The sequence below is a fragment of the Lycium barbarum genome, chromosome 12, assembly GCF_019175385.1.
Source record: "Lycium barbarum isolate Lr01 chromosome 12, ASM1917538v2, whole genome shotgun sequence".
Classification (NCBI taxonomy): Eukaryota; Viridiplantae; Streptophyta; class Magnoliopsida; order Solanales; family Solanaceae; genus Lycium; species Lycium barbarum.
Genome location: NC_083348.1, coordinates 1754657 through 1898835, shown reverse-complemented (window position 1 = coordinate 1898835; position 144179 = coordinate 1754657). Strand labels below are relative to the sequence as shown.

The following is a 144179-nucleotide window of genomic DNA, read 5'->3' as shown; positions in this document are numbered from 1 at the left end:
GGTTCAACTAAAGTACATACTTTATTGACCTTCAAGGATTCCATGGCTATTTGTCATTTCTCATAGTCAGAACTTTGTATTGACTCTTTATAAGTCTTAGGATCATCATCATTGTGATCAATCCCATCTGAAACATCATTTTGCACCATTAGATTCAACCTATTTGGTGCATGACGTTGTTGTGTAGACTTCCTGAGAGGTTCGTGTACAACTTGCCCATTTGTATTGGATCTGGTTGTGGTTCAACTTGGTTTGGAATTGGTTCATTAACCTGTTCTTGAACTTCATTAAGTTCTGGAACTTCAACCATTGAAGATGGCAACTTTCTTGTCAACTTCAAGGCATCCAGTAAAGGTTCATCAACTTGTATCTCACGTTCTTGATTTTGTGTTGATTCATTAATTTCTTGAACTTCATCAAATTCTATTTCCTGTCCATTATTTCCTTCTAAAAGAAATTCCTTTTCCAAAAAGGTTGCTTCTCTTGCCACAAACACTTTATGGTCAGAGGGGTGATAGAAATAGTATCCCGTAGTCTCTTTGGGATACCCAATGAATCTGCACTTATCAGATCATGAGTCAAGTTTATCAGATTGTAGTCTTTTAATGCAAGCTGGACAACCCCAAACTTTTATATGTTTAAGGTTAGACTTACGTCCTTTCCATATCTCATATGGTGTTGTAGAGACTACCTTAGTGGGAACTTTATTTAGTAAGTATGTTGTTGCTTCTAAAGCATATCCCCATAAGTTCAATGGAAGATCAGTGAACCCCATCATGGATCTCACCATATCTAATAAGGTTCGATTCCTTCTTTTTGACACACCATTATGTTGTGATGTTCCGGGAGGTGTCCATTGTGAGAGAATCCCGTTCTCTTTGAGATACTTAGTAAAATCATCAATGAGATATTCTCCGCCTTTATCAGACCTCCGTATCTTGATACTTTTACTAGTCTGTTTCTCAACTTCACTATGAAATCTTTTGAACATTTCAAAAGATTCAGATTTGTGTTTCATAAGATACACAAATCCATATCTCGACATATCATCAGTGAATGTAATGAAGTAAGAATATCCACTTCTAGCTTGAATTTTTATTGGTCCACAAACATCTATATGAATTAGGCCCAATAATTCAGAAGCTCTCTCTCCACTTCCAGTAAATGGATATTTGATCATCTTTCCTTTGAGACGAGATTCACAAGTTGGGTATGATTCAAAATCATACTTGTCAAGGTAACCATCCTTGTACAACTTGTTAATTCTTTTTTCGCAAATATGACCAAGCCTATAATGCCAAAGGTATGTATGATTCAACTTGACTATCTCTTTTTCTCTTAAGACTAGAGACATGCATAATCAAATTAGCATTCGCATTAGGTAAGACATAAATACTACGTTGTAGATAAACATTCACATATAAATCACTATCACGAAAAATAGTGGAAATGCCATTCTCTATAACAACGCGAAAGCCACGCTTGTCAACAAAGAAACTGAAATTATGTTCGCAAAAAATTTAGGAACGTAATAACAATCTTCTAATAAAAGCATTTTGCCCGTAGGCATTATTAAAGAAATCGATCCTACAGCTAAGGCCGCAAATGTTGCACTATTTCCAACTTGCAGGTTAACTTCTCCTTTCTTCAACTTCCTATTTATCTAGAGCCCCTGCAACATATTGCAGATGTTAAAACAACTGCCAGTATCTATCCACAGTGAAGAATCAATAGTAGTTAAATAAACCATGAAAACATTTTTCATTAAATTCTCACCTTGTTTCTTGTCCTTCAGAGTTGCAAGATACTCTTTGCAATTTCTCTGCCAATGTCCTTTCTTTTTGCAATGGAAACACTGTACCTCAGATTGGTCAGGTTTGCCTTCTTTACTTTTGGGTTTGATCATACCACCCCTAGGCGCAGTAGGCTTCTTTTTGGGTTTCTTTTTACCCTTATCCTTCTTTTTATAAGAGTTACCAACCAACATAAGAGGTCCTTTCTTCTTCTCAGATGCAGGTTAATTCTCATAATCAATTAACATGTTAAGCATCTCATGAAGATCATAGTCCATTTTATGCATATTGAAATTAATAACGAGTTGTGAAAAGGATTCGAGTAGTGATTGGAAGATCAAATCTTGAGAAAACTCTTTTTCAAGTTTGCACCCCAATTTTTCAACTTCTTCAATAAGATCAATCATATGATTGACATGGGGTCCATTTGGAGAGTTTGCAGTCAACTTGGATCCAAACAAAGCCTTAGACAACTGGTATCTAGCTGTCCTACCTTGTGTACCAAACATCTTCTTAAGATGTTTAATAATTTCAAGTGGGTTCATATCTTGATGTTTCCTCTGGAGTTCAGAACTTATAGAAGCGAGAATGATGCATTTACCTGTAAGACAGTCTTCCATGTATTTATGATAATACATGGTGCCCTCAGCATCATCCTCAGCTGGGACTTCTTTTTCAGGCTTGTCGATCACATCGATAAGCTTTTCATGCATGAGAACAATTCTCAAATTTCTGTACCAGTCTTCAAAGTTTGGTCCTACCAACTTGTTGGCATCAAGTATACTACGCAGTGATATAGCAGACATATTGAGAAATCTAAAATAGAAAAAGAAAAGACAACAATATAAGAACATATTTACGCATTATAATTAAAAATATAGACTTTATATAAATGATATCTCCACTAAATATTTAAAACTATGTACCCTTATTATAGTTTTAAGAGATCTTTATTTCTTTAGTGGAGTAAGAAATCCTTCAACAACATAAATAGGCCTCTTGGATATCAAGTCGTTTCTCACACATATTTTAAAGGTAGGTACTCTTACCAATTACATCCCTATACAATTTCCTTAAATTAAATATGCCAAATAGTCCCCTGATGGTTAGATCGATCCTAGTGACATAGTTTAGTTCAACCATCATGACAACAGAGAATTAATTAAATTTAATACTTTCCGGGTAGTCCAGAAATTTAGTATAAAAATAAATAATTCTTTTCATCCATACATCTAATGCAATAAATAATTTTAATCATTCTTGAACTACAAGTCACCTGGTTGTCAGGCCACTACTTGTAAACAAAAATAAATAAATAAAAGTATTCAAGATGAGGCATTAAAACATCTAACAAGATTATCTTATATCCGCAAAACACATTCATATGCTACTAGATCTACGTTAACTAACATCGATTGATCTTAGAATAGAAAAACTGACGCCAACATCATGGTCCGGTAAAAAACTAGAGATCAAACCCGATTGTTATCTACGTTATAGTCAACTTCTGCTTTAGGTGATGTCCTCGGGAATTTTGTAATCTCTGCTAGCACCTTTAGTCTTGCTTCAGCAGTTTCATTTCCTATTTTGGGCTGGATTAGCATTATCACAAGCAGCGGAGACTTACCCTCTGTTTGGATGGTTGTTTCCCGTGGTTCATTAATGTACAGTATGGTATAGTACAGTGTGGTGTTGTATTGTATTGTACTGTATTAATGAACACAATGTTTGGATAGACTGTATCGTTTGTTGTGGTTTAATAACATTTGTATTGTTTGGTTTGACTGTATGGTATTGTATAATAACTTGTAAGTTTACTAAAATACCCTTAACTTTTAATTAGAAATTAGTTTATATATATATTCATACAACTCAGGTAAAGAATAAAATAGGTACTTTAAAAAATAAGTAGGTAGTGGGTGAGGGTGGTGGAGGGGTGGGTGGTTGTGGGATGAGGGTGGGGGTCATGGGTGGTAGGGTGAGGGTGAGTGGTTGGGTAGTGGTGAGGTGTAGTGGGTGGTAGGGTGGGGGTGAGTTGTTGCGGGGTGGGGTTGGGCGGTGGTGAGGGTAGTGGGTGGTGGTTGGGGTGGGTGGCAGAGGAGTGGGGTAGTTAGGAGTGGGGTGGGGGTGAGTGGTAGGGTGGGGTGGGGTGGCGTGGGTGGTGGAGGGTGGGGTATAATGGAGAAATGAAATATGTAACCATGAAAAAACCACCAAATTCGTGGTCACAAATATTAGGACTTTTCATGGTTATATAACCATGAAATGAACCACGGATTTACAACACCATACCACATAATTTTAAGAACAATGGAAACAAATATGGTTTCATAAAAAACCATACATTAATGAACCATGAGAAACCACCATCCAAACATGGGGTTAGGTAACAAAAGCTTGATAAGCTCCATTTGAGGCTTTGTGCCTATAATACCTTCAAGCTTAACAACTCCGAGGTGGTTCAGTGTCATATCTGAGAAGCTTGCATGAATTTCATGAATTTCATTAACAACATCATTGGGTACAGGAATGACTAATTCATCAACATAACCAATCTAAGATAGATCAAGAGAAAATCAATCCTTCTGAACTTGAATTGGTACGAACATAGGCAGGTCACAACATACGCAGAACACATATAAAATAAAAGAACCAAAAAAATAATTAAACTTCATTCACACCTTCATTTGAATATTTTGTAAATGCGGGGAACTTCTTATCAAGAAAAGAGCAAACGAAAGCTCAGCTAATTCATCCACACAAATGTTGGATTGTCAGGATCTGAACACATATTTGAGCTCAACTATAAATTGGAAATAGAATCAAACACCTTTGGAATAATTTTCTGGATTTTTACATATAAGAAATGGAATGCGAATACAAAAAGAAATTGAACTGAATAAAACTAAGCTAGATACCGATAGATGAATTCTCCATAGCCATGGATAACCTGAGAATTAGATGAGGAAAGAATTAGAATTTAGGAGAGAGAGAATAAGAAAGAGGAAGAAATCAGAAGAGAGGAGAAGAGTGTGAAGTACCAGAAATACGCTGCCTTCTCTCTCTTGCAGTTGGTATTTTATAACAACCAGCTGACGTGGCTTAATCTATACCCTCTGTGCTCATTAATGAACTAATAATCTGGGCCCTCCATCTGTGCGAAATAACTACTCCTTCAGCTGCGTAATTCGACTTCGAACCCGGCTAACAACAGTTATTGAAAATGAAACTAAACTACTATGGATCATCGCATACCCCACTCCTTCAAACAATCCTTGACCTTAAGGATTGGAATCAAAACCAGGAAACTTAGTTTTCAAATCTTGGTAATCCTCCCAAGTGGCATCTTTAGGAGGAAGGTTGGACCATTGGACCAAAACCTTGACTGCAGCTATGTTATTTTTCTTAACCAGTTGTCGTTCAAGAATAGCAACTGGCCTAACTAGGAACTGTCCATCATCACTAGTAATGGGAAGATCAGTTTGCACCACCACTCTATCCCCAACCTTCTTCTTGAGTAATGAAACATGAAATACAGGATGCACTTTAGAGGTTACAGGCAACTTCAATTTATAAGCAATAGGCCCTATCCTAGCAAGGATTTTGTAAAGACCATAGTACTTGGAACTGAGTTTAAGATTCCTTCTCAGAGCAATAGAGGATTGCCTATAAGGCTGATGTTTCAAATAGACCATATCACCAACCATAAATTCCCTGTCTGTCCTCGTATTGTCAGCAAAGAACTTTATCCTTTCTTGAGCTTTACTCAAATTGTCCTTTGACAATTATAACATTTGTTGTCTCTTCATCACAACATTCTCAGCAGCAGGAACAAGAGTATCAAGTAAGGGACCAATAGATAATTGAGGAGGGGTGTAACTATATAAGGCTTCAAAAGGAGTACATTGTAAGCTAGTATGAAAATTTGAATTATACCACCATTCAGCAGCAGATAACCACTGTTTCCACTGTGTAGGTCTGTTAGCAGTCATACATCTCAGATAATTCTCAAGACACCTGTTAACTCTTTCAGTTTGGCCATTACTTTGAGGATGGTAGGCTGTACTATAATGCAGTTGAGTTCCTAATAACTTGAACAATCCTTGCCAGAAGTTGCTCAAGAATATCCTGTCCCTGTCAGTAACTATAGTTTCAGGAGTGCCATGTAGACTATGAATTCTTTTCCAAAAGACCTCAGCAACTGTTGCTGCAGCATAGGGGTGGGACAAGGTAATGAAATGAGAATATTTTGTAAGTCTATCAACTACTACCAGTATCACATCCTTGTTCTTAGACTTAGGCAACCCTTCCATAAAATCCATGCTGATATGGCTCTAAGCTTGGTTAGGTATGGGAAAAGGTTGAAGAAGTCCAGGGTAAGCTGCATTGTCATCCTTACTTCTATGACATATGTCACAACTGGACACATAGTCAATCACCATTTATTTCATTTTAGGCCAAGTGAACAATTGAGCTAACCTCTTAAGTGTGCCCAACTGGCCAGAGTATCCGCCTGATGGAGAGTCATGAAATGAAGCAATTAGCTGCTGTCTTAAATTACCATTATTTCCAATATAAATCTTGTCCTTCATTCTGAGAATCCCAGCTGATAGTGCCAGATATGGAAAGCTGTAAAAGCAGCTTCTGGACATGTGCATCACCCTCATAACTTGTAACTATCTCTTGCATCCAAATAGGAATAGAAGCATTGATAGCAAAGAGCTGACCAGGACTAGAATCTCTCTGCTCATCCCTTCCTTCTTGTTGTCTAGAAAGAGCATCAGCTACCCTATTTTCTGCCCTTTTCTTGTATTGCACCTCATAATCTAGACCAAGCAGCTTGGTCAACCCTTATGTTTTATAGCTGAAGTAACTTTTTGCTCTAAAAGATACTTCAAGCTATGGTGATCTGTCCTTACTATAAAATGTTTAAAATGTAGATAATGCCTCCACTTATCTACTGCACTTAACAGTGCCATGTATTCCTTCTCATATATGGATCTGCCTCTATGTTTTTGAGCCAAAACCTTGCTAAAATAAGCTATTGGTTTGCCCCCTTGCATGAGAACTGCACCAATGCCACCATGATTGGCATCATTCTCCACCATAAATTCTTGAGTATAATCTGGAAATGTTAGTACAGGTGTAGAAGTCATAGCAGTTTTAAGTGCTGCAAAAGCTAAATCAGCTTCTGAATTCCATTTGAAGGCATCCTTCTTAAGTAAGTCTGTGAGAGGTCTGCGTATGGTTCCATAGTTAGCAATATACTTTCCGTAGTATCCAGTTAATCCCAGAAATCCCCTAAGAGCTCTAAGTGAGTTTGGTGTAGGCCAATCCACCATGGCTTGAATCTTATTAGGATCAGTAGAGACCCCTTCATGAGTGATGATATGTCCCAAGTACTCAACTTGTGCTTGCCCAAAAGAACATTTAGACTTCTTAGCAAACAAAGTATGTTTCCTCAGAGTGTCAAACACAGTTATCAAATGTTTGACATGATCCTCTAAGGTTGAGCTATAAATGAGAATGTCATCAAAGAAAACTAATACAAATTTTCTCAGATAAGGTTGAAAAACTTGATTCATTAGTGCCTGGAAAGTTGCTGGTGCATTGGTGAGCCCAAAGGGCATCACTCTGAACTCATAATGGCCTATGTGTGTCCTAAAAGCAGTCTTGAAGACATCCTCCACTTTCATTCTGATTTGGTGGTATCCAGCTCTGAGATCCACCTTAGAAAAAATGGTAGAACCATGCAATTCATCCAACAAGTCATCCACAATAGGTATTGGATACCTGTCTTTAATAGTAATGTCACTAAGTCCCCTGTAGTCAACACAGAAGATCCAGGTGCCATCTTTCTTCATGACTAGCAATGCAGGTGAGGAGAATGAAGACTGACTTGGTTGAATTGTGCCACTTCCTAGCATTTCTTCCACTTGTTTTTGTAGTTCATCTTTCTGGTGAAAATTGTACCTGTAAGGTCTTAAACTAACTGGCATAGCACCAGGTTTAAGAGGTATACAATGATCCAAGGTTCTAATAGGAGGTAATGTTTTAGGTTCTGCAAATATATCTGCATATTGGCTTATCACTTCTTGAATGACTTCTTCAACCTGCTCCTGCTCATTCTGCACTTCTACATTCATCATAAATAGATGAGCTATAAGAGCTTGGCCCTTCTTTAGCACCTTACTCATAGATTTGTTAGTCATCATGCTTAGTTTTCCTTCTTCAGTGATGCCATGCAGCACCAGATTATTACTCTTCCTGCCAATGTCAACACACTTCTTTTCATGGTCAAATTTGGTAGGATTGTGCTTTTTTATCCAGTTGTTTCCTTGGACTAGATCACATTCTCCAAGTGGAATAAGAAGTAGGTCTTCTTGGAAGGACCTGCCATGTATTTTCCAAGTGAAACCCTTGCAATGTGAGGTGCACATCACATAGTTTCCATCAGCCACAGTCACTCTTACTGGAGCACAATAAGTGGCTTGATACCTAGTCTCCTTAACAATATGCTCGTCTATAAAGCTATGAGTACTACTAGAGTCAATCATCAATATGATTTGCCTCTTCTTCACAGTCCCACCTACCAATATTGTGTTCTCTCCTCTATTATTACCAGAAAGGGCATTCATACAGATAGCTTCCTGGACTTCTTGCTCTATCCCTTCTTCAATTATCAAATCAGGTGGCACTTCTACAATTGCATTTTCACCTGCATGTTGCTCAGGTGCCAGTTCCCCTATAATGCAGTTTAATTGCTTCTTGTTGCACTAGTGTCCCACAACAAATTTCTCCCCACACCTGTAACACAATCTATTGTTCTTTCTATACTCATACACTTCAGGGCTCAGTCTAAAAGCATTTGTCCTGACTGCTGGAGGATTCCTAACAACCAAAGTTTTAGTCATAGTGGGGTAGCTTTTGACCTCAGCCTGCTCTCTCTTTAGAGCAGCTTCAATAGCTTTCTCTTGCATCCTGGCTTGTTCAATGGAAAACTTCAATGTGTCAGGTTTGAATAACTTAACACCAAACTTGATTTCTTCTTTCAATGCTCCTATGAAACTGGATATGAAATGAGATTCATCTAGTAAGGGATTTCTAACAAGCATTTGAGCCTTGAGATCTTCAAACCTCCCTAGAAACTCATCTACAGTCCCATCTTGTTTTAACTTGTTAAACTCCTCTACTATATCCTCAGCTAGTACTTCAGCAAACCTGTTAAATAATTCCTCTTTAAATTCATCCCAGTTCAAGGTTCTCCTACTCAATACCAAGGAATGTTACCATACTTCAGCTGTACCGTTTAAATATAGAGCAGTAGCCTCTACTTTTTGGTCCTCTTGGGTCCTATAAAAGTTAAAGTACCTTTCATATTTGCGGATCCATACCTTGGGTTCCCGACCTTCAAAGCTAGGCAGTTCCCACTTAGGTGGTGGAATTTGGTTTCAAATTTGCCTATTCTCATGTACTGGAATTGGAAGTAACCCTCCACCTCCATGTTGAGCTGCAGGTGCTCTCTCTAATGCTATCAACCTCTCTAGAATAAGCTCCAACGTACCCTGAATCCTAGTTTGAGTAGCACACATCTCTTCCTGAGTAGTACGCACCTCTTGTTGATTATTCAACACCTCAGTTAACACCTCATCGTGTTTAGCAAGCTTTTCATCCATCACCTTCCAACGAGTACCTTATGTCATATCCACCATACAAGCCACAAAATTGATGCTCTGATACCAATTGTCAGGATCTGAACACAGATCTGAGCTCAACTATACATTGGAAATAGAATCAAACATCCTTGGAATAATTTTTTGGATTTTTATATATAAGAAATGGAATGTGAATACAAAAGGAAATTGAACTGAATAAAACTAAGCTAGATACCGATAGATGAATTCGCCATAGCCATGGATAACCTGAGAATTATATGAGGAAAGAATTAGAATTTAGGAGAGAGAGAATAAGAAAGAGGAAGAAATCAGAAGAGAGGAGAAGAGTGTGAAGTACCAGAAATACGCTGCCTTCTCTCTCTTGCAGTTGGTATTTTATAATAACCAGCTGACGTGGCTTAATCTATACCCTCTGTGCTCATTAATGAACTAATAATCTGGGCCCTCCATCTGTGCGAAATAACTACTCCTTCAGCTGCGCAATTCGACTTCGAACCCGGCTAACAACAATTATTGAAAATGAAACTAAACTACTATGGATCACGTGGATAGACAAAGACATTCAAGACAATTAAGAGGAGAGGAAAGCTTTGTTGCTATGTTGCCTGATCCTGCAACTAAGAAATAAGAAGAAAATATGTCTTTATTCAATTAAGAAATAGATTTAGTGATTAATTTCCCTTTATCTCTGGCATGCGTTATTCATATAGCATTGGACTCCGAAGAACTCCATTTGTTTTAGCAGCCAGTAGTATCCGAGGACTTCGAACACGCTTCTTTCCTCTGTCGACCACCACAACAAATCGTTAAATTTTTTAAGAAGAAATAATTCAGCTTTGATAGAGTAATCTCTGTCCTTTAAGAATTCAAGCCTCCCACTATAATTGCTGCAGAGATTTGGCGAAATTCTTCCCAAATTTACAAAACCACCGAAATTCAAATACCACAATTAATTCGAATTTCCCACAAGAACAAAATGTTGTGATTTGTAGTTGTGAAAGTGAAAGAGACAGAAATCTAATGCATATTTTTATTTTGGAATAATCAAAGATATATAATACCTAAATGTCTGCTCAAACCAACAGATTTGAACCCTTTAAGATAGGCACCTTTTAATTTAAACCTTTTAGGAACATGTACCTTTTTAATCACAACCAACCATTTTAATATGACTGAACATATATTCAGCAAAACCTCTTCATACTAAGGAATAAGACACTATTACCCCCCTGAACTTTGGCTGCAGTTGTTACAATACACCTTACCTTTCCTATTACCCCTTGAATATTTTTAAAACGGAATAGTTACCACCCTAAAAATGGAGATCTACTCTCTTATGGGAGAGTGACATACACTCTCCTTGCCACATGTATATTTACTTGTTTATTTTTTTTTTAAATTCTTTTAGCTTATGTGACAATGTTTTTTAAAAAAATTGAAAAATTTAATTTACTTTAAAAAAAATGAAAAATGGATAATTTTTTTTAAAAAAAATGAAAATTTGATTTTTTTTGAACCCTTCTTTAAAAAAAAATCTGAAAACATGGATTGTTTTTAAAATATTAAAAAAATGGATTTTTCTAAAATATGGAAAATTGGATTTACCTTTTTAAAATGTCTTAAAAAATCTAGATTTTTATGATTTCATTTTTGTAGGACACTTTTATTTGTCAAATAAAATCTGGAAAAAGTGTATTTTCTTGCCAAAATGTGAAAAACTGAATTTTTATAAAACTTTGGAAAACTAATTATTTTTTTAAAATGTAGAAAACTTTTTTTTTTAAGAAACTAAATCTGGAAAACTAGATTTTGTTTCATATGTAGAAAAAAAATTAGTTTTGAAAAAAACTTTAAGCTTTAATGATAATTAATTAGGTGTAATTAAATGTGAAGTACGCAATTAAAAATGACACGTGTCAGTTTGCTTCTCACTCTCCCAAAAATAGTGAAATATACTCTCCTTGTCATGTTAGCGCTTAGGGTGGTAATTATTTCGTTTTAAAAAAGTTCATGGAGGTAATAGGACCCGTGAAAAAGTAAGTTGTGTCGTAGCAACTTTGACCAAAGTTCAGGGTTAACCGTGCCCTATCCCTAATACTAACATTAACAAGTTTAAGCAAATAAATTTAAAAAAATAAGGAAAAAAGAAGAAAAACTTTAAGTTGGGTAAGTTTTGGATTGTGAAGAACATATAATCTAATCTAAATCATGAAAAGAAGAAAAGAAAAAGGGATAGCTCATGAAGATTGGTAAGGTAAGACATGTAGAGAATGAAATTCAAAATTTCAACTGTAAAATCTTACGCCCTTCATTTCCATTTACGCAACTTAGTTTAATTTGATATTGATCTAAAAGAAAAGATAATTGAAATTTATGATATTAAATATGTCATGAAATTTAAATCTTTTTTTTTTAAATTGTTTTTATTACATAGGGGTAGGAGAAGGGGAAATGGAGGAGGGGATTACAATATGGGGATTCGAACCCTCACCAACAAAGTGAAAGTTCAGGTAGCCAACCAACTGAGCTACTAAGTCCCTACCATGAAATTTAAATCTTAACTTTCCAGAACGTGGAAAATCTTTTTTTTTTTTTTTGCAAGGAGCTTCTCTCTTGAAGGTCCCGGCACATGGTAGATATATTGAACAAACATGGGGTGAGGCCACTGCACCTGACCTTTTTCTTCATGAAGGAGGGTACTATGTTGCTAAGTTTCAAACTCTAGATGATATGCATGAAATTCTATATCCAGGACCGTATACTTTCAATTATAGACCAGTAATATTGAAGCCTTGCTCCTCAGATTTTGTGTTCTCGGATGAATGTCTAGTGGAAATTCCACTTTGGGTTAAATTCCCAAAACTCCTTATGAATTTTTGGAGCAACAATGTTAGTTCCATACGTTAAGATTTATAAGTGTTGGATGTTTTAAGTCTGGATACTGGAGTTACTTTCAAGGATATACGAGAACATGTGCACCAATGTTTTTTGGTTATGAAGATTTAAGTTCATATAGTAAGCTATGGGAGGATTGGAGAGCAAGTAAATTAAGGGAATTAAGTTTTTTGGAATTTTGGAGAAAAATATGAGGGGCAATTTTGGCCCAACTTTGAGGAAGAATATCTTTTATTATATGAGGAGTTTTGAAGCAAAGCAAAAGCCTAAAATGAAGTTCATGAAGTCTAGTTTCCAACGCAACAAACCGCTCGTCGATACGACCTCGGAGTAAAGAGTTATGAATGTTACAAGTTAGGCGGGCAGAGCAGGGGACTGCACTGCGCGAACGCATAGTGTCGCGCGCTGCTACAGTGCTACAGTGCCAACCGACTTTAATCCACTATATAAGGGCAAAAATCTACCTTTTTCTCCATAATAAACTTCCCAAATACTCTAGAAAGCTCAGCCAACATATGAGAGCTTATATATACCACAAAGTGAGGATTTTACATAATTTTTAAGTGACGGAGTATTAATCGAGGTCCGAGTAACGTACAGTCACGATTATAGTTTTTTTTTTTTGTGTTGGAGTGGACTTGGATTCAAGTAAACATTGAAGATTTTTCTATTCTAGCAAAATTAAGGTATGAATCTCTTTTTATTAATATTGATTTAGGAATATTTATGAGAATAAGAGTTATAATTATAGCGTTGGTATTAATGGTGTATGGATTGAGGTTTGAAGAAAGCTTTGGATGAAATTGTGCATATTTATCTTATAGAATCTTGATGATATTGTTGTTGATGTTGGTATGGTTGTTGTTGTTGGTTGTTGGTATTGTGATTTCGGGCTAGGCATATATACAGGGGAGATGCTGCCCGAATTTCGGCAGATTCTAAATGGATTCGAATTAAAGGCTTAAGACGAACATGTGAGGATGAGTCTAATAATAGTGTGAATTGTTTTATACGTAAATTACAGGATTGCGAACGATCTTAAGTAAATTTCAAGACAGGAAGTAAGTTGGAAAGTCGAGAAATAAGCTTCCAGGTATGTTAAGGCTAGTCCCTTTCTTTCTAAAGGCATGATCATTTTGTTATAGACCTTTTGTTATAAACCTTTGTGTTATACCCATAATATCCTTGGTTCCACAAATGCTAGAAGCCACGAATCTCATGATCCTTATGACATTATTGAGCTTCTAAAGGCATGATTCTTTTCCTACAAACCTATGCATGAATTCCATAAAAATCCTCATTTCCAAGAATGTTAGAAATTCATGACTCTTAAAGTTTTTATGATGCTAAAGTTGAATAATTTTTTTTTATGATGACCATGACGATGATTACGATGGCTTTATATATAAATGTTCCAAAGCATATGGATTTCATGTTATTATGTGATGATTCAGCTTACCTCTTGATTTCTTAATTCATTCATTCTTGGCAAATCTCACCTTATGACACTCGTTCCTTCGAGTTAGGATATAATGATGATAATTGATCCATAATATAATCGGAGGTTACCGACCTTATGTCACCCCGATAGAGTTGCAGCTTTTAGTTGGGCTCTCATGCATGCTTTATATATATGTATGTATTTTCTCACACTGAGCCGCGCTATAGTCGGTCGGGTACGACACCTATTGTGCACACCACTGCAGTAGGCATGTTATGATATTGCCCCGGACGCGTGAGGCCCGGACGCGGGCTAATGATGATAACACCGAGCCTTAATAGCTGGACATAATACTATATATATGACACCGAGCCTTAATGGCCGGGCATGGTACTATATATATGTATAAAAATGTTTTTTTTAAAAAAAGTTAAGCATGCATGACATCCGCCTTAAGAGGCATACAGACGTACAGGTTATCTCTATCTTATTTCATGTTACTTTTCATATTTGTATTATGTTGTTATCCATGCCTTACATACTCAGTACATTATTCGTACTGACATCCCTTCTTGTAGACGCTGTGTTCATGCCCGCAGGTTTAGGTAGTCAGGCGAGCAGCCCAGCGCAGTAGGTTCTTCCCTCAGCTGCAGTTAGTGCGCTCCACTTGGTTCGGAGCCGCAGTCTATTTGGGTATGATATTTTTATTTTTATTCTATAGAGGTCTGTAGACATTTGTACGTAGTTAGCAAGTTATGTAGCCTTGCCGGCTCTATGATACTCGTGATGTTGTAGCGACCTTGTTGGTTCGCATATGTACATATATGTTGGATTACCAGATATTTTTATGTTGGGCCCTTTCTGCGTGCAGTTATTCTTTGAGTTATGTTATATGTTGTTCAAGGTAACTGTTAAGTCAGGTGGTTCCCGGCCTATGGGTCGGAGCCCGTCATGCCCCTCGTTGGGGTGTGACAAGCAATTCCTTAAGCCAAGTAGCAAGTGCAGTTGGTGTCCCCATGTATGTAGATGAATGCACTCTCATTTGCAAGGATGCTAGTGGAGGTTAATGTGACTAAACCTCTGCCAAATATAGTGAATGTAATGGATCCTAGTGGTAGAATATTTGTGCAATTAGTTGAGTATGTCTAGAATCCAATAGATTGTGCCAAATGCCAGAAAATTGGTCATTCTTGCTTGAAATCCAGATCCACGACCTAGTGAAGTGGCTAAGGCTACTGAGCCAATAGTGCCAAAAGAGCAGCAAAGGGCTAACCTCCTACCAACTACTCAACAACTTACTCGACCCCAGCTGAGTGTTCCCAAAGTGATTGCAACTGTGCCACCAACACAGTTTCCATTAAAGCAACTAAAGTTCCCAGATGCTACACAATAGCAAGCTAGTTCCACTCATAACACACCAAGTAACCTGAGGTGCAGTCCTGAGTTGAATAATGTAAACTTTCCTAGCTTGAGTTTTGGTACAGCAAAGAGTGCCAATGGTTTTAGAGTAATAATGGAGAGCACAATCAGGCCAGTCCCTCCTGATAAAGTAGGCACCCTCCCTTCTCTATGACTTGGCTTTTCTGGAATGTATGAGGCCTGAATAAGAGCTATAAACAGAGAGAACTGAATAACTACTTACGTATCAAACACATCAAATTGGCAGGCCTCAAAGAAATAAGGCTTAAGGCGCATAAGGCAAAAAGTGTAATGAGTAAAATAGTCCCAGGATGGACCATGTTCCATAATTACAAAATAGACCACAATGGAAGAATATGGTTGATGTGGGATCCAACTTATCATGATGTCACCATGCTTTGAGAGAAGTCCCAGGTACTTCACTGTTTAGTTAAAGGCAAACAGGATAATACTGAATGTCTAGTAACCACTATCTATGGATTCAAAATCATCATTCAGAGGAGGAAGTTATGGCAAACTCTTACTGATATAGCACAATCCATACAATCACCTTGGATAATATGTGGTGATTTTAATGCTCTGCTTTGGTCACAAGACAGGCTATTTGGTAATCCAGTGGCATTCAATGAAATCAAAGAGTTCTCAGAGTGTGTACAAAATTTACTGCTGAATGAGATTAATTGGCAAGCTGAGTATTACACCTGGATTAATAAGCAAACTGGGAGTGACAGAGCCTGCAGCAGATTGGATAAAGCCTTTGGAAATCATGAATAGATGATGAAATAGGGGCATATCAAGCTGATCTATGATCTACCAAATTTCTCTGATCACACACCTATGCTAGTGACACTGCAAGATGATCAAAGAACATTGAAAGTTCCCTTTAGATTTTTAATTGTCTGGGCTGATCACAAAGAATTTCTTCCCATACTCAATACCATCTGGCAAAGACACCAGCAGGGGAATGGCATGAGAAACATCTGGCTGAAACTTAAGGCACGCAAGCCTCTCCTTACAAAATTCAACAATGAAGATTTTAAAGCTACATCATAGAGGTTCTTGAAAACCAGGACTGATCTCAAAGAAACTCAAGAGATGATCAATATAATAGGGACTCAGGCTTTGATAGAACATGAGAAACAACTGTTGGGTGAACTGGAGAAATGGCTACTGGTGGAGGAGAGTATCATGAGACAAAAATTAAGAGCTCAATGGATGAAGTTAGGAGATGCAAATACAAAGTATTTTTCAGCAGTAGTAAAGGAAAAAAGCCAAAGGAAAAGAATATCACACCTTATGTCTGCTTCTGGTACTAAATTGACTGAGCCAGAGGAAATCAGAGATGAATTTGTTAGATTCTATAAAAGCCTTATGGGATCATCAGCTACATCACTTCCTACTATGAATAAACTCATTATGAAGAGGGGCCGAGTTCTGAACCACAATCAGAGAGTTAATCTTTGGGTTTCAATGACAGACCAGGAGGTGGTTGAGGTTTTGAAGGCAGTTGGGGATGACAAGGCACCCTGTCATACCCCTTTTTAACCGGGTTGAAGCGGAGTACAACATATTGGAGATTCCCAATTGTTTATTTGTTTCAAGGAGTCACCACCTAATTATTTATGATGAATTAGGATACCTAAAGTTTATTAAAGTTATATTTAAAGTTAACTCTATTTAAGGTCTGCGAAACTTAAGATTTTGAGTAAGTGGTTCAATTAGTCTAAAGGGAAGGTATTAGGCACCCTTTAAGACCCATTAACAATGGTTAACCGACCGGACTAAAATTTAATTTGGCTAAGTGAAATACAGTATTGTAAAATATTTAAGAAAATATCTGATAAGTATTACTAAAGTTTTAGATAGAGGTAAAATGTTATTTTAAGTAAGAATTTGTAGAAAAATAGTGATTTAATAAAAAGTTTAGTTATAAATAAACCAAAAGAAATGGAATGAGTGGTGTTCATATGTATTCCGAATATGAATTACGCTAACTAGCAAATTAAAATGTATTTGTAAAGTTATTGTAAGATTAATATTTAACGTTTTAACAAATGTGTATTTCAGGTGTTCTACGATAAAAAGAGTAAATGTTGAGTCTTTTAACTCAAATATATAGTCATGCTGTTTAAAAATTATTCCGAATAAATGTTATAAATACTATATAAGTAGTTTAGAACATAACTAGAAGTGAAAGTCATTTTTGCGGAACTAACTACCCATAACTAAACTAAAACCCTTAATGTTACTAAAGTTTATCTTAATTAACAAGTGTAAAATGTTAGTCATACAATACATGTTAAATACACACAAAATAAAATAGAAGAGTAGATGTAATGTGAATAGGCTCAGCCCATTTAAGACTGCTGTGACTAGGCTGCTGTTGCGGCCTATTTTATTATTGGGCTTTGGCCCAGAAAGTCAATCTTTCTTCTTTTTGTTTGTTGCGGGCGGCTGGACAGGAAAGGAGAAGACCCCGTTGGGCTATGGCCCAACACCGAATGCGGGAGATAACGAGTCCGAGGGACTCGTATGCAATAGTCATGCATAAAAATGAAAGAAAGAAAAAAAAAATTAGTATACGATCAATAAACAAGTTTAAACGTGCAAAATATAACTCAAAATAAATTAATAGATTATGCATCTACTGTGTATATTTTGGTATATCCTAGGTATACACATTCATAAGGGTGGATTGGCTAAAATATACCCGTCGTATACATGCGGATACGTAATTAATACAAGTATACCTAGCATATCAAGCTGAACAGATACGGGAATATCACATGTTTTATATGGCTGCTTGAATCAATTAACAACAGATTATCAATTATTCCAACATACCAATTAACTATTTTATCATCAATTCCAACGATTTATGGTACTCAAACAAAACCGAAACACACTAACCTAATAAGTTACTGCCCAGTGAATGTAAGAGAAATATATACTCTACTGTCTCATTTAAATAAGTATTCAAACCAGTGCATTGTGTGTCGCAATAATCAGACATAGAAATCCAGCATACATTCAGGATGATCACTCATCATGGCATGAATCAACTGAATTATCATGTAGTAGTTTTTTTTTAGAATGTCGACCAAGTATAGTAATCTACCTCAAATACATATGACCAGGCAATAGAACACATGATGGCAGACATTTCATTCACACAGGTCCAAAGTAGGTTAAAGTATATATATTCTGGAGGACAAACCAGATAATACAGGAGAAAGAAAAAGAAAACACATAAGGATATGTCAGAAGCAGTGTCAAAGGAACAGCTCATGCTTCAATAGTAAAAAAATGTAAGAAAAAGAATACACTATTTTAAATCAAGTTCAGTATCATAGAGCATTTCTTATTTCAAAGAATTTGAAGAGTTCTAAGGAGAAAAGTTCAGTACCCAGATTCAACAACAGATCGAGAGGAAAAGAATGCAATGTTCCCTTTAAAAGAAAGGGGACCTTCAAAATGAAACTCTGTCTCTACATGTTCATTTATCGAACTCCCACCAACTCACAGGATTTTCATGCATTCGTACAAATCCAAAGAATACACTTCAAGAGACAGAAGATAATGCAGAGAAGAGAACAGGAAGGGACACACATGTTTCAACAATTGTAATGCTTTGGAATAGTCCGTACTTCAACATCCAAACATATATGTAAAGGAAAGTTAAATGCTCCAAATAAGCTCTTAGGAACTTAGTCCAGATTATGAGGAAATGGTTCTGGTTCCCTTTATTATCTTTTACAATCAGAACATTTGACAACCCCAGAACACATAAAGTTGACTGTTAGTCTCTTCCACTTTGTTCGACAAAAATCATTCAAATGAACCACATACATGCACACATGCAAGGATTTCAAAGAAAAGGAAAACAAAGAAAAGAAAAAAAAAAAGAAAGGAAGCAAGCAGGTTTATTGAGTTTGGATCCATTATACACGAAGTAAAACTGGCTGCCATGAGGTTAAATGCAAGTAAATGTCCTAAATTGCACATGACAGATGACTAGATTATAGATTAAGTAGAGAGACATATCGAACAAATATATAAAGGGCCCTTTAACAGATTGTTCTGCCAGAAATCAACAAAGTTGCACTAAGCATCAGATTAAGCCAACCAAACAGCACCTAATACATAATTATCAATCTAATCTAACAACTTGATATGACAAAATGTTACGCTTACAAATAATTGGCCGGACCACATATTAAACATACATAAGCTACTAAAAAGAAACCTTGATTCATGACTCACGAATACCAGCAGAATCACACTAATCACTAAGCTAATACTTAATGGTCAGCTACGCACGAGTTAAACAGGTGGGTAAACACAAAACCATGATCACACATGTACACAGATATCAAATTGCAGGAATTGAATCAACATGAGTTTGATTGAAGAATACACTGACTTCAAACACCAAAATCATCTTAGACGACAAACAGCCAATGACTAAACTCATCTAAAAAGGTCCAAATAAACGTAACTATGTCAAAACACCATCATCATAATCATCCCCACGTAAACTCGTACAAACATCTAAAACCAACAAAAACTGAAATTGAACTAAACTACAGTTAAGACATAAACAAATGGAGCTGTTAATTACCAAACTGAGACTAAACCAAATTAAGTCACGGACATACAACATTTTAATTACTGAATCGAACCTGGACTCATTAGACATGAACATGCATAATGACACTAAGCTGCTACATGAAATTAAACCGACTGAAACAACAACAACACACACGGATATACCAGGAATTCCAGATTTTGAAAGAAAAGGATACACTGACCTTTTGTGGGTGCAGTGAAGTGGGTATCGACGGCGTCAAATCTACTCTCGAACACGACGAACGATTTCGAAACTCGAATTAGAACAATCCAGAAGCTCTTGTTTTCCAGAAATGTTCAAGAGCAGACTCGAATGATTTATCGAATCGTGTCAAATGTAGGAGTAACCTATCCAAAAATGTTAGGACTCAAGAAATTGATATTTTTAAGGGAAGACCTCAGCGGCCAGAAAGAACTTGAAAATCAGCAGAAATAGCACAAAATAAGGCTTAAATCGTAGTGGAAAGGTGAAAATGTTCCCTCCCTAATACGATTCAACTCGGATTCATTTATAGGGTTTTGATTGCGTTAAAGTGAAGAGAGGAGCGTGGGAGAGAGGTGAAGTGGGGATGGCAGAGGCGTGGGTGACAGAGTGTGGTGGAAGCATGGAGATGGCAGAGATGTGGTGGGGAGAACGTGGGAGAGAGAAGAGAGAGGAGGTGAGTTGAAGAAGAGAGAGAGAGAAAGAGAGGGAGGCGGGTGAGGGAAAAGAAAGAAAGAAGAGAAAGGATTAGGTTTTAGTAGAAGCTGATGAAAATGAAGGGGAATGGACCGGGTCGGGTCAATTTCGGGTATGGGCTGGTCCGTTTGGAAATATGTAATGGGCTGGTCCGTTTGGGCCATTAATTGGCTGAAAATGTTGATCTTTTCTCCTCTACTTCAATTATTTTTTGGGTTTCTAATTTAATAACTAGTACCATGTATACTAATTTAGTGATAATATGTAAAAATAAAGTATAATTAATTTAACGAATACCAAATCCGAAAATAAAAAAATAAAAAATGATGACGAACCATTTAAAATTTGTGATAAAGTAATACTAGTAATGTTGATAGTAAAATAGTGAAAATTAATAATACTGAACATAAAGTGTTTAGCTTGTCAATAAATTTAGATGCCCGAGTAAATAAATTGAAATAAATGAGGGACAAAATTGGGTGTCAACACACCCGATATAGATGGGTTTAATGCTGTGTTTTTTAAGAAGTCATGGAGTGTAATCAAAGATGAGATAACTACTGCTCTCCAGGAATTCTTTCAAATTGGAAAATTGTTTAAGGCTATAAACTATACTGCTCTAATAGTGATCCCAAAGATAGAAAATCCCCAAAGTGCCACGGATTATAGACCCATAGATTGATGTACAGTTCTGTATAAGCTCATTTCCAAAATCCTAGCCTCAATACTACAGAGGATAATTCCAAATATTATTTGTGACACCCAAGTTGGATTTGTTCCTGGAAGGAAAATAGGGGATAATATTCTTATGGAACATGAATTAGTCCAAGATTACTCTAGAAAACACTTATCCTCTAGATGCATGATAAAAATTGATCTACAGAAAGCCTATGATTCTGTAGAATGAGTTTTCTTAGAACAGATGCTGACAGAGTTGGGATTTCCTGAAAAGTTCACCAAATGGATACTTGAATTTGTTAAAATGGATACTTGAATATATTTAAACACTGAATTACACAATTCTTATTAATGGAGAATCTGCGGTGCCATTTAATGCTGCTAAAGGTCTGAGGCAAGGTGACCCTATGTCACCTTTCCTTTTTACCATAACTATGGAGTATCTAAGCAGGTGTCTAACGGGACGGAAAGATGATTTTGAGTTTAAATACCATCCTAAATGTGCCAAAGTCAATCTCACTCACATGTGCTTTGCTGATGATTTGCTTCTCTTTGCCAAAGATGAGTTGGAATCTGTTAAGGCTCTATACAAATGATTCACTCACTTTTCTTAAGTTTCAGTGCTACAAGCTAACTTGTCTAAAAGCTCCATTTATTTTGGAGGGGTGGATCAAGCAGTCAAGGATAGTATCCTGCAACATCTAGAATTTACTATTGGAACAGTGGCATTTAAATATGTAGGGATCCCCTTGTCAAAAGAAGCTTACTCTCATGCAGCGGCATCCCCTAGCGGGGAAAATAAAGGCTAAAATATCTTCTTGGACTGCTAAAAAACTATCCTATACAGGTAGGAAGCAGCTTGTCCAATATGTACTCTTTGGGATTCAACCATGTTGGAGATAATTGTTTATTATTCTAGCCATGATACTGAAGATGATAGAGAGTTATTGTAGAAGCTACTTGTGGACTGACAAAAACAATATCTCCAAGAAGACATTGGTAGCATGGAATAGAGTGTGTACCCCCAAATCAGTTGGGGGAATAAACCTTCTTAATTTGCAAATATGGAACCAAGCTGCCATTCTTAAAACTTGCTTGGATATAACACACAAGACTGATAAGCTCTGGATTCGATTGTTTCACTCATATTATATCAACGAACAGTAGTACATGGATCAGACATGCCCGTGCCTAAACAGGCTTGCTGGATGCTAAGGAAGATCTTTGAAACCAGAGTTGTTTTGGGACAGCTGCATAGCCCTCTTGATACTGGAAAAAGCATCACAGTTTTATAAACAACTGTTAGGTGCTCTGCCTAGGGTAACTTGGAAGTGTCTGATGTTTAACAATGATGCTAGACCAAAATCTATTTTTACTATTTGGCTCTAGATACAACAGAGGTTGATGATTGCAGATAATCTTGCTAAATGGGGAATACATATAGACACAAAGTGTGTCATGCGCAACAATCAGGATGAATCAACTGACCATTTATTCAGACAATGTGAGTTTGCTCGAAGATTATAGAGTAGATTGATGGGGTGGCTACAGAGACAGGCTCAAATGGACACTGATTGGGATCAATTTTAAAGAGAACCATTGCAAATACTAAAGGCAAATCACAGGCTGCGATATACAAATTAGTCTATACTGAGTTTGCACATGCATTATGGATAGAGAGAAACAACCGTATTTTTGAAAAACATAGTAGAAGCTGGGAGAGCATAGATAGAGAGATTGCTATAGTTTGTAATGTTAGAGCATCTCCTAGAATACAATGTTTATTGCATAGTTACCAGTTCTAGGGTAGCTTGTGGTGGTTGAGTTTTTTTCTTGTGATACTGGACTATGCTGTAGTCTGGTATGGAGTTGTAAATATTCTATAACATCCCGTACCTTTAACCTAAGCCTTGACCATGATTCTAGACTTAGAAGACCAGATAAAGAATGTAGGAATTTGAAAATTCCTTTTCAGTTGTAAGATGGGGGTTTACGCCCATGAACAGTGACTGTATTTTAGTAAACAGCCCGTATTTCAAGTCGTAAACTGGTACCAAAGATTTCTGAGCATTCTGGAATTTGACATTTGGAGGTTACATTGTTAAATACGGACCGTGTTTTGAAACATGTCCCGTATTTCAAAACATATTTAGAATTTAGGAAACCTTCCTAGACAAAAGTTGCAGAGCTTTGAAATACCTTTCCAACGGTATATTATGGAGGTCAAACGAACATCTGTGCAAAGAGTTATGACCATTTTACTGAAAAGCTGCAGTGTAGTCCACACAGAATACGGACCGTACGGCCCGTCTTTCAAAATACGGCCAGTATTTTATTGGGCGTAAAATTTCATTTTCTAGAACAGTATATATTCGTCCATATTAGTTCAAATCATTATTTTTCATTCCTTCAAGTCCTAGAACGACCTCCTACCCTCCCCCATCATCAAGAACACCAAGATAAGTCTATTCTAATCATTTCAAGTCAATTCTAATATATATCCGTGTAATCTAAACAAGAAATCATCATTCCTAACCAAGGGTTTTCAAGAAAACCCATCTCAAGGTTCAAGATTCAAGATTTTGGAAATCTTCTTCAAAGTTCAAGTCTTTAATTCAAGTTTTGGAGCATTACCAGGTATTTAGAGTTACTATCTACGTGTGGGAACATCATTGTTCTTCCCCACGCCTCATAATCCATAAATTTTGATTCTTTACGAAAACTAGGGTTTCTATACCATATTCATGATAACCCTAGGTCCATGTCCATGATTATATTATGTATGAATTATTATAATTCCATCATTAAATTCTTAATATTTCTTTATGATTATTAAGAATATGTCCATAATCTACGAAAAACTCATATATCTCATTCCATGGGTTCATGCATGCTGGTTTATGATATATTATGCTATTTTCAAGAAAATACTATACATGTTTTACAAGTTCATGCAAGCAAGCTATAATTCATTATATCCATGTACAAGCAAGTTATATTCATGAAAAACCATGGGCAACAAGTGCCACTTATTTTACATGTTCATGTTTTTGGGAGTTGCTTTAATTACCGAGGAAGGCTTCAGATAGCCTGAAACTACGTAGCCATCGTAGGATGAGGATCACTCCACCCATGTCCCGGAAGATCTGTCATAATAACTGGATCCTTTCATAATATTATTAAATCTCATGTCCTTGGCAAGGTATGAGTGTTCTGCTGGTAGGACGCAAGTACCAGACCATGTTGTCAATTATATTTACTGCTCTCCCTACTAACGATACTTTACACATGTTATATATGTATATGTACTCATGTTCATGATCATGTTTCAGTTCAGTGTCTATTATGTTATTTCCACGTCCTATGTTATTTCATTCAGTTGCTTTACATACCAGTACATTCAATGTGCTGACGTCCTCTTTTATTTTTCCGGGAGCCTACATTTCACGATGCAGATTCAGATTTACAGGGCGACGCACCTGCTCAGTAGGACTTCCGACTTATCAGCTTATTGGTGAGCCCCATCTCACTCGGGGTTTAGTCACTCTTTATTTTATGATTAGCTATGCATTTAAGGTATGCTGGGGGCCTTGTCCCAGTAAGTATGTTTTCCAGTCAGACTCATGATAGAGGTTTCATAGACTAGACAAGTCAGTTCTGTTATGTCAGACTTTCAGAGTCGGTTAGCCATTTTGGCGCATTTATGATATTATCCGCATTCATGATTTAAACAAGTATTCTATTTAATATTATGACTTACTATGTTTTACAAAGGCTCGCTATGCATTCATGTCTTAGAGCCTGTTTGGATGGGCTTATGCCTATATGCTGCAAACAACTTATAAGCTAAAAAAAATAAGTTGGGGTAGTCTAACTTATTTTTTTTGGCTTATAAGCTATTTTCAGCTTATAAGCTGCTTTAGATAAGCTAAGTCAAATGGGCCCAATTATTTTTTTGAGCTTATTTTAAGCACAAAATGACTTTAAGCTGGCCAGCCAAACACTCAAAAAAGCTGAAAACAACTTATAAGCCAATCCAAACGTGCTCTTATTCCGCTTATGATACGTCTCATAATGATTCAGCAAGCTATGTGGTTCGCTCGGTCACATGTAGTAAGGTACCGAGTGCCGTGTTTCGGCCAGGCCATGGTTCGGGGCGTGACAAAGCTTGGTATCAGAGCACTAGGTTCAAGTGTCTTAGGGAGTCTATGAAATCGTGTCCAGTGGGGTTGCTTTTATATGTGTGTGCACGCCACACATATAAACAGTTGACCACTAAGACATCTAGGATTTTCTCATTTCTTTCAACTCTAGATCGTGCAATAGAGCTATGTTATCAGAAATCACTTGAACTCGTGCATTGTTCCCCATTCTACCAAATACGCCTCGTCTCAATGGATGAGGAAGATGTAAAGCTAATCATTCTTGATGTGTTGCTTTTAGATGAAGTCATAAGGAATCATTCTAACTCATACCATGAAGCTTAGACTAGTAAGTAACCTTCTCTTTCTATCTGATTCCGAACGTATCGAATACGTAAGCGACGAGAAGGAAAATTCGAGACCCAAGACTTGCCAAATGGTGCATTGTGTGTTTATCAGGTGGTAGTACCATTGTAAAGACAAGTTTCGATATAGTAGTACACATAGGTTATATACCTTACAGAATAAGTCTATTTGGATTCTTTAAACATGGAGCTATAGTATAAGGATGATAGTTCAAATTTAAGACCCCACAAGGTAACCTGTTATGAAGTTAATCATAAGCAGACGATATTGAATTTCTGAGGATAGTTTTAAATTATTTAAGCTTATTCATATTAGACCTAGAAAGTATGACGTCAGTAAGTTACTAAAAGGAATAGATACTACTATAAGATGATAAGATGGGACAGTTCTCTCTAAGGTTAGGTGATTAAGTGTTTACCCCCAGATGTGCCTAGTATGATATGATTTTAAAGTTTATAAAAAGTTTAGGGTTAAGTATTTCAGTCTATCATTTAAGGCTGATGAAAGTTTCCTAAGTGTGATCCATGTCTAAAAGACAAATTAAATAGTATACGACCACAAAATAGGGTCAGATGATGAGGGAAGTTATAAATAATCTACGTTTCACTTTATCGTTCAGGACAGAATCAGAGAACATGATGCTAACAGATGTTTAATGGAGAATAGTAAGTAAGTCCATGGTAGGGTATTTTAAATTTTTCCTTCGAGGATGTAGACCTACTTTAGTATGACTGTGTACGTAACTAAAAGAAGGAAGCTTTCGACCGTAAGATATGATTAGATGATGTTGAGTCTCCCGTAATAGTTCGAACTTGCTTACGTGGCTTAGGCCAAATTAGAGGGCATGGTGCTAGTAAGTTGTCACAAGAATATTATTTTGATGGGTAATAGAGGAAGTAGGTAAAGAGATAAAAAAGACAAGTTTTATGGGATGGTCTTAGAGATAGAATAAAATTTAGAGAAAATTAGAGGAACGATTAGATGACCACTTATCACTAACTTAAGATATCCTCATGCTTTAAACATCATCTTTTGAACTAAGGGGGAGATCGTGCGATAAGGTGCTGATATAGATTATGTGTTTCATAAGTCGATAAATGTTAAGAAGATTATGTCAGAGGATCACAGTTTCATTTAGCCAAGATAAGGTCCATAGAATGCGATTTTTGTCATGCTCATTGAGGCCAAGTACTAGGTAAATATGTTATGAGATAAAGTTTTAGATCGAATAGCGGGTTTAAGGGCGTAACGGTTCCAATTCCAGAGTAATTCATGCACAGTACTAATGCCCAGGTGTAATCTACTCGTGCCTTTCGTACCTATATCATGCCCATGTTGGAGCTTTACACTCCACGTTTAAGGTACAAAAATTAAGACTTCATACAATAGTAAGCTATTCAAGGGAATGTCTTTTCATGTTTCGTACATCAGGTGTGCTCATGTCTAAAGTTAAAAACCGCATTCAGGTCTCACGTATCTTTCATGCTTTTATACTCATGTCCATGTTCTAGCATCTAAGTGCTTTTCAAATCTGATGATCATCTTGACCCTTATGATTATGTTATCCATGTTACCACAAACTTGTGCCCCAATCCATTTCGTTATGCATCAGCGGTATCGTAACAATGATGTTGTTAGATGATAATGAAGGTGAACCAATATGGATGCCCTACCCATGATTCTATGTAATTCGTGCTTATGTTTCTTTGGCTAATGTTTTAAACCATCTCGTAGCTTGGCACAAAGGATGCCCTTATCTTTTCCGAAGGGCCTATGCCATTTTTATGTTCAAAGTGACTTTCTACCCATGTCTTAGATGCTCAAGGAACGAATTATTCATGCCTATAATCCATTCTTTCATGAGCCTTATTTATAACAAGGGCAATTACTCACGATGATAAGAGTAAGCTATGTTGAATCATGTCCCATCATTTCAATATATCTAAGTTCTAAAGGTAATACTTTATCCATGCATTATGTCTCTGAGTATCCAAGAGTGAGCCTACAATTGTACTCCACGCAAATCACACGTATGCCTTATTATTAGCTCAATACTCATGAAATCAGGTCCAGATGCCACGATATGCATCAATGATGTACTCATGTAAATGTCAGGTTGCTCATGGTCCCATGCCCCATGTCATGTGCTATTCACGTTTCATGCCATATGAATCACGTTCCCATGTACGCATGTTCCATGTTACGTCCTCCATGTACAATGCACCATGTCATGTCTATTCTCTAAAGCAAAGTATCCCATGTGAATAGTACTAATAATTCCTTTTCTCTCAGTCCTCTATAATTCGCTCCCGAGAATGAGCAAGATGAGCTAAGGTATTCATAATCATGATTAACAGCTAACAAGATAATCAGAAGTAAGGTGCATTCCTATATTCAAATAGATATCTTTTCATGTACCCTGTGGTACTTTTCTCAGGAGTATTTTACTCATATTCGATGTATTCATGTCATGCCTATGCTAGAGATTTATGAATACCTATGTTAGGATCATATTCTTGTTATACAAGTCAAGTCTGTCGCATTCACATCGAGCTGCGCTTACATTCAAAGCCTAAGTCATACTCCTATCTCGTATTACCATGGTGACATACGAACGTCTATGATTAAGTCTCTAAGCATCCAAATCCTGCCCGCGCTTAGTATTCAACCCTCATGTTGTAACAATCATGTTTTTAACATTCAGATCCAATGTTACGATATCCATGTTTACACGTATTCGTATCTCATGATAGTTTAGCACTCATGTATTCATATCATCCAGTCTTTATGTATTTATATCCCACGTCATGCGTCTCACGCCCAGGTAATCATGTCATGTTCGTGCCTATTTCCAGTACTCATGTCATTCGTGCTAACGGATTTTCTTCCAAACCCTATGTATAGTAATCATGTAATCATTCATCCAATATCCGTGTGTTCAAGCCAGCTCAATATTTATGTTAGCTACAATCAAGATTCAGTAATCACGTTATGTCACATCATGCATATTAAGATACCCTGTTAGTTGTGTGTTGGTACTTTAGTTAGCTAGTAGGAATTTGAGAAATGTCGTGAGGGTTCGAATTATGAAGGAAGTCCTGCCATAAATTTTGTAGATTCCAAAGTTAGTAGCGATTATTAACCACTAGTCATAAATCGAGGACAAACATTTCATAATTCTCATTCATGTAGGTGCTACTCAATTTCATGTTCCCCATGTACATGTTTCCATGTAATCACGTATTCAGTTTTCATGGTCCATGACCATGTTCCCATGTAACCATGTCAAGCTCTTATGTTTTATGTCATGTTTCTTTCATGTTCATGTATTCAAGCCATGTCCAGCCATAGTTTTAACCATGACCCATCATTTGAGGACGAACGATCCCAAGTGGGAGATATTGTAACACCCCGTACCTTTAACCTAAGCCTTGACCATGATTCTAGACTTAGAAGACCAGATAAAGAATGTGGGAATTTAAAATTTCCTCTTCAGTTGTAAGATAGGGGTTTACGCCTATGAACAGTGACCGTATTTCAGTATATGGTTCGTATTTCAAGTCGTAAACTGGTACCAAAGATTTCTGAGCATTCTGGAATTTGGCATTTGGAGGTTACATTGTTAAATATGGACTTATTTGGAATTTGGGATTTGGGAAAACTTCCTTGACAAAAGAGCTTTGAAATACCTTTCCAACAGTATATTATGGGGGTCAAACAGTCATCTGTGCAAAGAGTTATGGCCATTTTACTGAAGAGCTACAGTGCAGTCCACACAGAAGACGGACCGTACGGCCCGTCTTTCAAACTACGGCCAGTATTTTACTAGGCGTAAAATTTCATTTTCCATAACAGTATATATTCGTTCATATCAGTTCAAATCATTATTTTTCATTCCTTCAAGCCCTAAAACGACCTCCTACCCTCCCCATCATCAAGAACACCAAGATAAGCTTATTCTAATCATTCCAAGTCAATTCTAATATATATCCTTGTAATCTAAACAAGAAATCATCATTCCTAACCTAGAGTTTTCAAGAAAACCCATCTCAAGGTTCAAGATTCAAGATTTTGGAAATTTTCTTCAAAGTTCAAGTCTTTAATTCAAGTTTTGGAGCATTACCAGGTATGTAGAGTTACTATCTACGTGTGAGAACATCATTGTTCTTCCCCACGCCTCATAATCCATAAATTTTAATTATTTACGAAAACTAGGGTTTCTATACCATGCTCATGATAACCCTAGGTCCATGTCCATGATTATATTATGTATGAATTGTTATAATTCCACCATTGAGTTCTTAATATTTCTTTATGATTATTAAGAATCTGTCCGTAATCTATGAAAAACCCATATATCTCATTCCATGGGTTCATGCATGCTAGTTTATGATATATTATGTTATTTTCAAGAAAATACTATACATTTTTTATAAGTTCATGCAAGCAAGCTATAATTCATGCTATCCATGTACAAGCAAGTTATATTCATGAAAACCATGGGCAGCAAGTGCCACTTATTTTACATGTTCATGTTTTTTGGAGTTGCTTTAATTACCGGGGAAGGCTTCCGATAGCCTGAAACTACGTAGCCACCGTAAGGTGAGGATCGCTCCACCCATGTCCCGGACGATCTCTCATAATGACTGGATCCTTTCATAATATTATTAAATCTCATGTCCCTGGCAAGGTATGAGTGTTCTGCTGGTAGGATGCAAGTATCAGACCATGTTGTCGGTTATATTTACTGCTCTCCCTACTCACGATACTTTACACATGTTATATATGTATATGTACTCATGTTCATGATCATGTTTCAGTTCAGTCTCTATTATGTTATTTTCAGGTCCCATATTATTTCATTCAGTTGCTATACATACCAGTACATTCAATGTGTTGACGTCCCCTTTTATTTGCCCGGGGGCTTGCATTTCACGATGCAGATTCAGATTTATAGGACAACGCACCTGCTCAGTAGGACTTCAGACTTATCAGTATATTGGTGAGCCCCATCTCATTCAAGGTTTAGTCATTCTTTATTTTATGATTAGCTATGCATTTAAGGTATGCTAGGGGCCTTGTCCCAACAAGTATGTTTTCAAGTCAGACTCATGATAGAGGTTTCATAGACTAGACAAGTTAGTTATGTTATGTCAGACTTTCAAAGTCGGCTAGCCATTTTGGCTTATTTATGATATTATCCGCATTCATGATTTAAACAAGTATTCTATTTAATATTATGACTTATTATGTTTTACAAAGGCTCGCTATGCATTCATGTCTTATTCCGCTTATGATACGTCTCTGTTTACCCCGAATTTCGGTAACAATTGAATTTGTAAGTGAGGTATAGGATATGTGGATGAATTTTAATCTACCTTTGGTTGATACGAAATATATATGGATTTGCTTGCTATAATATATATGGATATATGTGCTAATGCCTTGAATAAGTTTATTGATATTGGTGATTAAGCTAAATATATATATATATATATATATATATATATATATATATATATATATATATGTGTGTGTGTGTGTGTGTGTGTGTGTGTGTGTGTGTGTGTGTGGAAATATATATATATAGTATTGAATGGATGAACAAAGTCAAAGAAAACTACAGATCCGGACTAAAGTTAGAGAAAGAGAGAGAGATTCAATATATTTTTCTATTACACTATTCTAGATCGGAAAAAAGCCAACCTCTCAAACTAGTAAAATGTCATCTATTTATAGGTTTGTCTCATGGGCCTTGAATACAATACAAAGCCTTTTAGAATAAAGAAACCCTAAAAGGATAAGATAGGACCGTACGGTCTAACACCCGTACGGTTGTCAGTACAAAATGACAGAACGGTCTTGACGCGTGGTAGCACCGCAACTAGTTAACCGGATCAACGGCCACGTTCAGTTCAGACATGAAGTAATCGGACCAACGGCCACGTGAGTTTGACTTGGAAAAACTGGACTAATGACCACGTTGAGTTTGGTTCGGAGACACCGGATCAACGGATACACTTCTCTTATCTCGGGTCAGCCGCATTCGGTGCAATCCCCCCGGTCTAAAGAAAAGACCGAACATACTCGTGCTCATTTAGACCTACCCTTGGCCCCCTGTCTCACCGGTCTTACATTGGCTCGGCTTTCACCGTATACAGATAGTCCCCACACTTTTCGGACCGTAGTTTTACCGGAGTAACGGAAAGTGGATAAGTCACAAAACCGGTGGTTCCATAAGCTCGTTCTTATCTTGTAATTTAGCGGGAACAGTTAGTCACGTCCTTCTGACATTGGCCACGTGTCCCTTCCTAAATGGCCGACCTCGGGAACCACCGTAAAGTACGTCACTTCATATAACGTCTCATTAATTGTGGGACACGTGTCGCCGCCCGATTGGTTGCTCTCTAGAACCGCTACAGTTCCACGCCTATATAAGGCCCTTAGCCATTTCATTTTTTCATTTTTAGTTCTTCACTTACTCAATTCTTTGCTCCTTTGTTTCTCGTCTTCTTGAACGCAAAAGCCAACTTCAACTTCTCCTCATTTGTTGTTTTTATCGTAAGAGCATCTTTGCTACCTCTTTCATTTGTCATTTTGCATCCTTCAACTGCTTCTTCCATCCTTCTTACATCTCCTCTATTGTTTCGTTTTCTAAATTTTACCTCTCCCACTTCAACTTCTCAAATCTTCTCTTTCACACCTTCCAAATGTCTGCCAACACTGAAACTACTTCGCAGGACGTTCCCTCGGTTTCTTCTCAAGGAGCCGAGCCAGCCCCAAAACCTAAGGGAAACACATTTGTTGAATCGACTGTTTTGGACATTGTGTCGTCCAGACCCAACTACAACCACGAATTTGACGTCGATAAGCCTTCTCCGATCGCGGATAGGGGTTTCGACGTAAGGCGATACCCTTCGTCTATTACGGAGGATCTCCTTGACCAGGTCCGAGCCGACTGCGGATGGGATAATCGTCCGGTACAAGCGTTCGCCCCGGGCCCAACGAGTCTGTTACCGACCATAGAGAAGGTTTCCTATACGTTTACACTTATCCATTTACGCTCAAACTCAACCCTCCAATTGATCCGATTATTTTGGAGATGTGCCGGACGTACAACGTGACCTTGGCCCAAATTGGGCCGTCTATCTGGAGGACCGTGACCTGCCTCTGATTATTGGCCAATAACATCAAAAGGGAATTCACAATGGCGCACTTTCCGGTGATATTCCCCGAGACTCTTCTGAGGGGGCGTGATAAAGCTCGCTAAGCGAGGTCGGAACCTAATTTTTTCCAAACTCGACAGGGACAGAGATCGAGGGTGGTTGGAACGCTATGTCCGAGTAAGGACCACGGACATTATTCTAACTGAGTACATGCCCTTTCCGGAGAAGTGGAACGATAGGCGTAAGTTTCTCAGTTCTCCCTTCTATAATTATTCTTCCTCTATGCTTTGTTAAGACTTGCTCCTTTGCATACATGTGATTTCTCCCCTTTTTTCTTTTTATCAGCCGAGGCATGAATACCTCCGGCCGTCCGAAACCTTACCGAATGGGTTGGAGCAATCATCAGTCAACACACTCATGAACAACGGACATGGGGGGACCTGTCGCGTGGCCGATGGGTTGCCTAAAATCACGATAATCTTCTCCTTGATTTGGTATATATTGCATCCTCCCCTCTTTCCTTTTCTTTCTTATAACCCCTTCGGTATTCAGGTTTACCCAAGGGCTCGGTGGAGCCAAGACCGAAACTTGCAGCCGAGCTTGCTGCACTGGTTCCTGAATTTGATACGGCAGGGTCATCTCGGCTCATTGTTGCTGCCGGTAAGAGATGGAGAAAACCTTCGGACAAAGGGCAAAAACCAAAGAAAAGGGCAAGGAGCATTGTTCGGACTCTGATGGATGAATCAGAGTCCAACTTTCTTATTCGAAGGGTTGGTCATGGCCCCTCCGTCGCCTCTTTTCTGGAGGAGGAAGCCACCATTATGCTCTTTCCTACAGCTGAGGAAGGATCTTCCATTCCGGCTCCGCACACAGGTGGGGAAGAAGTTCTTTTTCCAACTCCTCTAAGGTCCATTGAATTCATTGACATTTCAGGTGATGCTTCACCCGAAGAGATTCCCCTGCAGAGGCCTAGAAGATCCGAGCCATCTTCGAATATTGAGGCTGAACAAAGAGCAGAGTCGGCCCCCGATACGGAGGCTCCAATGGATACCAGCCCACTACCCGGTGGTGGCCCAGCTGCAACATCCGCGGCACTTGCTTCTACCGAGACCGCTGGGGATGCTCCAACTTCTCCTACTCCTACGCCGAGGTCTGATAACCTCGATGACATGTTCTTGGATACCCCTCCAGCAACTGGGGAAGCTTCCGGGTTTGGCCATTTTCCCATTCCTCGAGTCACGAGGCCGGCTAGCCGGTCCATGGAAATAGGTGCGAGGAACAATCTCGTAGGTATTTTCCCAGCCCCAAGTGTAGAGCCGAGGAGGACGAGATCAGCTGATCACTGTCCCCGAGGACTGTAGTTTTTTATCCCGTCCTGTAGGGGTTGCAAGTTATCTAAGGCCCCTTATTTCAGATTCTGACAAGGAGAAGATGGTCGGGGTTCCTTGGGAGTGCCTTATCAACGAAGGCATGCATGCGGACAACCGGGTAAATTCTTCGTTCATCCTTTCATAATATTGATGTGAGATTTTCAATTCCTTAACATGATTTCGTTTCTTCTTCTACAGCGTGTTGTGCTCGTTAATGAGGACTTTGTCCGAGCCCAACACGAGGTCGATGACTTGAAGGGCCAGCTGGATGCTCAGGGTCAAGAAACGGAGAAGTATCGACTCCTCCTGCAAGAAAAAGAAGACCAATTGAGCCGGGCCTCCTCTCTTTCCAACCTTCAACCCGAGCTTGAGGCGGATAAGGCCGAAAATCTTCGTTTGAAGGCCGAGTTGGCCGACATAGTTGAAAAGAACCGGCTCCTTGAAGCGAATAATGTTGGCCTCAACGAAGACAATGTCCGTTTTATTTCAAGGTTTAGTGAACTCGAGGCCACTATTTCCCAACTTCGAAGTGAACTCGATTTGGTCAAGGCCGATGCTGTGAAGATGGCAGAAAGGCATCGGCATCTTGAATCTGAGAATGCTAAAGACAAGGAGAAGTTGAGGGTGGTCGAACAGAAGGCCGAGGATCGAGCCCGGATTAGTAATGAGCTCAAAAGCAAGTTTGAGGAGGCAGCCAAGGCCAATGACGTGCTTCAGGCCGAGCTTGAGTCGGCTAACCAAATTCAGTCAGTTCTTCTCGAAGAGCGGTCTGAACTAGCACTTAAAATGAAAAAAGCTGAGGCCCATTTAGAAGAGTCTCTTAAGGACATGGAGGCTGCCAAGGCTCGTACCACTATTTTGGTCGAGTATGAACGGTGGAAGTCCCGGAGGGCTACCCTCGAACAGGCCCAAAAAGGATTAGAGGACCTCTAGGCTCAGATAAACGAAGCCAAAGCAATGGAGGAAGAGGCTAAAAAATCTCTTGATGCTGAGTCTGAGGATTCCGAGCGAACGATTTTTGAGAACTCCGGCTCCAACCATACCGGGTAGATCAGGGCCTGCACTAGCCTTTATTTTGTTTTTGCCTTTTGGTTTGTTTTTGCTTTTTGACTTGTGGAAAGTTCAAATGTAAAAAACCTTTCATATATGAAATGAGCATTTCCCCTTTGATTGTTTATTAATTCTTTTATCTGAATGTTTGTTATGACATTTGCCTTAATCGCTTATCTTGTTAGGACTAATCAAAGGTTCAGAGTCATTTCTTTTTCGAGCTATGCCTAAGTGTTGGCTTTTTTCTTAGTTCGGTACATTTTTGTCCGAGGATTTGATCGAGTGATTTGCCCGCGGGACTTATTTATGCTTTGTGAATTCAGACGTCTCCGAATCACGTTAGGCGTTTTTGGGCCTAGGTTTTCCGACCACATACTTATAACAGATTAGGTTCGGACACCTGAATCCCTGCCTTGTCAAATTTTGATACGGCAGTCCCCATTCGAGGGTGTTAAAGGATTTTGGCTCGGTTCGACGTGACCTCGTTGCCTTTGTCGCATTTCGACGGTAGTCCTCGGTGTAGGGTATTTAATAAGAAGACATGTCCGAGATGAATTTTGCATAATTTTCTTTATATTGCAAGTATTTTCACGTACATAATACGAAGACTTCATCCGTTTCCTTCTGCTTTTGCCATAGCAAATACTAAGTGGACACGATTCATTTTTTATCGTTTGCTCCTTACATCGAAACCTAACACAGAAGGTCCGGGATTAGACAAGGATAATAAATGTAACATTTCGAGGACTTTTCCGGGGTAGCACTTAACAGTGTTCATCTTCTTTATTGAGTTGAACTCCCTTTAACTTTCCGGGGTAGACCTCGATGTGGGTATGATAGTCCCCTAGTGTTTATCCGAGTTGCATGATCGGGTAAGCACTATCAAGTCCTCACTTGAGGGGTGGACCCTTCGTTCCCGGGCACTTAGCCTCGTTTTCATAAAGTAACACGTTGCACTTGTTGCCTCATTAAAAACCTTGTCGGAAAACCCACTTCGGGATAAAACCGTACTAAGGAAAAGAGTGCAACGCGTGTATTCAGACCTAACTTCGGCCGGTACTCGATTTTTTGCAAAAAAGAAGATAAGTTAACAATAAAAAATGAACACAAGGATTGGCATCCACACCTTAGCATTAGTATCTCTTCAAATGAGCCACATTCCAGTTATTGCGCAACTGTTGTTCGTCCATGGATTCCAGCTGGTACGACCCTTTGCTCGTTATTCCTGTTATCTTGTACGGCCCTTCCCAGTTCGGACCCAATTTCCCGTCATTGGGATTTTTGGTGTTCAAAGTAACTTTTCGGCGCGCCAAGTCCTCAACTTGGAAATGCCGAAAATTGGCCCTCCGATTGTAGTACCTCTCCATTCTCTGTTTCTGAGCTGCTATACAGACCAACGCATTTTCGCGTAGTTCGTTCGCTAGGTTGAGTTTTATGGCCATGGCCTCCTCGTTTGACCCACCGGTGGCGTATTTGAATCGGAGGCTCGGTTCGCAAACTTCTACGGGGATCAGAGCTTCGGCCCCGTAGACCAATGAGAAAGACGTTTCTCCCATGCTTGATTTTGACGTAGTTCTGTAAGCCCATAATACCTCCGATAGCACTTCCCTCCATTGATGTTTCGATGTTTCAAGTCTTTTTCTTAAATTTTAAATTATTGTTTTGTTCGTGGATTCCGCCTGTCCGTTTGCACTTAGGTGATACGGAGTTGATATAATTTTCTTGATCTTCAACCCTTCGAGCAAATTATTGACCTTACTGCCAACAAACTGAGGGTTGTTACCACAAGTTATTTCAGCCGGGATGCCGAAACGACAGATAATATGATCCCATATGAAGTCAATAACCTCCTTTTCTATTATCTTTTCGAAGGCCTGCGCTTCAACCTATTTTGAGAAATAGTCAGTCATAAACAAAATGAAACGGGCCTTACCTGTTGCCCATGGCAAAGAACCAATGATGTCCTCCCCACTTCATGAAAGGCCAAGGTGATATCATCGGGTGTAGCAACTCTCCAGGCTGATGGATCATCGGGGCATGCCTTTCACACCCATCACATTTCCGGACAAAATTCTTCGCGTCCTCCTCCATCCAGTTCTAGTAATAACCGGCTCTGATAATTTTTCGAACCAAGGCTTCTGCACCGAAGTGATTACCGCAGGTACCCTCGTGGACTTCTCTCATCACATAATCAGTTTCTGGGACCCAAACACTTGGCCAGGGGTCCGAAGAAGGACCGTCGATACAATTGACCATCTACTAAGCAGAACCGTGCTGCTTTCGTCCTTAGTGACCGTGATTCTTTTGGGTCACTCGGGATCTTTCCATCTTGCAAGTAGTTAATGTATTTGTTGCGCCAATCCCAAGTTAGACCCATCGTGTTTATCTCAGCATGCCCGTTTTCTACCGCCGAATTCATCAACTGCACTATGGTACTGGGGTTGATTTTCTCCCCTTCGACTGAAGAACCCAAATAGGCCAATGCGCCAGCTTCGTTCTGCTCCTTGGGTACATGCTGCATGGTCCACTCTTTAAACTGGTGCAGTATCACCTGAGTTTTCTCCAAATATCTTTGCATACCTTCATCCTTAACCTCTAAGATGCCATTCACTTGGTTAACGACCAAGAGAGAGTCGCATTTGGCTTCGATTACTTCGGCCCCCAGGCTCCGAGCCAATTCCAAACCTGCAATCATAGTCTCATACTCGGCTTCATTGTTAGTCAATTTAATAGTTCTAATCGACTGCCTAATGGCATCACCGGCGGGGGTTTTAAGGACGGTGCCCAACCCGGAACCTTTTAGGTTCGAGGCTCCATCCGTGTGTAGAGACCATATACCCGAAGCCTTTTTTTAGGTTAGCAATAATTATTTTTTGACCTCGGGAATCATGGCGGGGGTAAAATCTGCCACAAAATCGGCTAAGATTTGAGACTTAATGGCTATCCTAGGCTTATATTCGATATCGTATCCGCTAATCTCTACGGCCCATTTGGTCAGTCTACCCGATAATTCCAGTTTATGCATGACATTATTTAGCGGGTAAGTAGTTATTACGCATATCGGATGACATTAAAAGTAAGGTTTAAGCTTTCTTGAAGCACTTACCAATGCCAGGGACAACTTTTCGAGGTGGGGAAAAAGAGTCTCCGCATCCCCTAGAGTCCTACTCACATAATATATTGGAAATTGCGTACCTGCTTCTTCTCGAACCAAAACACCGCTTATCGCTACCTTGGATACGGCAAGGTATAAGAACAACTGCTCGTTTGCCTTCGGTGTGTGTAGCAAAGGCGGACTCGATAAGTATCTTTTAATTCCTGCAAAGCTTTTTGGCATTCCGGTGTCCAGGCGAAGTCATTCTTCTTCCTCAATAATGAGAAGAAACGGTGACTTTTATCCGAAGACCTCGAAATGAAACAGCTAAGTGCCGCTATCCTTCCGGTGAGTCTCTGCACTCCTTTGACGTTATTCACCACCTCAATATCCTCGATGGCTTTGATCTTGTCCTGCAAATGTTTTAAATGGTCCTCTATTTCCAGGTACTTGACTACCATGTCATCAATATAATATTCTATTGTTTTCCCTATTTATTCTTCGAACATTCAATTAACTAGGCGTTGGTAAGTCGCTCCGGCATTTTTTAACCCGAAAGGCATGACTTTGTAACAGTAAGTCCCGTACCGGGTAATAAAGGATATTTTCTCTTGATCCTCCGAGTGCATTCGGATTTGGTTGTACCCGGAGTAAGAATCGAGAAAACTTAACATCTCATGCCCGGCCGTTGCATTGATCATTCGATCGATGTGAGGCATCGAAAATGAATCCTTAGGGCATGCTTTGTTCAAATCCTTATAGTCAACACACATTCTAAATTTATTACCTTTCTTTGGCACTACCACTACGTTAGCTAGCCAATCCGGGTATTTTACCTCCCGGATAGAGCCTATTTTTAAAAGTTTTGTTACCTCATCTTTTACGAAGGCGTGTTTCGGTTCTGCCATGGGCCTCCTTTTCTGTTTCACCGGGGGAAATCTCCCATCAAGGCTGAGCTTATGAGTCGTCACTTCCGGTGGCACACCTGTCATGTCTATAGGGGACCATGCAAAACAATCGACATTAGCTTGAAGAAATTTAATTAACTTGTTCCTGAGCTACGAGGTTAACCTTGTGCCCAGGTTACCTTTGTATCCGGTAGATATTCAAACAAGATGACTTGTTCCAGCTCCTCCACGGTAAATTTGGTTGCATCCGAGTCATCCGGTAATACGAACGATCTAGGTACGCCAAATCGTCCTCTTCACCCACCGAGGCCGACCCGTTCTACCCCGTTTTCGAACCCGTATCCTTTAGTTGTTATTTGGGGTCCTTGCCTCCGATTGATTCATCATCTCTTGGATTCGGCTTTTTGAAAAAAGTTGTGCTTCCTCGACCGCGAACATCTCTCTTGCAGCGGGTTGTTCACCTCAAATGGTTTTTATCTCCTCCGGGGTTGGGAATTTCAACAACTGATGTAGCGTCGATGGCACCGCTCTCATGCTATGAATCCACGGTCTACCGAGCTAAGCATTATACTTCATATCCCCCTCGATGACATAGAATACCGTCTGTTGTATGGTGCCGTCAATGTTAACCAGTAAAGAAATCTCTCCCTTCGTGGTTTCACTTGCCATATTGAACCAACTGAGTACTCGGGCTACCGGCACAATCTGGTCGAGTAGCCTTAGCTGTTCTACCACTCTCCATCGGATGATGTTGGCCGAGCTACCAAGGTCAATCAAAATACGTTTAACTTGTGATTTGAAAATAAGAATAGAAATTACCAATGCATTATTGTGCGGTTGAATGATGCCTTCTGCATCCTCGTTGCTGAAGGAAATGGAACCCTCGGGTACGTAATCCCGGTTGCGCTTCTCACGCACAACTGAAACCTTTGTTCGTTTCATAACCGGCCCCCGAGGAGCATCTGTTCCCCCAATTATCATGTTGATCACATGTTGAGGTTCCACCAATTTGGCCCGTTTGTGAGATTCCCTTTCCTTGTAGTGGTTTTTAGCTCGTTCACTCAGGAATTCTCGAAGGTGGCCATTCTTCAATAAGCGAGCCACCTCCTCCCTTAGTTGGCGACAGTCCTCAGCTCTGTGCCCATGGGTTTCATGATATTCACACACCACGCTCGGGTCCCGTTGATCCGGGTCTGACCTCAATGGCCTTGGCCATCTTCCTTCCGTGATACAGCCGATAGCCGAGACGAGATCCGAGGTATTGATGTTGAAGTTATACTCCGATATCCTTGGCGGGTCTTTGTTGCTAGCCGAACTCCCAGCATCGCTTCTAAAAGATAGACCTTGACTGTTCGACGGACGCTCGACCCGTTTATCACCCCGATCGGAGAAGTGGTTGGGGCCAACCCTTGATCTTTCTTATCTGAAACTCGATTTTTCCGAATGAGAGTATGGCCGGTATCTTTCCCTCGATGATCGCGTCTCCGGCTTGTAAACTTTTCTCGACCTTTCAGAGCTTTTACTCGTGTTTATGGTTCCCGGGGGAAGCTCGAGTTGGTCATCCTCTACCCGAATCTTTGATTCGTACCTGTTATGAACATCTGCCCAGCTTACAGCCTCATATTCCAACAAGTTTTCTTTCAGTTTGAATGAGGCCGTTGAGCTCCGAGGATTAAGCCCTTTGGTAAAAGCTTGTGCAGCCCATTCCTCTGGAACCGGAGGGAGCTCTATCCGTTCCCTTTGGAAACGGTTCACAAATTCTCGCAACAACTCATCATCCCTTTGGGCTATGCGGAAGATGTCCGCCTTCCGTGCCTGCACCTTTTTAGCCCCGGCATGGGCTTTTATGAACGCATCTGCAAGCATTGCGAAGGAAGTGATTGAATGCTCGGGCAGATGGTCATACCAGGTCAGCGCCCCTTTCGATAGTGTTTCCCCAAATTTGTTCAACAAAACGGACTCAATTTCATCCTCTTCGACATCATTGCCTTTTATGGCACAGGTGTACGAAGTCACGTGCTCCTGTGGGTCTGTTGTACCGTCGTATTTCTGGATATCAGGCATCTTGAACCTTTTCGGGACCAACTTCGGAGCCGCACTTGGAGGGAAAGATCTTTGAATGTACCTCTTTGAATCCGGCCCTTTTAGAATCGGCGGAGCCTCCAGGATCTGATCCACCCGAGAGTTATATGTTTCCACCCTCTTCTCAGTTGAGTCTACCCGCTTTGCCAAGGTTTCAAGAATCTTCAGAACTTCGGTGGATGAACCGGCTCCCGATCCATTACTCTCGACTACCCGTGTTTCATCCCTCCTCGGTTCGGTGACACCCTTCGACCTCTCCGGAGCTGCCTTATTATTTTTGCTTTGCAGCTGAGCTATTGCAATTCCCTATTCGGCTATGGCGGTTCCCTGTTCCTGCAACATTTCAAAAATTAAACGTAAGTTAATCTCATCCAGAGTATCCGTGCTTCCGGCCTTGGGCCCGAGATAAAGTAACTGAGTTATGAGTATTCAAGGGATCAATGGTCGGTAAGATGGCATTCTCCTGGTTCACGGTGTTCTGTCGGTTGAGGCCTTCCCTCGAATCAATAGAGTTTGGATCTATTGGATCTGCTGGTAGGTTCCGTAACCCACTGTTCTCATTTTCGGCCACAATCTCATTGTTGTTGACATGACCAGACTGTCCGCTGCTTGCCATTTGGTCCGTTTTTTGCAGGAATTGGCAGAAGCTTCCTTTATCAAACGGGTAAAAAGAGGTAGAAGGAAAGACTAAAAAACCACTATTATCCTAGCCCCACGGTGGGCGCCAAACTGTTTACCCCGAATTTCGGTATCAATTGAATTTGTAAGTGAGGCATAGGATATGTGGATGAATTTTAATCTACCTTTGGTTGATACGAAATATATATGAATTTGTTTGCTATAATATATATAGATATATGTGTTAATGTCTTTAATAAATTTATTGATATTGGTGATTAAGCTATATATATCTCTCTGTGTGTGTGTGTGTGTGGCAATATATATATAGTATTGAATGGATGAACAAAGTCAAAGAAAACTACAGATCTGGACTAAAGTCAGAGAAAGAGAGAAAGATTCAATATATTTTTGGAAAAATACATCAAAACACCCCTAAACTATACCCGAAATGTCGATATCACACCTAAACTATACGAGCGACCTATTACACACCTTAACATCTTAAAAGTGAATTTAAGACCACCCTGCAAGGTATTATACCACTTTCACAGCTTGTGGTGTTCCACACGCGCATGCCACGTGGAAATAAAATAAATTTTATTATTTTCAGTACTTTTTCTTTTTTCTTTTTAAAATTATTATATTTTTTTTTTTGCAACTTCCTCTTCTTTATTCAACCATCCCCCCAACCCCTCCCCTTCTCCTCCACATTCCCGCCACCCCCAACCCCACCCCCTTCTCCTCCACCTTCCCGCCACCCCCCAAAGGGCAGTTCATGCAATTTCTTCATTATTTCCTATTTGAAGGGCAGTGCGTGCAATTTCTTCATTGCCCATTTGAAGGGCAGTCCGTGCAATTTCTTCATTACCCATTTGAAGGGCAGCGCGTGCAATTTCTTCATTGCCCATTTGAAGGGCAGTCCGTGCAATTTCTTCATTGCCTATTTGAAGGGCAGTTCGTACAATTTCTTCATTTTTGTTTAACAACAATGAAGAAAATTTCCCATTTGATGCAAATTTCTTTAATATTTCCCATTTTATTTTATAGGTAGATTAGATGCAAATGGCAACAAATTTGCTATCAACGTTACATCAATGGAAATTTCACAAGTATACCAATGGAGGATTGTTGCTTTGGTGGTGGAGTTTCACTGGGGAGGGGGAGGAGAACGGCGGTGGGGAGGGAGGGGGGAGGGTGGTGTTGGTGAAATGAAGAAAAAGGGTTTGGGGGTGTAGGGTGGCGTGAAGGTGGAGGAGAAGGGAGGGCGGGGTGGCAGTGGCGATGGCGGTGGCGGTGGTTTGAAGCTGGAAGAGATGGGGGTGGCGTGGGGTGGGGTTGGGGGGGCAGTGGTGGTGGAGGAATAATTTTTTTAAAAAAATTTAATTTTGACTTCACTTGCCTATTTTTGAATTATAAATTTTATTTATGCCACATCAGCTCTGGAGGGGCAAAAAATATCACTTTTAAGATGTTAAGGTGTGTAATAGGTCGCTCGTATAGTTTAGGTGTGATATCGACATTTTGGGTATAGTTTAGGGGTGTTTTGATGTATTTTGCCTATATTTTTCTATTACAATGTTCTAGATCTGAAAAAAGCCAACCTCTCAAAGTAGTAAAATGTCCTCTATTTATAGGTTTGTCTCATGGGCCTTGAATACAATACAAAGCCTCTTAGAATAAAGAAACCCTAAAAGGATAAGATAGGACTGTACGGTCTGACACCCGTACAGTTGTCAGTACAACATGACAGAACGGTCTTGACGCGTGGCAGCACCGCAACTGATTAACCGGACCAACGGCCACATTCAGTTCGAACATGAAGTAACCGGACCAACGGTCACGCGAGTTTGACTTGGAAAAACCGGACTAACAGCCACGTTGAGTTTGGTTCGGAGACACCGGATCAACGAATACACTTCTCTTATTTCGGGTCATCCGCATTCGGTGCAATCCCCCCGGTCTGAAGAAAAGACCGACCATACTCGTGCTCATTTGGACCTACCATCGGCCCCCGGTCTCACTGGTCTTACATTGGCTCGGTTTTAACCGTATACGGTCTCATAATGATTCAGCAAGCCATGTGGTTCGCTCGGTCACATGTAAGGCACCGAGTGCCGTGTTTCGCCCAGGCCATGGTTCAGGGCGTGATATATTCTCACTTGGTGATTAATACAATCAGGTTAGTTACCAATATATATATATATATATATATATATATATATATATATATATATATATATATATATATATATATATATATATATATATATTATATGTCATGAAATTTATCTTACAATAAATTATATAATTAAAGGTAAAATATAAAATAAAAATTAAATTATTTCGAAATATAGAAAAAATCACACTCCTTTTGGAATGACCCAACAAGAAAATAATGCCAGCTAAAATGGAATAGAGGAAGTAATATTTTGATGAGGGGTGCATAGGACATTGCAGACATTTGAAAGGTCCATAGTCGCTAAAATATTTTTCTAAGGTGATCTAATGTTGTCTCAAATTATTTGTTGTGGTTACTAAAAATAGTTATCTCAAATTATTGTTTGCATAATTAACTATTTTTTCCCATTTTACCCTTAGTAGAATTTTGTCACTAGTGGAGATGACACATAAATAGAATAAATAATTAATGAAGAGAGAATATAAGTTAGATATAAATAAGGGTAAAGTTACTCAAATAATCTCCTAATTAATATTTTTTACGAGGCGTTTAAAATAAAAAAACGACAAATAATTTGAGACAGAGGGAGTATTATAGCATTAACTCTTGCCCCAGTTTCCAAATTTGATCATTCTATTTACTACTCCCTCTATTCACTTTTACTTGTCCCATATTTCAAAAATAGATTTTTCACTTTTATTTGTTCACTATCTTATTTTACCCTTAGCATTGACTGTGTGAGGACCCACAGCTGGGCCTTGGCCATACTGTGAACCCTTGTGCCAGCCCCTTACAACTGGACACCATGACTTGTCATGACATACTCAGGTATTGTATGGCAGGAAATCACACCAGTTCGCTACGCGCTGCAGCTCAATTGGTGAGAGTCGTCTCCTTCGGGAGGACAAAAGGCTTGAGGTCACGGGTTCGAAGCGCTGCAGCGCGTAGCGAACTGGTGTGATTTCCTGCCATACAATACCTGAGTATGTCATGACAAGTCATGGTGTCCAGTTGTAAGGGGCTGGCACAAGGGTTCACAGTATGGCCAAGGCCCAGCTATGGGTCCTCACAAAAAAGGCGACTTATGTTTGAGGATCCGCAGGTGTTACCCATGCATGCTGCGGGTTGCCCCCCATGAACATGCGTACATGACATGTAACACTCAGCCATTGTATGTGAAAGGGTGCTTAGCCAGTTCGCACACTCTGCAGAGCTTCGAACCCGCGACCTTGCAGTCACTTTTGTCCTCCCTAAGGAAGCGCCTCTTACCAGTTGAGCTGCAGCTCAATTGGTAAGAGTCGATTCCCTCAGGGGAATGTAAAGGTGACTGCAAGGTCGCGGGTTCGATACCAGCCGCTGCAGCGTATATCGAACTGGCTAAGCACCCTCTCACGCACAATACCTGAGTATGTCATGTCATGTACGCATGTTCATGGGGTCAGATACCCAGGGGTTTCACAGTATGGTTAGCGCCCAGCTGTGGGTCCTCACAGACTGGTCATTCCAAATCTTTTTCCAAATCCATTAACCTATATATGCATCAATTAATATGAGTATCATGATAAATTATGCAATTTATTTATTATGTCTTAGGGTGTGCGAAGTGCACAATGGACAGGTAAAGGTGGTCGGAGGGAGTACCTTTTGCTTTCTTTCCTCATGTCAGAATATGACTAACTTTTTGGATGGCTACTTGTTAGTATTACTTCACTTAAACCCTCCAAGAGTAGGGCTGGGCATAAATATCGAAAATCGAAAAACCGAACCGAACCGAACCGAACTAGTTTGGTTCGGTGTTTGGTGTCCACCGTCAAAAAACCGAAACCGAAATAGCCGAACCGAAGTTTGATAAAACCGAACGCGCATCGAAATTTAATACATTACCCAAAAAAATTAAAATAGTCCAGGCCCATTAAGTTTAAAGCAAAAAAAACCCAATTGTAATTAGTCCTCTTTTGCATTTGTATTCCTAATTTTCCACTTCAATTGAAAAAATCAAATATCCTTTACAAAGAAAGGTAACTAGGATGTCTCTTTAGGATTAATGTATGTCCTTTATGTGTTTTCTTGATTATTCTTACGGTATGTATATAACACCTAGTAATCCTATGTTATGATTATAGTTTTCTGTTCTTGTGTATTCTGTTTGTTTGATTTTGATTTTAATTTATCAGTTTTATGTTTTATTGCTTTTGAGAATATGAATTAGTGTCAATGGAATCGCTTCTAATATTATATTAAAAAAAATGAATTGAAAAAACCGAAACCGAACCAAACCGAACCGAACCGAACTTTAAAAAATCAAAACCGAAAGAACCGAACCGAACTAGTTTGGTTTGGTGTTTGGTGTCCACCTTCAAAAAACTGAACCCGAAATAGCTAAACTGAAGTTTAATAAAACCGAACGCTCACCCCTACCCAAGAGTCTTGCAAAAGAAGAATACCAAAAGTTTGCATCCCTTACCCGGAGTAGTAAAGAAGCTTTGCACTTACAAAAGTTTCTCAACATCTTTTTGAGGTTTGATCTAAACACTTTGTTAGTATATTTTTCCCTTTCGTGCCTTATTTGTTTGCTTGTTTTCCTAATGGGTGACGAGCAAGAAAAAGTTTCTACTTTTCTCTTGATAGCTGAAATTTAGCGCTAGTTTTGTTTATTCATTCTCTCTTGGGTGTTTTTCCCACCGTGATTTGCTTATAATGAGCTGCTTTAATTGGTTTCTTTGAGACCCAAGCTTTGTTTGTTTCCAAAGTTTAAGTCTTTATCTATTTGTTTTGCAACTCAGTATTTCTTTACCTATGTAATGAATCTATGACTATTATGAATTCTCAAGTACTGGTACCTAGATTGTACTTCAATAAACAAAAAAAGTGTTAGACAATTGATAGTCACTACCCCAATAATAATTGGAAACAAGAGAAGACTGGAAAATGAAATTTCATATGTCCTCTAGACGTGAAAACTACCTACAATGAAGAGAAGTTGAAAAAGCTTTAGCTACTCCGTGTTACGTAAAACCCTAAAACCCTTTCTTAAAGGGAGAGAGAAGTGTTTTCCGGTAAAATCGTTAGCTACCAAAAAACGAAGTTAGAGATTTGTTTTTACGTGTTTAAAGACAAGTAGGTCGTATTCAATCCGGAGACTCTCTTGAATGAGCTCGGGGTTTGGTTGTTTTTCTTAAAAGGGATACAAGTAATAATATTTATCTAAGTTAATAGTGTAAATGGAAAGTAAGAAAATCACAATAATGATCAGATCTCCGAGAGCAAGTATATTTCTTAGCCAAATAATAATACAAGAAGTGAGAACTTGGGTACAAAAGTGTGATGCTCTTTCTTCTCTCCTAAGCTTCGTTTAGATAGACAGACCCTTGGTATGTTACTTAGGTGACGTCAGTTGAGTGACGCAACTTGTACTCTGCGCACAGTGACACTCTGCTCGATGATGGCTGATGTGATGGGAGTTGTTGGGAGTGGGAGACAGTTGTATAGATCCGTTGGAGACTCTTGCGACTGTGGAAACTTCTCGTCTACACTTTAGTCCTCCGAGCCTGCTTTCTCCCAATGTTCCGAGACCCAGCGTCCTCGGACATCGTGTTCCTCGGTACGAGAATACCCTCGGATATTTATTCCCACATACAAGAAGAAAAAGTTGCAACACATTGCTTCACTCCAATAGTAACTAAAGACTCTTTTTATTCCCATTAATTTACATTTAGCATCTGTCTCTCTCTGTACATGTGACAATATATTCGACTGATTCTCTTCTTCTGTAGCTTGTAGCTTGTTCTGTTGAATATGTCATCCTCGGACAAAAAAATGGAGACATATGGAGGAGGTAGGTATGTGTGTTTAACCAAATAGATCAAGAACTACCTGCTAAGAAATGCCGTATGAAAAACAAAAAGCAAAAAAAGAAAGGTCGTTGGAGATGGGTTGACAACATCACTTGATAACATTACAAACTATAATTGGGAATTTGACATAAAGACCATGACAGAAGACCTAAATTTCGTTCTCAAAGCCATGGTATGGTTCCTAGGAAGTCATGGCAAGTTGACTCTTTTGCAATTTGTACTGCTCTTGAAGAGCTTGAAAATCCAAAAAAAATTCAGGAAGCTTGTTCTCAGCCTTCTCGAAAAGGTATGAATGTCTTTCCTTTAATTTTTCATCCTACAATGCCTCACGCCATTATAGTGCTTAGTGAATCCAAATAATTGTTTCTTCTGTTATATAAGTAGTTTTTTTCTTCTTTTTATACGCACTAATTGATTTTTTTTAGGAGTATGCTTCTGAACAAGAAGAACGTGAAGCATTGAATAAGATTTGGAATATGAAGATGGAGCATCTGGATTTGATTGCGGATGCACGTGCTAATTTGAACAAGGTAAACCTTTAATTATCTCAAAGCTTGTATGTAACACCCCGCATTTTAGGACTGAGTTTAAGCTCATATCATTAGAGTTCTAGTGGAAACATGGAAGGTTTGAACGTTTTGCGAAAATAGTTGATAGGCCTATTTCGGGCAGCGATAACTCCTTGATCGGTTTGGAATTTTGGAAGGTACTATCAATGAAGTTGTAGTATGTAGAAATACCTTTCTAACGATATAAGGATCAAGCCAATCAGAGATCGGAGCAAGGAGATATGATCGTCTCAATATGGCTAATAGTAAGGCACTTGAAATCCTATAGAATCGGCTAAGTTTTTGATACGTCTGCCTTCCAGTCAAATTTCATGCAAATCCGTTGGGAATTTGAGAAAACTTCCTTGATGAAAGTTGTATCCCTTTGAAATAGCTTTCCAACGGTATCTTACGGGGGTCAAACGGACATCTGGGCAAAGAGTTATGCCCATTTTACTGAAGCATGTTCGCTGGAAATTTCTGCCAGCGTAACGGTGACGTTACGGACCGTAACACGTGTTACGGGCCGTAACAGTGGACCGTAACGTCCCGAAAATTTCCAGAACCTCACTGGAAATTTTCACCAAGGTACGGTACCAAGTTACGGTCCGTACCTCGTGTTACGGGACCGTAACAGTGACCGTATCTTGGTCCGTATATACGTTTCGGGTCACCTGACTTCGGGAGGCCATAACCCTATCATAACTTGGGAATTTGGGAAAACTCAAAGAACGAAAGTTGTAGATAATTGAAAAACCTATCCAACCATAGGTTGTGGGTTCACAGGAGACGTCGGGATAAGGAGATATGGACGTTTTAAGACAGCAAGGTCTCAACCCGTTTTCAAGTTGGGTCAAACCCATTTTCCCTTGGTATAAAAGGGAAATATAACCCTAGCAGCCCATTTCTTTCTCCAAATTCAGATTTTAGAGAGAGGAAGTGAGAGAGAAGGGAAATTAGAGAGAGAAATTAGAAAATCAACCAAGTTTAAGGCCCCGAATCCCAAAGCCCCTGAAGGAAAAAGTGTAGTACAAGTCGTTGTCGTCATTTTAAGCCCAAGATCGGACTTGGGGGTGTTGATTTCGTGATTACTACTCTTGAAAGGTAATATTTCTACTCCCTAATCATTTATAGTTATGAATTGATGAATTCTTGAGAGTATAATAATTGGGTTTGTTGAAGATGATTATATGAACTATGTTAGAATTGTTGGATTGATGACTTGGGATTGTTGTATTCATATGGATTATGAAGAATGATGTTAATTGCATCTAATTGAGACTGTAGAAATTGTTAGAAGTAAAAGAATGGGGATTTGGTGAAGAAAACACCATTAATGGGGGTTATAGAGCTTCATGCCCACTAAGTGTTTGATAAAATGCTTAGATGAACAAAACATGGATATTGTTGCTAATATAGAATCACTATGACTTGTATGCTATAGATTGAAGTTGAAGGGGGTGAAGGACATTGTGATACGCCCAAAAGCGGAAGGTTAAGGTATGTAGAACTTCCATCCACATGTGGGAACTTCTATGTTCTTCCCCATGATCCGTTTAGTAAATTCTATGAAGTTCAACTCCTAGGGCATTAAACCCAATGTATTGGTAGCCCGTAATTATGTATGTATGTATGTACATGAATTCCGTATATATGTTCGTTATTGTGTTCCTAAACCTCCATTTCGGACATTAGGAATCCTAGCTTAATCCATGAATCATGAATTCTTCCTCATGTGTTCTCATGATGTTTATATGAAATTGTAAAATGTTATTTTACAAATTACAAGCATGTTTTCAAGTCAGCTACAAACGTATGATTATGCATTATGGTATTTCTCATGATCAAGTTTACAAGTTATTTCATGAAAATATGTTTACAAGTCCTTTCGTGAAATCATGATTTCAATACAAGTACAAGTTAATTCACGAAAGTCATGGGCTTCTTAGCCAACTATATTATTTTCATGTTCGGGAGTTGTAATAATACCGAGAAGGCTCAGATAGCCTGAAACTACGTATGCCAACGTAGGATAAGAATCGCTCCGCCCAGTAGGACGATTCCTTTATATGTTCCCCATTGAGGGATTTGGATCCATTCATGTTATGTTCATGTCTCGTGCCCCGGCAAGGTACGAGATGGCTTAGCTGATCGGGCAGAGATCAGACTCCACGCTCCTCCCCGTGGTGGTTTATGTCGGTATTATAGATTATTACAGATTACTACAGACTATCTCATGCTTCCAGTACTCAGTTTCAGTTTTAAATTTCATGATTTTGTACTCATGCTCATGCTCATGTTCATGTCCAAGTTTTCAGTTTCAGTTCTTACTATGTTATTACATGTTCCATGTTGTTTCTTCCGGTTGCTTTACATACCAGTACATTCAATGTGCTGACGTCCCCTTTTTATTGCCCGGGGGCCTGCATTTCACGATGCAGGTACTGATATACAGGACGACACATCTGCTCAGTAGGACAGCATTCGTATCAGCTTATTTGTGAGCCCCATCTCATTCGGGGTTTAGTCAACTTTTATCTTATGATTAGTTATGCATCTAAAGGTATGCTGGGGGCCTTGTCCCAGTAAGTATGTTTTTCAGTCAGACTCATGATAGAGGTTTCATAGACTAGAACAGACAGTTATGTCATGTCAGATAATCGAAGTCGCATAGCCATTTTGGCTCACTCATGTTTAAACAAGTACTTTATTAAGTATTATGACTTATTATGTTTTATAAAGGCTCATCATGCATTCACGTTATATTCCACTTATGTTATGCATCATGATGATTCAGCAAGTCATTTGGTTCGCTCGGTCACATGTAGTCAGGCACCGAGTGCCGTGTTACGTCCAGGCCATGGTTCGGGGTGTGGCAAAGCTTGGTATCAAAGCCTAGGTTCAAGTGTCTTAGGGAGTCTATGAAACCGTGTCCAGTGGGGTCACTTTTATATGTGTGTGCGCGCCATACATATAAACAGTTGACCACCAAGACATTCAGGATTGTCTCATTTCTTTCTACTCTAGATCGTGCCATAAATCTTAGAGCAATAAGAAACTTCTTTTCCTCTCGAATTACGTACGTTTCGAATGTGCAGGAGATGAATAGAAAATTCAAGGTCCAAGTAAGGATGTTTACCCATAGGGGGTACAATTGTGCAGTACTTACTGGTAACGAATGAGACTTCAAGTGCTATTGAAAGTGGAATGAATGGTATGTTGAATGATAATGATGTTCTTGAGAAAGGTAAATCATGGAGGATCTCAAAGGAGTGGTGGGAGACAGTTTTCTACCGGAGGTCATCAGGACCCACTCTATCTGCAGTTAAAGATTGAAAGGGAAAATAAACAGGAAAGTGTAACATGTACAGTTTGAGTTGGACATATGAGGTAAGTTAATCATTTCTATACTGTTGTCAAAATTGGGAGCCCTGTGTGGCTACGATATGATATGATATATGTATATATGTTGGCCTTGTGAGGCATTGTTGGTATTTCCTGCGTGCAGGTTTTGGGATAGTAAGAAATACATAGGAAACTCTGCCAAATTTTTGCCTAGAAATAGAAGGAGAATAAGATATAAATTCGTAATATGTCTGGAAAAGCCATGTAAATAGTAATGATAAAATTTGACTAAGTTACGAGTGCGGCTAACCTTGAGAAATATAATTTGATTCCCTATTCAGATGAACACTTTGAGTGGGTGACAGTTCGGATACATCCGAATGTGTGTTAGAAACCAAGGGCTTAAGTTAAGTTCAGAGTAGAGTGATTAGTGGAAGAAGAAATCAGCTAAGCCGTAAAAGAGCAAACTACAGAAGAATAGCCTTTAAGAGTTGTCAAAAAGGGGTTGTCCTAATATTTACAGTGTGAGCAGAGTTAAGTCATTAAGATGGAGTATGCCAGTTATGAATACAGTAGCAACCCGTTCATGTAAGTAAATTTAGTTTTTCCCCATGAGAAATTGCTCAGATGTGAGTCAAAAAAAAAATCGTCAGTGTTGTAGAATACAAAGAAATTACAGAAGATAAGAAATGTTAATTGCAATCCCATCAGAAGAGAAGAATTTATAAGTATAAGATGTTAGCCTTGGTCTAAGGGGGAGATGCATAAATCGCTAGTAAGTCCAGCGAGATAATTGAAGACCTGAATGGTTAGTATGAGATATGAAGAACCTCAGTTCAGTTAAGTTGGCATAATGAGATAGTCTCCATAAGAAATATGCCTCATCTTAGAGGAAACCCGAAGTGAGTAAAATGATCGTTGAACGAATCGTGTCAAGTTCAATTACTATCGATTAGGCGATCACAGAAAAGCTATGAGATCATGCCCAGTTATGTGTCATAAAGGTAGTGCCATTGCACAAGCCTCTAATCTCTAAGGTGCTCGTAAAAGACTTAGCGTACAACTGTACTATGAGTATTTTAGGAAGTATCTCAAAAAAAAAAAAAATCAAGTATGGGAAGTACAACTCATGATTTAGGCAGACAAGAGAACTAAGGTGAAAGAATTTCACTACTTCTCCCAGCTAGGAATTCGACTTTCAGACTCCGAAGTGGGTGGAGTTATTGCCCAGAACATGGAATTCCTACTTGGTCATTTAAGTTAGAGAGAAGCAGTTTGGTGATTCCTACTTGCTGCAGATGAAAGAGGGGATTCACGAATAGAAAGCCTTAGCTTTTGAACAGGAGGGAGATAATGGTACCTTGAGATATCAAGGCAGATTATGCGTTCCAGATGTTGATGGACTCAGAGATCGAATCATGTTAGAAGCTCACAACTCTAGGTATTCCATTTACCCAGGTTCCACTAAGGTGTATCATGATATCAAGGAGATTTACTGGTGGAACGATATGAAGAAGGATGTGGCAGATTTTGTAGCTAAGTGCCCGAATTGTCAGCAAGTGAAAGCCGAACACCAGAGGCCTGGTGGCTTGGCTCAGGGTGCTGATATTCCTGTCTGGAAATAGGAAATAATCAATATGGGCTTTGTATCAGGTCTACCTCGTTCAACTAGGAGGCATGATTTAATTTGGGTAATTGTGGACAGACATACGAAGTCAGCGCACTTCTTGCCAGCTAAGACCACAGATTGAACAAGAAGATTATGCCAAGTCATATGTTAATGAAATTTCTGGATTGTATGGGACCTTAGTGTCCATTATTTCAGATTTTGGTGCTCAGTTCACAGCGAACTTCTGAAAATCCTTTCAGAAAGGATTTGGGTACGGAGGTGAACCTTAGCACAGCTTTTCATCCTCAGACAAATGGTCAGACAGATACGCTATTCAGATCTCATGTTATGATACTCATGTTAGTTCAATACTCAGATATCTATGTCAGCTTAATACTCAGGTATCAGTCCAGTACTCACGTATTCATGCCAGCTCAGTATTCAGCTAATCCAGTATTCAGTTAGCTCAGTATTCAGTCAGCCAGTCTTCAGTCAGTTCAATAGACATTCAATTTAGTATCTCAACAGTTTAGTAGTCATGTATTCATTTAGTTCAGTAACCATGTGTCCTTGATTTCAATGGTAATTGGGATGATCACCTGTCTCTCATTGAGTTTTCGTATAATAATAATTATCAAACTAGTATTGGGATGGCTCCATTTGAAGCTGTGTATGGGCAAAGGTGTAGATCACCAATTGGTTGGTTAGAAATTGGTGAAGCAGAGTTGCTAGGACCAAGTTTGGTTTATCAAGTTATGGAGAAAGTCAAGTTGATACAGAAGCGTTTGAAAATGACACAGAATTTCCAGAAATTTTACACAAATGTGAGACAGAAGAGATTTATGATGAAGCACCAAGATTTTGAGGTATGTAAGCTTTGTTTTCATGCTTTTGGTCGTGTGTGGCCAATGTATAATGCTATTGTGATGTAGCCCTGTGAGGCAATGATATTATGGGTTGTTGTGACAGGTTGGTAGTGCCGTACTACAGGGGAAACTCTGGCGAAATTTTTGTAGAATCCTGAATGTTATAATTTGCGGACGTATGTTCCAACAGAAGGGGAGAATGTTACACCTAGGAAATTTCTCCGTTAGCGTACCGCGAATAGACCCACGAAGGGTATGACGTATACGACATGTTGACGAGTAAGAAGTAATAGTTAATGATTCCAAATGAGATTTCAAAGACATTTGAGGTAGGAGACGAAAGTTGTTAAGGAAAGCAAGGTATACGTTGTGTGTTGGGCAAGAATTACGAGTATCGACATAATGATGGCTTAATGACATTTTGGAGAGGAGTTATAATGTCCCTTATGTATTCCTGCCTCACGTTTAACGTTCGAGTTCATGTATTCGCTATTCATGTCTCATGTTTGGGCACTGATGTTTTCAAGAAACTATGTCATGTCAGTTTTCATGCCCCATGTCATGCTATGTCTCATGTTCCACGCTCATGTCAGCTATCCAGTGCCCATGTTCATGTCTCAGTATTCACGTTTCCATGTAACCATGTCATGTTAATTCAGTCTCCATGTTTCATGTCATGTTTCCTTCACGTTCATGTAATCAAGCCATGTCTAGCCATATTCTTAACCATGACCCATCATTCGAGGACGAATCATCCCAAGGGGGAGATATTGTAACACCCCGCATTTTAGGACTGAGTTTAAGCTCATATCATTAGAGTTCTAGTGGAAACATGGAAGGTTTGAACGTTTTGCGAAAATGGTTGATAGGCCTATTTCGGGCAGCGATAACTCCTTGATCGGTTTGGAATTTTGGAAGGTACTATCAATGAAGTTGTAGTATGTAGAAATACCTTTCTAACGATATAAGGATCAAGCCAATCAGAGATCGGAGCAAGGAGATATGATCGTCTCAATATGGCTAATAGTAAGGCACTTGAAATCCTATAGAATCGGCTAAGTTTTTGATACGTCTGCCTTCCAGTCAAATTTCATGCAAATCCGTTGGGAATTTGAGAAAACTTCCTTGATGAAAGTTGTATCCCTTTGAAATAGCTTTCCAACGGTATCTTACGGGGGTCAAACGGACATCTGGGCAAAGAGTTATGCCCATTTTACTGAAGCATGTTCGCTGGAAATTTCTGCCAGCGTAACGGTGACGTTACGGACCGTAACACGTGTTACGGGCCGTAACAGTGGACCGTAACGTCCCGAAAATTTCCAGAACCTCACTGGAAATTTTCACCAAGGTACGGTACCAAGTTACGGTCCGTACCTCGTGTTACGGGACCGTAACAGTGACCGTATCTTGGTCCGTATATACGTTTCGGGTCACCTGACTTCGGGAGGCCATAACCCTATCATAACTTGGGAATTTGGGAAAACTCAAAGAACGAAAGTTGTAGATAATTGAAAAACCTATCCAACCATAGGTTGTGGGTTCACAGGAGACGTCGGGATAAGGAGATATGGACGTTTTAAGACAGCAAGGTCTCAACCCGTTTTCAAGTTGGGTCAAACCCATTTTCCCTTGGTATAAAAGGGAAATATAACCCTAGCAGCCCATTTCTTTCTCCAAATTCAGATTTTAGAGAGAGGAAGTGAGAGAGAAGGGAAATTAGAGAGAGAAATTAGAAAATCAACCAAGTTTAAGGCCCCGAATCCCAAAGCCCCTGAAGGAAAAAGTGTAGTACAAGTCGTTGTCGTCATTTTAAGCCCAAGATCGGACTTGGGGGTGTTGATTTCGTGATTACTACTCTTGAAAGGTAATATTTCTACTCCCTAATCATTTATAGTTATGAATTGATGAATTCTTGAGAGTATAATAATTGGGTTTGTTGAAGATGATTATATGAACTATGTTAGAATTGTTGGATTGATGACTTGGGATTGTTGTATTCATATGGATTATGAAGAATGATGTTAATTGCATCTAATTGAGACTGTAGAAATTGTTAGAAGTAAAAGAATGGGGATTTGGTGAAGAAAACACCATTAATGGGGGTTATAGAGCTTCATGCCCACTAAGTGTTTGATAAAATGCTTAGATGAACAAAACATGGATATTGTTGCTAATATAGAATCACTATGACTTGTATGCTATAGATTGAAGTTGAAGGGGGTGAAGGACATTGTGATACGCCCAAAAGCGGAAGGTTAAGGTATGTAGAACTTCCATCCACATGTGGGAACTTCTATGTTCTTCCCCATGATCCGTTTAGTAAATTCTATGAAGTTCAACTCCTAGGGCATTAAACCCAATGTATTGGTAGCCCGTAATTATGTATGTATGTATGTACATGAATTCCGTATATATGTTCGTTATTGTGTTCCTAAACCTCCATTTCGGACATTAGGAATCCTAGCTTAATCCATGAATCATGAATTCTTCCTCATGTGTTCTCATGATGTTTATATGAAATTGTAAAATGTTATTTTACAAATTACAAGCATGTTTTCAAGTCAGCTACAAACGTATGATTATGCATTATGGTATTTCTCATGATCAAGTTTACAAGTTATTTCATGAAAATATGTTTACAAGTCCTTTCGTGAAATCATGATTTCAATACAAGTACAAGTTAATTCACGAAAGTCATGGGCTTCTTAGCCAACTATATTATTTTCATGTTCGGGAGTTGTAATAATACCGAGAAGGCTCAGATAGCCTGAAACTACGTATGCCAACGTAGGATAAGAATCGCTCCGCCCAGTAGGACGATTCCTTTATATGTTCCCCATTGAGGGATTTGGATCCATTCATGTTATGTTCATGTCTCGTGCCCCGGCAAGGTACGAGATGGCTTAGCTGATCGGGCAGAGATCAGACTCCACGCTCCTCCCCGTGGTGGTTTATGTCGGTATTATAGATTATTACAGATTACTACAGACTATCTCATGCTTCCAGTACTCAGTTTCAGTTTTAAATTTCATGATTTTGTACTCATGCTCATGCTCATGTTCATGTCCAAGTTTTCAGTTTCAGTTCTTACTATGTTATTACATGTTCCATGTTGTTTCTTCCGGTTGCTTTACATACCAGTACATTCAATGTGCTGACGTCCCCTTTTTATTGCCCGGGGGCCTGCATTTCACGATGCAGGTACTGATATACAGGACGACACATCTGCTCAGTAGGACAGCATTCGTATCAGCTTATTTGTGAGCCCCATCTCATTCGGGGTTTAGTCAACTTTTATCTTATGATTAGTTATGCATCTAAAGGTATGCTGGGGGCCTTGTCCCAGTAAGTATGTTTTTCAGTCAGACTCATGATAGAGGTTTCATAGACTAGAACAGACAGTTATGTCATGTCAGATAATCGAAGTCGCATAGCCATTTTGGCTCACTCATGTTTAAACAAGTACTTTATTAAGTATTATGACTTATTATGTTTTATAAAGGCTCATCATGCATTCACGTTATATTCCGCTTATGTTATGCATCATGATGATTCAGCAAGTCATGTGGTTCGCTCGGTCACATGTAGTCAGGCACCGAGTGCCGTGTTACGTCCAGGCCATGGTTCGGGGCGTGACATTATACGCCTTATCTTAACAATCAAAGAACAATGAGATGACACATTATGCCCTACAATTTGATCATATGCCAACCTCACACAGTTGTTTTAGTGTCATTCAATCGCTTGAAATTTGAATTCTTCTTTCCAAAAGATGCCAAAATTAAACAATATCCCATTTCATTAGGATGGGGATTGATAAGCTATTTGAAAGTTAGTAATCTTAGTGGCATGGATAAGTTTTATTTTCAATGCTAGATAGACATTTTAGACCCTATTTGATGGCTTAAGGTGTTTTAGAGCTTCGCTACATTTACAATTATGAAGGTTAATTTATCTATATATATTTAGGGAGAAACCTCGGTTCAACATATACACTTACATTTACATTAGCAGGGTTTGATTATTTTTTTTATTTACAGGATTGATGAATTTATAATGATGGGGTTAAATTGATGAACAGATCATCATCTGTGGGCAAAGGATGAGTAGTTAGCGACTCTGATTAATTAGCTGTTGATATTTGAAGGAGTAAGGACCTTTAGGGTGTGGTACAGGTCCGTCATGCTTTATTTGAAATGTTAATTATCTTAGTGGCATGAATGAGTTTCATTTTCAATTAAGCTAGTGTAAATGAACAAAGTATCATTGTACTTCCAATTTCCAAACATAATTAATTTAATTGAAATTGCATTCACTTCGCAGATAACAAATCACGGGAGTGATGAATTGTCAAAGATGGGAATGACAAACAGAAGAAGAAGAAGCAGAGAAAGTTGGAGAAATTAACAGAGGAGAAGGAAAACAACAACATTATTGATGACGGAAAGTAGCTGGTTCGATGCGTTGAAAAATTGCAAGAGTTTCAAAAGGAGCTGGAGAAGATTAACGAAAAAGCGAGTGGTGAATTGCTGAAAGTAGCACAGAAGTACAATCGGATCCGCCAGCCGATCTATGAGAAGCGGAAAAATATTATTAAAGATATTCCTGGCTTTTGGTCGACAGCTTTGATGAAGCTTCCTATTCTTGGTGGGCTTTTCAGTGAAGAGGACTATAAAATTTTCAAGTTTCTAAGTTCAGTCAAAGCGGAAGACTCTGAAGATGTAAAATCGGGTTGTACCATCACTTTCAACTTTGATCTTGTGAGGACCCCACCGCCTGGGTCGCCCAGGACCGGTGAGTAGACCCCTTGCGGGCCCCCTCCATGACATGCATGCTTGACATACTCAGGTATTGTATGGACAGGAAATCACACCAGGGCGCAGCGAACTGGTGTGATTTCCTGTCCATACAATACCTGAGTATGTCAAGCATGCATGTCATGGAGGGGGCCCGCAAGGGGTCTACTCACCGGTCCTGGGCGACCCAGGCGGTGGGGTCCTCACAAAAAAGGCGACTTGTGTTTGAGGATCCGCAGGTGTAACCCATGCATGCTGCGGGTTGCCCTCCATGACTTGCTCATGTACACTGCATTATTGTAGGCAGGAAATCACACCAGTTCGCTGCGTGCTGCAGCACTTCGAACCCGTGACCTCAAGCTCTTTGTCCCCCGAAGGAGAGCCTCTTACCAGTTGAGCTGCAGCTCAATTGGTGAGAGTCGTCTCCTTTGGGAGAACAAAAGGCCTAAGGTCACGGGTTCGAAGCTCTGCAGGGCGCAGCGAACTGGTGTGATTTCACTGCTACAATACCTGAGTATGTCAAGCATGCATGTCATGGAGGGGGCCCGCAAGGGGTCTACTCACCGGTCCTTGGCGACCCAGGCGGTGGGGTCCTCACAGATCTAAATGCTTATTTTGAGAACACAAAGCTCTGGAAGACATACACCTTCCTTGAAGATGATGGACGTACAAAAATTATTGCTTCGTCAATAAAATGGGCAGAAGGCATGGGAGTTGCGGAGGAAAGCTTCTTTAGGTGGTTCAGTGAAGTCAATCAAAGGGATGAAGTTGGTGATATAATCAAGTATGAGTTCTGGCCCGACCCTTTAACTTGTTTTTGTCACGAGGCAGAGAAAGAAGGTGGTGAACTGGTGATGACAGTGAAGATGTTGAGGCAGACAAAGTCCGTGATATGATAGTAAAGGACAGTGAAGATGAGGCTGACGATGAGGATATGATGAAGCAGCGCTAGCGGTTTGAATTATTGATGATCTTTTGGTGCTTTCATTTTCAAATTAAGTAGCAAGTTAAGTTTTCTGCTAATGTCATACGTATTTGAATACAAGAAAAATAGATTAATGTCAACTTGGAATTTGCTGCGGTTCAGATGTATCTTGATGCAAGTTTATTTTCTTGGACAACATTCTGATAAGATCCGGCTTGTGGAAGACACGGATTCAACAACAAAAATGCGGAAACTAAAGATAGATTAGAATTCAAAGATGAGAAGTGAAGAAGTTGGGATGAGAAATAGAGAGATAGAGTAAGACCTAATTAGTAAAGGAATTATAGACAAACTTAGGTTTATGAAACTTAAATCATCTTAATCGATTCCTACTAACAAGCCTATACTATTTGATAATCAACCAAGAGTAATCCTAATGAATCCATGATAAGTCGTGGATTTTCACGCTTTCTCTATTTCTATTATGTTTTTGTGTGTTTTAAGGGTTTGTGAGTTCAAGGACATAAAGGGAACATATTGGCAGAAAAGGGAGAAAACGAAGAGAATGTGGCTAAGATGCGGCACCACATATTCGAGATGCGGTCGCAAAGTGTTTGCACAAATCAACAGAGAGTTTGCCAAAATATAGATGCGACACAAGATGCGGTACCGCAAACTCCAAAATGCGGTCGCATACTCCAGCTCTGAGTGACCAGTGAATCAGACAAAATGCACTAGAAATTTACTCCTACAATTCAAGATAGGCATTTTACGCCTAACAAAAGGCAAAGTATTATTTAAATTAGCACTGTAATTACAAGCCTGCAACAAATTAAAAGAATAACAATATATACATGTATCGATTAAGAAAATCAAAAATACATATAACTTTTTTTTTGAGCTCTTTCGGAGTTAATTCCTTTTCGTCTGATGCTCCCGACACCTATCAGAAACTCACAGTTATTTTAAAATAAAAAACACAATAACGAAATAAAATAAATTCTACCACAATATGCCTCAGACAAAATACCTCGAGAGATTCTTATTTGCTATTTGCAATTTTTCATTGTCTCGTGTGATTTACCCTCCGGCTCAACCTACAACCATTTTCATTCACATGAAAAAGTACATAAATTTGGGATTTTCAAAAACGAAATCAATTAGTACATGAAAAATCTAACTATAATCGGTTATAGAAGAATTGAAGATAGATGTACTAAAAAGAAGGCGTAATACGGCAAAAAAATCCAATAATGGGGAAAAGGGCAGACAAAATAAGAAGCAAAATCTTTCTATGCAGAGATTTTTGAATGAGAAGAGGAAAAGTAACTTTGTATGCAATGAAAAAATGTTCTCTAATATTTGTAGTAGGCAATATAATTTGTAAAATATGAGGTAATACAACAGAAAGAGTATTAGGTGCATTAATTATCACAAACATATTTCCTAAAACTGCAATCAATTTAGAATTGTACTAAATTTACATTAGATTTTAGTTATTTTTTCATTGTTTTTACATTAAAAAGAGTGAGAGAATTGAGAAAGTATAATTATGTCTGCATGCTCTCAAACAAAACAATTGATATTGCTTCAACTTTTCATATCCCTTATTATAACCCCATTAATATCGTTACTAAATTTCTTTAATTATACTAATCTGCATCATTATATTTTTCACATCAAACATATGTCTACATAGGAAACTAAAGTTATAAATTTGTTTTTCAAGTATATCATGTGATTAAGAAGGTGTTGTACTTACATGTATTGAAAATAATATTTATACAATATACAAGAGCTACTAAAACTCTTTCAAAATTTAAAGGCTACTAAATTTTTATTTTTAGATATGCCTACACTTTATTGAAATTTAATAAGATAATGTTGGAAAATTCATATATAAAGTGATGTTTTGTACCTTGATATTTCGTTGTCTTATCTTCTCTTGCATTTCTGCATTGACTACGTTTCTTTTGAGCCGAGGGTCTATCGAAAACAGCCCCTATACCCCATAAAGGTAGAGGTAAGGTCTGCGTACATTTTACCCCCCCCCCCCCCCCCCCCCCGCGTGGAATCACACTGGGTATGTTGTTGTAAAGTGATGTATTACGACTACGTGAAGTGCAGGTAAGTTTTCTAGTAATATAGTTAAGACAAGTAAAATGTTCATTAGTCATATCCAAAAACAAAGACGAAATATTAAGACTCACAAAATACTCATTAATTGGTAGCAGAGCGCCAACAGTAGTCTAGCTAGTAAGAAAATCGTACTATTAGGCTAAACCATCCCAAAAAACTCTTAATATGATGTATTATTGTTCACCTTGGCCCAAGCTCGCACGGTAGTGTCATGGAATCTTTTGATTCTTTTGTTAGGAGTCTCTAATATTCTGTGGTTGTGAACATTATTATTTGGAATAAAATGTGCCTTTATTCTCATATTGTGTATCTATGATGATCATTTCTGTTCACAGTCACACTATTTGTTAGTCACATCATGGTATCTTGAGGTGAAAACTGGTTCACCCAAGAGTTTTTGGATGTTTAACCAATCAGTCACATCATGGTTTCTTGAGGTGAAAATTGGTTTGCGCACGTGTTTTCATATGTGCAATTTGTTAGCTACATTATAGTATCTTCCACGATTATAACTAGGAGTCCTCATAACACGGAAAAGACACCATATTTTTTTTAACAAGAAGAAAAGAGACTAAAGTTCGATGATCAAAGACTACAAGTTGCAAATGTTTTAAGCATTTGACGATCAAGATTAAAATACAAGATACATCAGCTTCAAACCCTTGAATTAAAACACATAAAATTTAAGATCAAACTTCAACCTCTTGGATTAAAATATATAAAAATCTAGATTAAGCTTTAAGACTTTGAATTAAAATATATAAAGTTCGAGATTAAGCCTTAAACCCTTGGATTAAAATACATCAAGTTCAAGATCAAGACTCAAGCCCTTAGATTAAAGACATCAAGTTCAAGGTCAAGCTTCAAGCTCTTGAATTAAAATCAATATTTTAAAAGGTAGTTTCAAGACTGGCCCCGGGGCAGGGCATTGGTAAAACGCCCCAGGGCTCACGTGTGGGGCTTAGTTCCTGTGAGGCTTACGCCTTAAGCGCCTGAATGTATGCCCTAAACACGCCTGATGCCCAATGCTCGGGGCTCGTCTAACAGTTCTTACATAAATTATATGTTAAATTCCTTGATTAAATCGTTGACCCTCATAATTCTTTAACAAATGAATGATAGTTTTACTATTTGAGAAATAAGAAGATTGGATGTAACTCAAATAACAAGTCGTAGTATTGCATATTTACTATTTGAGAACATCGTGAATGTGAATATCACTTAATATTTCTTTTAAAAATACATAGCCGAATTATACATTTTCACTTGTCATTGGTCTTTTGTCCTATGTATCAAAATTATCATATTTTATTATTTTGCTATTTGAAAGTAATTTTATTTTTATTCATGACAGAGTTACGTTTTAATTATAATATAGATACAGTTTATTGATTATTTGCTTATAGGGAGATAAAATGAATAGTGTGATAGTAAGATTGTTTTAATAAATTGTGTTTCTTTTATTGTTTGAAAGTTAAGATGTTAGAGTTGATTTGCATTTCATAATAACTTTTATTTCATTATATTGATTATACTTGTAAAATTATGTAATATAATTACAAGTTGTTAGTGGCGTATAATGGGTTGCTTTGATTAGTTCTTTGTGAGGAACAAACACATCTATATATATATATATATATATATATATATAATTATTATTTTTAAAATATAATTTTACCTATTTAGAAATATTTATTGTAATTATATTATTTTATGAAATACAAAAAATTAGACACACATGGGGCTTACCCTTGCAGAGACATATGTAAAAAAATCCCGCCTTATGCCCCTGCCTTTTAAAACACTGATTAAAATACATTAAATTCAAAAGCAAAATCAAGCCAAAGGCTCTTGAATTTAATATCCAAAAAGAAGAATTAGACAAATTGTAATATTCAGTGTATTTCAAATAAAACATTACACTTGTTATAATATTTTCTTGATTATTTTTTTACGGAGACATCTATTTATTTGCAGTGAGTTGATGAGGTGGTGGTCCACACGACCAGATTTAGCATTTTTCTCACAATTTTTATTTTATTATTATGTAATATATATAACCAGAAATTATGCTAAGTATTTGAATGTAGAAATGAAAACCAGATATAGCATGCATTCTGTTTCTTGTTTATTAGGACTTAGATCGTGTGGTCAGATGGAGTTTTAACTTTTCCTTTGGAAATGATGAAAATAATTACTCTGACTTTCTCTTGCATGACTCTTCATCTCCTCCCCATTAATTAAAGAAATCTAAAGGCAAGCTTCTTAATTAAATCCTCCTCCACTACTACACTCTCCTTCTTATGTGAACGGTTGAAGATGGAAGATGGAGGATTTAGCACTCCACAACAAAGAAAAACACAAACTTCTCCTTCCCAAGGTATGTATGTATGTGTTGGGTGTTGAGGATCATATATATGAGTTTCTTTCTTTTAAGGGTTTAAGTAAACAATGGAGATGCTTTTTTCAGTTTTCTTTTGGTTTTAAGATTTTACCCATAAAAGAAAATTGGGATACTATATATAGACTTCTCAAATGTATGGAATATCCATTATACCTTTCGTCAAACTATTAATAATATTCTTGATTTCATTCATTCTTCGAAGAATAAATGTTAAGCTTCCCAGCAGTTGTTAAGCTTGTTAATCATATGTATATATACATAAATAAATTTGTTGTGTGTTGCCAATGAAGGAATGCTATTTAATTTTCCATGTTATAATAAATTCCTTTCTTCACTATAACTAATTAAAACACCAGTAGTAGGGAGTATATGTGCACTTGGAAATGGAAAGTAAGATATGATATATTCCTTCTTCACTATGTATTCTCTCCCAGTGTTGTCTATTGAAATTCCAGGTTTGGTTTTTCTCCTATTTTTATCATTTGCTCCTATGATCATTCCATTTATTTTTTCAAATGCAGATTCTGAGACACCTTATTTCGTGGAAGGAGAAGATCAAATGTTGAGGAAAGCGAAACGGCCTCCTCCTAATGAGATAAGGCAAAAGAGAGCAACAACTAATTTAAAGAGAAGGCGACAAAATAAAAAGAATAGATGTAGAGGAAATGACTGCGAGGAAATGATGACATCATCCAGTGGGAAGGAGGGAGAAAAAGATAATTCCATAGAAAAGAAAAAGAAGGAAAAATGTCCAAGGTTGGATTATATCGAGACGCCATCACCAGATGATAATGATAGTGGTTCGGGGGAATCCAGGTGGGAGCCATCAAGTAAGAAAAAATTGATATATACCTAGTCACCATCGCTGGATCTTCAAAAGTGATGATAGTGGCCCGCATTTTCAGACTGAAGTACCTCTAAAGAAAATAGAGGAATCTGAGAGCAAGAGATAGAACACCTTGAAAATAAATAGTTTTCGTACAACTTTTTGTGGAATGAACTTTTAGGAACTTAGTTAGTGGTGAGCTTGTTGATTGATATGAGAATGGATTAAACTGTAGCATTACAAGTATATAAGAGTTCTTTATGTATTATTTGCCTTACATTGCACAGTTTAATATCCCTTCATTATTGACTTGCATCGAAGGTGATCATAAACTTCATTTGTCGGCAAAGTAGATGTAACTGATCAGTCTACAACAAATTCTAAAGGGGACTGTTTTAGAAGCTTCATCAATGGTCCGATGCTAAATGGAATTTACATTGACGAGTTATTTAATACAACAGTTCGCCATGCTCTGTCGTTCATGTCCTTATGTTATTACTCTGTTTTTCCTTTAATTTCAAGTCATCTAAAATTATAAATTTGACAATACCATTCTTTTATTCATCTATAAAATTATCTTGGCTAACAATAGGTTTTGCTATTGGTGTCTAGAAGATTTCTGTGTTCTATGTCTTCTTTTTATTCTCTAAGAATCCATCTCCACGTCAATCATGGCTTATAATTTCTGATGCAATTAGTTTGAGAAGTTTTCAGCTTCTCATTCACGTGCCAATAAATAAGCAACACGTAACTTAAATGCTAAATATCATAGTTTAGCTTTAGCATATTTACATTGTCTCTTATCTAGGGACTTGAAAGTTTGCTATCCTCTTGAATCTGTTAATTAGGTGATATATGCACTGTCCCTTATGAGGCCATTGTGTGTAGTTCAGTTTAAAACTACTGCATAATCTAGCTTGCATACAAGTCTTGCCTTATGTAGACGGTAAAGTTTTGATTCACTGTTATTTATAATTATTCCTAAGAAGCAATGATAAACTTTCACAAACATAAATAAAGGGAACAAGCAATTGTTAGCCTCATAGTCGTTTAGCTTAGAAGGGCTGAGTATTTGTTTTATTTTTGCAGGTAAACCCCCGCATTAGCAGAAATTAAGTGACCTGAAGGTGAAGCTTTTCACATAAATTGAGTAAGATCTCCTCTTCTTTTCTCCACCCAAGTGTTAGTGAATGCCTCCTCCAGACAGTTAAATCCTTGAAAATCAGTATGCAAACATTACGAAATGCACCCCCAAAGTCTCCCTTCATATCCAAGATTTAGAAAATATATTGCATTTGGATTTGTAGTTACTAGCATCCATCAATGTTCTGTTGTTCATACATACTTCAAATGATGTCAATACATCTATTAAAATAAATGTAAAATTTGGTAGTCAAATGTTAATACAAAAAGCTATTTACATGATGAATTTACCCAAACAAAAAACGCGCACGTGTGTAGTTGAAGCTGATAATGAAGAACTTTATTAGTTATGGTTCAGATTCCTCATCCTATCCAACTTTCACATCCCATTGGTTGGCAGGGATTTTTTTACAAGGATGCAAAAAAATGTTCAACGGAAGGATATAAATATTTTTGTTGCCAAATGCTTGCAAAGTGGAAACTGCCATCCTCTTCTCTAATCTAACTCCATTTATGACTGTTATGTTGTATATGCAAGCTTTATCAGTAAAAACCTTCTGAATAAAAACTTTTTGATAAATGCTTTAGCAGTAAAGACTTGATAAGAAGATTCAGTATAAACCAAGCTTGTTTTATGATCACTAACCTTTTGTGTATGGGACCTGCTTGGCATGAGTAAAATTTCAATTGTTTAAAACATGTGTTGATTTGAATAGGTTGTGTAATGTGCACTTGGAGACTAAATTTTACGATTTTAATAGTACGCAAAACTCGTAGTTCACTACAGTGATGAAATAAAGTTGGACATAATTGGCTTAACATAGTTAAAAGTGATAAACTGACTGTAGATTATTACTTCCAACTTTTGCATATAATTTAGCTTGAAAATGTGCATATAAGTTGCAGTTTTTCACGTAGTAATATGTTTCATCGGATTGATATGCATTCTGGGAAAGGAAGATGAGCAAATGAGACAAAATTACTACTCCCCTAAGGCATGATGGAGTAACCTGCTTTGCTAAAACTTGAATTAGTAGACGCTGTACTAAAGCATTTCTAGAGCTTAGATTCACCTATCCAAAACATTGAAAAGGAAGTTCTAGACCTTATCTATTCATCTGCACAATATTTTTTCAATGTTTTGATTTAGATGGTAAAGGTGATCTTCTAACAAGATTTAAAGTATTTTTGCCACAAGCTCCTATGCTAAATTCACTTTTGTAGGTTGTATCCTTGCCACCATTGATAATTCATTTCAGTGATGATAAAAGTTAACTCAAAGAATTATATTCTTGATGATACTTTCCCTTTGTTGGTATTTGGATATCTTAACTGAATGATTACTTAAGTAAAACATAGTATGTGACACATGAAAACTTTAGTTGTTATTACTTAAGCAGCCTATCTTCTGATAGAACCCATAGTTGGCAGTAGCTTCATTTAAAATTAAGTCCAAGAACTTATTACCTAAATGTTAGACGAGAACTTTTGGTAGACTTTGTCTAATAATAGAACTTCAGGTAGATTTTTCCAATAAAAAAGGAATATTCAAGACAAGTTACAGATGAATGAAATTCTAAAATAAGATCTGAACTTCGTAGCTAATACCAGTTGGGGAAACAGAAGCAGAAAAAGTTTCCATCAATGTAAAAACCGGCACATCCTCATTCCAAAGCTTAGATCTTTCGATACTCTGTTAATACTAATTTCTACAATTTTCCTTGCCAGCATAATTCTGAATGTTGCTCCTTTTTTACTTGTTTCTGCGTAATTCTTTTCTATACTGCGCTTCAGTTTTGCTTCATGTCTAATGCATTTTTGCACTTATTGTTCAGTTTATGCACCATGTTCTTCATGTTTGCAGATTTTCCTGCATTCTGCACAAACCTTCTACGTTTAACGGTTTCTGTATTTCTTTTGGGTGCATATTTCTGCAATTTGCACATATTTTTCTTAGTTCGACTCATACTCCTTACATCTGGAATAAAAATTTATTCAAAATTGAACATAAGAATATATCTCAAGTATATTCAACTTTTAGCAGATACTATGCTCTGCCTGATTTCTACAAATCTCAGTAAAGCTTGCTTGGAGGTCCTACCCCCTAAGCGTCTTCACAACAATAGATTGGGTCTTCATAGTTCACACCTTCTTTCACAAACAATCACGAGTGATATGCTAATCAACTTTTCCAGGGCCTGAGAATATTAGACATTTAATAGCTTTTTGGAAGCAAGATGTGCAGTTGGTCGTCTGGATTATATATCAACGATTTCAGCTATAGTTTGTTTCTCTTTACTGATGAGGAGGATGGTACATTCCAGAGAGCTTTTGCAAAATTGTTCATGTATGCCCTCTGTTTGGTGAAAAGAATCAAACCACATATATTCTATGGTATCGTCGCAAAGCTCATCATCATTTGGTTCAACTACATGTATTTATAGTTTTATACAGCAAGCCTTCTCTCCTTCCTTTAAATAAAAAACATAGTTAAATAATTAATGTTAATTGGTGTATTTCTTTTCTACTTACTATAAAGGGGAGTTTGAGAGGACGAACAGGCGTAATTATGGAGTTTCAAGTTTACTTTAATTGTACATCATGTATTTTCTGTTTGTACATTTCGTTGTTCTGAAAAACACGGATATCTTTTGACCAAATTCTATTTGCATCCCTCTAACTTCAGAGAGCAAACACGTGGTCCCCTTTTAATTCCTCTTCGTTCATTCTGAAGTAGGCATGTACTATGTAAGGCACGTGTGCTACCTCTTTGGTGTTCCAATTAGCCACGCTTTTTGTTATTTTTCATTGCCATTTGGTTTCTGTGTTGTGATCGTTCTCCATTGTTGATTCAATTGTGCTGTTCTTCATGTGGCTGTGAGTTTCATTTTGATTGCTTGCAAATTCTGCTAATTGGATATTAGCTTATATTTCACATGTATCATCTATAGTTGACTGTTGTTGGCTAATGCAAATCTTTGATGCTTTATTCTAGATAGCTAATTTGAAACGTATATTTTGCTTTTTGAGTTCTCTGTCATTTTTCCTCTATTTTTGATTCGTTATGGATCTTGAATGTGTTGTGGATGCATTTCTTCTTTTTTCTGTTTTTCTTCATGTGTTCTTAGTGGACTATGTAGATGCATATGATTCTGCCACTGTTCTTCACATATAGTTTCGGTTGTATTTGTTTAATTTTGATATGCAATTTTGTGGTTTCACATTGTTCCATCTAGATATGTCTGTAGTGGAGAGAGAGAACAACATAACTCAACCATTGAGAGACAGGATAAAAAAAAGTACTCAAAACCGTCTTAGGTGATAACACTTCTTCCCACACTATATGTCTTTGACCTCACAGTTACAAGTACATTAATGGAGAACTGAATCACAAGAGGTGTTCGTGATGATACGTTCTGGTTCTATGAAAAAGCAAGCACCTTTTTGAGAGGAAATAAGGAAATTTTAATTACCTGATTGCACCAAATGAGTGTTGAATGACAGAAGTTAATGTACAATTGGGCAAAGGCTCCTTCTGCAGCTATTCAGGGTGGAAAAAATAGGAGATGCATCTAATGTGTATAACATGTTCGATAATCTGGTCCAGAAGGAAACCTTACCTACTGCTTTAGGAAATGGAACTGATGCTAGTCGGTGATCATGTGAAAGCGCAGCTTCAGCATCTATGACTTCTTCGGACGTACTTGCAGCACGCGAAAGTTTTGTCCTTTCAGTTAAAAAATTTAATGTGCTTGGTGAACTTTGGTTGCCTTTTTTGTTTCACAATGAAAACATGTTTATATTATGAGTGCTTGATTGATGGACTATAATTTTCATGATTACTATATATTGGTAACATTACTTCTGGATTGGAGAGGTATATGTGTGTTTACCAAATAGTCCCAAACTTTTACTTTTTACCATCACCACATTGGATTTGGATGGTCATGTTTGATGTTTGATCAGGAATATGAAAGGACAATAGAGCAACCTGTCTACTACAAGTACAAATGAACCAAACAATATGAGATAATGCATTTGTCCTTTGGCTTCCCCAACTTTAGTAGAAACCCAGTGTTCATTTAGCTGCAAACTCTATTAGCAAGTTGGGACTACAATTTCTTGTAATATGCCGTCTTTATTCAATAGATTCATGTTGTTATAGCAGTGATATGATAATGCAAATTCAGTAGGCGTTTGGCCATGAAAGCCAGATCTTTTTAACTTTATTTGGTATTTTGAAGATGGAATGGAAGTTGGAGTTGTGTTTGGTTATAGTTTTTGCAAAGAATATTTGATTGTTTGAATGTACAGAATGTGAAAAAAGTGAAAACAAGATTTTAGGTGTTTTTCAAATTTCAAATACAACAATTTTCATGGCCAAATGCTAATTTTCGAAAAAAGTGAAAAAAAAATCCGGAAAAAAGTGGAAAATTCTCATGGCCTAAGGGGTACTGAATTATTGTGCTTAATTAGTTCATTCAGTTGAGCTAAAGCCTACAATCGTTATCATTTGAAGTATCATTTGGGTTACAAGGGTTTCCTTAGAGCCTTCAAGTAACTTGTTTACAGAGATGCTTCTGTTGAACCTAGTTTCCACGATTCTTTGGTGACAGCCTCGACTTGTATAGCTACCTATCCTCTCCTTTTCTTTTTCTATCACTAGTAAACTTGAATGAATACAGTGCTTTTGCAAGATGAAAGAGTGAATAAGAATTTGCTCAAGTGAATTTGTACTTCTCTTCGGTCTTGATGGTATTCTATTTATAGTTGCGACTGCTGGGCTGTTTTGTGATGGTATTGATGAGATTGTGGAAATCAGTTATTTCCTTTGACTGATAATCCGAATGCTTGCTCTAAGGTAATCCAAGGGATTTGCCCTCAAATCAAGAATCTGTGAGATTCTTGATTTGCAACTTCTTGCTTCTTGATTGATATCTAGATGGGGCTCCTCCGAGAGTTTGGTGCAGATTCTTGATTCATATCTTGGTGCTGCTTCTCCTTGATTCTTGATTGATAAGTCTGAATCTTCTTTTCTTCTTGGAGCAGTGATTTGATTGTCTTTCTTGATTTATTTTCTACTCCTCTTGGTGCGCTGATTTGTGTCTTTCCTTTTGTGATTGTGAGGTTTCGTACTGGTAATTAATGCGCGTTGCTGGAGCTCTTTCATCTTTGACAGCTGCTTGATTTCTTTTCCTTTTGGGTCCTCCGGGACAGCCAACGTATTTGGCTGCAAGGTTTTCCTTTTGTAAGCACCGAAGTTTCGCATGTTACTTCTTGTAGGACCATGTTGTCATTTGATCTTTATAGGTCTTTTCCTGCAATAAATTTGGGGTTAGTAATGTCATTATTAAAACATGATGGGGCTAACACTTTCTAAAACCGAGAAGTATGAAGTAAGTTTTAAAAAAATGAAGTGTAGAACTTCCTTATAATGTGATGGGCATGAAAGAGACTTGCACTTCTTCTTTTTTTTAAAAATATTGGTAAGCTAAAATAATATAAGTTAAGATCAGTGATGCATCTTACAGATCTGCATCTTACAAATCTTTGTAAGTCCAACTGTAAAAATAGATATAGTGATCCCACCAAGCACGTGCTTTAACTTCTCTCTAATTAGTAGAATAGGTCCTTAAAAAGGAAAAAAAATAATAATAAGGTCCTTAAGAAGCGGAAATGAGTGACCTGTTTCCTTTGTTAATGGGTAGGATAACATTTCTATGATTTTCTATAATGCTTTCCTTTCTTTACATTTTGCTTTGTTCCTCGCTTTACATTTTGCTCAGTTCCTTTCTTTAACATATTTTACTTAGTTGCTCGACATCTCCTTTATACATGATGTGCCAGATTAAGACTAAAAAGGAGCTTGATTGGCTATATTTCTCCAAGAGCATTGTAGAAGTTGTATTACAAGTTTAATGACATCCTTTTGAAAAAGAGTGACCAGATTTTTTCTAAAAAGCACTATCATTTTATCTGTTCAACCAACGATGTAGAAATGAATTATTATCCAAGTTAAGTTTCTATGCAAGTAAAAGATCATGGAAATATTAAACTAGATGGACAGACTGTGTGAGTAGATCTGAGTTACTTTATATTTTCAAAGATGCTATACTATTAGGAATAACAGATGTTTGTGAGAGTTCAGAGATTGCTCAATGAGTTTGGATGATCAATGTATAAAGTGAAAAGGTAAGGAATCTACTATTGAGTGCCTGAGTCGGCAACTACTTTAAAACTAAGTTAACAATAAATATATACTCCTTTAAATAATAAATGAGCTGTTTTTCCTCTTCCCATAAGTATGATGGGCTAATAAGCTTTGTTTCATAGCTTGAATTAGATTTAACAGTTCCTTGGACTGTTGATAGCAAAAGAAATTTTGTGATTCTTTATGCATTGATAACACTGAAGGGCTGCTCAATAAAATTTCGAGAATCCAGGTATATATGCTGCATCTACATTGTGAAAGAACTTGATTGTGTTTTAAATCTTTATTTGCAAAATCAGAGGAGAAGAATCTGTGAAGGGGCTGTAGTAATTGAGGTTGCCGGTGATCTGACCACGACTTTGTCCCTGATACGGAGGTAAGTGTATTTTTCATGTACCTCATAGACACTGACTTTTCCCTTTACAGCATGTGTTTCTCATTTGGACCTCGCAAAAATGAGTTACTTAATATTTCCTTAAGGATCAGGACAAGATTTTGAAGACTTTACTAGGGAACAATTAGATTGTATTCAATTCTTTGTAAGCATGCATCTTAGTATTAATATTGTTCAATGATTCAAATTGAGGAAACTCTGGCGATATTGATTTATAAAGAACTCTAAGCTCACTACTATTTTCATAAATCTAAGAAACTCTTCTAAAGGGTTCTCTTGTATGTGACTGAAGAGTTCGTTGTCGGCATTATCTATTACCGAACACATCCCTTTCCTTTGAAGTATCTTTAATCTACTAAAAGGTGTTTGGTAAATCATCAGTTGAGGCGGCTAGTCCATAATATTCCTAAGAAGTTGAGTGTACATTAAAACATGCTTAGAGAGTCAAAGTAACTGTTTCAAAATTTAACCTCCCAAAAATATACTGTCATCAAGTTTACAACATTTTTTAGACAGTGGCGGATCCAGGGTTTTAAGGTTGTGCGTGCTTGTGAGGATCCACCTGGATGACCCAGGACCGGGTTGCCCTCCATGACATGCATGCTTGACATACTTGGGCATTGTATGACTTGGGTCGCAGACGGATCGCACAACTATGCCATCTTCACTCTGCAGAGCTACGGGTATCGAACCCGCGACCTCAATTGGTAAGAGGCGTTCCCTTTGTGGAAACAAAAGGCTTGAGGTCGCGGGTTCGATACCCGTAGCTCTGCAGAGTGAAGATGGCATAGTTGTGTGATCCGTCTGCGACCCAAGTCATACAATGCCCAAGTATGTCAAGCATGCATGTCATGGAGGGCAACCCGGTCCTGGGCCATCCAGGCGGATCCTTACAGTGCTTTACTGCCTATAATAATAGACAAACATTGTTAAAAAAATCGATAAAATAGAGAAATTTTTTGAATTTGGGTTAGGAAAGTGAAGAGGAGGCTAAAAATTTGAACCAAGCAAGTCACTATCTTTTTCTCCTTTTTTGTCACAGTGAATTAGATTTTTTTTTTTTTTAAGTATAAAGTGAGCAGTGGTAAAAGTAAATGAAAGTTAGATAGTAATATTAAAAAGAAATCTACTAACACCATAAGTCAGCGATAAAAAGAAAAAAAATAGATGCGAGTACTAAGAGTTAACAAGATGGATCAGAATATTTTCCCAAAAAAGTGCTGAGGCGAGTATCGATGGGTGCTCGAGCACACTTCACGTACTACGTGGGTCCGTCCCTATTTTTTGATGTCACAAGGCCTTAGACTACTTTTTGTTGACAGGTAGCTCCGCTTCTAATAAGACGTGGAGTAAATGTGGACGCTAAGGAAACCAAGAGTAATACAAAAATTGGAACAATATGTAAAGTCAAAGTTGCATCACTCCTAACAATTGCTAGATGAAAAGTCACCTAGGCCACTGATATGTTAAAATATGTATTTAATTTTACTGTGGTTTATGTTTTTCATATTGGAATCTAGATAGCTGCTGATTTGTAACAATTTTTAATAGATATCGTAACATTTCTGTCAAGTTATCTGAGTATGGGACTCTTCCTGGTAGTGCAGTAATTGAAGCAAAACAGTGGAGAGGCCATGATATATTTTTGCAAGTTTTGTTGATCTTGTAAAGATTGTTTCCCATGTATTAGATATTCTGCAATTGATGTGTCGTGAGGGTTCTTTAAGGATGTGCATTTTTGTATGCTTTGCGTTTTCATATCTATTGGAGCTTTATATACAACTTTTTCTTGTGATACTGCTATTATAACTATTTAATTATTTAATAAGTGAAGCTTTGTAGTAGGCGAAGGGCAAAATAATTATTATGCACGAGTCCATCCATCTTCAGACGCTAAAACACGTGCCCCATTCTGCTAGCTTTCTAGGACCTTCTTCCTCATTTCTTGCAGTCTTGCCCTCAAGCTTTCGTCTTCTTCTTTCCTTGCTGGTTATTACTCTCTTTTTATCTTTGTTCAATGTAATTTTTTTCATCAATGGAGTGTTGCATGTGGATAATCCATTTTAATATTATGAAGGATTTTGAGATTTTCACTTTGAAACTGGGGTTTTAAGAATTTGATTAAACTCTCATTTCAGTGATCGGACTGTTGAAAAATATCAAGCTGAGGCATGAATATTGACGATCGAGTAGGAAGCTTCTGCACCATCAGAGATTAGATTTGGATGTGGTTGTGAGTTATGTTCTTCTCTATCACTTTGCTCAATTTCTCCTGTATTTCAATTCGCCTTCTTCTTTTGCCTTTTCGTCTTCGCTATAATCCCTCTTTCTCTTCGTTACAGTTTCTCTAGCATGTCCCTTGTTCATTTAGTTATTCCTTTTCTCTTTATTTGTTCGGCTATTGGCGTATGTCAATTTGGATTTTGTGTTGGTTTCCTCGCTTGTACTTTTTAATTTGTAGTTTGTTGTATGCAATATTGGCCTTCAGAAAAGTTGCATGTATAATAATACATAAACAGGCCCTTAAACTTGGCCTCAATTGGCAAGTATGCCCTCCAACTTTGTGTGTGCACAAGTAGGCACCTCAACTTGTATTAAGTTGAACACTAACACAAATGCTGACGTAGCACTGATATGGCACATTTATTTTGGAGTGTTCAATTGATAAAGTGGAGACAAGTTGAGTTGCCTACTTGTGCACAACCAAAGTTGGAGGGCATACTTGCCAGCTGAGGCCAAGTTTGAAGGCCTGTTTATGTATTATGCCTATATTTTGGGTTGATGATGTTGGCAGACAGATCAAATACATGCCAAGATTTAGTCAATCGTAGAAGGGATGCAGGGATGTGTATGACTATGCCGATCATGAACATGATTTTCCTTCTGCTCTATTTTTGTGAGTTTTTTTTTTCTTCTGCTATACTACATGTGGTTACTATGCCATCCATTGTATTAGTCTCTGAAACTATATTTTGAATTGACTAAAGAACAGGATATTGTTAATATTTGTCGAGTGTTTAGTTTTCCTTGACATGTCTTTATGTGTTTGACACTTTAAAGAAGGAAAAATAATTATGGGCATCATCATGGAGAGTGCAGCGGCATGGCTTAGTTCATAAAGATTTGTGTAATAACAATGGATCAATTTTCCAAGAAGAGAATGTGTTTGATATAGTAGCTTATGCACTACAAATTCTAAGAATAAAACAGTAATTATCGAAGTAATAGGCTGTGGACAGTATTATGGCATTCACAGATGTCATTGAGCTTTAGTATCGTCGAGCCTTTTTTCCTTTTTTTTTTTTTTGAGTAAAAGGTAACTGCCTTTTTTTCTTTTTCGTTTTTGCACAAATCAAAGAGGTTATAGTCTAATGAGAAACAATTACCAAATAAAAAATTTAAAACAATACATGACATACATTGGTTGAAGTTGCAGGATTTCCTGGTTTTCTATAGTCCAGTTGGCACTGGCATGGATATGGTAAAAAGGTCTATCAAACTCTAGACATAGCTCAAGAGGATATTTAAGCTAGGAAACTATTAGTTCAGTTTGCAATAAATAAATGTTGACAATTAAATCTCATGGTACTGAAATCCTAATCTTTTGTTCGTATTATAAGTGAAGTGCAAATTTTATAATTCAGACTGACCATTGATATAGGGTCCCAATTTAAATGACGCCAAACTTTCAAAGCGTCTCCGCCGAGTTCCTAGTTGCTTCGCTCACTGGTTTGTCATATGAACTCCGAACTATTATTTTTTCTTTAGTAAAATTCAAAATTGTAAAGTTGCTGGTAGAAGGGGAGCCTTGGCGTAACTGGTAAAGTTGTTGTCATGTGACCAGGAGGTCACGGGTTCGAGCCGTGGAAACAGCCTCTTGCAGAAATGCAAGGTAAGGCTGCGTACAATAGACCCTTGTGGTCCGGCCCTTCCCCGGACCCCGCGCATAGCGGGAGCTTAGTGTATCGGGCTGCCCTTTTTTAGTAAAATTCAAAATTGTAAGTTCCTCTTTCTGTCTAGCTAATTGCTATCCCTTTTACTTGGGATACCCACTAAAAATAGCCAATCAATATGTTGTTCTTGTTTTGTCCTCTGGTGAAACACGACTCTCAAAGAAAGAACAAATCAAAAGAGAAGCAGCACCTGGAACAATAGAAAGAAGGTAAACAATGCTATTCGAGATAATTATTTTTAATAAATTTTCTCAGTTATGTTTGACTATCAAGTTTAATTATATGATTCTCATGGTTTTACCTTCGTGCCTCTTAGATTTCTTTCCTCCAAGGAAAGGTAAGTTAATTGCTTAACATGCTGAACTCTAAGCAGTATATGCAGTTTATCATTTTAATTTTACATTTTTACCATCTTAAAAGTATTGGCTGGCGACCTGAATAATTTGGGATTGGCGCATATTTATAGAATCCAAAAACTGCTGCATGTAGGGTAAGATCTTTTGGAGCATATATATCTGGCTCTATAGGCGCTTGTGCCTGTGCATGTAAGTAAATCTACATATATCAAGTTGGTGATTTTTTTCCAATTGGATGTGCAGCTGGATCCTATTGTAAGTCTGACGACAATTTCTTTTATTTACCTTGGTATTATTCCTTGATAAATTTACAGCGAAAAGGTACTAACTGATAATTTTAAGTTTTCAATTTTAGTGTGTGTTACTGAAACTGACTTTTAGTTGCAGTAATACTCAACAACAAAATTTCTGAAATTAGGGCTGGTACTCCATACATTGGATATACATCTAAGAAACATGCTCTATGGACATCTCCCTGATGCAGAACAGTAACTTGAGTGCAAATTTGTGAAAAAGCCGATGTCGGTGCATCCAAATTTCTGAATTATTATAATTATGCAGTTGAGTTCATTTTCTAACTTCATATAGGAAAGTACTCGAACTGGATGATACACAGTTACCCTCCAACAGATGTTTAATAGGACTTGAAATGCATTGCCACTATGTATTACAGCTAATGAGAATGAATGGGGTGTTTATGGTATTCTAATGCAGGTTAATGCTTTTGTGAATATTCTTTCTGGGGGTTGCACTTGGCTGGTCTATGTGGTACAAAAATGAAGATGAAGTGGCTGTAAAATCTGCTGAAGAACACACCAAAACATGTTGAGATGGTTTGAGAAGCACCCCTAGTAAGTTGCTCTCATTGTCATCATTCTGCTTTGCTTTGAATATGTTTTGAATGTAGAATTAGGTGTTGGATTGTGCTATTGTGTTGGTAATTTAGCAAATTTACCTTCAAAATAACTTTATTGGTTCTAAGTCATGATATTGGGAATTAATTTGTGTATTTGGTATATTTTTAGCTGTGATGTTGAACTGGAACTTGTGCAGATGATTTTCAACAGTTATTTACTTAGTCTTTAGAACTTAAGAGCAGCAGAAAGAATAGGAAAATGCTTGGAACTTGCATTGCTTTTTGTGTTATGTATTTCGTCAATTTTGACTGAGAACTCAATAGTCAAGTTTCATTCAAATTAGTTAATAATTAGTCGTTTTGACTGACTGTTTTTACATAAATGATAAGTAGAAAAGCGGTAGGAACTAGAGTACCTTGTGGAAGAGCTCAGAAATGTCTAATAAAAAGTTGATTCTTTGTGAATATAGGAAATGAATGATATGCTTGTAGATTGCTCACAGCCATTCTTAATTTCTAGCCTGCTGTATTTTAGGAGCTTCTCTGTTTCGCACGACGTTGTTCTAGAATGTGCTTTGATTTTAAGAATCCTTAGCATCAATCTATTTCTTCTAATATCTTCTTCAAGGGGGTCTAATATACTTGAAGTCAATATAATGATACAAAGGTAAGTCTGACTTGAAAGCAGGCTTCTAAATAGAACTATGAAGAGAAAGTGAATAAATAACTAGCCATCTTTATAATTCGATACACAGAAAGAGGATGAAGGTGTAGATCAAAAATACCACATATCACAGAAACATGGTTACCAGTACCCTTTCCCTTTCCCTCTCCATGACATGATATGTTAGTTCAGTGCTTTGCTCCATTCTTTATACACGCCTTAGTTGGGGATCTACTGCCAAATTTAACTCTGTGTGTCATACCTATAACCTAGCAACTCATCAGATGATATAACATCCTAAAGTATCCCTGCATCTATACCTCATGCTATTCGAAGCTACTTGCACTAGGGAAAATGAAGCTCTTAGCTTTATCTGTCACATGTTGTTTAAGTTATTTTTTTAGTTTATTATACTGGGAGTTACTTGCACTAGGGAAAATGAAGCTCTTAGCTTTATCTGTCACATGTTGTTTAAGTTATTTTTTTAGTTTATTATACTGAGAGTTACTTACACTTTGAAAAATGAAGTTCTATGTTTTCACCAATTATTTTTGGTGTTCACATTGTGACTGCTCTTTCGTTGAAAAATATGGAGTAGAGATATCTAAATAGCTGCTATGGCAATTGTAGTAAGGCACTAACAATGTCACTTTAGTTTTACCTGAATCACTAACAAGACAAACTAAGATGTTGGCATACTTTTTCTACTCTCTAATTTTTTTTCCATTTGAAATTGTCTAGAAGTTTGCAATTAACTACACATATATCTGTTAAATTTTCCTCTAAGCGAAACTGATAAGAATCGGGTTACTTGAACAAAACAAGAATTATAATGCGGAAGCGAAAATACGAAGATTAAAGACAAGAATGTAAAGATAGGCGAAATTCAAGAATAAAATCCCCAAATTTCAAGATTAAGTGATAAGAACCCTAATTGGTCTTAGTATTCAAAATTAGCGGATTAAGACTAATTAAGATACTAATAGAGTCAATTCAAAAACTTATATCAAAAGTGATCTAGACCCCTATTTCGAAGAAATTAGAGACAACAATTAGTATAAGACTAATTACCTTCTTTAATTGACGAATAAGAACCAAAGATATCAAGTTAAGAATTAATCTTACCTCCTAAAGAATGCTTCTTGTAGGGTTGCAACATAAATCCATAGTCACTACACACAAAGGTGTAAATAAGAGAAACTCTCAATAATAATAATATTTGTCTCGTGAAAATAACAAAATCCACCCTATTTATAGGGAAATCTATCCCAAATAGAATGGGATTCGAATTCTATTTTTATGGAAATAATAAATAATAAAACCTAAATAGGATTAAACTAGGAAGCTTTAAACTAGGAAAGCATGTAAAATAATACCAAAATTCTTCCTAAAATTAACTAACAAGAAAATAAGGGAATAATGGGATAATGTTTGGCATCTAAATACATTTTTTTGCGCGGATTGCCCTTCTTTTGGGGTGGTCTTTAAATTTTGCCCCTCATATTTGTGGTCTTTAAATTATGCCCCTCATATTGCTGGTCTTTAATTTTTGCCCTTCGCATTGCAACACTGAGCGTTCACGCAGAAATCATGAGGTTCTGAGTTCGAACCCCCGCTCAAGCATAAATTAAAAAAGAAAACTGCAAGGCAAGGTTTGGGTCGCGTGTATGCCGGACCCGGCATAAACTTATGAAGGAATTACCAAAGTTATGCCGGACCCGGCATACTCATGCCTTATGGGCAAACTTGGCATAAGTTTATGCCGGGTCAGACATAACTTTGAGATCTCATGTCAACTTTTTACAGATTTTTAGTGACATCAAAATGCTCTATTAAAATTCAAGTGGTTTTTGTGTCAATGTGGCCTAAAGACTTTCTTTGCTACATTTCCTGTATTGGATATATTATAACTGCTCTTGTTAATATATTATGGGGTAGTGTTAGAAAAGAGTAGTTGTCGTGATTTTGTTCCATTATATCTAAGCCTAGTTTTTCATGAGTATTAACACTATGATAATTGTTGACAGCATTTGCATGACGATGAGTGGAAGAGGCCACGCACAAAGTTTTTACCATGAAGCCTTTTAGTTCTGTAATAATATTGGAAGGAGGACAATGAAATTCTTCCTAGGTACCCTCATCCGGTGAGGGCATACTTTTAATGGGCAAACTTTTATGCCGGACCAGGCATAAACTTGTGAAGGAATTACCAAAGTTATGCCGGACCCGGTATACTTATGCCAAGTCTGCCCATAAGGCATAAGTATGTCGGGACCGGCATAAGTTTGGTAATTCCTTAACAAGTTTATGCCGTTGGAGGCATACTTTTAATGGGCAAACTTTTATGCCGGATCCGGCATAAACTTGTGAAGGAATTACCAAAGTTATGCCGGACCCGGCATACTTATGCCAAGTCTGCCCATAAGGCATAAGTATGCCGGGTTCAGCATAACTTTGGTAATTCCTTCACAAGTGTATGTCGGTAGGGGCATAGCTAATTTAAACTCTGTCTTGCGAATTTTTTTTTAGATTTTAACTGTGTGGGGGTTCGAATCTGGAACCCATGGAATTTAGCTGAAGGGCAAAACTTAAAGATTTCAAATATGAGGGGCAAAATTTAAAGACCACCCCAAAAGAAGGGCAATTCTGCGAATTGCCCATCTAAATACATGCCATATCTGCATGTTTGGGCGTGAGAATTTCAGCCCCCTTTGGGCATGATTCTCACGTGTAAAGTAGTCCATCTTGGGTTCTTTATGGGCTCCATGTGAGCCCCTCTTTTTTGGGCATCATGTGGGGCGAATCTTTTCCTTCTTGGACTTGGACTTGGACTTGGAAATACGTGTAGCACTTAGTCCACTCTTCATCATAATTCTTGGGCTCTTTTTCCACGAAAAACATCTTTTTTATTTTTCCTTGAAGCCTGTCACCTTTAATGAACGTATGCCACCGTGGATGCTATCAGAAATATATATATCTTTTAATTTGTATGTCTCTAATCTCGATTTTTGCACTCTTATTAATTCCAACTTCTTTGGCTGATGATATGTGTACTTGGTTTTTGAAGGTACTTCGAAATGCCTCCTTGCTATGTGGTTTCTGGAATAGCGAAGGTTGGCTACTGAGTTGGGGACTATAGCTCTAGCTCATTTGAAATGATCAATCAAGAAATGCTTGATGCATTTTATATATAATTTTTGGATATTATTACTACTATATAGAAATGAGAATGCTGGGGTTTTGTCATCCTCACAAACTTGTATCCCCCATTGAAAGCTTGACATGTGTTGTCCAACTTTTAGTTTTATTGTCCCATTTTATTTTTCCCTTGAGTTAATTTCATATTGCTTCAATTGCCACCATGTAATTTTGTAAATAAGATCAACTTTTGAGACATTTTGTTAGGCTAATATTACAATTTCCAACTCCTCCTGTGCTACTTATTTCTTTTAAAAAAATTCTCAATAATGTCATGTGATAATTTTATCTCAATTTATGTGATACTTTTTATTTATCGAGAGTTGATTTTATTTTATTTTAAGTTAAATAGAATTAAATACAACAAATTGCAACTCTTATCATATCAATATGATCTAAATACGTTTTAAAATGTTGGTCAAAGTTCACATAGTTTAAATCTTGAAAAACGAAAAGTATCATATAAATTGGGACAAAAGAAGTATGTTGCATCATATATGAGATTTTTTTGGGTAATTTAATCAAACCAAAATTTTATATTATTCTAAAATCTTACTTAATACCTTTTGAAAAATTACTAAAAGTGTCATCACAACTTTTACTCCATTTATGATGATCCCACTAATTAACGCCAAATATTTTTTTATACAGAAAATAATATCAATATTAGAAACTAATAGTTACAGTATTAGCTAACATAATTTCGCGTGGTATTATGAAAAGCTGTTATTATATTTTTAATAATTGAGAATAACTATTTGTAAATATTAAGTTACAGTAAGCGTTATGGAATTGCATTCAATATATGTTTACTTTTTCAAGTTAAAGAAAAGAGTATGAGACTTATTAGCTTTTTATTTTTCTTGGACTTCCACATATTGCACTATGATATAAGAAATGTATTAACAGATTAAAACACATTTGACATTGCACACATTCAGTGTTTGATGATTCTGTCTTATCGAATGGGTTTAAATTAAAATAGAAATTTAGAACGTTATTTGTTGAAGCAAAAGTTATAGACTCCAGCACTACCATTGATTATGACATTCCTCGAGAGGTTTTGGACTTTAGGCAATCTCATGATCAATCTGTCAAATTCTTATATGATGAGCTTGCTATCAGTAATAGTTTGAGGACAGTAGTTTTCTGTTATTTATTACTTTCAGCTTGAAATCGACGCTTGCATTTATTTTTTCTTCTAGGAATTATGTCTAGACAAGAGAATGAACCAACATACTTTGTTTTGAGCTTCAAAGTTAGTTAAAATATAATTGCATCAAAGGTGGAAATACCTAAAACGTTAAAGAAAAATAAAGAAGAGAATTTGTAAATAAATGATAAGCTTTGTAGACACTTGCTAACTGATGTATCGTTTTGTTGCACATTTGCATGTATATGTCTGTCACTTCTCCACTATTAAAAAAACCATAGTATCTTTACTTATGTGAAGTTGAAAATTATGTTAGCATTTCTTGAATATCAAAATATCTTTCTATGATAAGTTGGTTGGTCAATATATGTTGATTCAATTCCCAAAAATTAAGCAAAGTTCATCCTACATACAGTCAAACTCAATTTGAGTTATTGAAGTGTATACTCTAAAAAACTTTCATTAAAATGAAAAGAAGAGGTGTTTTTATATCATGCATTTTGAAAACAAAAAGAAACTCTACTTCTTTTAACTCTCAATCATGATTTTATTTGTACGAATTTGCAGAAAATGTTGAACTATTTTTTCAATAACTTAATGCCAAAAAGAACGGACTGAAAAGGATTGCAAATTTAACTCTTAATATTGGTTCGAACCCGGGCTAAGCAAGGGTCAAATGTCACTAGTGTTTATTATATTTGAATATGGTGCTACTAGATAATGTACTTATCTCTTTCACCATATATTGTAGATATAAAAGTAGCTATTAATCACAATGAAGTATATAGAAGTCTTTTGTTATTGTATCTACTTTTCACATGCAACAGAGGCATCCTGATAATGTCTATTGCATAAGTGTGAAAGTTGTTGCAGTGCTAGATGAATTTAGAATGCTTGATTGATGAGTGTTTCAGATTTCATTTGTAGAGAGTGCGATTAACTATTTCGGCTTTAGCAAAGTGTACTGTAATTTTGAATGAAGACGTGCTCACAAGTGATGGTCATCCTGACCCCCAAAAAAAAAAATTGATAAACATTTGTAGTGCAATTGCTTGGTCTAAGCGAGTTACAATTTCATTACCTTAGAGTTTTGCCCGTGCCATGCCCGTCTAGTCTTAAATAATGACAAGTTATTAACACTCACAAATTATTCACTAATTAGTAGCTAGAATGCCAATAAAGTCTAGCTAGTAGTGGGAATTGTATTGTTGGTCTAAACTGGCCTAAATATACTTTTAATACGATGTGATATTGTTCGATTTTGGGTCAAGCTCGCACGACTTTCCTTAAAAGGTCTCACGTTATTAGGAATATTCATACACCTTATATGTAGCTTTTTTTTTCTTATATGTAGCGGGGTGAGGTGGAGCGAGGTAGTTGCGGGCCGGGTTTAACCTTAACCCGTGAAGACTTCAACTGCTCCACCCCGCACTGTATAGGAAAAGAAATCTCTTTTCAACCAGCCCCGGCCACCCCGCTTCAATTCTTTTTTTTTTTTTTTTTTTTTTTTTGAGTAATTGTTGTAATTGTTTTTGTTAGCATGTAGTTTGTACTAATTTTCGCTCCTTTACACTACGGAAAAACATTTCTTGGTGAACGATTCTTTTCAGGAGTACTGATTTGAACAACGGATAAAACTATCACTAACGTTAAATATATTAATAATGAATGCAGTTGTTAAAAATTATAAATCATAAACATAAAAACCAAACTTTGATTAGTTTCCAAAGAAAATGTGTTAGAATGATATCACTTATTGCTACAGTTTTGTCGCGTTTTCTCAATAGAAGCAAAAACATATTAAGCTGCTTCTCATAATGACAGGAGCTGTTTATGTTTTGTAAAATTCTTTTAACTGGCAGCGTATAAGCTTTTGAAAATTGGTTCTGTAACAGCACATTCTGTCGAAATTAACTTTTATTCTTATGATTCATGATAAAGCTCTTGGAAACTACATGAAACTTTTTAAGTCAATCTAAAAAAATTACAGAACTTACAGTGGCCAGTGATATTTCTACTTGAGTAGTTGAATGCTAAAATGTCCATATATTAGTTAGTGGAATAAACCCACAACCACCCCGCTCCGCCTAAGATTTTAAAACATATCATTTATCCCGCCCTGCTTATACAGAACAACTCACCGCCCCATTGCCTTCCCTAGGTTAGATACTACAACATATTAGATCTTTAACCACACTTTAAAAAGCGTGATCTAAACCATCATAAACACCACTATTAGACCTAAAACAACAACTACTCCTAGATGAAGAAGCACCTTTACTGGAAAAAATCGAGATGCTTGGCACCCAAATACTCCTCTCTTTTCCGCGAAAAGCACAATATTTGACCCTTTTATATCTAAATTCAACCTTTATGCTGTGTCTGCCATTTTAAAAATGATCAAAAACTGGGTTGAAGAACAAAAAACAATCAAATGCTTGAGAATTAGTGAAGACGTCTTTCTCTTCATCTATTGAACACTTTATGAGAAAATGCACTCTTTCTTAATATTCCGGTTCAAACACTAACGTCAGGAAAAAAAATATTGCCGGAAAGAGTAAACCACAGCGAAAATCATCCATTTCCAGTTAACTTCTCTGTCTCTTTTTCGGACCTTTGGCTTGTTTTGTGATATGTTTCCATGTCAGTAGCATGTGATTGAACTTGATCTACAATTGTCAAATTTGTGTTTAATGGGGACAGTTTGAGCATATATTAGATGTTCAATATGTATTGAGCCATAAAATAGAACAAGGATTTACATACTCTTGGAAAAGGAAGTTAGCACCTGTCATATACAGAGATGATATATTAAAACAGTTGCCTAGTAAGTACCATAAGGCTTCTATACCACTAAAAAAGTCCAGAGGTTAATCTACCAAAAATATGTAACTGACCCCCAAAATATACCCCTAACTACGCATTATCTGCTGTTAACTTCAAGTAAATACATTGAACCCTTAGGCCTAGCCATTTCCATGGATTTCATGCAGGAATTCCCAGTATTTAGTTAGCATATGATCATTTGGATGTACTCGATCCCACTTGCCCGTACAAAATATTGCATAGGCATCAGCTGCATACCTGGAAAGTTAAACAGAAGCATCAATTCAGTTTCTCTGTGATGAGGAGCTAAAATCCATTTAGTTGCGTGTCTTACTTGCCAATGCCATGCAGCTGTGTGACATGAGTCCAAGTTTTTCCGAGATATTCTTGAGAGAGCCGTTGAATATCCAGTGACCTCTTCCTATATAATCCTAAAGGTCGTATCAGATTTTCAATATCCTCTGCAGCAACCTCTGTAGCAACCACTGCATTTGGACACAGAGTAAAAAACTCTGCTAGCACTCTCTCAACCTACATGCATGTGCTCACTATTAGTATGTGATCTCATAAACAGAACCCTCACATAACAAGGTCATTATACAAAATATAAGACACAAATAACTATGTGGCTCTCATTGCTTCACTTCTGATCAACAAGCAACCCGAACCACGGGAAAAGGGGAATGCCCCACACAAAATTGGCTGTCCCTTACATATTGTTCATTAAATAGGTCCACCAGTACTTTTAAGCTAATGCAAAGCAATAAATTATCCCAAAACACTTGAGCTTTGATGCTTGGGTCTATCCCTTGCATTTGTTCTATTATGTGACTAGAAATGGAAAGGCTTTATCAGAAGTATTTACGTTTATCAATTAGCTGATACTTTGACACAATAATTTCACCAGTTAACTGCCTGTATATCCCCTATTTTGAGAATGGAATCTGCCTATATATCACTTTTAGGTCTAAAATTTGCTTCCTAATTGCCCATAGGATGCTGCTGCTTAATATGCAGGAAACTTTATCTAGCAACATAAGCCAAACATCTCAATAACCCGTGACTACTTAAGAAAGGGAACAGTGGCAACAATTACCTGCACACCAGTGGTGCAATTTAGAAGCATGCAAATAACTAACACCCTCCAAGGATCATGAGCATGGTTTTCTTGGAGAAGATTAAAATGGGATCGCGGAGGTACCCAAGTGTTGTCTTCACTCCTCCTTAAATAAGCCTCATCTCTTTTCTGGGAAGCAGAGAGGAGAGATTTCTGCCCTTTTGAACTTTTTCCACTCTTCTTCTTTTCACGGTGTGCAGTCTGAAAGTAGGGAGAAACCTTCCTTTTGGTGAGACAGTTCTTAGAAGGCTTTGGTCTATCCACCCCTACCTTTGTGTCTTCTCCCACTGTTGACTTAGCAAAGTACGGGGACACCACTCGAACTTTGGTTCGTGATTTCTTGTCACTTTTTCCGTTTCCTTTCATCACACGTTTTACCAACCTTCCTTTCTTCACTTCAGTTTCACCATTCTTTGCGTTCACGAAGTAAGGGGAAACTACTCGTGCTTTCTGTTCAATCATCTTGCCATCAATCTGATTCTGAGATACGCAAGGTTCAAACATAGTTCTGCAGCCTCCTTCCCCAGAATGTGATAAATGACTCTCATTTCCAATCATAGAGCCAGATTCCGAAGACTTTTGCATTGTTTTGAACCTTCGAGAGAAAGGGCTACTAACTTGTGACTTGAGGACAATCTTCTCATCTTGAGTCCTCCTTTTACCGGAACTAAAGCTTCCACCTTTGTATACAAACTGTGATAAGAGATCATCAATACTCTTGACCACTGCATTATGACCACGATTAACCGAAATTGAAGCAACAGTAGCACTTCCCTCATCTAAATCAGCAGATTGTTTATTATCATTCTCATTAATATTTTCCAATTTTGTATCAGGAGGACCAGTCAGGACTGGATTGGCATCCATTTCCCTCTTATCATTTCCCAATTTCTCATCATCACCACGTTTAGCATTTTTCTTTCTCTTCCTTTTGTTACTCCTCTGATGCATTTCCGGAGTAACCATCCACTCACTCTTGATAGGCTTCATATACAAATCAGAAATAGCTTGACTACTTCGAGTCTCCTCATAGTCAGGCACTTTCTCGAAATATGGAGAAGATTTTACAATTTTTACTTCCTCTTCACAATGTTTCTCCCTCTGCTTCTTCCTTTTCTTCTTTCTTTTATTATCCATACATACATCCTGCATATCATCACCGACTTTTGCTACAATAGAAACATTATCACAACTCTGAGCTGACATTGACCTTGATGAACGCGCCCTGTTTGTCTGGTTCTTACCATCATCTGATTCTGAAAGAAACCTACAATTGACACTGTGATTGCCATATTTAGCAGTGCCAAATATCTCCCTTAACATTTTATAATGTAAAAGCCCTTTATTTCTAAACATCTTCTTACCACCATGGATCTGTGAAAGAAAATAAATTTATTAGACTAAAATTTCAACCACGAAAAATATAGTAAGCTTTGACAAACTCACCCAATAAATATGTTCCCAGACGTCATCGTTACAAGTTACTTTGTTGTTATTTGGGTTCCATTCATAACCAGTAACTTGTAACAGATCCATGAACTGCTTTGTCTCATCTCTAAATTTTTTACATAATGCCTGCAGTTGTGTTACACCAATTTGTTTGCCTGTTTGATGATATAATTTTTGAACAACTCCTTGCCAGTCTAGTTGGTTGAAGTCTTTCTCGTGAATCACCAATTCTTCATAGAGGATTCCGATGAGGAACTCCCTCCATGGCTTCGCCCTGCGGCGTGAACTGGACATACTTGTACGTATCTAATAACACAAGTAATAAATGATAGGTATCAGTCATCCAACCAACACAAATGTAACCATGAATATTTAGTGCTTTCTTGAAATATTCAGCAAAAAACAAGAGGGATTCATGGGTCTTTGAAGAAGGGGAAAAGGGTCAAAACTGCCCCTCTATATAAAAAATCAATATACGACCAACTTGTTCCCGAGTCTTAAATCACTAGGCAAGGGAGCAGATAACATGTGAGTTTTTTATTTAGTTGATTTAGATTTAAAAATGAAACCGGGTTATGTCGAAGATTTTTTAATTAAGACAGGGTATGTTTGAAAATTTTAATAACGAAAGAGTTAATTTTTTATCTAAATTTGTAATGGATGATATTTATAGCGATAGATGGGCATTTTTGACCCTTTTCCCTTGAAGAATTGAAGGAATCTATATATTGTGATAATGGATAAAAAGAATTTGGTTTGCCCAGAAAGCACTCTCACTATCTATTATTCAAAAGAAAGAAAAGCTGAAACCCAGTGGGTCACTCGGAGTAATCAGTAATGTATAGCCCTAACCTGTAAAAAGTGAATCCCTAATAAAGCAAAAGAAGGAGCAATAGATAATAATACCTTCTTCACATGGACCGACCCACCGCCTACGGATTCCTTCAGAGTCCATCTGGGTTCCATCCTCCCGCCATATGTACTGTATAGCAATAGGACACAATGTTCAAGACACAAAATTGGGAAAATCAAACAATCTTAACTCTATTGTCCAAATTATAAGTCAATCTCACCTTACCTCTAACGTTAAGGAGTCATTTGATAGTTGGTTAGGATTATGCAGGGATTATTAATATAGTTATTAGTTATGGGGTTCGGAACTAAAATGTTCTCAAAAAAAACATTTGGAATTAAAATATCCCAACAAAAAAAAAGTTATCAAAGTAACTTTAGTGCAGTATTTTACTGCGTTATAGCACTTGACGGAGACGGAGCCATTAAGTGCTATAACGAGTAAAATACTGCACTATCTAAAAGTTTCTCTCACCTATAACGCATTATTTTACTGCATTATAGGAGTCTGCCATTTCTCACATTTTTCACTCCTATTTCTTTTTACGTAGTTTAGCCGTATATTAATCATGCTTTGAGATTCCGGAACTTCAATATTTTATATACAACTCTAGTTATATTTGTACAATTAATAAAATAGGCTCAACACATCAAGAATACGCAATACTTTGGATTGTCATTTTAGTGGTTGAAAAGTGCTCGAAGTCCTTTTTTATTTGAAGACTTGTAGTTGTCATACCCCATTTTAACCAGGTTAAATTAGAAGTACGACATATTGGAGATTCCTGTTTTTATTTATTTTAAGGAGTCGCCACCTAATTATTTATGGTGAATTAGGACACCTAAAGTTTATTAAAATTATTTTTAAAGTTAACTCTGTTTAAGGTCTGCCAAAATTAAGATTCTAGGTAAGGGTTCAATTAGTCTAAAGGGAAGGGATTAGGCATCATTTAAGACTCATTAACAATGGTTAACCGACCGGACTAAGATTTAATTAGGCTAAATGTAAATGTAACATTATAGAAAGAAAAATGATTTTTTTTTGTGAATTATTGATAAAGTTGTTTAAAGTAAAATTGGTAATTGCATAAAGAGTTTAGTTAAAATAAACTAAAAGAAGCGGAACATGTAATGTTTATATGTATTTGGAAAAAGTGAGTTATGCCGACTCACAAATTAAAAGAGTTAATGTAACATTAATGTTAAATAAATTTTAAAAGTTTCATAGAAAGACTATTAGTTTAATGTATGTTGTGCGAAGGTTATTTTAAACAAATATGTATTTCAAGTGTTGGAAAGGAACTAAAGTGAAAAAGTTATCCGTTGAAACTAATTTGCTTTTTATTTCTTAGGATAAGCTAAAGTTAGTGTAAGATTTGTGACATTTTAAACTTCTAAGATAGTAAACATAAATTATGATTCCCTTAGCCAAAAGATATAGTCATGCTATTTTGAAAATCAATTACTCAAATAAATGTTATAGATACTATAAATAGTTTTAAAAATAGAAGTGAATGTAATTTATGGAATTAACTACCTATTACTAAACTAAAACCCTTAATGTCACTAAAGTTTATCTTAATTAACAAGCACAAATGTTAGTCATACGATACAAGTTAAATGCACACAGAAATAAGATAAAAAGTAAAATGATTTAAATGGGCTCAGCCCACTTTCTGCTTGTTGCCACTGTTATGGTTGTGCTGATATGGTGGTGATCATGTTGGGATGTTGGCCCAACGCCAAATGTGGAAGGAGACAAGTCCGAGGGACTCGTATGCGATAGCCATGCATAAAAATGAAAGAAAATGATTAGTATATAATCAATGAATAAGGTTGATCATATAATATGTAAACTAAAACAAAATCAGTAGCTTGTGTATACGGTGTATATGCCATGTATATCGCATAGCAATAGCATAATGGCAAAGAGGAGGAAGGTGAGTAGAAGGGTTTCTAATTAGTTCAATATGAGTACGCACATATATAATGGTGCACTTTGCCATAATACGAACATTTATCGACGGTGGGAAACTCATGACCAGTATAAAAATGACATACAATGAACCATTTGTCTTGTTTAAGTCATGAAGATGTTTAAGCATGGATAAATTGTAGTCTAAACTATCCAAGAGGGAAATGACTCTCCAATCCCTTAAATTGCAGGATGGGATAACCACAAAATAAGAGGCAACACAAACACTAGAAAATAGGCAAACTTGCACAGTAATGGCAGTGTACTCTGCAAAACTAATTGGCTGCATCCCATACTAATGCACAGAAAAGAACTAGCAATGAACAATGCAGGAAAAACTGCACAATATGTCATGGCAAACTGCATCTGCACAGCAGTGTCAATGAACAACATTAACTACAAACATGCCTAGGAGACAGCAGTTATTAGCAGTGACATTGAACTTCACAAAATTGACCACGATACTAATCATACAACTTTCAGATAAAAGAAAAGACACCAATGCTTGCTTCTGCCCAACAGCAACTGTCATCACATTTTCATTAAGTTAAATTCCCAAAATATCAAACGACAGAGGGTCAAGACAGAGAGGGCGATATCATTCTTCCATATACACAAATATGCAAACAGTAACAGCAGAATTAGTGCAGGGAATTAATTAATTTGGGTTGTTAACAGGGCAAGGCACAAGTAACAATTGTATCACTTAAGTTGACAGAAATTTGAGAGTACAATATGATCTTAAGTTTAAAGGTTAAACTGTAGCAATCAAGCAAAATTGCAGATAGCTCCTACTGTTTGCAACACCTTTAGTCTAGCCTATGTTTAGTTCAGAGGTTTAGAAGGAGACAAATTTGCACAGGGAAAATCCCATTTCAAAACAGAAGAATATCATACACATGTTCAACACTTATACGTTGGCATAGTCTTGTAAGTGATCAAAGTAAACTGGAGTACAGGAAAATATTATGTCAAAATTCAGATTCATTCTTATGTATCAAGTATAGATGACATAAACCCCTTAAGAGGAAAGGGAATGAGGAGGACCATGGTGCAACAGGAGATAAGTAAAAACAACCAACTCATGAGAATTGGGCAGAAGGTTCAGCAGTTTATGTTCAGAGAAACAACAGAGAAGAAGAACCATTGGAGAAGATTTCTAAACATAGGATGCATGATCAAAAGCAGGTCACAATACCAAGCAAGATGAAATGCCATGGAGGGCATGTGATTGCACAGAACAAACATACAGTGTCTTAACTAGGACAAGAAGAAGGAGAGGAAAGAATACCTAAGGAAACAAGTTAAAAAATAAGCAGGAATGTCATGCAAAAATCAGAAGGAAACAGTAGCACAAAGTATCCTGGGTATGCAGCAGCCATGATGAAAGAAAGCAGGTAAGTTACAACATGTTTGAAGGGCAGGAGTTATGCGAAATTCATTCAATGATACATGATGACATATCTAGAGCAGAGAGAGAGGTAAATCACAATCAGTAATGCAGAGTTCAAGGAATAAAACAGGACAGAGGTAAGATTTGTTGTTCATGATCACATAGAGAAACTCAAAACAGTATACAAATACTCATTTGGCAAAATTATGACCTTTGAGATTAAAACCTTAGCTACATTAGACAAAGAAACTTCTGGTTGAACATGAAGGCAAAACAAGACTGCCCATTGAGAGACTAAAACATGTCAGCTTTATGCAAAGCAGTTCCAGGCAGCTTCTAAGCCCAATTAGACAGAAACAGGTTCAAATAGTCATGTTTAAGCCTTTTAGTGCTATTTCAAGTTTAGTGTGCATATAAGGATTCCATATAACCCATGTTTAAACTTTTACTTTGCCATTTATTTTGGACTTAAAGTAATCAAGAGTCATTAAATGAGGAACTAGTATAATGCTGAACTAATCAGATATCCATAAGTCCCCTTTTTAAACAAAATACAGATGGTAAGATTGAACTAATGATGACACTAAATAACTGTAGCTTTTTAACACAACATTTCTTAAATCATATCCCTATATTTTATTAAACCCCAATTTGTATGCATAATGCCCAACTGGAAGACCACATTCTGGATTTAGAAGAGTAATTTCAGCTAGTGACACTAACATTTGAAGGAAGACATGGTGTTCTGCTTTATACCTTTAAATATGGTGCTCATACTAACAGTCAGACTTAACAGACCCAATTTGATTAAAACAGTGTGCTTGATATTTCCTCACCAATTGAAACCAACAAATTCAAATATGCTAAACTAATTTTAGACGAAGCGAAAACGACAAAACGTGTGACTTCATACTCGGAATTTAATCAAAACATCAGAAATTATGCAAACACATGCTGTAATAAGATCACGCGGCAACAACAAACATCACATACGCTAATATCTAAACCAATATAACAGCAACAGTAAGCACAGATTTTAAGTGAAAAGATAATCAACAAGGCATCGTAACATGATTTTATACTAATGAAAATCTAACGGAACAATAAATCAAAATAGTGTCGGATTTCACCTGTTTGTGGTGCAGTGAATTGGGACGTCGCGGTCTCGGATTTATGCCCGAACTCGAACGAACCCGAACCCGATTTAAAGTAATTAAAGTTTCAAAGCGAAGAAGATGGAAATAGAGTATTTGAGTTTTGAATCCTTTTCTTCGGTTTTTTTTTTCGGTCTATTTCCGATCTGTTTTATCTTTTTCCGATCTCTTTCTTTGATTTTGGTTGATTAGGCTTTCCGTTCCCAAATCCCCTCTTTTTTTCCTCAATCCTTTTTTTTTTTTTTTTTTTTTATACTGAAAATTCCCTCTCCCTTTATAGAGTGAGGAGAGAGAGGAGCGGGGGAATAGGGGAAGTGGAGAGGAACATGATGCGTGGGGGGACAGCGGTGAGTGGAGGCGGCAGAGGCGTGGGGGACCGCAGTGAGTGGGAGAGAGCATGGGGAGCGTGGGAGGAGAGTGAAGGAGGGTGAGAGAGAATGAGGGAGAAGGGCGGCTGTGAAGAGAAAGAGGAAAGGAAAAGGGTTTTAGGGGTTTTAATTGTAGTGGGCCGCTGGGTCGGGTAAAATAATGGGCTGGATTGGGTGAAATGTTTGGGCCAGACGGGTGAGTATGGGTAATGGGCTGATGAGCTTAAGATAATGTGAATTGGTTGAAATTGTGATCATTCCTCATTCATTTTAATTATTCTTGGGCTTTTAACTTAACAACCAGTACAACATATATTATGTGAAGCCAAATAGTAAGTAGTATGTGTAAAGTAAAATTAATTTAACGAGTACGAATCCTAAAATGAAATGATGACGAACCATTTAAAATTTGTGATAAAGTAATGCTAGTAATGTTGAAAAAATAAAAGTAGCGAAAATAATAGTAGTGAAAATAAAGTATTTAGCTCATCAGTAAATTTAGACGCCCGAGTGAATAAAAATTAAATAAATGAGGGACAAAATTGGGTGTCAACAGTAGTCATTAGCTTTAAGTTATTTATCTTTTAGGTTTTCATCTTAATTTTAAATTAATGCTTAACTTTATTTCGAATGTGTCACGTTTTTTTTTTATTATCAATTTAGGATGTGAAACTATAAACAATAATAAAGACTAAGATAATATTTATAAATATGCAAAAAATATATAATATTTACGATAAATTGTACAACACTAATGTATATACACTATCGAGGATGGGTCCCACATGTAGTATGCCGGAGACTATCCCTGGGCCTAAGGCTCATGCCATCCCCACCGCCCTCGTCATCGTCTCCATCGCCCTTTTTCCTCTTAATAATCGGGCGCTCCAAGTCATGATCATCTCCTCTTCCCCTAGCCCTTACGCCCTTAACTAGAACATGCTTCTTCTTGGGATCTAGTCCCGCTGGCACGCTCAGAACCTCAGGCTGAGCTGGGTCTGGAAACTCGACCTCTTCCTCGTCGTGAGTCACCACCGCAGGCGCCGAAGGATGAACCTGAAAAGTATATAAATATAAGTACCATTTCTTATTTATATTGAATACATTAACGTTATTTATTTAATCAAACCTGTGTGTCAACGGGCGCCTGAGTAGGCTCCTGAGATGGCTCTGTAGGCTCCTGAGATGGGTCTGGTGGTGAATATGAGGTAGTCTCCTGGACGAGATGTTGTTCGAAGTCCAAGTAAAGGTTACAAAAATTAAATAAATATTTACCTTATATTGAATAAAATTAGTTTTAAGTAAAAAACTTACATGCGCCTCGGTAGTCTCATGAGAAGACACCTCTGCCTCGGCAGGCTGATGAGAATGCTTCGGAATAGGCAGCTCTTGTGGACCCACTGGCGCCGAATCCTAAAATATGAAAAAATGAAATAATAAGTACTTTAAATGATCAAATATGTATATTAAATATTGACCTTATATTGAATAAAACTAATTTTAATTAAAAGCTTACATGTGGCTCGACAGTCACATGGGAAGACATCGCTGGCTCGGCAGGCCCATGAGAAAATGCCTGAGTGTGTGGCTCTGGTGGACTCGCTGGCGCCGAATCCTAAAATATAAGATAGTACTAAATAATGAGTAACATATATATATATTTAAAATAAATAATTTAAATGAACAAATAAGTATTTTAAATACTAATCGGGATCAAAAACTCATCGAAGTCAAGAATCCGGGCTCCCTCTAAATTCCTCACAGGCCGCTCATCAGCTAATGAAGCGCGTAACGCCGCCCAATCAACGTTATCACGCTCCTCCATGTATGCATTCTGGCTCGGCTGTGATGAAGACCCGGGTATCTCAGCAAGTAAGAGCGCCGGCGTAAACATAGGTGAGTCCCCAGGTGAGCTGCCACCGGCCTGGAAGGGCTGCGGATGGACTAGACCGTGAACGCCCTCTGGAATGGGATCGGCCTCATCCGCTTCATCTACCAATCCTCCACCACCAGGTCCTCTAGCAGCAGCGCCGCGTCATCTACGCGCACGGCGTCCTCTGGCAGCACGACGTCCTCTGCCAGCACGGCCTCCTCCTCTGGGAGCACCCGGTGCTGCCTGATACTCAGCCTCCGGAATAGGCTCCGCCATGCGCCTAATCTCGCCTACCTGGCGGATACTATCCTCGAAAATCCTAACCATCTCCGCGGCAAGCCCCGCAAGCCCAGGGTAAGGCATATGCTCTAACCCCAAGATGCGTAAACGTTGTACGGCCACCAGCTGCATTTGTGTATAACAGAAACAAAAAAAGTTTATTTTTAAAACGTAACAATTAATGAAATTAGATAAATCTAAATACGATAAACTTACCAATGCCTCGTACTGCCCCGCGAGTGCTGAATATCCTACATCCCTAGGGGGAAGCAAAGCTAGGTTGCCGATCAATCGGCGTGTGATCTTATGATACCAGCGCATGTAATGCTCAATGGGAGTCAAATGGGCGACCACCGCTAAAGTGCCCAACCTGTTCTCCCAACGGTGGAGCTGGACATCCATGAAAGCCAAAAAATCATCATCAACGGCAGCCCGATCGTCCCGCTGGTAGTGTCGGAGCTCATGACGGACATCAGGGGGTATACTCTGTGTATGCCCAAACTATCATAAGACACGCTCGGGCATGTGATCCTCTACGATGTCCAGGTGTATCAATGGACACCGCGACCTCCAAACCCCCTGACCTGCCCTACAGAAGGGGGGCAAACCATCTAATATAGCAGCATACGTCGTCCATATAAATAGCTGCATAACATATAAATACAAATCAGTGATCACCAAGTAGAAAAGACGTTTAATTAAATTATTAATGTAAATTTAAATAGTTTTACCGCATCGTCTGTCATGTGATCAAGCTGGTCTTGGAATGGAAGAATACTGTGGTGCGTATCGACATCCCGGTCAAAACCCGTTGTCCACCTCCTCGCATAAGGCATGTCAATCTCGAGGTGATGCCTAGGTACGGGCTGAAAAGGCAGCATCCTCTCCCACGCCCATAACTGTAAGCGATATTAGAAAATACGATTTTTAGTCGTCCTTTCAAGAGGTTTGTTGACATTAAAGGAACGCACACTTAAATATTACCTGGAGAAGAGCAAAAACTCCACACACATCTCTGACAGCACCAACAGACGCTCGGCACAAGCATCTATAAAGATACGCCAAAACAGCACCGCCCCAGCTATAGTCTCCCAAGCGGTCCAGATGCTCCAGAAAAACCAAGTAACGTAAACTGACAAAGGCACCCGATGAATTCGGGAACAAGATGCCCCCGAATATAATAAGCAGGTACAAACGGGCATGACGATCAACATCGTCCTACGGGTGCCGTCGTCAACCGAATCCAGACCCTCCAAATAAGTGCAGAGTGCACTAAGCTGAACTCTGACCTATAGATATCCCTCTAGTACCAGCCCATAATAACTCTGACCTATGATTGTCTTGCAAAGAAAATACTGATCTATCAGCGGGCCCCGGGTGATCATCAGGCCTAGGGGGAACATTCGGATCGATGAAAGAGTCCGGTCTGTACAAACTAAATTAGTCATTATTCTTGAAATGAAAGATAAATTATATTAACTAATCGAAATTTAGCAATAATATTTGTTTGGAACTCTATTTTGAATATGTGATACATTTTTAGTTGACCAAATAGCCAACACAACTACGATAAAATTAAACTAAAAGAGTATATTCGTCGACCACATATTTTCCTATAAACTTTACATTTTTATCGTTAGCTTATGTATTTATGAAAAGAAGAATTTTAACTATTCTTTTTAAGATAATTTTTTTTTATTTAACATATATATTCACGCTTTTAAAATTGTATAGATTAACATTTCATAATCGTTTACAACTTGTTTGGATGGTTGTTACCTATTGTATTATATTATGTTGTTAGTTTAAATAAAATGTTTGCTTTGATTGCTACTTTAATTTTATTGTTATGTAACGACGAAAGGTTCTATTTTATATAACCACTGATTTGGTCCTATACAATACAACACAATACGATAAATGTCAAAACAATACATAACAATCATCCAAACAAAGTGTTAACAATATAATAATTTATTACCAATCAACTTCTTTCAATTCACAAAGAATATTTAACAAAATAATAATTCATTAACAATTCATAAATAATTAACCAAATTAACAACTCATAAACATATAACAAATTAACAATGCATAAACATTTAACAAATTAACAATTCATAAACATTTAACAATTAATGAATTAAACCAAAAAAAAAAAAAAAAAAAAAAACGGAACAGTGGCATCAGCCACTGCCCAGCCCGATCAAACAAAAAAAAATGAAATTTTAATTTTTTTTTTTTGGAAATTAACGACGATTAAATGTTAAACATGCATGCAATATAATGTATATTACAAAATAATAACAAAAGTTCATAGTAGAAAACCTTAATCGAAGATTTTTTGTAGAGTTATTAGTTGTACGCCGTTTTTTCTCAAAATTTGAACTTAGAATCTTGATCCTTGACTTGAATATACCGAGAATCTACACTTTTCGGATGAAATTTAATAGAAAACGACGTTTTTAAGACGTGGGGACCACCTTGGCTCGCCTCCAATGGCGTTTTGAATTTTTTTTTGCCAATGGAGGGGACCAGTGGTGGAACCCGATCGGGTTATAGTGAAGCAATATAGCGCAGTATTTTATTGCGCTATAGGAGAGAAACAAACTCCTATAACGCAGTAAAATAGTGCGTTATAGGTGAGAGAAACTTTTGAATAGCGCAGTATTTTACTGCGTTATAGCACTTAACGGCTCCGTCTCCGTCAAGTGCTATAGCGCAGTAAAATATTGTGCTAAAGGTACTTTGGTAACTTTTTTTTTATTGGGGTATTTTGGTTCAAAATGTTTTTTTAGGGTATTTTGGTTCCGGACTCTTAGTTATGTAAGTGATAGTAATAGAGGTATTAGATTTGGTTCGGTCCGGTGGCTAAAAACTACTTATTTTGAGAAGTGTTTTCTTAAAAGTGATTTTTAAAAATGTACTTTTAGTGAGAAGCAGTTTGTGTTTGGCTAATTTATTTGAAAAATATTTTTGATGTTTTTAATAAGCAGATTGTGTTTGACTAATTTTTTTTTAAAAGTATTTTTGAGTGTCAAATTACGAAAAAGGACATATCAAGATTATTGTACAAAGAGAAATTATTTAAATATCTATTATGAAAGATTTTAATTAAGTTCTTACTTTTATTTAATTAAAACTTAATAAAATTATATATTAAAAATGTCATTTAATATAATACATATATAAATTATAAAAATATTAAATATTGATACAATATCAACACAATGATTTAAATATATTAAAAATATACTATCAAAATAAAATTAAAAATCATTCCACAAATTATAAAAGCCTATTACATATGTGAAAGCAAATTTATACTAAGTAAAATAAAAATTAATGGATTAATGAGGGATATACTTGTTAATATGTATTTATGGTAGGGATACTTTTATCTTGAAAAAAATGATTTTCTGCTTCTCCTTTTTTCAATTTCTACTTCTCCCAGTCGTAGAAAAATTGTTTCTGCTTCTACTTAAAAGTTGTTTTACTAATTAGCCAAACATTTCAAATAACCCAAATAAGTGCTTTTTCCTCCCAAAAAAACGTTTTTGGCCTCAAAACCACTAGGCCAAATAGGTTGTTGGTTATGCAGGGTTTAGTTATATAGGGTTTACTTATGCATAAATCATCTCTTTGGAAGTTGGTTGGTTATATTAAAAGTTAACAAATTACATACTTCTTAAAATTAAAATATTTGCTTATAATTAAAATTAAAATATTATCGTAAAATATTATATTAAAAAATTATATAAAATATTTGTTTAGAAAAGGAAAGTATTTAGTTGAGAATGATAAGGGTAATATTGTCATTTTAACTTTTTATTCATGTATTAATTATTCTATCTTCTACCCCGCATAAAATAATACACAAATTTCCTCATAACTTATACATGTATTAGTTATGCGGTTTCTAAATTACAAACCAAACGTTGTACTAATTTTATTCATGAATAACTTACTTCCTAACTAGATACCAAACGCGTATAAATATGCAGAAATTATTACATGAACAAGGTGCTTCTTTCCTAGCTACCAAACGTGATGTAAGTTAATGCATAAATTAGTACATGAATAAGTTGTCTCTAATGTTCAGCTATCAAATGACCCCTAAGGGATAGGAAAGGATACCCCTCCACATATTGAATGTGAGCAATAACCCCTCGTGCAATATTTTCCGGTGTGATTTTTTTTTTTTGAATAAAGATCTTTTTTTTTTCTAGAATTAAATTACAAAAATATAACTTTTATTATCGTCCCATTCACCTATTCCATTGAAAATAATATAATTATCTTTTAGGATATAACAACTACTTGGAATAATTTGTTAAGAAATTTCAAGTTATGTGACATTCGTTTTACTAATAATTTTCCACACCATATGTTAATTACAAATGTTGTATCTATATTTTTTGTTCCCTAATTTTAATTGGTTGGATATAATTGGTGTTTCAAGTTTTTGAGTTTTTGAAAAAAGATTGTATGAACTAAACTTTGAAAAATTGTTGGTTTTCTCTTCAAGAGCTAAGCTATTTAGATCATTCAATACCTCTATTTAGGACATATATAAATCTCATTCAACGTGTGCGCTTTATGCATGCCAAATTATAAATTTTGATAAAATTCCACTCTCCGTTCCTATTAATATGAAAACTCTGACTAGACACAGAGTTTTAAAATAAAGCTTCTAAATTATTGTCTACAATAAATTATAATATATATGTATGACTATAAATCATCTTATTCATAGTGAAATGGAAATTTTAAAATTAAATTACTCCCTCCGGTTCAAAACAAGTGTTCACATAACTTTTAGCATACCATTTAAGAAAATACTAACTCCTAGCTTGAAATTTATTAACAAAAATATTTCAAGTAGTTGTTAATTCATAAAAGATAAGTACATTATTTTCAATGGAATAGGTGAATGGGACGATAATAAAAGTTATATTTTTGTAATTTAATTCTAGAAAAAAAAAGATCTTTATTAAAAAAAAATACTGAAAAATATTACATAAGGGGGTTGTCATTTCCATTCAATATGTAGAGGGTGTATCATTTCCCAATCCTTAAATGATGACTCAAATAATAAATCAAAATTACTAAAGCACCATTTGTCTTTTACATGGATATAAGCTATTTTTAAATCATAATTATAATTATTTAAGCTACTTACACTTAATAATAAAATATGACAATAATTTATTAATTACAGCAAAATAATAGGATAAGTAAGGAATTAGACTTCAATTTTTCCCATTTTAGACTATAAATTTTCTCTCCTCGCTCTTTCTTTCTCACCAAAGGCACAAAAAATTGTAAACTCCACTAAAAATCAGAATCATTAAAAAACTTTAGATATTTGAATTTGAAGTTTTGATTTTGTCAAATATGGGTGTTCTTTCAGGGGTTAGAAGCATCATGATCGAATGGGAAGCTCTTAATGGAGGCTTTTTACAGGCTAATACCAACACTGATGGTTCCTTCCTAGGAATAGTCAGGGGACTTAGTCATCATTGGTTTCATGCAGACGATATCATGATGTACTAACATTATGGCAGAGCTCAAAATTGGTTCAACAATGGTGATTTAATATTTGCAAAAGAAGGTGGCTTTTAAAAGGCAAAAATTGTCTGTTAATGCCTTTTTACAAGACCTCACTCGCCTAAAGTGAGTGTATCACACACATAGCTAAGTCAAATGCCACATAGGACGAGAGATGTTTAAAATGTTCAGTTCTGATGGGTAGAGAGGTTCAGTAGACAAATATGTAAGTACAAACACCGGGATGTCACAGAGTATTAAGTACAGGATCTCCCATACTATTCCGCCTATTTTTTACGATATAAATGAATGAGTATTGATTATTAATTAATCCAGCCAATTCATTAGCTCGGTTGATTAGAAAATGACATTAGTCCATGATAAATAAACTAAAATGTTAACTACGCGATACATCTTATAATATGACAATTTTGAATATACTCTTAGGGGTCGATTGGTAGAAAGTATAAGCTGGGATATCCCAGCTTATACCTTCTCAACCCACTTATACTGGGATTATTTTATACCATCTTTTAGATGGTATAAAATAATCCCAATAGATGGGATAAATTAGTCCCGGGATTATAATTCCGGGATAATTTTGACTATCTACCAAACGACCCCTTAATATCTTAAATTCAAACACTTATACTTCTATAGTATGAGAATTCTATGAGGTATATCCATAATAAAGTATATTGAATGACATAAGAGTATTGTGTAAAACTTATTTTTTAGATTTTGAATTTAAGTTATATTTTCGATTTCAATCTATTTGCTTCAGTACTATTGACTTATTATTTCACGTTGCATGCAGTTTAATTTTGACTCACAATTGATAGATTATTATTTTATCAAATATTTGAATAATGTTATGTCATTATATTTATAATATTAATCTTTTTGTTGAACATGCAGTCCAAGAGGTTCTTACAAAATGTGTGTTTTTAATTATTATTAATTTAAAAAATATATATCATTTATTTTTTATAGTATAAGTTACAAATATATGATTATTAGTTAATATATTTTCAAGAAAAAATATATATCTTAAATACCTAATTTTATATTATTTATAAGGCACATACTTTTCAAATGTTAACTTTTAATTTTTTTATAATTAAATTAATCTAACTGTGTTATTACACTCGTGCAACTAAACAGTAAACTTATAATTATACTATAATTACGTTATGACTTATGACAAATAACTAGATCGTCGTAATTACTATAGCATGTAATTCCTGGATTGTGTAATTACTATCCATCAATTCCAATTACCAGGTGGCTTTCTAAACATATCCTAAGCTAAGATATGAATAATTACAAAATGAAAGAGAATAAGAGCGAGGGAATCCCCTTTTTTTGGCGGGCTTTCTGACTAAGGGTAACCCCCCTTGATTGCTTCCATCATGTACATTTCTTTTGTCACTTATGGAAGGTTAAGGCTTTATGTTTCCCTTTTTGTAATTTTATATACTCCTTCTGTTTCCTTTATTTTTTATTGTTAGCTTATTTACACCTTTTAAAAAATTATTCGTTCCTTAAAAATTATGAGTGTTTTTACTAACTAATACCTAATCAAATTTTATCTCTATTTAAATTACCTCTTTTCTAGAAAAAATAGTTAATGATTCTTGATAAGGGTAATTTTGAAAGAATAAGATCAATTTCTTCTTCAAATTCTAAAGCACCACTTATTTGAAATAAAATGAAAAGCTTAAAACGCTATTTATGTAGAAACAGAGGGAGTATATCATATTTTTCTCATTTCAAAATAAGTGGTGTTTTTAGCTTGGACACACCCTTAAAAAAATTTCTCATTCCTAGAAAGTAAAATGTATTTTTAGTAACTTGCTCTTAATAAATACCTTGAAAAAGATTCTCTTTATCCCAAAAAAATTGTCTTAGTTTGATTTGATACAAAATATAAAAAATAAAAAAAACTTTTGAAATACGTGATCTAAAATATGCTTTAAGTGCGTAAATCATTTTATAAAATTAAATTACTTCTAAATATAAAAATGTGTTAATCTTTTTGGTACAAAGTGACAAAAAAAGTAAGATATTGTTTTGGGAGGGAGCGAGTAGTTCTTTTTGAGACGGACTTTAATTTTTGACACACCTCTTCAGTGACTTGTCTAATCTAATGATTAGATAAAAATAATTTGATCTAATCTGAACAAATTGATCTCTTCTTAATTTAGGATCAAAGCTAGCGTGTCTCTTCTTCTTCTTACTCCCAACACACAGAGGTTAGTTTTCTCTTTCTTCTTAAGTTAATTATCTTTGCTGTATTGACTGTAGTACTCTTTGTTTCTTTTTTTTTTTTTTTTTTTTTTTTTTTTTTGTTTTGGAAAACATTGTTACATAAGCCCCTGAGATTAGATAGATGAACTGCTTTAGCCTTAGGTGGCTGGAAGGAGTGAATATCAAGAGAGTAAGTAACAGTCATGCAATGATCAGGAGTGTATGGAATTTGGAAAAGAAATGACAAAAAATATATGATCAATGAGTAATCCGAAACTTTAATGCTGCCTTCATCCAGGAAATGATATAAACTCGAAATCCTACAGATAGGTGAATAGGCATCACTTCAATGTTCATTCTTATAACCGAGTTCTCAGTTATTCGGTGAGTAGCAGTGGAAAAAGTTAAAGGGAAAATTACTACAGCATGTCTTATGAATTACCTTATTTCTTAATCCTTTTATTTAATACTAGCTGCTTGATCGGTGTGCATTTTTCTGTTTTAGGGAAGTAGAGACAGAGATGAGAATATCCTTCTTACAATAAGATAAAGTAAGCTAAGATAAAGTGAGCTAATAAGGCATTTAGAGGTAAGTAAATAAGTACCAATTAAGTTGTTTGATTGGATTAGGGGTGTAAATGGGACGATTCGGTCGGTTATTTTTAAAAAATTATACCATGCCAATTTTCGATTATTTTATTTGTTATAACCAAAATTAGACTTTTCAAAACCGTCCCATTATCTCGATTTTTCTTCGATATCGGTATGGTGTGGTTAATTTTCGATTATTTTAATTTTAAAGTGTCACCTAAGGATACACCATTATTAATATGTAACGATGCAGACCTCCACAAATCTATTTGTAGCACACCACCAAATAAAGCTTCTATTTATTTCTTCTTATGAAATATTTAATGTAAAAGATATTTAAAAACTTCACAAAGTAATTAAACTGAAATGTGTAATATCAAGTAGCAAGACAACAATGATAGCATCATCACGACGTGAATCCCTCACTCATTGACCAGGGAGAATAGTAACTTGCCAAAGACAACAATGTTGATCAATTGAGCCAAAATAAACATCAATTCATAGGCCACAGAAACCACAAGTTGAATTTGATACATATATGTCCAGTGGCCACAATTCCTTTTTAATTTATATTTGAAATATAACTTATAAAATATATTTTATATATTCAATTTAACATATCTATAATATATAAAATATATTTCATATATGTAAAGCTATTCGGTTCGGTTCGGGATTTTTTTTAGTTTTTTTAATAAATTAAAAAGACCACCCTAATTGTTCGGGACGGTTTTAAGCTTAAATAAAAAGTCATGATTTCATTGAAAAAACACTATAAATCGGTTCGGTATGATTAGATTAGGTCAATTCGGTCGGTTTTTCATATTTTTTTAATACCCCTAGAATGAACACAAAAGAATGAAAGATGACTTTTGAAATTTATGATTTAAAATAAGATAAAGATATTATGTCACTAGACATATCTAGGAATTAATTAAGGTGGTTTAAAGGCGCTTTGACGGTCATGCAAGTGCAAGGTGCTTAATTTGTTCACTGACTAAAAATTTGCAGTTGCTTATAACTTAGTACTAGTATTATCCATCCCCATCCACCACCCACCCCCACACACACATAAAGTCCCACACTGGCTTAAACCAGGAAATTTTACAAAAGATGGAACAAGAAAAAGTCTAAGGACTTTATAAAGTTAACGAGGAAAGAAGAATATTATAAATGAGAAGGAGAGAAATGGTTTTTATAAATGGGAAAATTCATAAAATGCCCCCATTAACTTGTCATAAATTGGGTTGTGAAGTTCACTAGCCAACGTCATCGTCCACATTCGAAGTTGAAGTGTACAACCAAATCTTCCGGACAAGTTTAGGGGATAATATATGTATTTTGCCTTTATAAATAGAAGAAGTTAATTAGAGGGAATGGGGGCTTCTAATAATAAAGATCCAGAAATGACCTGATCTCCCGTGGCTAACAAAGAGAAGAAATAACCAAACAGATATTGTTAATAACCTGAAGCGAGTTACTTATTACAATATACTACTACTTTTTTGGGTACCTAACGGTTTCATGAATCACCAGTGAAGCAGCACCACGCTCAGCAGAGGCCGATCTAGGATTTAAACTTTAGGGCTTCAATCTTTTAAATTATTTAGCATTGAACCATTATATTTCTAAAGTTATAGGTTCATATCTACTACTATTTATTATAATATTAGTAAAAATTTTACAGATAAATTTATAAACCGCATCGAAAGTTTGGGGTTCGATTCGAACCCCTAGTTGTAGTGCTTCATCCGCCTCTGACACTCAGGGGCAAACTAGAACAGAAAAACAGACATAGAAGAACAAATCCTCCACACAACAAACATAGGCTATTTCTCTAGCAATGACTTCATGATCTCGACCGACTTTTTCGAAGGTTTTCAGGTTTCTTACTTTTTTTCTATCCAGAGACAACACAGTCTGTGTAAATCATCTTGAGAATTTGAGCTCTTTGTGACTTCCCTTTAGCCCCTTGATGACTCCATGTAGATGTTGCTCCAATGAAATAACTGACATAGATTGATAGTGCATCCAGGTTTTCAGTTTGCCCCGTTGTCCCTGGCCATAATCACACCTTACAAAATCCCGTTTCTTTTTATTTTTTTTTATTTTTCAGTATCAGACTATCAAATAGAATTACACTTCTGAATGCAGAAAAAAAAAATGGAGACACTACCATCTTGGGATTTCGTTATCAAATTGGAGAAGTTTCCATTGTTCAATTTACAAAAAGCGGTGTGCAACCATGGGTTTTTCATGATGGCTCCCAACCATTGGGAGCCGTCCACTAAAAGTTTTTCTCGTCCTCTGCGATTGGCAGATTCCATCACTTCTGCTATGACTTTCGTTTCACAACCTCCTGGAGAGGATCATCTTGTCGTTAAGGTTTATGGTGCAAGTTTTCTTTCACTTAAGGATGAGCGAGCCATCCTGGTACTATTCTTGCTTCTCTCCTTGTAAACACACAAAAAGAAAAAATAGGAGAACATCTAAAAAACTATAAAGAACCTGACTTGAAATAATGTTTTCTATGTAGTCTCAGGTGAAGAGAATGCTGAGACTCTCTGATAAGGATGAACAAGATGTGGGATGTTTTCATAAGATTCATCCAGATGCTGAGGCCAAAGGATTTGGTCGGTTGTTTCGATCACCAACCTTATTTGAAGATGTGGCCAAGTCTCTTCTTCTTCGCTTTTGCCCGTAAGTTCATAGATGCAACAAACGTAGAAAGAAGCTGAAAAACCTTGTTAAATTTCTAAGACTCAAACATCAATGCCTTTGAAGTAAAGCTAGATTCTTTGACCATCTAAATGAATTAATATGGTATCGCTCAGAGTGCTTGATGTTAAAAATATATATTGCCAACTTTTACTTAGGTGGAAGACATCTTTGGATCTGGCAAAGGCTCTTTGTGATATACAACTTAAAAAAGTCATGTCCAAAAGAAAGAGAACTAATATTACACCTATTGGAGACTTTCCGAGTCCAGAAGAATTAGCAAGTTTTAGAGAGGAAGAGCTAAAAGGCAAAGCGAAATTTGGATATAGAGCAGCGGACTTGATTATCTTGGCTAAACAAGTTGTTGATGGAAAAATTAATCTGTCTAATATTGAAAAAGACGACATTGGTGATGTACCAAGTGCAAGGTTTAAGCTGAAGATAAATGGTGCTGGTCCTTTCACCATTGATACTATCATGATGTGTGCTGGAATCTATGATAATATTCCAATTGACAGCGAAACGGTGCGTCATATGAAAGAGGTAAAAAAAATTAGACATCCTCTTTTCTCATTCTTCTTAATATTTGATAATTGATTATTCTTGGTTTACTTGATGTGCTTTGTTGCCTATTGAATTGCATAGAAAATAAATAGCAAGTGCAGAAACATGTTTAGATTCTCTTCTTAACAGAGAATCAGTGTTCTCTCATTTTGCATAAACTGATCTACTCGTGGATTTTTTAGAAGAGGAAGTGATGGTATAACTCCCCCGTTCAAATAAAAAAGAGGTTTGTGAGACCAGTAACCTCTAAAAGGACTGAAAATTCAAGTGAGAAGCAATTTACAGATCTGATTCTTATACTAAGAGGCTTGACTTATTGGAAACAACTTAATATATAGAAGATTTTAATATAATATGTGGAAAGTTAAAAAGGAAGACCAGATTTAGGATAAAACTAATTGGCAAACAAAGATTTATATTAGAGCCTAGTCACAAATGAGAACCTCTTAAGATAGTGAAATAGTAATCCATAACTACATGAGATATTGCAAAAGAAAGAAAAATATACTTATCAAAAAAAAAAAAAAAAGGAAAGAAAGAAAATATAATTAGCATGAACATAGTTAGCATGGCTTTGGTATAAACTCTTTGTTTTTTGCCTTTACGCTTTTTTGGTTGAAAGCAAGCTAGTAAAACATTTAAAATATAGTGTTATGATGAAAATAAAGAAAACAAAGAAGCTATTTACAAAGGATTAAAATTCAGAATTCTTGAAGTCATTCTAACTCAGTTAGTGCGAAATAATACCAGGGCCGCGTCAGGCTATGAGAGCTGATCCACAACATAAATATTACAACCGTGAGAGTTGAGACTTCTAGCAATAGATTTTGAACGCTAATTAACCTTGGAAATTTACATACAATGGCAAAGATAGAAGATTTTCAACTGTCGTTACCGCCAATTTTTTCCTCCAGTCCTATATGCTCTACATCTTCCAACTAAAGATTAAAATTTGCTTTCTATCTGGACACTCCTTGATGAAAGGATTGAAGAAGCACAAGGGAATTGTAGCGAGGATAGGCATGGATTTCTCGCCAATGTTAGTGGAACAATTGTTTTTAGTACTGTTCAATGGATTTCTAGGTTGTACGTACTACTGTTTGATTTAAAGTAATAAATAAAACTACGTGTAAGGAAAGTTACTGCATGTACTCGTAAGTTTCACTAATTGCTGATTTATTGTATGAACTAAAGTTATAAGTTATATAATATTTTTCATTAATTAATTGGGACAGGAGAATTTATTTTGTTCATGTATCAGCACGTATATGTTTCACTGAATCAGTTTCGGTTGTCTCACAAAGGAGCTATAAAAGAAGATATCTGAGCAGGATGATTAACATATTAGAAACTGTCACTTTAATAAATTTGTATTTAGCCGTAAAATCAAAGAGAAGTTTTGTGGAAAGTAGATATCTCATATATTTATTTTCCAATTGATCTTGAGCAATGGAAAGAAAATGAAAGCTTATGGTCCATGAAAAATGAACTGAACTTCATTATTACATGTTAATGTAGTCAGATATTGTATTGTGTCGATGTAAGGATTGATCAGAATCACTCAATTGTGGCACGATTAGTTCAAATTCTTCAGTGAATGTTTGGAATACTTTATTCCCCCCCCCCCCCCCTCCAAACCCACCAAGGCTGGAGAAGGAGCTTTATAAGCTATTAGCTCTTTTTCTCTATTATCCATTTTATAACGTAACTGCACTCCTCCACCTGAGATGTTCTCTGCCGAATTATAACGTTTCTCTCGGTGTGAGTATGTGCAGTTTAATTTGCTGCTAATTCTTAGGGTATTTTGAAGAGTCTGCATCTTGTAACCATATTCATGTCACTCTCGTTTGAAGATATGAAAAGCCTAATGAAGAGTTCATGTAACGTAGATTACGTAAAAGTAGTTTTCGTATTCATTTCAATTTGAAGTAATTAATACGCTGATATTTGTTGAATTAAGAGTATTTTCTTCTTGAGTGTTTTTTGCAACTTCCATGTTGAGTTGGATTAATGATGGAGCAGAGATGGGAGAACCTATCATTGTATCTGTTGGTAGGCAACACATATATGCATATCTATCAAGATTCCATTGATATTTGCATTCAATGATTCATTTCCCATAGTTAAAGGCAGCTTGCATGCATTTCACGAAATACCGGTCATTAACTGATTAATGAGCCTTTGTCAGTTTCGACGTTCAATTTTTAGAAAATACACATCTTTGGTCGCAAAAGACAGAGACATTTGTCTTTTGCCAGAGATCATTTGAATTCCCATGGAGTCGATCTGTCCATGAGAAGCAGATAACTGTTCCATATTTTCTAGGATGGATTATATGTGTTTCTTCATGCAGAAAAAGTAGGATAAAACAGAGGCATTAAATTAAGCTAATGAATTGATTGTTCATGTAAACATTACACATCAATCATTTGCTTAGTAACATCAGATAGACACCAGAAGGCACAAGGTAGAAAATCCAGAATAGTATTTCCATTTTACTTGTCGTGATTTCAGCTTCATGGACTTAATCTGAGAAAGCGAAAAAAGGGATCGATTAGTCTCCTGAAAAAGGACAAACTACAACAATTCTACAAGCGTTATCATCCATTTCAGTGTTTGGCTTACTGGTAAGTTGTGGATATTATCCTCCATTTCCATTTAATTTGTAGAGCTCTAATCATACACTTGATTTATTTTATTTCTTGATTATCTTTAGGTTTGAACTTGCCAACTCTTATGAAATAAAGCTTGGCAAGACATTAAATGTGTTATTGCCATCAGAATATCATCATGCCACCGGAAACTATGAAAAGAAGAACAAGAAGTATTAAGGTATGTAACATTATGGCCGTGTAGGTTTTAGCAGTTTCAAATCTGAATTAGCAGTACTAGCTTGCTAGAATCATGTATGAATGGCAGTCATTATTACTAGCTCTGTGAGTTGGAAATTGGGAAATTGTAAATCTATATGTTTTTTTTATTTTTTTATAATGAAGAATTTTATTATCAAGTGAAGAGTTCAGGTACATAGCAAAAAACTGTCTTTTGGACATATAGCCCCAAAATGACAGATGGCTACTCAATCACAAAAAACGACTGTTGCATTAGCTAGTGTTGGGCTAAATGGTCCAAAGATACTCGTAATACGGTGTGATATTATCCTCTTTAGGCCAAGCCCGCACTGTTTTCCCCAAAAGGTCTCACACTATTAGGAGTATTCAAGACCATATAAGTAACTACTTTTTTTTCCAGCTATCAATGTGGTACTTTGTTCGCATACCCAACAATCTCCCCCTCGAACTAAGTTCCACACTACTCATCACGGGTCAGAGATTCAACGTGTCTTTGTGCCACTCACACCATCAAAGTATTTACGATCACTAAAGCCTAAAGGCTGTGTATGCGTCTTCAAAGTTATGGGTAAAGGTCGTAAACAGGCCCATAGACGGGCAAAGGACGTAAACAGGTCCATAGACGGGCAAAGGAACTAAGCCGGGTCCCACGCCACACTCCGCCATCTTCATACTCATCCTGCCAACCCATTGGCTCTGATATCAGTTGTTGGGCTAAAATGGTCCAAAGATACTCTTATACGGTATGATATTGTCCGCTTTGGACTAAGCCCCAACGGTTTTTCCCAAAAGGCCTCACAAAATTAAGAGTATCCAACACCTTATAAGGTAGCTTTTTTTTTTCTTTTCTTTTTAGCTACCAACGTGTTACTTTGTTCGCACACCCAACAACTAGAACTACTCCCAGTAGCTAGGGATAATGGTTATGCTATTCGAACCAAGCTCTCAATCTTCTTTGTAATGCCCCTCCATGATGTATCTCCTGGATAAGTCTTCTGAGCAAAGTCTCAATGCTTTGTTGCTTGTTATGCAACACCCGTTGGTTCCTTTCCATCCATATGAAATACACACCACCTGACATTACCGCCGATTTGATTTCATCTTCCCATGCCATAGCCCATAGGTCTCCTGTTAATTCCCATCCAAACCAATAGCCTTTTCCAGATGATCCAAGAAACAGCACAAGTGAAGAAAAGATAGGATATGCTGGCATTAGCCTGATCACATAATGGGCATGTTTCTGTATTCACTATGCCCCATTTAAACTGGAGCGGATCCCCTCCAGTGGGGGTTTCGTCCAGTTCATCCGGTACACAACCAGATTTCTTGCACGTGTCGCACTTAGAAAGCAATGGTCAAGATTTGTTTGGTTAAACTATTATTTTAACCATGGTTTTATCTTCTCTTTCGTCTATCTCCAATGTCACTTTACAGGCTTGAACCTTAGAAACTGTCGTTATTTAATATTTTAAGGAGGTGAAATTGCAAGATCAAATTGAGAAACTGAAGTAATTTTAGAACATCAAAAGCTATAGTATTAGTGTTTTTATTGCGGTATAATATCTTTATATTATTTGATATTATTTGGTAGCATATTTGTAGGGAGATAGTTACCATATATTAGTTAGTTTCCTTGTTTCACTAGGATCTTAGTTTCCTTGTTTCACTAGGGTTCAAGATTGTATCCTATATATATTTTCTCTTGGTGAATGAATGGAACAAGTCAAGATTGTATAGTTTCTACATAGTATCAGGCCACACGTTTTTTTTTTCTTCTCTTCATCGTAAATTTCCATGGCCGGTGACGCCGTACCTCCTCCACAACCACCAAAAATTGAGTCTAATTCTCCCTATTTTGTCACGCCCCGAACCATGGCCTGGACGTAACACGACACTCGATGCCTGACTGCATGTGACCGAGCGAACCACATGACTTGCTAAATCATCATGATGCATAATATAAGCGGACTATAACATGGATGCATAATGAGCCTTTATAAAACATAATGAGTCATAATACTTAATAAAGTACTTGTTTAAACATGAGTGAGCCAAAATGGCTATATGACTCCAAATGTCTGACATAACATAACTGACTGGTCTAGTCTATGAAACCTCTATCATGAGTCTAACTGAAAAACATATTTACTGGGACAAGGCCCCCCAGCATACCTTTACATGCAAAACTAAATAGAGAAATACAATGATTAAACCCCGAATGAGATGGGGCTCACCAATACGCTGGTACAAGCAAATCCTAATGATCAGAAGCTTCGTCCTGTATATTCGTACCTGCATCGTGAAATACAGGCCCCGGGCAATAAAAAGGGGACGTCAGCACATTGAATGTACTGGTATGTAAAGCAACCGGAAGAAACAACACGGGACATGGAATAACATGATAAGAACTGAAACTGAAAACTTGGACATGAACATGAGCATGAGCATGAGTACATATACGTATATAACATGAGTAAAACATGATAAGTAGGGAGAACATTTCATAAACCGACACATGATATCACCACGTGGATACGTGGAGTCTGGTACCTCGCCGGACCAGCAGAGCCCCTATACCTTGCCAGGGTATAAGGTAATAACGTACCTGATGGAACCATTCAATGTGAAATTAAGGTATCGACCTAACTGGCGGAGCGATCCTTGTCCTATGGTGGCTACATAGTTTCAGGCTATCTGAGCCTTCTCGGTAATTCGTGCAACTCCCAAAAACATTAACATAATATAGTTGGCTAAGAAGCCCATGACTTTCGTGAATTTACTTGTACTTGTCTTGAAATCATGATTTCACGAAATAACTTGTAAACATGTTTTCATGAAATAACTTGTAAACATGTACTTGATCATGAGAAATACCATAGTTCAAAATCATATATTTGTAATTGACTTGAAAACATGCTTGTAATTTGTAAAATATAATTTACAATTTCATAGGAACATAATGAGAACACATGAGGAAGAATTCATGATTCATGGATTAAGCTAGGAATCCTAATGTCCGTAATGGAAGATTAGGAATACAATAACGAACATAGATACGAAACTCATGTACATACATACATAATTACGGGTTACCAATATGTTGGGTTTAATGCCCTGGGATTTGAACTTCGTAGATTTTACGAAACGGATCATGGGGAAGAACGTAGAGGTTCCCACATGTGGATGGAAGTTCTACATACCTTAACTTTCCGCTTTTGAGCGTATCACAATGTCCTTCCACTCCTTTAACTTCAATCTATAGCAATACAAGTCATAGGGATTCTATATTAGCAACAATATCCATGTTTTGTTCATCTAAGCATTTTATCAAACACTTAGTGGGCATGAAGCTCTATAACCCTCGTTAATGGTGTTTTCTTCACCCAATCCCCATTCTTTTACTTCTAGCTATTACTACAATCTCAATTAGATGTAATTAACATCATTCTTCATCATCCATATGAATACAACAATCTCAAATCAACAATCCAACAATCCTAGCATAGTTCATATAATTCTCTTCAACAAACCCAATTATTATTCTCCCAAGAATTCATAAATTCATAACTATAATTGATTAGGGAGTAGAAACATTACCTTTTTGGGTGGTCACCACGAACTCAACACCCCCAAGTCCGATCCTTAGCTTAAAATGACGACAACAACTTGTACTACACTTTATCCTTCATGAGCTTTGGGATTCGGGGCCTTAAACTTGGTTGATTCTTTACTTTCTCTCTCTAAATCTCCTCTCTCTCACTTCCTCTCTCTAAAAATCTGAAATGTGAGGGAAATGGAGGCTGCTAGGGTTTCCATTTTCTTTATATACTAAGGGGAAAATGGGTTGACCCAACTTGAAAATGGATCGGGACCTTTCTGTCTTAAAACGTCCATATCTCCCTATCCCGACGTCGCCTGTGAACCCACAACCTATGGTTGGAAAGGTATTTCAATTATCTACAACTTTCATTCTTTGAGTTTTCCCAAATTCTCAACTTACGATAGGGTTATGGCCTCCCGAAGTCAGGTGACCCGAAACGTACATACGGACCAAGATACGGTCACCGTTACGGTCCCGTAACACGAGGTACAGACCGTAACTTGGTACCGTACCTTGGTGAAAATTTCCAGCGAGGTTCTGGAAATTTTCCCTGTGTTACGGCCCGTAACACAAGGTTCGGCCCGTAACACGAAGGACGGACTGTATCTTGGAGGAAATTTCCAGTGAGGTTCTGGAAATTTCCTCTGTGTTACGGCTCACTGTTACGGCCCGTAACACGAGTTACGGTCCGTAACTCGTCACCGTAACGCAGACGAATTTTCCAGCAAACAGGCTTCAGTCAAATGGGCATAACTCTTTGCACAAATGTCTGTTTAATCCCCATAATATACCGTTGGAAAGCTATCTAATAGGGCTACAACTTTCATCAAGGAAGTTTTTCCGGATTCACAACGGATCAAGGAGTTCTCGCTGCCCGAAATAGGCCTATCAACCCACCAGAACTCTAACGACGTAAGCTTAAACTTAGCTTCAAAAATGATGGGTGTTACATATTTTCTCGGTCCTCAAGACCGACCCGGGGACTATATCACACCTACTCGTTTTAAGGGCGCATCAAATACCGCTGCCGTCGGTCAGCACTTTACTTCCGATCAATGGAAGGCTATTACGGGATGTTTTGGTAATGCTACAATTCCCGAAAATCGCTTGAATGGTAGTTTGATGTTTTTTCTTGGATTATTGCCACTGGTGCTACTCATCATGTTACCGGTGAGAAATCTTGGTTGTTTGATGTCCATACTGTTGATTGTCCTATTGGTTTGCCTAATCGTGAAAAGGTGCTTGCTTCTTTGGAAGATTCTGTTCGACTGTCAGATAAAATCACCTTACATCATGTCCTTTATGTGCCTTATTTACGTTGCAACTTACTCTCCGTCCCCCAACTTACGGATAATTTACATACTATTGTCTCTTTTAATTCTTATATGTGTGCTATTCATGACCCACTGAAGGAGCTGATTGGAACGGGAGTTAGGAGGGACAGACTATACTATTTTAGCAAACCGGACGGACTATACTATTTTAGCAAACTGGACGTGGTGCAACATGTGTCTACTGTCGTGGCAACGTCCGCATTCGAATTGGGGCATCGACGATTGGGGCATCCTTCCGAGAGAGTAGTTAAGTTGCTTCCTCATGTCAGTAGTGATAAGAGTAGTTTAGCAAAGAATTGTGAAGTGTGTTTACGTGCTAAGCATCCTAGAGATAAATTTCCTTTAAGTGATAATAATGCATCTAGAATATTTGAGAAAATACACTGTGATTTGTGGGCCCCATATCGCCATGTTTCATCGTGTGGAGCTCGTTATTTTTTAACAATTGTTGATAATTTTTCCCGAGCTGTTTGGATTTACTTGTTGGTTGATAAAACATAAGTGTTTCCGATGTTTATGGCTTTTGTTGCTATGGTTGATCGACAATTTAATCAAACAATTAAAGTTGTACAAAGTGATAATGGTACAGAATTTAATTGTTTGATCGATTATTTTTCCGCCACTGGTATTTTATTTCAAACCTCTTGTGTGGGTACTCCACAACAGAATGGGAGGGTAGAGAGGAAGCATAAACATATGTTGCATGTTGCGAGGGCTCTCAGATTTCAGGCCAATTTGCCTATTTTTTTCTGGGGTGAATGTGTTCTTGCTGCATCTCATCTCATAAATTGTACCCCCACACCCAAATTGGAAAATAAAACACTTTTTGAAATTTTATTCAATAAACCTCCTTCTTTTGATGCTATTCGTACTTTTGGGTGTTTGTGCTTTGCTCATAATAAAAAAACTCAGGGTGACAAATTTGTTAGTCGGAGCAGAAAGTGTTTGTTTGTGGGATATCCATTTGGTAAGAAGGGGTGGCGGTTATTTGATCTTGATACGAAGGAATTTTTTGTCTCTCGTGATGTAAAGTTTGTGGAGGATGTGTTTCCTTTTGCTTGTCCGGAAGATGTTAATATTTCGTCTAGTTTTTTGGATGAGGGTGCTGAAAGGGATCGTGATTTTATGGTGTACGGGGATGAATTAGGGGGCGAAGTTGATAGTTCGGAGGCTGCCGAGCAGCAGCCGCAAACCACTGCCCAACCAGCGCCTGCTGGCAGCCAGGCCGAGCTGCAGCCAGCGGCCACTGTCCAGCCCGCTGGGAACCCAGCGCCAGCTAGCAGCGAGGCTGAGCGGCTGCCAACAGCCACTGCACAGCCCGCTGGCAGCGAGGGGGGGCAACAACACCATACCCCAGTCACGAATATGGAAGGTGGCTTCGGGCGTGGTTTTCGGAAGAAATTTCCCTCTGTTGTGCTTCGTGATTATGTGACACACTCAGTTTTTGCTAATAGTCCGTCCCCTACAACTCCTATTAACAATCAATCCTCAGGTACTTCCTATCCGTTGGCACACTATATTAATTGTGACAATTTTTCTGTAAATTATCGTAAGTTCCTTGCAGCTATTATTTCGGGTAAGGATCCTAAGACCTTCAAAGAAGCCATGAAACACGAAGGTTGGAGACATTCAATGAAAGAAAAGATACGTACATTGGAAGACAATGGTACATGGACTTTGGAACATCTTCCTCCGGGTAAGAAAGCACTTGGTAATCAGTGGGTGTACAAGACCAAGTTTTTGTCAAATGGAAATGTGGAACGGCTCAAATCGCGCTTGGTTGTGTTGGGAAATTATCAACAAGCGGGGATTGACTACAATGAAACTTTTGCTCCAGTCGCCAAGATGACTACTATTCGAGCCTTCCTAGCCATTGCAGCATCCAAAAATTAGGAACTTCACCAAATGGATGTTCATAATGCCTTTTTACATGGTGACCTTGATGAGGCGGTGTATATGAAGCTCCCTTCCGGGTTTGAAAGTCCAGATCCTACGTTGGTGTGTCGTTTGCGCAAATCGCTGTATGGGTTGAAACAGGCCCCTAGATGTTGGTTTGCAAAATTGGTGACTGCTTTGAAAGGGTACGGTTTCCTTCAATCTTATTCTGATTATTCTCTTATTACATTTACTAGAGGGAATATTCAGATTAATATCTTGGTTTATGTTGATGATCTTATTATTTCTAGGAATGATTCCGCTGCACTTGCAACTTTCAAAGCCTATTTGAGTGATTGTTTCAAAATGAAATACCTTGGGTCTCTCAAATATTTTTTGGGTATTGAAGTAGCTCGTAGTTCATCAGGGTTGTTTTTGTGTCAACGCAAGTATACTCTTGATATTATCTCTGAAGCAGGATTGTTAGGTGCAAAGCCAAATGGGTTCCCTATTGAGCAAAATCATAAACTTGGCCTTGCAAATGGAGATTTGTTGTCGAATCCGGAGGTCTACCGTAGATTAGTCGGGCATTTGATTTATTTGGGGGTCACTCGACCGGACGTGGCATATTCTGTTCATATTTTGTCTCAATTCATGCAAGAACCTCGGATTGAACATTGGGAAGCGGCCTTACGAGTGGTCCGTTATTTGAAAGGCACACCAGGACAGGGTATTTTGTTACGTGCCGACAGTGAGTTGACTTTGCAGGGATGGTGTGATTCTGATTGGCCGGCTTGTCCGCTTACTCGTCGTTCGTTGACAGGTTGGCTAGTATTTCTAGGTCAATCTCCCATCTCTTGGAAGACAAAGAAGCAGCACACAGTTTCTAGATCTTCTGCAGAGGCTGAATATAGGTCCATGGCTGCGGTCACTTGTGAGTTGAAGTGGCTGAGAGGTCTGTTGTTGAGTTTAGGTATACAACATCCCAAGGCGATCAAATTGTTTTGTGATAGTCAGTCCGCTTTGCACATCACAAAAAATGCGGTTTTCCATGAACGAACAAAGCACATTGAGGTAGATTATCACTTTGTTCGTGATGCAATTAATGAAGGTTTGATTTCTCCGTCACACGTTTCAACATCTTCACAATTGGCAGACATTTTTACCAAAGCTCTCGGCAAAACTCAGTTTGACTTCTTGCTTTCCAAGTTGGGCATTTTTAATTCCCATGCTCCAACTTGAGAGGGGGGGTATTGCGGTATAATATTGTCACGACCCAACCCCATAGGCCGTGACTAGTGCCCGATCTGAGCACCCGAACACATCTATCAAATGTTATCTCAAATTTTATCAAACGCATTCAAGTATATAGCGAAAGCCGACAAGGCTATATTTCAAAGTTAGATAATTTCCAGAAATATTTCGGCAGAGTTTCCTTTGTTTTACAGGCTATCCAAAATAACCCTACGCACAGAAAATACCAACAAAAGACCACATAGGGCCAACGAAGCAACATTTAAACATATGCGGACCGGCCGCCGCGGCGAATGAGATCGCCCAAACACAACATATACACGCATCTGTACAGAAAGACCCCAACCCACAAACATGTCCACAGACCTCTAAACAGACCGACAGAATCATATGACGGGACAGGGCCCCGCCGTACCCATGAACGAGAATATATATACAGTAGTGACAGACTATACCAAAAGATGGGCTCTGGATAAGAGAGCGCTCCAAAATAGGAGAATAAGATCCTAAGCGGACGGATCAGCAAACCTGTCGTCGGTACCTGCGCGGCATGAAAATGCAGCCCCCGAAGAAAGGGGGTCAGTACGAAATATGTACTGAATATGCAAAGCCTGAATTACAGAAACAAAATCATAACTGGTACAGAACGTACAGAAAGTAAATAGAAAACCCAAAGTATCAGATACATATTTTCAAAACAAGCAGAGTGTGTACAGAAACATATGTCACATCAAATCCGGCCCCTGCCAAGGGACTCGGCAGACAGAACGTGGCCACCCTCCCGACGCTGGTGCCACAACACAGAAGAATCAGAACAGGGGCATAACCCCGTAACATAATATGTCATATCAGATGGCCATAGCAAATCATATCAGAACAAGCGTACATGGCACAACATACTCCACAAACCCATGTACGCGTATACCTGCCCCCTCACATCGAGGCACGGCGAACAATGCAAAGGATCACGCTTGACAACATATCCTGGCCCGGGCTCAGTGGGGGAAACATTGAGGCATCCACGAACGGAGTAGTGAGAAACTAAATGCACTAAAAATACCATATATATATTTCCAGAGACTCAATGAGGCATATCGAATGTCAAATCAAATCAATGAAATCGGACGGAAACATAGTAAGTAAATTTAGATGTCATAACGGGTTACGGAGGCATAATCTATCCGAGATCGTTTTCAAGATTCAAAACAATTTATAAGACTTAATGAAATATTTAAAATAGTTTTTATTTAGTAGATAAAGGAGTAGTTAGAGTATCTCTAACGAAAACGCTCGAAGACAAGTCATAGACACATAAAGGGTAAAATTGGAAATAGTGGGCCCACCTCGGAACCAATGAAGCGGTGGGCTCAAATTACGTATTTTTAAGCTTATGGGGTCACCTACAAAGGTTCTAGGACATTCCATAACTTCGTAAGCAATTTGGGAAAAATTTTCATAATTTTTCATCAAAGCATACTTAAGGAATTCAATTCTATTGAATGAAAAAGCGACGATTTCAAACGCGGATTCCGATGGACAGAATATTCCCCGAGGCGTAAATCCAAGCCTAGTACATCTAGGACATGTCAAGAGAAGAATCGGGATAGCTTTACATACCTTTCTTGCCCTTTACGCTTGCCAAAACTCAAATCCCGTTTCGTCCAAAACCTACAAATGGTCACATTTACCAATTTACTATTCATAAGACTTAAAATTTCAACCTTAACCAATTCTTGTCTATTAAAAATTTGAGCAGCATCTCCCCTATATATATATCATCCCCGAGGTTAAAACTCGGCTAAAACAACAACAACCATACCAACAACAATATATACAACATCAATAATCGACTAGGAACGCATTCTAGCGTAAATAGTCTTATTTCCAAATAATGCGACAATTCCAAATCCAACTTTGCACTTACAACCCGATATCAATATTTTCATATTCACATACTAATATAAGACCATTCAAACATAAACCAAAAGTATTCCAAGCTATATATTCAATATTCAACAATTCCATCAACTTCCATATTCAATCCAAAATCCTTATATATGCAACAAAACCATTCCAACACATTTTCTACTTACTAATTCATCTCCAACAACAATCTACACTTTAACAACTTCATTATCTTAATATCATAAAATCACATTAATGTGTCATAATTCTCTACATTCCATTTTCATGTCAACTTCACTCATATAATCTTCCTTTGCATTGTGAAGATCACAATAACACAACTAACATGTTAAACAAAATAAATCCAACATTATCTCAACAACATATACCATACGGCCAACATGGCTTCTTTCCAATTTCATCCAATTTTCATTCAACTTCCATAATTTCATAAAAACTACATTAAAATCACATAATTTCCTATAACCATTTTCAACAATTTCCATTACAAGGCTTCAACAACACAATTAACATAACAAATAAAATTGGTTCATCCTTCTACACACATACATACCCACTTTGCAAACTTCCATATTTCCATAATTTCCACTCATTTCTACATACTACAACATAAACAAACCTTCATAACATAAGAAAAAGGAATTGATTCTTACTTTTTTCTACAAATTTCTTCACTTGAACAAGTTGTCAACTTGAAGAAATAAGTGCTCCTTCTTCCAAAACAACTACACCAAGTTGTAAAGGACCCTTAATTGAGTAGGAAAACCACAAGCTAATAATTTTTGGAGGAAGATTTTGAGGACCTAATTTTCCAAGGTCTTGGCCGTGTGGTCCTTCAAGTTTTTGCTCTTCTTTTTCTCTCAATTTTGTTCTTGAAGATTCTTGAAAATGAAAGAATTGTGGTCTAATGTCTCATTTAATACATGGATTAATGAATTACCATGGGCTTGGGCCATATGGCCGGCCACCCCTCTTTTGGGCCTAAATTTTCTCCCCTTTTATCTTTTTTTTTGGGCCAACCCGGTTGGTCACGAGTTGGGCCTAGCCCACTGACCTTTCGACCTTAAAACGTCCATATCTCCTTGTACCGACGTCACCTGGGAACCCACGACCTATGGTTGGAAAGATAATTCAATTATCTACAACTTCTACTTCTTGGTATTTTTCCAAATTCCAAACATATAATACCGTTTTTGCCCCCCAAAGTCAGGTCACCCGAAAACGTTTTCTTAAAAATATTCGTTTGGAGGACTTCCACTTTGATTTGGCCCAAGGGTCCTTCTTGAGTTGTGTTTAACTTCACATATGTGATTCATATAATTTGTCACATGTCCCAAAAAAAAAAAAAAAAAAAAATCTTGACGTGTGGGCCCCACCTCAGCTTACAAATAATCCGACGTTCAAAAATACGGGATGTAACAAATATCTTGATATTATTTGATATTATTTGGTAGCATATTTGTAGGGAGATAATTACCATATATTAGTTAGTTTCCTTGTTTCACTAGGATCTTAGTTTCCTTGTTTCACTAGGGTTCAAGATTGTATCATATATATATTCTCTCTTGGTGAATGAATGGAACAAGTCAAGATTGTATAGTTTCTATAGTTTTTCATTTTTTTTTCGGTTCATAGTTCTTATTATGTTTTACCTCTCCTTCGTCCCTTTCGATTGATATTCCATGTAACTCCTGTCGAATCTTGTTGAACTTTTTCTACAATGTGAAGCCAACTAGTTCTTCACTCAATTAATCCATGGTAGAATTTCTAAAACTTAATTACTGCCTAAACTAATTCGTTATAGAAACGGGTGAAGTTCTGCAAAAATATTTCTACTATTAAGAACCGGTTGGGCTCTTCTTTCTCGTCGTCCGTTTCCAATTAAAAAATTGTGGGCCCGTTTTCAATTTAATAAAAAAAAAATTGTGGGCCCCATATATATAAAAACAATAACTAATATTAAAAAAAATGTGAGCCCCATATATATTAAACAACAACTAATATTAAAAAAAATTGTGGGCCCCATATTAAACACCAACCAGTATTTAAAAAAAAAAAAAAAAAAGTGGTGCCCACCACCTCCAAACTCATGGGAAAAAAAAAGTGAATCCCATATTAACAAAATCAAGCAATATTAAACAAAAAAAAGTGAATCCCATATTATAAAAACAAACAATGTTAAAAAAAAGTGCTTAGAAAATCAAACAATTAAATCAATAATGATGGATTCATTGTTACATGCGTATCAACCCATTAGTGGGAGCAAATGAAATTATTGTACATCAACATACTTAAAATACTTATATATTAAAATAAGATAGAATTTAATTACTTTTTTCATTTTTTCTTTACTCTAATAAATGTGAAAAGAGATTAATGTCATAAAAGAAAAAATAATATTAAATGGAGATCAAATACTTAATAAGGTAAATTAGTGAAATTATAATTCTAATTGACCTTTCCTTAAAAAAATCGTGTAAAAAACAACATGACAAGTAAAATGAGTTAAACAAAAAATATTTGTTAAAAATTAAAAAATAGAAGTTCCTCATGGCCCCATATTAAACACCAACCAATATTAAAAAAAATAATATGGGCCCCATATTAAACACCAACCAGTATTGAAAAAAAAAAGTGGAATCCACCACATTCAAACTCACGAGAAAAAAAAAGTGGAACCCATATTAACAAAATCAAGCAATATTAAAAAAAAAGTGAATCCCATATTAAAAAAAACAAACAATGTTAAAAAAAAAGTGCTTAAAAAATCAAACAATTAAATCAATGATGATGGATTCATTGTCACATGCGTATCAACCCATTAGTGAGAGCAAATGAAATTATTGTACAACAACATACTTAAAATACTTATATATTAAAATAAGATAGAATTTAATTACTTTTTCATTTTTCCTTACTCTAATAAATGTGAAAAGAGATTAATGTCATAAAAGAAAAAAAATATTAAATGGAGATCAAATAATTAATAAGGTAAATTAGTGAAATTATAATTCTAATTGACGTTTCCTTAAAAAATCGTGTAAAAAACAACATGACAGGTAAAATGAGTTAAACAAAAAATATTTGTTAAAAATTAAAAAATAGAAGTTCTTCATGGCCCCATATTAAACACCAACCAATATTAAAAAAAATAATATGGGCCCCATATTAAACACCAACCAGTATTAAAAAAAATGTGGGCCCCATATTAAACACCAACCAGTATTAAAAAAAAGTGAAACCCACCACATCCAAACTCACGGGGAAAAAAAGTGGATCCCATATTAACAAAATCAAGCAATATTAAAAAAACAAAAGTGAATTCCATATTAAAAAAACAAACAATGTTAAAAAAAAAAGTGCTTAGAAAATCAAACAATTAAATCAATAATGATGGATTCATTACCATATGCGTATCAACCCATTAGTGGGAACAAATGAAATTATTAGACAACAACATACTTAAAATACTTATATATTAAAATAAGATAGAATTTAATTACTTTTTCATTTTTTTCCTTACTCTAATAAATGTGAAAAGAAAAAATAAGATAGAATTTAATTAATTTTTCATTTTTTCCTTACTCTAATAAATGAGATTAATATCATAAAAGAAAAAATAATATTAAATGGGGATCAAATAATTAATAAGGTAAATTAGTGAAATTATAATTCTAATTGACGTTTCCTTAAAAAACTGTGTAAAAAATAACTTGACAAGTAAAATGAGTTAAACAAAAATATTTACTAAAAATTAAAAAATAGAAGTTCTTCATTTAAATAGAAAATCAAATTTCTACTTTGTTTCATTTTAAACATGTAAAATTAATATAATAATTTGAATTAGAATTATCCAAATCAAAATTTGATAAAAAAATTATATGTATTACTTTACTATTACTACTATATAGAAGAGCCGATTTATAAAGGCAAGATCATCGTCCGTGTTCGGTCCTACTTTTTTATTTAAGGGCAAAAAAATCCTTTGTGGTCCCACCCACTTTTTTATTTAAGGGCCAAAAAATGACGTTTTATACTTTATATTACCAACTCTTCTAAAAAGTAGATAGAAATACTTTATTATATTTCTATTTTTCTACAAGTAAAATGAGCTAAACCGAGAATATTTACCAAAAATTAAAAAATAGCATTTCTTCGTTTAAATAGAAAATCAATTTCTACTTTGTTTCGTTTTAAATTAATCGAATTAAAATTGAAAGTATCAACTGATGTTTAAATATTACTATTATTTTATCTCAAAGAGAGGAAAATAGTTTTCTTTTAAACAAGTTTTCTCTTTTAAAAAGTATTAATAAATTTTCGTAGCAAACACGAATATAATAAAATTTTAGATACGGAACACAAACTACAATGTTATATTAATCATATTTTGAACATAGTGTGTGTATATATATATATATATATATATATATATATATATATATATATATATATATATATTATCACTATCTACACACAACTACATATATATAAATACACTATAATCCGAAGTGTTGGGCCCGTGCGCAGCACGGACATAGGCCATCTAGTAAGATTAGAAAAGCAGGATTATTTTGGGCAAGCACATAAGAGGAAGATATAGAAGAAGAGACCTTGTGCAACTGAAGATGGACGAAAGAGAATATAACCACGGTCAGAATAACAGTTTCACCAGACAAATCTTGACCGTTGCTTTTTAAGTGAGACACGTGTAATGAATCTAGTTGTGTACCGGAAGAACTGGACGTAACCTCTACTGGAGGGGATCCACTCCCCATTTAAACAACCTATCACTTGTACTCAGCCTTCCATTCAGAGCCAACCATAAAATGAGATCTGTATGTTTTTCTTTAATCATGGAGTATAAGACAATATGTACGTCACAGTGGCTATATTTATTGGTGTTAATTCTTTTTTAGGATGGAAGCTGCATTGAATATTTGGACTGATGGTTTTGAGCAGATGTGGTGTGTGATGGATAGGATATACGCACCGGATGTTGCTATAAATTCTGCAAGAATTAATATTAAGATTTTGCAATTGATGGATCGGGCTAATTAAGAACTTCCATTCAGAAGGTTACTTTTCGTTTTTGTTTTCTAGAGATACTGTGTGGACTACAAATTGATATTGCTGGCTTCAGAATTTAGCATTATGGAATTGGGTGCTCCATTTTCTGTAACATAAAGCTGCTATTAATCACAATAATAGTTAACCAACTATATCCAAAACTATTGTATTATCATTTCCTATCTAACACGCATTTTGTGACAATATTTGGGCAAAAATTAAAGACCAGCAATTTGAGGGGCAAAAATTAAAGACCACCCCGAATAAGGACAATCGTGCATAGTACAACCCAAGTGATGGACTTCCCTAGGTCTGAATCCAGTACCTAAATCTGGATGGACTTCAATTCCTGGTGTCAACAACTCCTAGTGAATGTGCTCTTAATTTCAACTCCTGGTGTCAACAACACGCTTTACTGGTAATTGAGGATTTGTAGATCATGTAACATGTCTAAGTTGTTAATCTTTAGCTCACAAATACTCTTTCTTTTTCTTTTTCTTTTTTGTTTTCACCTATTTCCAACACCAACATTCCTCACGGAGACTATGGTACTTGCCAACTTTAAGATAAGTTATACGTTATTAAATTGAACCCTTTCTCTAACAAGTTTGTTTGCGGCACTTTTTTTGTTGTTGTTGAGCTGATACAGAGAACAGTAGTTTAAGGTGGCAAATCATGAATTTCATTATTTAAAAATAATTAAATGTAAAATTTAAAATGTCTCTCCATAGCTTCTTATCAGTTGATGCATGACTGTGATTTAACTTGCTAATTAAGTACTTCATCATCCACCATTGTTGAGCAATGTCAGGTTTCGTGAATCAGTAATTGCGAGCAATTCCACCTAATCGAGCTTCAATTTACTTCACCAGCTCCGATACCATGATAAATTCTACAATCTAAGCTGAATTACACAGCTAAATGTCACATACAATTGAGATTACAAGAGCAATTACCCGAGAGAAGAAGTGTAGCAGAAAAGAAAGAGAGTGATTGCATTCTGATCCGGATATTTTCTTACACATGTTCACAGGAGAGACAACCCTATTTATTAGTTAGTTGTACATACCTGACTCTTAACAAATCGACTCCCTAATAGTCACAAACTGACCCAAAGTGCTAATAGCCTAGAATTGAACTTGTTACTTAGGCGATCACGGAGGACACCAGGCGACTGCGACGTGAACCAACCCAAAGGGAAGAGTTAGTTGAAATTGATTTCTACCTCTTTACCTTAGCTTTACGTTACCACAATTATCAGTGATGGAATTGTGCAGAGAATATGTGGTAACTCTAATCGGAGCGACTCAACAAAATCAGTGGTTCAAGGCAAAACTTTGTAAGAGGCCTTAAATTAATTTAATAAAAAAATCAATTTATTTCTTCTCTTTTTTGTACCTATGGTGTACATCTTGTATATACCTTGTTCACCCCCCTGTTACCTGCTAGCTCCCATGATAGGAGATATTTGACAACTCTACTCACTAAGATGTAGATGATATAATTTTAAGAAACATACGGTTAAGATAATTTTTTCCAATAAATTCTCATAATCTCAATTTTGTACCATTGAGTAGATGTTAGAATAATTTCATACTTCTAGAATAATTCAAGTCTATTTTGAACTGAAAATCATTTAATCTACCCTTTATGTCTACAAGACTCCATTTTTAAATTATCAAAGCTGTCATCAAATTGCTAATTATCATTTATTGTATGTTTATTATAATTTGGGTTATTTGTCCAAATAACTTCTATTGCATTCAAAAGAAATCAGCATAAAACTAATATTTTTTTATTATTCTATCCGCCCCATTTATGTGAAGGTGTTACTGTTTGGGAGTCAAATATTTTTCTTAAGCTTTTTCTATAATATTTTGAAGAAATGATATTCGAATTCATAGTAAGAAATTGAGTATTTTGATCCTCATATTTCAAACAGTACATAAATTGAAATAGAGGATTTTTATAATATATAAAATAAAGAAATTGAGGCCTTAAATTTTGGGAGCCTAAAGGTATTGCTTTAGTGGCTTCCTCGTTAAGTCGGTCATGATACTAATGGTTAGAGGGAGAACTAACTTATAATAGAGTTTAAGACTTACAACTGATCTAATGGACGAGATTTAATCTTGATTTGATATAAATCATTTGTTTTACATTAGTCGAGCCACAGATAAAACAAATATTTTACCCTAGAGTACAAGAGAATACGCGAGAAATACGTCTCTAAAAATCATTCAGAACTTGTGAGGTTGATGCTTGCTGATATATTTATTCATCCGTTTCATAATAAGTGGTGTTTTTACCTTTACATTTTATTCAAAATAAGCGGTGTTTCACAAAATCAAGAAAGCATTAATTTTTTCCTTCCAATTTAATCCTTATTAAATAAGTGAATTTTACATAACCAAGAAAACATTAAAGAGCTTACTTCTTTTTCATGGCATTTGATTTAAGGGGTGTGCCCAAACTAAAAACACTCGTTATTATGAAACGGAGGGAGTAGTAAACTTCAAGAGGACAAGTTTGAAATTCATTTTGGAATATGTATTATATTAACGGAAATGGCTCAAATATGCCATTGAACTATCGAAAATGACTCATTTATGCCACTCGTCAACAGTTTGGCACATTTAGTCATCGTCGATTTCAAAATGTCTCATCCATCCCATTTTTCATTAACGTCGTTTTACAATACTAGATATGACACGTGACCTCCAATTAGAGGTCTACATCATTCGATTAAACCAATACAAATTAAATCCTAAATTAAACTAAAACCCGATCTATTAATTTAAGATTTAATTTGTGTTGGTTTAATAAATTAAATCCTAAATTAAACTAGTTTTACTTTGAAAATGATGAAAATAATTACACACTCCTGTTTCATGACTCTTCCTATTTCCCGCCCATTACTGTGACTTTTCTTTTTCCTGACTCTTCCTCTTCTCTCCCATTAAAGAACTCATCTCTAGATTATCCTTAATTCTGTCTCTCTGCTTCTGTTTTGAAGATGGAAGATGGAGGATTAGGCACTCCACAAGAAAGGCAAAGAGGTACATATGTTTTTCCAGTCAATGCTATTACATTTTCCATGTTATAGTTTCTTTCTTCACACTTTCTCTTGTTAGTTAACCCTATATAATTAAAGGGAAAATTATCAATTTGCAAATTAAAATAGTTTTATTATTATGAATGTCAAAGAAAAGGGAGTCCTTAATATTAAAACTATAGGAGAAGCATGAGTTATTAGATGAAACTTTAAGTGAGATTTGTGAAGATATTCCAGAAATTAATCAGTAGGTGGAATAATAGGTTTATAAAGATATTACTATCTAAATAATTTATATTGTATCGAATTAGAAACACCAATTTGAGTACTAAAACACTAGTAATAGCTATTTGTTTACTTGGAAATGAAAAGTAAGATTCTATATATTCCTTCTTCACTGTATATTCTCTATTGAAATTCTTTCTTATTCGTTCTATACATCTTTCCAAATGCAGATTCACGACAAAGTAAAAAGAAGAGGCATAGAGGATATGACTATGATGAAGTGATGTCATCGTCAAGGGGAAAAAATGATTCCATAGAAAAGAAAAGGAACGGAAAATATCTAAGGGTGACGCCTTCACTGGATCATAATCGTGGTGGTTCAAAGGAATCCGAGGGGAAGCCATCAAGTAAGAAAAAAATGATATATACCGAGACACCATCACTGGAGCTTGAAAAGAATTATTTAAAGAGGGGGAGGACTCCGAGCGTCCCACACGAGGAAGAGCTATTCTACTTAAGTGACAAAATTTGGGGTGATGTTAACCAGGATCATGAGATTAACCAACAATTTACTCGCCAGAGTAGTAATTCTTGTTCCTTTAGGCCTTTCAACAGTTTGGATCCGCAACCATCGGATAAATTTTTTGTGGGAGAAGTAGGGCTAGCCTTAACAGCTATCACTAGGAATCAGTCTAATCCAGTGCAAGTAGCTCTTGAACAATTTAAATTACTTTCTCAAAGTCTGAATACTAGGAAGAATTATGGCAACCAAATACTGGAGGCATGGATAGCCCCAAAAAAGGTATAATCTTTTGTTTCTGTTTCATCTTTTTATGAAGATCGATTTCCATTAATTAATATACTAATTTTCTTCCCACACACCTTCAGTATCATGTACCAAAGCTGCATAATTAGTTTGTTTTAAAAATTGCCTAGACTTTTGTGGTGGTTGCATATTAATTATTCAAAGTTAACTACTTATTGGCAACCAATTATTCAAGTTGTGGTTCCAAAGGTAACAGGTTTTGCAGATCTTTAAGTTTGCAAGGGTTTTAAATATATGCATAAACATGTGTAAAGATTTTTACAGTTCTCATGTTATTAATTTCCTCTCCTTATTGCTCAAACGGAGCTGATTTAGTCTGTTAAACAACTTTTTTCTATCAATTTTCTCTTCAACTGGAACCAGCGATAAGAAATATATTTTCCCTATAGTCCTTCACTGGTTACCACTTGGTGTATGTGTAATGGAAGGATCAATGAACATTTTTTTTTTTTTTTTGTGTATTCGTTAAGTGCTGTGTAAAGTGAGAAGTGGGCATCTCTCGTTTCTCTTTTTTTTTTTGGGACAAAAAGAGATTGCGTCTATTGGGACCTAAGTTGTTTAAATTAACACGTTGAGCTTATGGTCAGTTGTTTCAGTGTGAACTGTTTTTGTTTTTGTTCTTGGTTTAATAATTAAGTTGTATATCTGATGCCTGTTATTGAACTTCTAGTCTCTTCAGAAGTACTCTCATATCATATAAAGTTAGCGTGCAATTTTGTGATTCATATTTTGCAAGGAACATATGCACAGCTAAAGCCTGTTTGTCTTGGTACCGTTCAAGTGTGTATATTTTCTCTTATGATCACTTTTATTCAAGGAGGAGCTTTATGAACTAGAGGAACAAAAGATAGCAATGAGCTATTTGGACACGAAGATAAAACATGGACGATTGGTTTCAGATGCCTGTAATGCTAGCCATAGTTTTGGTAAGCTTTCTATCCAGCTAAGAATATCTAGTTTTCATTTCTATCCAGCTAAGAATATCTAGTTTTCATTGTGTGTGAGGGGAAATTAATCTTATATATGTAATTGTTATTGGTTGGAATTATCTGAATCAGAAGCAGTGTTAGCAGTTTGATATATTGATGATCTTTGGTGCTTTCATTTTCATTTTCCAATTTCAAGATCAGTTTATCTGCTAGTACCAAATAGGGTTTTGCATGAGCATCAGCAACCTTTTCACATGTGGCGTTTCCTTTCCGGTGATCTCTTCTTGGGCGTTGCTCTCTTCCTGTTTGCTTTGTCAAGTTATAAGCAACTACCTGGTTGTTAATGTTGTCTGTGAGCCAGTGTTATCAAAAGCGAAAAGCGCAAAAAAGCTCTAAGGTCAGTTGGAGCTTTAAGCGCGAAGCGCAAATAAAGTGCGGACTTTAATGAAAAAGGCACAATGGTGCGAAATACAAATATGTATATGTTTAGACCAAGACTAATAGTAGTAAGCATGAATAACAAATATATGGCTAAGAAATTATAAAAACATTACGATAAAGTGAAATATCATATATTTAGTTACCTCTTCAAGAGAGGCTCATTAGCAAGGAAAATTATGTCTTAGAGCCTTGATGATGACACTGAAGCGCATATAAAGCGAGGCAAAGCGCTCAACATGTTTTGAGTCTCGCTTCAGGGCTTAAGCGCGCTTAAACCTTTGACAACACTGCTAAATTAATTAGGACGATTTCAACAAAAAAAAAAAAATCACTTCTCGCACCGGAAAAAGAAAAAAAGAAAAGAGAAGTGATATCAATCCCAATTGTTAGCCTACCTTTGCTGGGTCCGTGTTATCCACATTCCTTAGAAATAACTCCAAATGGTATTCAGCAGGGGCATAAATAATAGAAAATATAGTTTCTGTAGAATTTATTTGAAAAAGTTTGCAGACTTTCTATCTACGCTATCAAAATTAACTTCAAATTTATTAGTTTATTGCGGAATGAACTTTTAGGAACTCGTCCCCAACTGGACAGGGATCTTCTGCCTATGGGGAGTCAACTGTCGCAGAAATTTCGTTTCATTCCAAAAGAACCATACTAAGTTCACCTTTGAAGGAACAAATCACCAAATTAAATTTTCTGCTAATGCCTTACTTATTGAGTACAAGGAAAATAAATTAACAAGTTGTCCCCTATATATTAATTAAAGCCCAAAGGTAATCTGAAAAACTGTAGTACCAAAACACTAGAATGCAAAATCATTGAGACTCTTAACCTTTAGACATCTAATCCTTTCTGATTTTGCGTGATCAGTCTATCGATCTACATGAAACTATCTAAAGAAATGTATGCATATGTACTGTTCCATGAAGAGTTCTAATTCTATGATTTGAGTCATGTGACACGGAAATATCCACAATTCTCAAACAAATATGTACTTTGGAAGACTGAAAATATTATCCCTATATTATGTTGTATCCTCTCTTTAGTTTCACCTTCTTGGAGCCTGATGCATAAGTGAAAAATTTCAGATTTACAATTCATGATGCCTCTCGTATCGTTTTTCAATTTCCTCTGCTTCTATCATTTAATCTGTCCTAAATTTTCAGGAAATGAGTTTTCCCAAGGAAAACAGGGTTCGTGTAACATAGCAACTGATTGCGGACTCAACAAAGATAGACCAAAGGCTATGAACGTGGAAACAATTGGATGTCGGAAACCAATCACTGGAAAGTAAGCTTTTCTATTATTTCCTTTTGTTCTCCTTTCAAGTTTTTCCTTTTTGACAGTATTACATGCCTTGCAAGATGTATCAGAATCAAGTAAATTTAAGGAAAGTCTTCTGGTAGGAATTCCTCAAGGCGTATTCCGGGGTTTTCACCAATCTTTTCATTAATATTTTATCTTCTTCTGTTTTACTGCTGAACCTATATGATGAATTCTGGCAGTTTTTACATTTAGTTTCTTGTCTAACTGATAACTTGCACTTTGAATATTCAGAGCTTCAAACACAAGCCCCCATTCTCAAGAGAGAAAGAAAAGGAAGATTGAAAACCAAGAAAATCATTGTAACTCAAGTATACCATCTGACGCTGTTGCTAGTTTTAAGGAGATCAATGAGAGTACCACTTCATTTCCGGATGGAATGACTGTTGAGGTGCTGGTGAAGGGAAAACCAGACGGAAAAGTAGCTTCTCCCGGAAAGCAGGTGATTCTATTTGAACATTCAGATAGATGCAAATGTCATGCTACTGACTGATCCTTTCTTTTGTCCAGGTCAAAATTTATTTCACTTTCAAATTAAGAGACGCTGAAGACTTTGTTGCCTCAAACATTGGTGGAGCTCCCGATATACTAAATCTAGGTCTTCTTCTTCTTCTTCTTCTTCTTCTTCTTCTTCTGTCTGTACTCATACACACACTACTCTGTGAGTTGTCTTGATAAACCGATGAGAAGTATATATAGTTTAGGTGGATTTTTTTGTTCTGCATGTTTTCCAAGAAAGTTCTCATCACTCTTTTCCCTAATGAAAGTTTTGACTCTGCCCCACCATGGACATTAACCGATTATCTCTTTAAATTTTTATTTTGATGTTTTGGATCAGGTTACGAAAAAACGTGTAAGGGATTGAGCATTGGCATTGAAGGTAATCATGTTCATGGACTGAAACTATTTCCTTTATAGCTTAAGCATTCTATTATGGTTGGCTAAACTATAACCTTACAGGTATGCATGTTGGTGAAAAGAGAAGACTCACTATTCCACCATCTTTGGGGTATATACAAATCATTGCTGAAATGCTCATTTTGTAAACTTCTTTGGTGTGATTCCAACACTTAAAACATTTCTCTGCTCTCATGCCTTTTGTCGGTGCAGCCGTGAAAAACTGCCAGACTCATGGATCCAGTATGATGTTGAATTGGTTGATATATGTGAATGAAGATAATATATAGTTTCTCCACAATGAAAGGAATTTTGCCAACCCCTCCCAGAGGTAATTATCTGAAGAGTCGTCTTAGCTGGTAACTGCATTTTTCTCAGCTCATGTGATGATGTTAGCTTTGTTAACAGAAGCTATTTTTGTTTTTTGATTGCTAACTTTGCATATTGACCTAAGAGAATTGTATCGTGACATGGTGTACCTGTCGGTGACTGTTTTTCGAGCTGCGGAAGCAGCCAGTAATACATTAGGGTAGACTGCTTACATCACATCCTCTGGGGTGCAGCCCTTCCCCCGTTACCCGGTCCCTGCTAACGCAGGACTAACGTAGGAGACTTTGTGTACCGGGCTGCCCTTTCTTTTTTCTAATTGATTGCACCTTTTTACTCAAAATTGTGTTACATTATTAATTCCATGGTAAAAACTTACCATCAGTTGACTATGGATTTGAATGGTGCAGATTATGTTTTTAGGCTAAGAAATATTTCCTTTCCATCCCCTCTCTCTTTTCTCATCCCCCATTCTTGTTCTTAGCAGTGTATTTTCCTTTCCATTTTATTAGCTGAACTCCTGTAATCGTTGTCCTAACAAACTGGAAAACAGTACGGGCTTTCAGTCGTCAAACTGCTTTCTGGTAGAATGTCAACTTGGAATTTGCTGCAGCACAGATGAATCTTGCTGCAAGTTTGTTTTCTTTCAGAACAATATGAACTCAGAGCTGATATAATAAATAATTCTCCATGTTCACCATTAAATTGGCATAGTCAAAAGTGATTCACATCTCTGTATAGGCTAAACTGTTGTTTTCTTCTCAATATTGGAAGGTATCAACACCTATTTAGAAATCATGAGCTTCTCGATCAGTTTTAGGTTCCATTGGAGCTATTTTTTGGGCAACTATTGTTTTCTAGGCAGCTTCTTGTTGTTGTTAGTTACAATAAACTCGAGGTGTAGGTAAATATCTGATACAAGCACATATAATTTCTAACAAGTACATCTAGGTAAATGAGAGTCCTTGTAACCAGGAGGCTATTTAGGTTTTCACTTTGTATTAGGGGCCGTATTCCTCATTTGTCTGCATTGAGAGGCATAGCGGGATGTAATTGATGAATCTGCAAATTCTAATGGGGCCTGTTTTAGAAGCTTCATCAATGGTCCGCAGCTAAATGAAATTTTACATTGATGAAAATTTGGTTTCTCGTCCTTGTCCTTGTGTTATTATTCTGTTTGTCCTTTAATGTCCATTCATCTAAGAAGCATCTAAGATTATCATTTGACAATACCTTTCTTTTGTTCATCTATAGGGTCATAGCATGGAAGAATGATCTTGGCCAACAATAGGTTTTTCTAGTGGTGTCTGGAAGGTGTGACTAAAGCAATCTGCCATGTTTTTTGGGTTGTCTTGAAACCATTAACAACTATCTTTGGTGGAGATGATGTCTCTCCTTTGCAAATACTTTGTTTTTATATCTGAAAATTTGTTGTTGACTGTCATTTCATGCTGGTCATATTATTGCTAGTTTGATGCTTTAAGCGCTTCGCATTATATGGCCAAGTTAGCCAGGCTAACCAAGTTCCTGACTTGGAAGGTTTAGGTTGTATGCTATCTTTGCTGCAAATTTGTGTAACTGTGCACTTCAAAAGATAATCGGGTATCCAAGAAATATGGAAAAAACCCTGCCTGCTTTTCCATAAGATCTTGGGAAGGTTTACTTGGGGTCGCTACCCCTAAGCGTCGGTCATGACTCTAGATTGAGTCATGACTAGCGGTTGAGGCAGAGAGGTGTAAGGGGGTTCAATTGAACTTTGTCGAAAAATTATACTATCTAACGGGGTAATTTTTTTTTTCTGCATATATGTAAATGGTTGGATCCCCTTGGCACAAGAATATTTTTTTTAATTGCCTTATTTGAATTTCTAGCTCTGCCACTGATCATGACAATTCATGCCTTCTTTCACAAACAATCGCAACTGATATACTAATGACATCACAATTGCTTACATATACACAAGTTTGCTCAATTACAAAATCAGCTAAATCATAGGAGTAAATTGAACTTTTATCGGGCTTGAAAAAATTAAACACTTTTGAAAGCAAGATAGAACCATGCGTCTAAAAGTAGACAAACTTTTAAATGTTTTGCAGTTATTAACACTCACAAAATACTGTTTAATTGGTAGCTAGGAAGCCAATAATAGTCTAGCTAGTAGGGGGATTTGTATTATTGGGCTAAATCATCCCAAAGATGCTTTTAAGAGGATATTATATTATTCGTTTTCGGACAAGACTTGCACCGTTTTGCCCAAAAAGGTCTGACACTATTAATATACCTTAGGTATACCTTAGTTTTTTTTTTTTTTTTTTTGGCTAATAATATAGATTTTTGTTCGCACAGCGGTCATAGAAGTTGGAGTTGCAATACTTCAAGCCTTCTAGTATATGGTGGGACATAGAGTTTACCTCCACAGTACAATTACAAAAGTATACACAAAAGGAAAGCAATTGGGGGCTCCCATTACCAAATAAGCTCAAAAAAAGTGCATTGAACAAATGAAAAATTTGATAGGAAAATCCTCATTGTCCTTAACCAATTCCATTTTTATGTGTGTGTATCCTAAAGTTGGCAAGGACTGCTTCATCCATCTTGTATGCTCCTCTTACGCTCTATTTAATGTGAATTGAGCTCATTCAGCCACATGACCTGAATAAAAGAGAGGCATTTATTCAGGATTTGGCTCCCCTCCAGTGGCAATCTCCTCATTTTGTCCAGTTCTTCCTTAATCTGTTGACACGTGTCTACTTAATAATTCAATGAATTGGATTTATCTTACAAACTGTTATACTTTTAACCATAGTTCAAGGGTAGTCTCTGCAATCGTACCCCCAAACTGTATAACTCGAGTAGTACTATTTCCAGTTGCCGAACCTCAAAAGTCTGTTGGAATGCCGTGTATAAGCTCTCTTTTTGTTTCTTAAGAATTGATTAGACCCAAAAACTTCTAAATGGAATTGTGCACAGGAAAACCCAACACTAAAGAGGGGGACAAATCAGCAATTCAGTATAAAGATTTTAAGACTAGTAGATTGGGAAGAAGAAGTTAAGGATCGTCAATTTCACTTGAATTTTCTTCCAAATGAGAAGACTTAGAAATTGTCTTCAACACGTTTTATTTACTTCCAGTGATTAATAGGAGGAATCTTTTCCCTTTAAATGAGGCAGATGCATACAGTTTTTACAAGTTGAACAAGCCCTCTCTAGAAATCATGGTTTCCGTCTCTTCAGTCCATATTGAAAAATGGGTAGTCAAAGCAGCAGCATTTTCCAGAATTCATTGGACAACCGACACATCAAATGATACCTAGCTTTACAAAAGCAATTAGCAACATATCTATAACCTGTTTTAAACGCTATTTCACGTACACATGGAAATCCAGAGCAAGTTAATGGAGGACAGTTGGATCTTTCCTTGCAAAGCATGGATTTAAATACAAAGTTTGTGATGCTGGTGGTAGAGAAAGCGAAGTTGCCATAAATGGTATAATCGCCAGTTGGTGATTCATTTGCTGGATCGACTACCTAAAACTATATCGAGTCTTCAAACACTTTCACGCAGGGTTTGGATGAAATTTTGTTGGCCATTCTATTCAAATTCTCACTTTTGACATTTGCCTTAGTGCACATTGGTGCACTTTTCCAATTGTAATATCTTTAAGCAACACAGCTTCTTGGTTTTATTTTGGTCAGATGCTTTGACTTCTGTAATTTCTGCTTGAAATTTTACAAATCTTACTTTTTTGTATTATTGTAATAGTTAGTGTTGGTGAATATACCACAAATTACAACATGTTACAGTTGAAAAATAAAATGAACAAAAATAAATAAATAATTATTGTGGCTGAGGCGCGAATATCTTGCTCTTTTTAAGGAGATTCAAGCCCACTGCTGCATAATCTTCACTGGTCGAGCAGTATAACTCTAACTTGTCCCCTTCAGGATACTACAGCTCGTCAATGTCACGCCCCAAACCATGGCCTGGACGTAACACGGCACTCGGTGCCTGACTGCATGTGACCGAGCGAACCACATGGCTTGCTGAATCATCATGATACATAACATATGTGGAATATAACGTGAATGCATGATGAGCCTTTATAAAACATGTTAAGTCATAATACTTAATAAAATACTTGTTTAAACATAAGTGAGCCAAAATGGCTATACGACTCCAAATGTCTGACATGACATAACTGACTTGTCTAGTCTATGAAACCACTATCATGAGTCTGACTGGAAAACATACTTACTGGGACAAGGCCCCCAGCATACCATTAGATTCATAATTAATCATAAAACAAAAGTTGACTAAACCCCGAATGAGATGGGGCTCACCAATAAGCTGATACGAATGTGGTCCTACCAAGCAGTTGTGTCGTCCTGTATATCAGTACCTGCATCGTGAAATGCAGGCCCCCGGGCAATAAAAGGGGACGTCAGCACATTGAATGTACTGGTATGTAAAGCAACCGAAAGAAACAACATGGGACATGGAATAACATGATAAGAACTGAAACTGAAAACCTGGACATGAACATGGGCATGAGTGCATATGTATATATATAACATAAGTAAAAACATGATAAGTAGGGAGAGCAATAACTTATAACCGATCCATGGTCTGGTGCTTGCGTCCCGCCAGCAGAACACTCAGTCCTTGCCAGGGAACATGAGATTTGATAAAATATGAAAGGATCCAATCATTATGAGAGATCGTCCGGAACATGGGTGGAGCGATCCTCATCCTACGGTGGCTACGTAGTTTCAGGCTATCTGAAGCCCTCCTCGGTAATTAATGCAACTCCCAAAACATGAACATGAAAAATAGTGGCACTTGCTGCCCATGGTATATCATGAATCATAACTTGCTTGTACATAGTGTTCATGAATCATAACTTGCTTGTACATGGTTTTCATGAATCATAACTTGCTTGTACATGGTTTTCATGAATCATAACTTGCTTGTACATGGTTTTCATGAATCATAACTTGCTTGTATAGTTTCATAAGATAACTTGTCATAGTCTTGCAAAACGTGTTTTTCGTTCATGAGTAATAACAATAGTTCGAAATCATATATATATACTTGTCTTGAAAACATGCTTGTAACTTGCTGGATGAAATCATAAAGTTTCATATAAACATAATGAGAACACATGAGGAAGAATTCATGATTCATGGATTAAGCTAGGATTTCCTAATAACCGTAATGGAAGATTAGGAATGCAATAACGAATATAGATACAAAATTCATGCACATAAATACATAATTACGGGCTACCAATATGTTGGGTTTAATGCCCTAGGATTTGAACTTCATGGATTTTACGAAACGGATCATGGGGAAGAACATAGAGATTCCCACATGTGGATGGAAGTTATACATACCTTAACTTCCTGCTTTTGAGTGTATCACAATGTCCTTCAATCCCTTCAACTTTAATCTATAGCAATACAGGTCATAGGGACTCTATATTAGCAACGATATCCATGTTTTGTTCATCTAAGCATTTTATCAAACACTTGGTGGGCATGAAGCTCCACAACCTTCATTAATGGTGTTTTCTTCACCCAATCCCCATTCTATTACTCCTAGCTAATTCTACAATCTCAATTAGATGTAATTAACATCATTCTTCATCAACCATATGAATACAACAATCCCAAGTCAACAATCCAAAAACCCTAGCATAGTTCATATAATTCTCTTTATCAAACCCATTTACTATTCTCCCAAGAACTTATCAACACTTTAATCATCATGAAATATCATAAAACTTACCTTGGTTATTGTAGGAATAAGCCTTGAGTTGAAATACTTCACTTGAACAAAACCCTAGTTCCACCTTCTATAGAATTTCTTGACTTGAATGGATTTGATGTGTTTCTCACACTTAGTTTTGGTGGATTGATGAAGTGGATCTTTTGTTTCACTTGGATTCTTGCATATGAAGTGTTTGGATGGCTCTAGAGAACCCTTGAGTCGTGTAGGAGAAATGGGAATGAAAAAAAATGGGTTTGGGTCTCTTATTAACATCTTAAAATCTGACCCATCGGGCAATTCTACGCCCATTTTTACGTTCCGTATAATGGTTTTACGGACCGTATAACTCACCGTAAAACCATTTCAGTGATTTGGACATTCTGTGCTCATTTTACGGTGGGTTTTACGTCCCGTATAATGGTTTTACGGTCCGTATAACTTACCGTAAAACCATTCCAGTGATTTGGACATTCTGTGCTCATTTTACGGTGGTCTGAGTCAATTTTACGGACCGTATAATTGTTTTACGGACCGTATAATTGAACCGTAAAATTGCCCAGCAAAATATGGTTTTCTGTGACCATTTTACGCTAGCTTGAGTCAATTTTACGGACCGTAAAATTGAACCGTAAAACTGACCCTCAAAATATCATTCTCTGTGACCATTTGACGGACCGTATAAATATTTTACGGACCGTCAAAATGTTTTACGGACCGTCAAATGGTCCGTCAAAATTCTTCTGCTCGGACAGTCTGTCGTATAATGGGCATAACTCTTTGCACAGATGTCCGTTTGAGGCCCATAATATACCGTTGGAAAGATATTTCAAAGGGCTACAACTTTCATCAAGGAAGTTTTCCCAAATTCCAAATTAATAATGGGGTTATGGTCGTTGTAAGTAAGACCATCTATAAACTCACTTGCGAACATGCCCCGTAGAGTGGTTTTCAACTTTGTTTTGCCCAAAGACTCTTCTCATGTCTTGATTGGGTTTCAAACACCATTTATACACTACTAAAATTGGGTTCATTATACCCCCCATCTTATAAGACAAATCTTAACCCGAATGCACGAGGTGTTACAGTCAACGTCGTACAATTCAATAAACTCTGGACAAGATGTTGAGTCCAAAGCTCCACCAGAAGAACATATATTGAGTTCAAAGCTCCACCAGAAGAACATCTTCCTTTAACTAAATTAAACTTTTTTTATTTTATTTTTTTATTTTTTTAACTCTCTATTTCGTGCACTCTAAACTTGCTCCACCCAAAAGGTAAGGATGAAAATATATTTATAGGTGAAAAATTCATCCTTGAATTGAATTGAATTGGATGAAAAGAGTGGATTAGTGGGGTATGTTGACACCTAATTTTGACCTCTCGGGATTTGTTTTAATCGCCCAGATTCCCTGGATTCGAATAGAGCAAAATATCTATTTTTTTCTGAAAGCTGAAATAATTTTTATAAAATTATTTAGAAAATACCTGCCATCCATAATTTGGTAAAGCAGTTTTTTAAAAAATCTTATAAATCGCTTATAAATTAATTGGAACATTTTACAAAATTATAACAATTATTTTATTCAATTGGTAAACTGGCCCAATGGACAGATTGCAAGTATTTTACTCTATTTAAATTCAAGGAATTTGATTGATTAAAATAAATTAATCATTTTCCCCATTTTTCATTTAGTCAAATTATTAGAATTTTTGCATATTTGATTGAGCATTTAATTGTGGTTAATTTTAATAATTATTTGATGGCTATGATTCAAAATAATCAATTGATAGCCTAATAGTGTCCCAATTGGAAATCATTACCCATAAATGAGGTTACTATTGCAAAATTACTTCTAAATTGTCTATTTAATTGAAATATAACCTTGCACGAAAGGACCAAAATCATTAGTCTAATTAATCAAGGTCGTTACTGCTAAGTCACTTTTAAAATATGGCCAATTGGACCAAGAGGTTAAATTTGAAATAGCCTAGTCTTAAGACTAAGTCAATTAAAGGCCTCATTTACAAAAGTAGACTTTGCTTGTCCAATTAACTCTAATTAATCCTGATTAATGGCCTAAACTAGTAGTCTTTTCCTAATCTTGGTTATTTATTGAAATTAGTGTCAAAATCCTGCTTATATACGTAGGTATACGCGGATATACATATGATATACACGTATATCATACGTATACACATGTATATCAGATTCAGGCCCCATTTCTCTTAAAATTTGGCTAGGCCCAGTCCAAATTAGTACCAGACCCGACCCAATTCAGTTTTTAAGGGGGAAAACCCCTACCATTTTCCCATTTACCATAAAACCAAACGATTCTTAGGTCTTGGTCTTCTCTCTCCCTCTTGAGAAACCCTAGCCGCCTCACCTTTCACACTTTCTGTCTTGCGTCACTCTTGCTAGAAACGGCAATGAAAGGGGCCCGCTGGAAGGGTAAGGTATTTGTATGGCCGAGAATGGCAAGTGCATTAATGGCTCCGCCATTTATCAACCATTTCCACCTGAAGACAACCCAAACACGGTATTATCTTAGGCTTTTTCACGTTTTCTACATTTTTACAGCATTCACTACTGAATTTCTTTAATGGCGTTTATTTCTACCTCTTTTGAATACTAGTCTTTGGTTGGTTCTTGAGAAGTTCAGTGGATTGTGCTAGTTTAAGGTCAAAATCTGACCCTTTATCCTTCCCTACACTCGAATCTGGACCGTTGATTCTCATTGTGAGATTTAAATCCCACAAATCTGAGCTTGTCCTACATCGATTCAAAATTAGGGTTTGGAGAATTGGGAATTCTATAAATACAGGCTTTATTTTTCATTATTGGACACACTTGGACATCTTAACACTTGAAAAGCTCTAATTTTTCGCTTGTTATATATTGAATACCTAGGGTTTCTAGCTTAAGTGCTTAAGACCCTTAATTTTTAGTGAGTTTAAGTTTTAAAGTTTTAATTGGTTTATTTGCTTTGTTTGGTCTGTTGATTCGAGTTTTGGGGGAAAGAATTGGAATCTCCTAGTCCAATCTCGACCAAGGCTGCACCAAAAAGAGGTAGTCCCCTTTCTATTTTATTTTATTTTTTCTTTTTATATGTTCACATTCCCTTTTTGTGCTTAATTATTGGTTCAGTTCAGTTTAGCTTGCTTGTGTCTGTTTGTTTGTTTGTTTGTTTTAGTATAATTGTTATGGTTTAGTGTTTAAGCACAGTAATTATATCCTGTTTATCATATTAGTTGGTTCAGTCTAGTTGTCATGATTTATAGTAGGTTTTATCCCTTGTTTGCTTTAGTCACTATGGCAACATAGTACTAACATCATGTTTCTCTTTGACTGGATGTTACCATGTAAAATCAGCATGAACACTTGTTTCTTTTCTTGGTCCAGTTATTTGGTTTGATCAACACCATGTTTGATATTGGTTTCCCCATTTATTGAAGTGTATCATAACTAAGTTGTGGGGGTTGATCCTGTGGGAGAATTAACCTAGTTTCAGCTGGTCTAAAACATGTCCCAGTTGGCCTAGTCTCATCTAACTCAGTTCAGTGCACTTAATACCTTGCCAAACTTGTTTTACTTATCTTAGCTTTGTCTAGTAAGAAGGATACAATTTCTTGCTTCTTGAGTTTGTTAATCTACCATGCTTGGTTATGTTATGTTATTTAGCTACCTCTGATTTAAGCCATTGAGTTCAACTATGTTGTGCAATCAATCTTTGTATTGAGACCACCATTTATACTCAAGGTTGAGTTTCCCTGTTCTTTTGTTGTGTTAGGATGGTTAAATATCTAGTTTTTGTCATGATATCTAATGCCAATGGTCCTTGTTTAAACTTACCATGTTAGTTGTTCATTCTCCTATTTTAACTTCCCTTCTAAAAAATAAAAGCAACCATATAGGAACAATCCTAGTCGTTGTATAAACTTACTTGACTCAATACATCTTGTTGCTTGATGATTATGGATCTGTGTCTCCCAAAAAAGGCATGACATATACTTGATATAGGTGTTCAGTGTTTACCAACTGGCCTTACCTTAGACCTGTACTTGTCTGTATGCTACTGATACA

General features: G+C 36.7%; 5 protein-coding genes, 3 long non-coding RNA genes and 1 pseudogene across 15 annotated transcripts; 7 read left to right on the top strand and 2 right to left on the bottom strand.

Moving 5' to 3' along the window:
• Nucleotides 1–2017: 2017 nt before the first annotated feature.
• Nucleotides 2018–2599, bottom strand: LOC132622138 (uncharacterized). The gene has a single exon (XM_060336676.1). It carries the CDS (start codon nt 2597–2599, stop codon nt 2018–2020), a length of 582 nt encoding a protein of 193 aa, XP_060192659.1.
• A 39241-nt stretch (nt 2600–41840) lies between these two features.
• Nucleotides 41841–60123, top strand: LOC132622130 (uncharacterized; annotated as a pseudogene).
• On the top strand, nt 49787–51335 carry LOC132623377 (uncharacterized). The gene is made up of 2 exons (XR_009576216.1): nt 49787–50090; nt 51032–51335. It is a non-coding gene; the product is annotated as an uncharacterized LOC132623377 (long non-coding RNA).
• Nucleotides 56366–57915, top strand: LOC132623318 (uncharacterized). Its single transcript, XR_009576195.1, has 2 exons — nt 56366–56670; nt 57612–57915. It is a non-coding gene; the product is annotated as an uncharacterized LOC132623318 (long non-coding RNA).
• Nucleotides 60124–64462: 4339 nt separating the features above from the next.
• LOC132624915 (uncharacterized) lies at nt 64463–65897 on the top strand. The gene is made up of 2 exons (XM_060339675.1): nt 64463–64650; nt 65196–65897. Exons 1-2 carry the CDS (start codon nt 64590–64592, stop codon nt 65528–65530), a joined length of 396 nt encoding a protein of 131 aa, XP_060195658.1. The 5' UTR covers nt 64463–64589; the 3' UTR covers nt 65531–65897.
• Nucleotides 65898–71671: 5774 nt separating this feature from the next.
• LOC132623816 (uncharacterized) lies at nt 71672–82503 on the top strand. 6 transcript variants are annotated; one of them, XR_009576433.1, is made up of 5 exons: nt 71672–71891; nt 73154–73230; nt 75387–76144; nt 76910–78408; nt 82145–82503. It is a non-coding gene; the product is annotated as an uncharacterized LOC132623816 (long non-coding RNA). The 6 variants fall into 6 exon arrangements; XR_009576429.1 differs by having other exon boundaries at nt 75387–78117; nt 78272–78408; XR_009576432.1 differs by adding an exon at nt 81105–81221 and having other exon boundaries at nt 75387–78408.
• Nucleotides 82504–86172: 3669 nt separating this feature from the next.
• LOC132622336 (methyl-CpG-binding domain protein 4-like protein) lies at nt 86173–89923 on the bottom strand. Of its 2 annotated transcripts, none has more exons than XM_060336931.1 (6): nt 89894–89923; nt 89727–89802; nt 88818–89126; nt 87351–88745; nt 86589–86785; nt 86173–86512 (listed from the first exon to the last, which is right to left on the bottom strand). In XM_060336931.1, the coding sequence occupies exons 2-6, from the start codon at nt 89784–89786 to the stop codon at nt 86395–86397; spliced, it is 2079 nt and encodes a 692-aa protein (XP_060192914.1). In that variant the 5' UTR covers nt 89787–89802; nt 89894–89923; the 3' UTR covers nt 86173–86394. The 2 variants fall into 2 exon arrangements, with proteins under 2 accessions (XP_060192914.1, XP_060192915.1); XM_060336932.1 differs by having other exon boundaries at nt 89899–89917.
• Nucleotides 89924–104364: 14441 nt separating this feature from the next.
• On the top strand, nt 104365–126691 carry LOC132622440 (uncharacterized). 2 transcript variants are annotated; one of them, XM_060337042.1, is made up of 7 exons: nt 104365–104519; nt 107260–107538; nt 107642–107805; nt 107982–108366; nt 110902–111014; nt 111104–111219; nt 126149–126691. In XM_060337042.1, the coding sequence occupies exons 2-6, from the start codon at nt 107269–107271 to the stop codon at nt 111216–111218; spliced, it is 1047 nt and encodes a 348-aa protein (XP_060193025.1). In that variant the 5' UTR covers nt 104365–104519; nt 107260–107268; the 3' UTR covers nt 111219; nt 126149–126691. The 2 variants fall into 2 exon arrangements, with proteins under 2 accessions (XP_060193025.1, XP_060193026.1); XM_060337043.1 differs by lacking the exon at nt 126149–126691 and having other exon boundaries at nt 111104–111397.
• A 2534-nt stretch (nt 126692–129225) lies between these two features.
• LOC132624804 (peptidyl-prolyl cis-trans isomerase FKBP43-like) lies at nt 129226–135772 on the top strand. Its single transcript, XM_060339526.1, has 10 exons — nt 129226–129358; nt 129810–130381; nt 131223–131331; nt 132948–133071; nt 133339–133546; nt 133615–133702; nt 133943–133984; nt 134065–134113; nt 134215–134332; nt 135583–135772. The coding sequence occupies exons 1-9, from the start codon at nt 129316–129318 to the stop codon at nt 134276–134278; spliced, it is 1299 nt and encodes a 432-aa protein (XP_060195509.1). The 5' UTR covers nt 129226–129315; the 3' UTR covers nt 134279–134332; nt 135583–135772.
• Nucleotides 135773–144179: the final 8407 nt, after the last annotated feature.

Coding starts and splice junctions, on each gene's coding strand:
- LOC132622336 (XM_060336931.1), bottom strand. CDS start 89,786: ATGGAACCCAGATGGACTCTGAAGGAATCCGTAGGCGGTGGGTCGGTC. Junction 89,127..89,726: donor GGTCGGTCCATGTGAAGAAG/GTATTATTATCT, acceptor TTGTGTTATTAG/ATACGTACAAGTATGTCCAG. Junction 86,786..87,350: donor ATTGCACCACTGGTGTGCAG/GTAATTGTTGCC, acceptor ACATGCATGTAG/GTTGAGAGAGTGCTAGCAGA.
- LOC132622138 (XM_060336676.1), bottom strand. CDS start 2,599: ATGTCTGCTATATCACTGCGTAGTATACTTGATGCCAACAAGTTGGTA.
- LOC132622440 (XM_060337042.1), top strand. CDS start 107,269: ATGGAGACACTACCATCTTGGGATTTCGTTATCAAATTGGAGAAGTTT. Junction 108,367..110,901: donor CGGTGCGTCATATGAAAGAG/GTAAAAAAAATT, acceptor TCGTGATTTCAG/CTTCATGGACTTAATCTGAG. Junction 111,015..111,103: donor TTTCAGTGTTTGGCTTACTG/GTAAGTTGTGGA, acceptor GATTATCTTTAG/GTTTGAACTTGCCAACTCTT.
- LOC132624915 (XM_060339675.1), top strand. CDS start 64,590: ATGGAAGATGGAGGATTTAGCACTCCACAACAAAGAAAAACACAAACT. Junction 64,651..65,195: donor ACAAACTTCTCCTTCCCAAG/GTATGTATGTAT, acceptor TTTCAAATGCAG/ATTCTGAGACACCTTATTTC.
- LOC132624804 (XM_060339526.1), top strand. CDS start 129,316: ATGGAAGATGGAGGATTAGGCACTCCACAAGAAAGGCAAAGAG. Junction 131,332..132,947: donor TAATGCTAGCCATAGTTTTG/GTAAGCTTTCTA, acceptor CTAAATTTTCAG/GAAATGAGTTTTCCCAAGGA. Junction 133,703..133,942: donor TCCCGATATACTAAATCTAG/GTCTTCTTCTTC, acceptor GTTTTGGATCAG/GTTACGAAAAAACGTGTAAG.